The 119292-nt window shown below is 47.2% G+C and overlaps 1 protein-coding gene across 2 annotated transcripts; it reads left to right on the top strand.

Annotated features, from left to right (window-relative positions):
* Positions 1-25981: 25981 nt before the first annotated feature.
* Positions 25982-86346, top strand: Usp10 (ubiquitin specific peptidase 10). 2 transcript variants are annotated; one of them, XM_028880785.1, is made up of 14 exons: positions 25982-26536; positions 48375-48443; positions 54503-54560; positions 59105-60136; positions 70126-70217; positions 70744-70853; positions 71498-71553; positions 71773-71876; positions 74362-74461; positions 76228-76405; positions 79747-79912; positions 82957-83101; positions 84989-85054; positions 85348-86346. In XM_028880785.1, the coding sequence occupies exons 1-14, from the start codon at positions 26516-26518 to the stop codon at positions 85533-85535; spliced, it is 2385 nt and encodes a 794-aa protein (XP_028736618.1). In that variant the 5' UTR covers positions 25982-26515; the 3' UTR covers positions 85536-86346. The 2 variants fall into 2 exon arrangements, with proteins under 2 accessions (XP_028736618.1, XP_028736619.1); XM_028880786.1 differs by having other exon boundaries at positions 59108-60136.
* Positions 86347-119292: the final 32946 nt, after the last annotated feature.

Below are 119292 nucleotides of genomic sequence, written 5' to 3' on the forward strand. Positions count from 1 at the left end.
GAACCTAGTTTGTCTTTTCTATAAGATGGCTTTCCAGCCTATGATGGAGGCAGGCTGGTTCATCACTGGCTCTGTGAATGCCTCCTGGGCAGAAGAGCTCATCTGGAATTTCAGTCCTCCCACTATGGGGTGAGATGACTGGAGATGAGTGGTCCCTAGGGTGTGGCCTACAAAGCCCTTTCCACCAGGCGGCTGCTTAGGAGGGAATTTGTAGTTAGGAAATGTTTGAGGGAACATTAGAGGCAATGGTCCCACTTGGAAAGAGAGGACATATTTGTATATTAAAGCCCCCAAGAATCCCATAAAACACACCTATTTATTATTAATTTTATTACTTTGATTTTTTTTTTTTTATAATTTGGGAGGTTCTGATATTGCTGTTTTCTGTTTGCTTTTAGACAGGGTCTCTCTATGTAGCTCTGGCTGTCCTGGAACTCAGAGATCCTTCTGCATCTGCCTCCCAAGTGCTGGTACCACCATGTCTCACCAGTTTTTTTGTTTGTTTGTTTTGTTTTGTTTTGATTTAAATCTGATGTGTATGGATGTTTTGCCTGCATGTATGTCTATACATCATGTGCATGCCTGGTGCCTGTGGAGGCCAGAGAAGGGTGTCAGATCCCTGGAACTGGAGTAACAGATGGCTCTGAGCTGCCGCATGGGAGCTGGGGCCTGAATCCAGGTCCTCTGGAAAAAGTCAGTACTCAACCACTGAACCTTCTCTCCAGCCCCATATTTTGATTTTGTGAGACAATCTCACACTGTAGCCCAGGATGAACTAGAACTCAGTATCTATCTACATGGACCTCAAACTCCCAGCATTTCTGGCTCGGTCTCCTGAGTGTTGGGATGAGGGATGTTTCGCATCACATCCAGCTTTTTAAAAAAAAAAAAAAAAAAAAACCTCACTCAAGCCAGGCATGGTGGTGGCACACACTTTTTTTTTTTTTTTAATAAGATTTATTTATTATGTATACAGTATTTTGCCTGCATGTGTCCCTGCAGGCCAGAAGAGGGTACCAGATCTCATTACAAGTGGTTGTGAGTCACCATGTGGTTGCTGGGAATTGAACTCAGGACCTCTGGAAGAGTGGTCGGTGCCCTTAACCACTGAGCCATCCCTCCAGCCCATGGCGCACACTTTTAATCCCAGTGTTCAGGAGGCAGAGGTAGGCAGATCTCTGAGTCAGAGGCCAGGCTAGTCTACAAAGAGTTCCAGGACAGCCAGGGCTGTTCACACAGTGATACTCTGTCTCAAAAAATCAAAGAAGTCCATTCAACTTTCTCTGTGTCTCTCTGTCTTTCTCTTTCCTTGTTTGTTACTCTGGGCAAGGTTTCTGGAACTCACTCTGTAGACCAAGCGGGCCTCAAATTTCCTTGTTTATATGTAACCAGGATGGCCGGGAAGTCACTGTATCACTCAGGATGAACTTAGACTCATGATTCTTCTGCCTCAGTTCCCCAAGTGCTGGAATTACATGTGTGGACTACCACGCCTGGCATTTTTTTCTTTTTAAGATTTTTTTTTAATTTTATGTGTTTCTATATATGTATGCACTTAAGTGTAGTGCCTGTGGAGGCCAGAGGAGGGCATCAGATTCCCCTGGAGTAGGTGCTGAGAACCTGGGAACTTAAGTATTTTGGAAGAGCAACAAGTGTTGTTAACCACTGAACTATCTCTCCAGCCCCATGCCTAGTTTTTATTGGGATTCCTCATGCTCCTTTGGGCCTGGCTCCTACCACAATCCCCTCTTTCCGTTTCTTAGTACCAAGAGATATTATTCCATGCCATCAGGAAGATGGGAAGCCAGGAGACTCCTGCCTCTACAGTTCTGCAGAAGACCCAACTTGGGTTCCCAACACTCATATCAGGTAACTCAACTGCCTCTAACTCTAGGTCTAGGGGATCATCTGATGTCCTTGTCTGGCCTCTGTGTGTATTACACTCATGGCCACATGTAACTGCCTGTGTGTGTGTGTGTGTGTGTGTGTGTGTGTGTGTGTGTCTGTGTCCCCAAAACTCAGTAGTTATCACCTAACTAGAAAGCTGCCACAAAGAGACTGAAGAGGTTAGTCAGCTCAGAATCAATCCCTGGAGTTTAGTAGCTTCAGACTGTCACAGTTTCAAGGTCAAGCTTTTGATTTTGCAGATTTAGCTTCCTGATCAACCTGATTCATCTGTGATGGTTAATTTTATGGGTCCACTTGGCTGGGCCATAGCCCCAAGCCCACACTCATCTTTGCAAATTTCAAATAACTTTTATTATAGTGTATTTTATAATTGTTTTACTTTACTATTAGTGTCTTTTTTTTTTTTTTTTGGTTTCTTGGAACTCACTTGGTAATCCAGGCTGTCCTTGAACTCACAGAGATCCGCCTGGCTCTGCCTCCCAAGGGCTGGGATTAAAGGCGTGCGCCGCCGCCGCCGCCGCCGCCGCCGCGCCGCCGCCGCCACGCCACCACCACCACCACCACCACCACCACCACCACCCCCCACCACCCCCCACCCCCCACCCCCCGCTACTATTAGTGTCTTAGGGCTTTCTATTGCTGTGAAGACACCATGACGATGGCAACTCTTATAAAGAACACATTTAATTGATGTGGCTTACATACAGTTTCAGAAATTCAGTCCATTATCATCATGGTGGAGAGCATGACAGTGTGCAGGCAGACCATGCTGGCTACATCTTGGCTTGCAGGCAACAGGAAGTGGACTGACTCACTGGGAGGTATCCTGAGCATAGGAAACCTCAAAGCCTGCCCCCACAGTGACACACTTCCTCCAACAAAGCCATACCCACTCCAACAAAACCACACCTCCTAATAGTGCCACTCCCTATGAGATTATGGGAGCCAATTACATCCAAACTGCCACAATTAGTTATTGTTGTTGATCTTTTCCCATGCCTAATTTATCAATTAGACATTTTCATAGGTCTCTGGTGTAAGCAAAATCAAAGCATATGTAGAGTTTGGTGACTTTGGAGATTTTAGCTGTTCACTGGAGTCTTGGATCGTGCCCTCACAGATGATGAGTATGATTTGTGTGACTCTATGCATGGACATACATGCCCCTAGATTCAAATGGCTTGACTGGCTGGTTAGGTCCAGAGGAAGTTAAACTGGGTCTCAGAAGGAAGAGAGATGAGGCCTGGTATTGGCTTCCATCTGTGGGCAGGGAGTAGTGTCCTGTGTCCCATGGTGACTTGTATTTGTACTGGGTATCTAGTATACAGAAATGCTTTGCTCACAGATGCCAGCCAGCCCCTGTGGTCAGTGCAGGAAAGGAGGTGGTGTGGGGCTCAGCAGCGTAGGTACCTCACCATGCTCCACCCCCTCCCTCCACTGCTGCCGCTGTCATTAACACGGAGCAATGCCCATATGGCTCCATCTGTCCCCGGAGGAGGCCTGAGGCAGGAAGATGCTCCTTCATCTCCATGAGCACTCAGCAGTGAATAAGTCCGCTCTATTGGTGGCTGGAATCCCAGCACTCAAAAGACAGAAGCCGGTGGATCTCAGTGCATTTGAGGCCAGCCTAGTCTACATAGTTTCAGGTTAGTCTGGGCTACCTTGTCTCAAAATAACAAGAGCAAGAACGGAAGTTAATGTAACTGGATGTTTTAGGTAGGATGGAGTGCCCGCCTTGACCCTCATCCAGCCAGTAGCTAGTGGCAGGTGGCAGGTGCCCGCCCCCCCCCCCACGAGGGAAAAATCTGCCTGGAATCTTAGCCTCTTGTATAACCAAAGCATCAACAGCACTAACAGCAGCATTACCTCGCATGCAAATTGCCTTTATTTAATTGCAGATCAGGCACAGCACAGTAATTACTCATCAAGTGGTAATTATGCTTTTATTATTTTTTAAACTTCCATTAAGAAAAACATCTTAAATTGGGATGAAACAATCCATGTCACAAACCAGTTATTTAAAAGATGTTTGTCTGTTTGGAGGCCTCAGAAAGATTGTCACAACCCCCATCTGATTAACCACTCAGCACGCACCAGGCACCAGCAAAGCTCAGAAAGCACCATGCATCTGATGTCACGATGAGTGTTCTCCTTATCATGCCAGACAGTTTTCTTGGCACCACAAAACTTTCAGGTGAAGTGTGCCACAGGGCCTGTGGCAGAGGGGCTGTGATCCCAGCCACTCCGGAGGCCACGGCAGGAAGATCTTGAGTTGAAAGTCAGCCTAGGCTGTAGTGTGAATTTGAGGTCAACCTGGGCAACTTAATGAGACCCTGTTTCCAAACAAACAGCAAAAAGAAGGCTGATGAGATGTAGCCCAGTGGTAAACACTTGTCAACCATGCATGAGGTCCTGAGCATGCATGAAGAACCTAGGTTCAATTCCCAGTGTGAGAAAACAACATTATTAAGAAGAAAGAAGGGCTGGAGGGATGGCTCAGAGCATCTGAGTTAAGAGCACCCACTGACTGCTCTTCCAGAGGTCCTGAGTTCAATTCCCAGAAGCCATATGATGGCTCACAACCATCTATAATGGGATCTGGTGCCCTCTTCTGGCCTGCAGGCAGAACACTATATATACAATAAATAAACTTTTTGAAGAAGAGGAAGAAGAGGAGGAGGAGGGGAAGGAAGGAAGGAAGGAAGGAAGGAAGGAAGGAAGGAAGGAAGGAAGGAAGGAAGGAAGGAAGGAAGGAAGGAAAGAGAAAAGAAAGAAAGAGCTGGGGGCGGCGGCGGCGGCGGCGCACGCCTTTAATCCCAGCACTTGGGAGGCAGAGGCAGGCAGATCTCTTGAGTTCGAGGCCAGCCTGTCTACAGAGCTAGTTCCAGGACAGCTAGGACTGTTGACCAGAGAAATCCTGTCTCAAAAAAAACCAGAAGAAAAAGGAGGGGGAAGGAAGAACGAAAAAAAAAGGGCTGGGCATGGTGAAGTAGTGTCTTTTTTAAAAAAGATTTATTGTTATTATTATGTTTAATTATGTATATATCTGTATGTAGGTATGTGCACATGAGTTCCATACCACTACCAGTGCCTGAAGAGACCAGAGGTATCAGATCTCCAGATCTGGAGTTACAGACAATTGTGATCTACCCTATGTGTGTGCTGGGAATCAAACCAAGGTGCTCTGGAAAAGCAGAATGTACTTGTAACCCCTAAGCCATCTCTCCAACCTCATTCCTTTAATCCCAGCACTCGGGAGACAGAGGCAGGTGGATCTCTGTGAGTTTGAGGCCAGCCTGGGCTACAGAGTGAGTTCCAGGAAAGGCTCCAAAGCTACCCCGAGAAACCCTGTCTCAAAAAACAAAAACAAACAAACAACTAAAAAAAAAACCCACAAAAACAAAATTCATGGTTTTCCTAGTAAAGCATCTTGGCTTTGTAAAAGAAATATGTTTCAATTTTCATTGGCTAAAGAAAATTGAAAGAGTGTCTGTCACCTCCTCTACCCCGAGGCTGTCAGTCTGGCAGAAAAGAAAATCTTACGTTAGATTAAAATTGATGAAGTAAGACTTCTTTGTTTTGTTTTTCAAGACAGGGTTTCTCTGTGTAGCCCTAGCTTTCTTGGAACTCTGGATGTAGACCAGGCTGGCCTCGAACTCAGAGAGATCCAGCCTGCCTCTGCCTCCCGAGTGCTGGGATTAAAGACATGCTTGCACTACCACCACCCAGCTTCAACAAGTATTCTTATGCTCTGAGTGAACTTTTAAGGAAAAAAGCCCTGTTTACCATCTTATGGTTATGCATAATTGGGCACCACAGACAGGGACCTGCCCAATAAGAAAAAGTTTATATAATCCAAACTTGTCAATCTAAGCAGAGAACTGCCCTTCAACACCCCTTTGTAACCAACTCCTCCCTGCTGAACCTCTTAAAAGGAAGTTCCCAGTAAGGAACCAAAAGGCCCACTCATAAAAACAAATTCAAGAGGCTCCAAAGGAACAAAATTGAGGCAGTTGATTTTACCATCTTTCAATATTGGATGCCAACCAAACAAATGTCAGTACATTGACTGAGTACCGAGAACAGGTTTTACTGATTATTTGTTTTTATTTATTTTTTTTTTTAGATTTATTTATTTAATATGTTTGAGTGTCTTGGCTGCATGTATGTTCATGCACTTTGTGCATGTAATGCCCACAGAGGCCAGAAGAGGGCATCAGATCCCCTGGAACTAGAGTTACAGGAGGTTGACCTGGTTGCAGGAAACCAAACCTGGACCCTTTGCAAAAGCAGCTAGTGCTCTTAACCATTGAGCCATCTCTCCATCCTCCTCAGAAAATAGTTTTTATGGCTGAGTGCAAGTCCCCTCCTGCTCTTCTTTGCTGGTTGAGTGATCAGGGATGCAGTCTTCATGTCCTCATCACGTACGTCTATTTCTCAACAAAGCCCCGGTGTGCTTCATCTCTGTCTTTTAACCCCGTGTATTTTGAAGCTTCCCAGGCTCATGACCTTGTCATGTCTGTGTTAGGCAAGCCTGACTGTTAATAATTTTCTACTCTAAACTTCTAGTCTGGATGAGGGGAGACGGGCATGTACCAGCAGGGCCCGTGCTTCCCATCCATCTGCAGCTGGGCCTCAGCGGACTGAAGCCACTTCTGTTTTGGAAATGGACCATTATCTTGGGGTGGGGGATGGAGAAATGGCTTGGTGGTTAAGAGTACTACAAGCATTTGCAGGGGACCTGGGTTTGATTTCCAGTGCCCAAATGGTGGCTCACAGCCACCTATAACTCCAAGTCCAGGGATCTGATGCCCTCTCCTGACCTATGTGGGCACAGGGCACATTCATGGAGGCAAAATATCCATCTACATAAAATCAATAAATAAAATCAAAACAAAGCATTTTTCTCTCTTTACCCTTCCCCATGCCTCCCAAAAAGGAAGCCCCAAGGGTTGCCAAGATGGCTCAGCAGACAAAGGTGCTTGCTGCCAAGCCTGAGGACCTGAGTTCGATCCTCCAGAGGCACATGGTGAAAAGAAAGAACTTACTCTGTAAGCTGTGCTTTGACTTTCGTGTGTGCTTACACACACACACACACACACACACACACACACACACACACACTGCAATAATTTAAAATGGCTTTTTAGCATTATTTTATTATATGTGTAAAGTGTTTTGCCTGTATGTATGTCTGTGTATCACATGCATGCCTGGTGCCTGTGGAAGTCAGAAAGGGTATCAGATCCCTTGGAACTGGAGATGTGGACCGTTGTGAGCCACCATGTGGGTGCTGGGATTTGAATCCTCTGTAAGAACAACAAGTGCTCTTAACCCATGAGCCATCTCTCCAGCCCCTCTCTATTCCTGCTTTAATTTTTTTAGAAGTATGATAATGGTATTTAAGAGGAAGCCCCTGGAGTACTCTTCCTCTAGGGGCCTGCTGTTCCTCTCGCAGCATCTGGTCCTGACAGGCCTTGGGATGAAGTTTTCTTGACATTCTGCAATCTGTGGGCTTCTCCAATCCTTTGAGTAGGATGCCAAGAAGCACCCAATCCAGACACTGGCCATGCCACAAGATAATGCCTTCATCTGTCCCCTCCACACCTCCTGGGTCAGGTTTACTGAGCTGACCTCAACATCCATGTTTAAAGGCAAAATATTTTAGGAGGCTGAGGCAGGAGGATCAAATGACCCTGTCTCAGTAATGAGAAACAACAGCTCGCACACAGTTCAAACAGCGTGTGCCAACAGATGAAACGGCAGCTTGAGCCTCGACGCAGCTCTGGATAGAAAATGGTCTGTGTTCGTTTCAGTGACAATGACTCAGAGCCAAACAGGAACAAGTCGTGGGGTGACAGGCACAGAGGCTGGAGTGACGGTGTGACAGGATGAGGAACACTAAAGCCTGCCTGCAACCTAGGAAGGATTGTTCACGACCATGGAAACTGCAGGAAAGGCGAGGAACGGGACTTCCTGCTGCTGTGACCTGAACGTGACTTCTTTTCTTGGGACGAAAATCAGTCCCCAACTCCTCTGCTGAGGGTATTTGGAGGTGAGTCTGGGAGCTGGTCACTTTACGGAAGAGGAAGAGAGACCCACGCTGGCACACTGCCCCTTCCTACTGCCGCCAGGAGGCCTCAGGAGACACGGAGGTGCTGTCTCCTGGACCTTAGTCTCCAGATTTGTAAGCTACAGGAACAGCACTTATGGACAGGATTGCCTGTCTCAGGTATGCTTTAGGAACACCAGAGAGTGGACAGGATGTCCTTCAAAGCCTCCAGCGGGAGCACGGCCCTGGATTTTGCATTTCCCGTCTCCAAAACTATGACAGACCAAATTCTTGTTGCATACTACTGTAAGAAGTAGATTGCTGTGGTCCATTTTCAGTATGAGATGCATGTAGAGTTTACTAGAGTTACAGATAAGCAGGAGATGTGAGGATCCTCTCTCCTAGTGCCTGCTTGTCTCAGAACTCTGTGAGTTAGAATATTAAAAGTCTTCCACTCTGTGACTGAGCCATGATAAGAAAAGGGGGCAGTCTCAAGCCCCAAACTTAGTATTCATTAGATAATACTGTCATAAACCAATGAGATGAAGAATTTGGGAAGGGGACAAGTGCTAGCCTGTGGGAGGACAGGAATTTAATATGATCAGTGCCCTTTATTATTTCTTAAATTATTTCATTTTATGTGTATGGGTGTTTTGATACATGTCTGTGCACCTCATACATGCAGTGCCCACAGAGACCAGAAGAGGGCGTCAGATCTCCTGGACCTGGAGTTACAGAAGGTTGTGAGTCACCATTTGGGTGCTGAGAATTCAACTCAGGTCCTCTGCAAGAGCAGCCAGTGAACCAGCGGTGGTGGCACAGGCCTTTAATCCCAGCACTCGGGAGGCACAGCCAGGTGGATTTTTGTGACTTCAAGGCCAGCCTGGTCTACAGAGCGAGATCCAGGACAGGCACCAAAGCTACACAGAGAAACCCTGTCTCAAGAAAAAAAAAAAAAAAAGGGAAGTGGGTGGGGGGTAGGTAGCATTACAGACTTGAGCCACGGAATCCGACTTGTACATGAATTCTGAGGATCCAATTCAGGTCATCAGGCTTGGGCAGCAAGCGCTTTACACCCCGGCCTAGCCAATGTTTTGCAAACTCAGAATCTGAGAAGCAGGCAGCATGTCCTTGAGTAGGGAGAACAGTAGCATCCACTTCCCTGGGGTCTGTGAGAGCTCAATGAAGTCACTCGTTCATTCAACAAATGTTCACTGAGGAGCTGCCAAGTGCCTGGAGCTGCCCTAGGCACTGGGGACATCTGGGACACAAGATTATGTAGCTGGCTTCTGGGAACCTGATTCCAGGGCAGGAGCAGAAAATCCACATGTCAAATGCACACAGACCAGGGTGCCAGCTCAGGACAAGTGCGACCTGGAACGATCCAGCAGAATAATAGGAAGGACCACAGAGGAGCAACCATTACCGGGGAGTGGCCAGGTCCTGGGAAGGAGAAACCTCAATGTGGGATAAGTGCTGAGGCCCTGGGAGAAACATAGTCCCAGGCCACCAAGGGAACATGCCTGGAACTAACTGGTTGTGTAGACCGGGCTGGCCTCGAACTCACAGAGATCCCTTTGCCCCTGCTTCTGAGATGTTGAGATTAAAGTTTCTTTCTATGTTCAGGCCTAGAATGGATGAGCTAGAGATGGAGCTGATACCAGAAAGCCTGCCTGGCACTGCCCGAGGCTTTGAGCTTAAATCTCATCTCCCGAGCTACAAAATCATGCATGGACATAGACATGCTCATTTGCTGACTCCTAAATGCTTTGGTTTTGTGAGTTATACCCATTTCTGTTTTCTGTATTGAAAATGAAAAGAGCAAGGGGGACTGGAAAGCTGACTCAGCAGGTAAGAAAGAGCACATGCTGCTCTTTCAGAGGACCTGCGTTTAGTTCCCAGGATCCACTCAAGAGGCTTATAACCCTGGGTAACTCCAGCTTCCAAGAATCCAGTACCCTCTCACTTTTTCTGGGTTCTGGGGGCACACACACACACACACACACATATATGCGCGCACGCACGCACGCACGCACGCACAGAGTGAACACAAATATATAAAATGTGATATTTATTTTTGTTTTTGTTTTCCCCCTAGACAGTTTTTCTGGGTAGCCCTGGCTGTCTTGAAACTCCCTGTGTAGACTAGGATCTCACAGAGATTCACCTGCCTCTGCCTCCAGAATGCTGGGATTAAAGGCGTGCGTGGGCCACCATCACCCTTGTGATATTTTTTTTATTCTGGAGGCTTTTTGCCTTTGTTTGTAGATAAGGTCTCAAGTCCAGGCTAGCCTCAAACTCACTATGTAACTAAACTGGCTTTGAATGCCTCCCCATTCTCCTGTCTCAACCTTCTAAGTGCTAGGATTCCCAGTGAGATATATATGTTGAGTTATATATATTTACATATATGTAACTATTATTTATTTATTTGTTGTTGTTTATGTTTATGTTTTAAGACAAGACCTCACTAGGTGACTCTTGGCTGGCCTTGAACTCACAGGTACCCTTCTGCCTCTGCCTCCCTAATGCTGGGATTAAGGCCTGTGCCACCATGCGCACACTACATGCATGATTTAAAAACAAATACATACATTTATGTATGGTTTATTGAGTGCTATGTGCTCGTGCTGTGGCATGAGTATGGAGGTCAGAAGGCAACTGATCAACTTGTCACCTGTCTTCTTCCAGAGATGGAACTCTGGTCACCAGTCTCGGTCGCAAAGCATGCTTGCCTGCTGAGCCCACTCAAAGGCCCACGCTTGTGATGTGGTAACACCCTGCATTCGTCACTTTTTGCACACGGACGCACTGGATGACATGGCGCCTCCCAGATGGTCAGACTTCCCACTGTTCACCTTGTTTTCCTCTGTCACATCTGTCTCTACAGCCACTGTGCCCGGAAAAGTCCTCAAGGACTGGTGTCCACCTGGTAGACACCTATTTCTCATAATTACAATTTTCTTTTGAAAGATTGAATTTTATCATTGACAACAAATGTCAAAGGCATCAAGCTCTTCCGGGGACAATGTTACCTTCCTGCCTGAGGACTCTGGCAGTCCTCAGATGATAATTTCCAGCAATTACTAAGCTCCTAGTGTATACAGGCTGAGCCATTCACATATTTTATCTTGTTATTCATTTAAAACATTTATGGGGGCAGTGGTGGCACACACCTTTAATCCCAGCAGGAAGAGGTAGAAGCAGAGGCAGAATCCAGATCCAGTCTGGTCTCCAGCATAGGTTCCAGGATGACCAGGGCTACACAGAGGATCCCTGTGTTAATATTCTGATCCTGCCCCTTGGCACCATCCTGTGTCCTGCACATAAAAGTCTCTTTTTAATGAAAAACTCCGCCCATCTCTCTCTCTCTCTCTCTCTCTCTCCCTCCCTCCCTCCCTCTTTCTGTCTCCCTCTCCTTTTATCTCTCTTTTATAATAAACTCTCCATTAGGATGTAGCATCTGGGGTGTGAATGTCCATCCACCACCATGCTGCCATGCCCGCATGGAGTTGGTTGCCCGTCAGCCCACTGCTGCATCTGCCCAGCATGCCAGCATGGTTCCCTGCATGTGTGGGATGGGGCGGGGTACAGGGGCACATCATAATAACAAATCAAAACACCCTGTCTCAATAAATAAATAAGTAAATAAATAAGACATGTTTTATTCTAGTTTTACTTAAATTTTATTTTATGTATGAGTATTTTTCCTGCATGTTTGCTCTATGTGCTTGCCTAGTGCCATTGGTAGTCAGAAGAGGGCATCAGATTCCCTGGAACTGGAGTTACAGGTGGTTGTGAAGCCCATGTGGATGCTGGAACTCAAACTTGAATTCTCTACAAAAGTAGTCAGTGCTTTTTTTTTTTTTTTTTCTTTTTTTCCTGGTTTTGGTTTTTGAAGAAAAGGTTCCTCTCTGTAATCCTTGGCTGTTTGGAACTTGCTCTGTAAACCAGGTTGACCTCAAACTCATAGAGATCTGCCTGCTTCTGCCTCTTAAGTGCTGGGATTAAAGGCGTGCGCCACCAACAGCCAGATGTGATCAGTGCTTTTAACCACTAAGTCATGTCTCCAGATTCTGTCATTCACCTTTACTACAGCCCTGGGAGGTATTATTGTTCCCATTCTACAGATGGAGGAAACTGAGGCCAAGAGCTTAGAAGGTCACACCACTGTGGTGTGCCTGTATGTGATCAGATTCCAAAAATGATTTCCTCAGATATGACAGGCTTGGAGGAATGCTCTGTCCCCCAAGCACAGAATTAACCATGTGCTAGGCTATGTGACCCTGTCTACATAGGAAGCATGGTTTCTTATGACCCTCTAGAAAACATCTGCTGAAGGGGGACCCAGCTCAAGGGGATTCCAGAAAGCCTCATGCTCTCTTTGTACAATAGTGAAAAGCCCCTGGTCATATTGAATGACAGGAGGTGGGGTGGAGTTAAAAAGCACCAGAGGCCACACCCTCGCTGGGATGTTCATTAGCTCCTTCGTAGGCATTTTGTCCTGGGTTAGTTTCTCACAACTAGTGGATTGCACATAATTGACTAGCTTAGAAAAACACAAGAGCCGGGCGGCGGCGGCGGCGGTGGTGGTGGTGGTGGTGGTGGTGGTGGTGGTGGTGGTGGTGCATGCCTTTAATCCCAGCACTCAGGAGGCAGAGGCAGGTGGATCTCTGTGAGTTCGAGGCCAGCCTGGTCTACAAAGTGAGTTCCAGGAAAGTCGCAAAACTACACAGAGAAACCCTGTCTCAAAAAACAAACAAAAGAAAGAAAGAAAGAAAGAAAGAAAGAAAGAAAGAAAGAAAGAAAGAAAGAAAGAAAGAAAGAAAGAAAGAAAAACACAAATTATTCCCTTTAAAGCTCTTCAAATTAAAAGAGGGATAGAACTCAAATCAAGGTGTAGGCAGGACTGTGTGCCTTCCCCATGGTCTATGACCTGACTGGCTTCTACAGCCAGCTGCATGCCTCTGCTTCTGGCTTTTGTCCATGTCTCTGAGATGGCCTCATGTAGCCCAGGCTGGCCTCATTCAATATGTGGTTAAGTATAACTTTGAACTCCTGATCCTCCTGCCTGTACCTCTGGAGTACTGGGATGACTGCATGGGCACCACAATGCCTCATGTGTGTGGTGCCTCATACACCCTGGGCAAGTGCTCTACCAAAGGAACTCCGGCCCCACTCTGTCTCCTTCTCCCTCCCTCTGTTTCCACACCCCCTCCTCTGCTGTCTCTCTTGTCTTCTACCACGTCCACTTCTAGGGACCCTTGTGATCCCACGGGACCAACTTAATGACTCCAGTTTACATTCTGATCTTGATGTCCTCCGTATCATTCCATCTGCAAAGATTCCATTGGCCAAGTCACATCTCCACCTATGCAGGGACTAGGACAGCTGTACTGTCTTCGGATCTTTAGGAGAGGTTAACCACTTCTGAGAGATCCCCCCAGAAAGGTTAGGGAACCTGTCCCAAGCTTAAGGTGAGACTGGGAAGGGATGAAGTCCAACACGGGGAGAGGGGGGGAAGGGGGAATATATATCGTTATGCTTCCTGTCCCTGAGAGTACTGAAACTGGGGCTGATAAAGCCAAGGTTACCTACAGAGATAAAGCTGCCTTTCCTAAGGACTTCACAGATTAATGTTAAGTGCAATGAACCACTCCTACTCAGGAAGTCTGTGGCCTTGAGCCTAACCCTATTAGCATCCCCCCATCTCTCCCTCCCTCTCCGTCTCTTTTGTTTTTTGCAGGCAAGGTTTCTCTGTATTGTTAGTATTCTGACCTGCCCCCCTGGAAACTCACCCTTTGGAAACCTGCCCAGCGTCCTGATGTAAAGTCCCCTTTAAAAAAGAGAACTGCCCCTCCCGTCTTCTCTCTCTCTCCCCGTTCCCTCAAGGTGTGCACCCTTGACCCCTCTCCTCCCCCCTCCCTCTCTCTGCCTCCCTCTTTCCCTATCTTTCTCCTTATCTCTCTATTATAATAAACTTATCTCCATATGGATGCAGTGCCAGGGAGGGAGTGACTGACTGTTCATGCGCTGCCGTGCCCGCCACTGCATCTGCCTGGCATGCTTCTCCTGCACCAGTGGGATACCCTGGCCCAGCCAGGTGGGTGTTCCCCCCATCACCTCACCGCCCCCCCCCCACCCCGCTCCCAGCGCACAATATCATAACATTGTTGCCATGACATCGGTAGGCTATCCCACTGCTTTCTCCTGCCCATTGGTGGTTTGAGGAGGTTCTGGGACCCTGCACTGCCCACCATTTTTTTCCCACTGGAGGACTGCTGGGACTCTGCACCCAACTGGTAAGATTTCTCTCTTCCCTTTTGGCCATTTCCCCACAAATGAGCATTCCCTCGCCTCTGACTGTGGTCTCCCGAAGTCTGGTGCGGGCACATGGCTTTCAGGTTTTCAGCCCTTCAGCCCATGTTCCTATGCAACAGCATATGGAGATAGCATATGCCCACTCAATTCCATGTCCCACAGCCTTTGGTACCACGGCCCACTGGCTATCTTGCGCCATTATTGGTCCTCGCTGACCCTCAGGGATGCTGGAGGTCAGTCTGCTGGACCTTATACCTCACTATGGAAAATGTGCCTTCCCTCTATCCCAGGTCCTTCCTTATTGCCCCTCCCCCATGTTCCTCCACTCTCCATCATCACGTCGCCAGGTTCCTTTCCGCAACGTGTAAAATTGCCCACCAGGCAAAGTTCATTCTCTTTGCCTGCCCCTTGCCTCTAATTCCTCTCCTTGTCTGTAATTGTATCTCTTAAATCTCTTCTCTCCGTAGCTTAACTCTGTTGCCAGGACCTCATCTACCTGTTGCACCCATGGGACCTTGGTGTGCAGCCCTGAGCTCCACCCAACTGGCCGCTGAGCCAAAGGGGTGGCAGACTTGCTACAGAAATGTCTGATCACTTCAATCCATGGCTTGGGTTTGTTCCTCTGTGGCTGCTCACACCATGCCACAGCCTCGGGGTCCCTCTCTCCCACCCAGCTGCACTGCTACTCCACTTCCCAGTCCCCTCCACAGCACCGCCTCTGAGCTCCAATTCACTAACTGTAAAAGTCTCCCAGAAAAAATTTTCTCTATCTTTCTTTCAAAAACTCTATTTCCTATGTGTGAATGGAAATGTATGATTGATGTGGCTACCTATATTTCTTTCTGACTGACTTTTAAATGTTTCAGTTTATATGTTCCTTATCTGCTCAGTTTATTTTGGGCAAGAAAAACAAAACCACATAACCACATGGTCAGGCAAAAGCCATCTTTACTAAGGTCAAGACTGGCAGGTCATAGGACCTTACCACTATATTAAAGGAAGCAAAAAGCCACTTCCTGTCAGTAGCTCGAGCATGGGCGGGGTGCCTGGCATTCCAGCCATCTGGGCAGGGTGGAGGTCCAGTCAAGGCCTGGCGTTCATTCTTCCTAGGCTGTGCATGTAGGAGGGGCCCAGATGTGGTGATAAATTGTGTACACCAATAAAGCTTGCCTTGAGGATCAGCGGACAGAGCCAGCCACTAGATTAGACATAGAGGCCAGACGGTGATGGAACACACTCTTAATCCTATCACTTGGGAGGCAGAGATCCCTCTGGATCACTGTGAGTTCAAGGTCACACTGGAAACAGAGCCAGGCAGTGGTGGCACACATCTTTAATCCCAACACTTGAGATCTCATGCTTTTGCTTGGGAAGCACAAACACCTTTAATCCCAGGAAGTGATGTCTGGGCAGAGAAAAGTATATAAGTAGTGAGGAAACAGAAATTCACTCTCTTGAGACTAACCATCTGGTAGAAGTAAGAACTTGTGGCTGCCTTGCCCTGCTTCTCTAAATTTCAGCTTTCACCCCAATATCTAGCTCTCTCTTTTTTTTTTTTTTAAATTAATAAGACTGTTTAGCAATTTGTGTTATACCTGGAGACCTATGCACTCCCTTCCAGGGTATTAGCAAAACCACATGAACCACATGCAGTGAAGACCCTAACCCTTCAGGCTTACACCCCCAAGCCTCAGGAGAATAAGGAACTAAAAAGAAAACTAGTTCCAAGGGCAAGCTGACTCAGCCATTATTCAACCACCCCTGACACAATGTAACAATGTAAAAAGATTTCTGTTAAGAGATGTGCTCAACTGTGACTGGGATAGTTGCAGGTGTTCCAGGAAGGACCACTGTGACCTTTGTGTAAAGGACCACTGTGACCTTTGTGTAAACTCCACTCCAGTCCTGATTCCCCCCTTGAGGTTTCAGGAAGAATGTACATGCAGATGTGACTGTACCCACTCTGTGATCAGACCATGATCTTGTGAAACAAATTGTATGGGAATTGTAATCTTATGGCTTTTGTGGGTTTTTCCTTTAAAAGCCCCCATGGGGCTGCAGTAAGATGCGGCTCTTGCTCTTAGGAGCAGAGTTTGCCCGTCTGTACAGTCGCTAATAAACCTCGTTCTGTTGCATCAACTGGACTGGAGTCTGGATTCTTGGGGCGCCCAAGAACCCAGATTTGGGGTCCAACATTTTTTTTTTTTTTTTTTTTTTTTTGGTTTTTCGAGACAGGGTTTCTCTGTGTAGCTTTGCGCCTTTTCCTGGAACTCACTTGGTAGCCCAGGCTGGCCTCGAACTCACAGAGATCCGCCTGCCTCTGCCTCCCAAGTGCTGGGATTAAAGGCGTGCGCCACCACCGCCCAGCGGGGTCCAACATTTTTAAGAGTCCTTAAATTTCTATGGATTTTTAACCCTTTTGTTATGATATAAACCTATTCCAGCTACCTTATAGATACCTACAGGTTCCTGGGAAAAATTCTGCTACTGTATCAAGAAATCTGGTCTGCATCTAAATCTATTTCAGCTGTCTTTTTCTTTCTTTTCTTTTCTTTTCTTTTGTTTTTTCAAGACAGGGTTTCTCTGTGTAGCTTTGCGCCTTTCCTGGAACTCGCTTTGAAGACCAGGCTGGCTTCGAACTCACAGGCCTGGCTCTGCCTCCCGAGTGCTGGGATTAAAAGCGTGCGCCACCACCGCCCAGGGTCTTTTTCTTTTCTTTTTTTTTTTTGGGGGGGGGGGAGGTTCGAGACAGGGTTTCTCTGTGTAGTTTTGGTACCTGTCCTGTATCTTGCTCTGTAGCCCAGGCTGGCCTTGAACTCACAGAGATCTGCCTGACTCTGCTTCCCGGAGTGCTGGGATTAAAGGCGTGTGCCACCACCGCCCAGCTATTTCAGCTATTTTACAGATACCTGCAGGATCCTGGGAAAAGTTCTGCTACTGTATCAGGAAATCTGGTCTGATGAAGACTTCATCTCCAGAGCCAGTTTTTGACCTCACCCATTTTTCAAGCATGCTTTGCAGATTCACTCCTCTCGCCTGACCTCCAGAGAAACAGCAGACGCCACGGCTTCTGTACTCCTGATTTGGTGTGCCATTCCCCACGAACTCCTGTAACATCACTGCTGCAACCTGCCTTCTCAGCTCCCTCGAGGAACAGATGCCCGAGATCTCCCTCAGTGCATGACTCCCGGTTTTCCCCTCCCCACTTCACCCCATGTCAGCAGGAAGCAGCCTCGAGAATTCAGTGCCACTGGCTATCCATAACTCACCTTTTTATAATAATCAAAACAGAGGACTGCTAGTATTCTGGACCACCCCCTAAACACTCGCCCCTTGGAGACCCGCCCAGTGTCCTGACGTAAAGTCCCCTTTAAAAAAGAGAACTAAAAAAATAAATTAATTAATTAAAAAGAGTACTGCCAGCCAGGTGGTGGTGGTGCACACCTTTGCATGCCTTTAATCCCAGCACTTGGGAGGCAGAGGCAGGTGGATCTCTGTGAGTTCAAGGCATTCCTGGGCTACAGAGGGAGATCCAGGAAAGGTGCAAAGCTACAGAGAGAAACCCTGTCTCAAAAAACTGGGAGAAAAAGAGAGAGAGACAGAGAGAACTGCCCCTTCCCTCCCCTCCATTCCCACAAGGTGTGCACCCTCCAACCTTCTGCCCTCCCTTTCTTTCTGCCCCCCTTCTTTCCCTGTCTTTCTCTTTATCTCTCTATTATAATAAACTTCAGACTGTTCACCACCACCTGCTGCTGCATCTGCCGGGCATGTTTCCCAGCACATGTGGGATACCCTGATCCAGCTAGCCAGGGTCCCCCCAATGCAAAATCATAACATGTATAGCTCTGGCTGTCCTGGAACTCACCCAAGCTGGCCTCTCAGAGATCCGCCTGCCTCTGCCTCCTGAGTGCTGGGATTAAAGGTGTGTGCCACCAAACCTGGCCCAACATCTTTTATTCTAAATAACCAATTTTATAAAACCAGCTGACTTAGTTTCATTTAGAAAAGAAAATGTCGGGGCTGGGCATTTAGCTCAGTGGTAGAGTGCTTGCCTAGGAAGCGCAAGGCCCTAGGTTTGGTCCTCAGCTCTGGGGAAAAATAAAAGAAGAAAGAAATTGGTTGTTTTTGTTTTTGTTTGTTAACTCTTTACTCTTGGCTTTTTGCTCTTTTAGTCTTCTGGAGTCCGCCACTCAGCTCCCAAATAAACACGCGGATGCTTATTACTACTTATAGATGCCCCGCCTTAGCTTGGTTTATTTCTTGGCAGTTTTTCTTAACTTAAATTAGCCCGGCTATCTTTTGACTCTGGGCATTTTCCTTTTCTTACTTCTATATATGCTACTTTCACTCTTACTCTGTGGCTGGCTGTGTGGCTGACCCCTCATGTCCTCTCTCCTCTTCTTGCTCCTTGCTCTTCTATCTCCTTTCCTGTATTTCTCCTTCTCTTTTTGTTCTCTCTGCCTGCCAGCCCCACCTATCCTTTCTCCTGTCTTGCTGTTGGCCATTCAGCTCTTTATTAGACTGTCAGACGTTTTAGGCAGGCAATATAGCACAGCTTCACAGAGTTAAACAAATGCAACATAAAAGAAAGCAACACATCTCAGCATAATTAAACAAACGTTTTACAGTGTAAACAAATACAACACATCTTAAAATAATATTGTACAACAAGAAAACTATCCTTTTTTGAGACAAGGTCTGTCTACATAAGCCATTCTTGATAGGAATTCCAACCACGCCCCATGGTCGTGCTTGCCTGGCAGGACTCTTAGTCATCTCCACCTAGTCATTTCCGGTCATATGTCCTGTGATCTCTGCGCATGGGCCTGTGTGCACTCACGCGTCCTGGCCTTTATAGAGTGGTGCATAGGGTGGTGCCATGCCCCACCCCCACCCCCGCCCCGCCCCTGCACCTCTCTTTCTGCCAGGCCTGGCTTCTCCTGTCCTATCCCCTCATTTTTCTAGTAAAGCCCATTCTAACTCTGGTAACCATGGCTCGTGACTCTTCTGCCGAACAACCAGTGCTGTTACCCTTTCAATTCTGGCTTGGAATTCACAAGAGAACCACCTGCCTCTGCCTCCCTAGGGCTGGGGTTAAAGGCGTACACAGCCAAGCAGGGCCAAAAGGAAATTCTTAGAAGACACCATCAGACCAACTCTTACAGTTTTCTTTTGTTTGTTTGTTTGTTTGTTTTGTTTTTCGAGACAGGGTTTCTCTGTGTAGCTTTACTCCTTTCCTGGAACTCACTTGGTAGCCCAGGCTGGCCTTGTACTCACAGAGATCCACCTGGCTCTGCCTCCTGAGTGCTGGGATTAAAGGCGTGCGCCACCACCGCCCGGCCCCAACTCTTACAGTTTTGCTTTGTTTGGTTTTGGTGAGTCAGAGGTAGCAGTAAGAACTGTAGTCTTGGCCTAGGGAGGCAGAGGCAGGGGGACCAGGAGTTCAAGGTCATCTTCAGCTCTATAAACAGTTTGAGGCCAGCCTGGGCTACATGAGAGCTTGTGCCAAAGCAAAGGAAAACAAAACCCAAGACACCTAAGAAAAACTCACTGAAGCAGCTGTGTCCATACTCATATATCACCCTTCCCCTCCTTGTCTCCCTCTAAATCCTAAACCCAGTCTGACCTGTGTACTAGCCCCCCTCTACTTAATCAATTTGCCAACTTTGCCTCACACTTAAAATTCTTGCCTACGCCAGGTGGTGGTGGTGCACACCTTTAATCCCAGCACTCGGGAGAGAGAGAGCCAGGCAGATCTCTGTGAGTTCAATGCCAGCCTGGTCTACAGAGCTAGACCTAGGACAGCCAGGGCTACACAGAGAAACCCGGTCTATTGAGTACCCAGGGTCCAGGGGCTCAGCTAAGTCCGGTGTGGGATCTGAGGGGGAAAAAAAAATCTATGTACACTGTGTTCTTATGCCTGTTAACTTTATTCCTCTAAGACAAAATTACATCAATACAGCCTTAGCTCCACCAGGCATTCAAGGCAGGAGTAACTCTAGACATACCAAGCTCTTTATCTGTCTACTTTATTTCTCTGGGATGAAATCCTGTTTCCATAACTACAGTTTCGTCCAGTTCCCCAGCTCATAGGCTTGCTAACGACTAATTCCTGTGCTTCCAGCCTCATCTTTGTCCTCTGTATCCTCTTTCTCCATCTCTGCTACTCTCTACTCCTGACACTCAGAAAACTCTACTTGAGATCTGCTTACCCTCTATGGAACCTCTGTCTTCCTCTCTTCTCTTTCGCCATGCTGTTCTGTCCCTGTCTACAGAAAAATGCCTGCCCTTTCTTTCCTTGGCCATGAGGTTCTTTGCCTCCTCAGGAATGTTATTCTACCTCTCACCTTGATATGTAAAATCCTCTTTTGTTCTCAGTCAATTGCTCTGGAGAACCACTGGGCCTCCTCAAGCCCAGGGCATGGTCTGAGCTTCATTAGCACAGGAAACAAAGCTATGCGTCTCCCACAAGCCTGTCTCCTAAACTCAGCAGGGGAGTTAGTAATTTAGTAGTTCAGCAGGTCTGGGGAGCTAACTGTTTACCAATCGGTCTGGGCACGCAAGGATTTCATAGCAGAGGACAGCTGGAATATTAACGGCTGGGTAACACCAAATATTCATAATATGGCTTTGCCTTTTGACAGACCCTTGGCCGGTCAAAGTTCAGTTTTAATACACAGCTGAATCTTATGATATATTCTTGCGGCTCACAAGACCTGTCTCTATCTTTCTTGTTATTATTTTTTTTATTAAGAAATTGTTTATTCATTTTACATACCATCCACAGGTCCCCCTCTTTTCCCTCCTCCTGCCCTCTGTCTCTGTGTTGAAAAAAAAAATGAGATGGGGTTTCTCTCTGTAGCTCTGGCTATCTTGGAACTCACTATGTAGACTAGACTGGCCTTGAACTCACTGAGATCCATTTACCTCTGCCTTTACTGGGATTAAAGGTGTGAGCCACCAACCCCAGCCTTCACTTGAATTAAGAAAGAATTATTATAAAATCACCCAGGTGTGGTAGTGTACACCTTTAATCCTAGCACTTGGGAGGCAGAAGCAGTCTTAAACAAACAAACAAACAAACAACCTGAAACCAAAAGAGAAAAAAAGCGTTTTCCGGGTATTGGTGTTTTGCCTCAGTCTATGTCTGTGTACCATGTGTGCCCTGTGTCTGCTGAGACAGAGTATCAGATTCCCTGGGATCTTCCAACAATGGAGTCACAGAAGTTATGAGCTACCACGTGCATGCTAGAAACTAAACCCAGCTAGCTCTCTGGAAGAGCAGCCAGGTCTCCTAAATCTCTGAGGCATCTCTCCTCCTCTCCCACAATCTCTTTTAATGTTCATCTATTTGTTTTGAAGTCTTGTGTTAACATCTGAGAATTATTTGAAAATTAAAGCTGGCTAGGTGTGGTGACTCACTCATGCCTTTTTGAAAAATTAATATATTTTCCTGTTTCTTTGTATTTTGCCTACATGTATGTGTACCTGGTGCCCACAGAGGCCAGAAGAGGACATCAGATTCCTGGAACTGAAGTCACAGACAGTTGTGAGCTGCCATAGGGGTGCTGGGAATCAAACCTAGGTCCTCTGGAAGAGCAGCCAGTGCTCTTAACCACTGAACTATATCCCCAGGCTCCCCTGGCTCACACTTGAATCCAGCAAACCACTCTGGCAGAGGCAGGAGGATCTCTGTGAGTTCAAGGTCAGCCTGGTCTACATCACATAGTGAGTTCCAGGATGGCCAGGACTATGTAGACAGACCCTGTCCAAAAATAAAGAAGAAAGAAAGAAAAGAAAAGAAAACTATGTTTGGATCTTGTTTACTATCATATTTCCATTTTGTGTTCATGCAGTGTTAATTAAAAGTCATATTGTATATTGGCCGTGGGTTGTTTTTTTTTTTTGGTTTTTCGAGACAGGGTTTCTCTGTGTAGCTTTGTGCCTTTCCTGGAACTCACTTGGTAGCCCAGGCTGGCCTCGAACTCACAGAGATCCGCCTGGCTCTGCCTCCCGAGTGCTGGGACTAAAGGCGTGTGCCGCCGCCGCCGCCGCCGCCGCCGCCGCCGCCGCCACCCGGCTTTTTTTTTTTTTTTTTTTTTTTAACGACTATCTTTACTTATGTGTATGTCTACCAGAATACCTACATGTGAATGCAGGTGCACGCAAAGGCCAGGAGAGGGCGTCAGATCCCCTGAAACTGGCATTACAGATGGTTGTAGCCACCATGTGTGTGCTGGGAACAGAGCTACTACTAAACCATGTTTCCAGCATCTGCCTATAAGGTTTTCTGTGTATTTAAGTATCTGTCCCTGTGGAGATCTAGCTTTTCTGTCACCATCATAGCATAGATACAATAACACAATAATAACAATATTATAGCCATTGTAATATAATGTTTTGTTTGTTTGTTTTTGTTTTTTGAGACAGGGTTTCTCTGTGTAGCTTTGGTGCCTGTCCTGGAACACACTCTGTAGACCAGGCTGTCCTCGAACTCACAGAGATCCACCTGCCTCTGTCTCCTGAGTGATTAAAGGCGTGTACCACTCCCCCCACCCCCCAGCTAATGTAATTTTGTTATTGTTGTTGTTGTAAAATGTTTTGTAGAGAAAAATTGAAATACAGTATCACTTAAATCCCATTACAGTTAACACTTTGCTACATTTTAGTTCCCTGTTTGCTTGCAAATATATTTTTCACTTTTTTGCGTTCTGAACCACTGAAAACTTTTGGCAGACACTGATAAGTTACTCTGAAACTTTTCAGGATGCGTCTTCCAACAATAAAGCAATGAGCACAATCTTCTCTTTACATGTATTTATTTATTTTGAGACAGGCTTCACCATGCATCACAGAGCCCTGCCTGGCCTGGAATTCCCTTAGTATACTCAGGCTGGCTTCAAACTCACAGAAATCTACCTGTGTGCTGAGATAAAAGGTGCGCACCACCATGCCTCCTGCTTCTCCTTCTCCTTCTCCTTCTCCTTCTTCTTCTTCTTCCTCCTCGCCCTCTTCTTTTCTTTTGTGGCAGGATCTGGCTCTGTGGTTCAGGGTGCCCTTGAACTCATGATCTCCCTGCCTCAATCTTAGGAGTGCTGGGCTGACAGCTCAGTACCACTTCTGCATTCTAAAATTAGCAAGACACCACCCACCCACAGGGATCCATCCATATCTGAATATCTCCAGTTGTCAGAAAAGAAACAGTAAAGTAAACGCGGCTTGTTGCGCCTGCTTATATTCTAGCGCTGGGTAGGTAGGGGAACTACTTGACCTCTGGGGTTTGAGAACAGCCCAGGCAGCACAACAGGCTCCCTTCTGAGAACAAGAAAAAAAGGAAAGCTAACTCAAAGCACACGACCACCCCATCAAGGCTGACACATTATATTGACTGTTACGTGCTTTATTTTTAAATTTTCCTTTCATTATTTTATTTTCAATTATGTGTATATCTGTGCTGGTATCTGAATGTGAGTATAGGTGCCCAAGGAGACCAGAAGATGGTGGAACCCAGGGCTTTGTGTATGTGTGCTAGACAAGAACTCTGTTCACTGAGTTACATTCCCAACCTCAAAGGGTTTAACTTTTACCATAGGCTGTTCTGAGACTTATTACTCTGTACCCGAGCTGGAACGGGAGTTACAGGAGCTGCTCCATGTGGGTGCTGGGCACTGAACCTGGGTCTTCCCCAAGAGTAGTGCATTCTGTTACTTGCTGAGCTATCTGTCCAGGCCCTATATTTGTGTATGTGTGTGTCTTCTTGTTGTTGTTGGTTTTTTTTTAAGCTCATTCATTTATTTTAAAAATGTTTATTTTAGGGGCTAAGAGATGGGTTGGTGATTAAGAGCACGGGTTGCTCTTCCATAGGACCCTGGTTCAGCCTCATGGCAGCTTACAACTGCCAATAATTCTAGTTCCAGGGGATCTGATGCCTTCTTCTGAATTCTGCAGACACTGCATACACACACTGCACAGACATAAATGCAGATAAAACACCCATACACCTAACATAAAATACATAAACAATGTTTATTTTCTATTGTACCTATGTGGGTGTGGAAGTCAGAGGACAATTTTTGTGAAGTTGGTTGTCTTCTATCATGAATGTCCCAGGAATGGAACTCAGGTTGTCTGGCTTGCAACAGGTGAGCCAGCTTGTTGAGCCATGTCCATGATGTTATTATTGTTTTGTTTGTTTTTGAGACAGGGTCTTATGTAGCCTAGGATGGCCTCAAACTTGCTACATTGCTGAGGGTGATCCTCCTGCCTCTTCCTCTTCAGTTCTTGGATTGCAAAAGTGTGCCAACGCATCCAGATTATTTGGTGCTTGGGGTGGAACCCAGGGCTTCATGTATGTGTGCTAGGCAAGAACTCTGTTAACTGAGTTACATTCCCAACCTCAAAGGGTTTTACTTTTACCCTTGGCTGGCCTGAGACTAATTATTGCTCTGTACTCGAGCTTGCCCTGATCCTCCTGCCTCAGCCTCTTGAGTCTTGAGTGCTAGGATTTACAGGCAAGCACAAATTTGTTCAGCAAATACAATGTCTGTTTACTAATCATCTTTGTTTGTGGTGCCGGCATTCGAACCTACCACTCCCACTGAACTATGCCTCCAACCCCTCTTACCTGTGGGAACACACTGGTCAAGACAACTCTCTGGAAAAACCAGGTGGTGGGATGATTTTTGATAACTGTCATGACTGATTCCTCTTGTCCAACAAGCATCTACAGAGAGCCTGCTATTGTCAGGCGCTGGGCTAAGTAGGGCATATTAACAGTCAGACATAATATTCCCACAGTCCATAAAACAGTGAGCCTGGCTTTTCAGAAATGAGAAGCCAATAGTCTATGGACATTCTACCTGGACATGCCTCATCTCTGAAGCTAAGCAGTATCATGTTTGACTAATAGCCGGGTGGTGGTGGCACATGCCTTTAATCCCAGAATTTAGGAGGCAGAGCCAGGTGGATCTTTGTGAGTTTGAAGCCAGCCTGGTCTACAGAGTGAGATCCAGGAAAGGCTACACAGAGAAACCCTGTCTCGAAAAACCAAAAAAAAAAAAAAAAAAAAAAAAAAAAAAAAAAAAGGTGGGTGGGAGAAATGGGATGCCATGAAACACATTAAGTGCAGTAGAGGAGTGCGCTTGAGCTGGGCAAAATATTAAGAAATAAGACCTCGAGTTAAGATGCTTTGTTCATTCAGTCACAGGTGCAGAGACTGAGGGAAAGGGCAGTAATTTGTCTGAAGCCACACAGAATGGGGACGGTGGACCCATGAGCTGAGAGGGTGCAGTCAGGTAGAGTGCTCGGCAAGGGTTTCTTGCCTTTGTGATGAGTCAACAGCCGTCCTGCCTGTATGCACCCGTGTGTTTGTGCTATAGGTAACATCTACTGCAGAATGTGCTAGAACCTCAACACGAGTATTTATTTATTTATTTACTTGTTTATTTATTTATTTTGAGACAGGTCACCTTATATAGGTCAGTGTGGCCTGGAACTTGGTGTGTAGACTAGTCTGCAATTCATGGATGATCCTCCTGCCTCTGCTACCTATGTACTGAGATCACAGGAGAACAATCCCGATCAGCGACATCTTTTTTAAATAAATTAACTCGTTTATTTTGTGTGCGCCCTTGTGGATGTCAGAGGACAACTCAGTTTTCCCTTTCTGCCATGTGAATCCCAAGGATGGAACTCAGGTCGTCAAGGGTAAAGGAGGCAGGCTCCATTACCCGCTGAGTCATTTCACCGGCTCCTTCAACGTTTATTCCTAAGCTTTACAAACAAAAACATTCCCCTCCCCGCCAACGCCAGGCAAAGCTTGTGCAGGGAATGAAGAGTGAAGAAATGAATGAACCGTCAGAAGAGCGCGCTCCATAAGGTAAAGGAGCCGTGGGGAATCTCCAGTGGAGATTTCTCAGGGCCGACTTGACGCGGCCGCTGCGCAGCTCACGCTGGGGCTCCACGTTGCAGCCTGGGGATGCGTGGCCACCTCCATCCGCACGCCCTCGCCGGGAGCGGCCGCCCTCCACGCGCCGCGGGCGGAAGGGTCGCAGGCTGGGGCGCACGCCCACCTGTCGCGCGCAGGCGCAGAACGCCGCCTGCCCTCCCGCGGCGCGGTCAGTGCGCAGGCGCCGCGGCCGATGCGAGTGTGCCTGTGCGGCGAGAAGATGGCGGCGACGGGGGACGCGGCGTGAGGAGCCGGAGCAGCGCCGAGCCTCATTGAGACGGGCCGCCATGGCCCTCCACAATCCGCAGGTAGCGCGGGCCGCGTCCAGGGCGGGAGGTCTGGGCCTCGGAAAGGCCTCGGGGCGGCGAGCGCGAGGTGCGCGGCGAGCCGGCGGTGGGGAGGCGCCGGCACGCTGCCGGCCTAGGCCCGCGCCGCGCCCCTTAGCGCCGCGCGCCCCAGCGCTCGAGGCCGTCCGAACTGCCCCGAGAGCGCCCGAGCCACCCCGAGAGCGCCCGAGGCCGCGGGGAAGGCCTCCGCGTGCCCCGCCGACAGCCGCGGAGTCCCGGGCGACGGTCTGGCCCAAGCGGCTCAGGTGGCTGCCTGGTGCGCTACGCGGCGCGAGGACCCGGCCCTCGCCTCCCGGATTCTGTTGCAAAGAAAACTGGGAACCACTGGGGTGGCGCACTGTCTCGCCCGGGCCTGATGACACCTTTTGCATGGAGCCTGCTGCGCCTTGCTCTCTGTGCGGGAGCTGCTCCCTCAGATCCCCCTGATAAGACGCACTTCGGAGAAATGAGCAGGCGGCACGTGGTGCTGCTTCTCAGGGCTGCTTTGGGCCCGGCGTTTGTTGAGGTCTCAGACCTAGGCTAGAAATTGTCTCCTTTTATAATCATCTTTGAGTGATTTTTTTTTTTCTGCCAGACTGAGAAATAGAGTGACTTTTGGGATACTGATGGGGAGTCAAATCTCAACCTTTCCAAGGCTAGTGGATGGGTCTGTATACAGGCAGGCGAGGTCGATCTGGTTAGACCCCTTTTGAAACACGATTGTCTTTTTATTTGGGGGGGGGGGGGCTGCAGGGTCTCCGTCTGTAGTCCAGGCTGGTCTTTAACGAGATTCTTCTGCCTCAGCCTGGTGGGGTTGCAGACACGAGTCACCACGTGCTTTTGGAAGGTTATTTTAATAACGGTTTCAATGAAGGTATGATGTGGGATTTGAACCTCGAAACCTTTTAAAATGAAAGGTTAGACCCTCGGAGAAACTGCATTTCTGTTAAATATGTGGTGTTTCCTAGATCAAACCAGAACTTTGCCTGTTTGACCTTTTCCCTCCTTTTGTAAATTTACCTTTGTATTTGGTGTCGTTCTTTTCAATAGAAAGGGAATTCGCAATTGTTGGATAAAATTTTTTGGCAAATATGCCATTCAGAGTTTTTATTAGTTTTTAAGCTGTAGACAGATCTTCACTACACAGCCCTTGACTGACTTGAATTTCACTCAACTGCCTGCCTCTGCCTCCAAGGTCCTGGAGGTTCTGGCATTCCTGGCCACACCTGGCTCTATTCCGACCTTAAATCCCCTCCCCAAAACCCCCAGACAGGCTTTCTCTGTGTAGTTTTGGAGCCTGTCCTGGAACTCTGTAGCCGAGGCTTGCCTTGAACTCACAGCGATCTGCCTGGCTCTGCCTCCCGAGTGCTGGCATTAAAGGCGTGTGCCACCACCGCCTGGCCAAAAAAAATTTTTTTAAATTTTGTGTGAATGAATGTGCCTTTCTGGTGCCAATTGCAATGAGAAAGAGGACTTTGGAGCTCCTGGAACTGGTATTAGAATGGTTGTTAGCCTCTGTGTGTGAGTGCTGGGAATGGAACCTGAGTCCTCTGCTAGAGCAACTAACGGCTTTAAACCCTGGAGTCATCTGTCCAGCCTCTCCTCAGAGGTTTTAAGAAATTTCAGCCTCACCGGGCGGTGGTGGCGCACGCCTTTAATCCCAGCACTCGGGAGGCAGAGCCAGGCGGATCTCTGTGAGTTCGAGGCCAGCCTGGGCTACCAAGTGAGTTCCAGGAAAAGGCGCAAAGCTACACAGAGAAACCCTGTCTCGAAAAACCAAAAAAGAAAAAAAGAAAAAGAAATTTCAGCCTCTTGCTCAACTCAGATACACACCCCTTTAGTCTCAGCACTAGGGTGGTAGACGCAGGCAGAGCTCTGTGAGTTCAAGGCCAGCCTGTTCTACATAGTGTGTGTCCAGGACATCGAGGGCTACATAGTGAGACCTTGTCTCCAAACAAACAAACAAACAAACAAAAAGTCCTGGTTGACTGCCTTGTTTTTTACTTTTGGAATTAGCCTGTAGGGTTCATTCTGAACTTAGCTATAATATAATGCTTTTTTGGATTTTGAGATGAACTGAACATGTTTAAGCATAATTCACTTTTTCGGTCACCAGTCCAATGTCAAGTTGATGGAAGTGCCAGTGGTGTTTTGTAAACTTGGAATTTGTCTTGGGTTCATTGTCCTGGCATTTAGTTTTGCAGGACAGCATATGCACATCTTCAGGAGTCAGACTGGCAGATCTCCCTAAACATAATGTTAGCAGTGCCTTGGGTCGTCTAGTGGCAGAGAGGGGAAAAGGTGATAGTTTGAGTCCTGTTTTAGTTGTAAAAGAATAGTAGAGGAATAGTTGTGTAAGGTTGAGCACGCCTGTAACCCCAGGATGGTAGAAGTGGAGGCAGGAGGATCAGGCGTACAAGGTCAACCTTGGGTTACTTAGCAAGTTTCAGGCCAGCTGAGCTATGAAAGTCCTCTCTCTCTCTCTCTCTCTCTCTCTCTCTCTCTCTCTCTCTCTCTCTCTCTCTCACACACACACACACACACACACACACACACACACAAAACCAAAACAAAACAGGATTTCACTCTTCGATCTGTCTTGTTCTGAGTATTTTAACAATTAATTAAATTAGCCGGGCGGTGGTGGCGCACGCCTTTAATCCCAGCACTCGGGAGGCAGAGCCAGGCGGATCTCTGTGAGTTCAAGGCCAGCCTGGGCTACCAAGTGAGTTCCAGGAAAGGCGCAAAGCTACACAGAGAAACCCTGTCTCGAAAAACAAAACAAAACAAAACAAAAAAAAAAACAATTAATTAAATTAGTTCATTCATGAAATACTGGCAGTTTACCATGTGCTGGCCTCCATGATATGTAAACTGGGTGGTTTTTGTTTAGATGTTTTTGGAGTCACTATATAGTCCAGGTTAGCCTTAGACACTCAGTTTTCCTGCCCCAGCTTCTCAGGGACTGGGATTTTAGCGGGGAGCCTCCATATTCTAATACTCTAGGTTTTTGGTGAAGAAGCTTCCACAGGTTCAGTTAAGGGTCAGTTTTCAGTGGATTTGCAGTTGTTACAGGTTAACTCTTTCATATAGATTGTAGCCATGTTTTGAACATTGGAAACATTGCAGGATGTGTTCCTGTTCCCCAGCTGAACCAGTTCAGAGGAGGAGCTCTCACCTGGAGGAGGAAGTGAATCTGGCATGCATGCTGTCAGAACTGGCTCAGTGAGCTGAGGGGATTAAGTTGAAGCTACCAATATGCTTTGTTTTGGAAGAAAAGTCCATGTTGATTCCAGTGTTGTTTCTGTACCCAGGCTGGTGAGCTTGCTGTTGGTTTCTGTTCTCCTTTACACAGACCCCCACATCTTTCATGTTGGAATTTCTTGGATGTAGTTTATAGCACATGGCAGAATGTTAAACTGTCATGGATGTCATTTGTAACTGATGGCTAGATTAGGGTAATTTTTAAAAGGATATTTTTACTTTTTTTAAATACAATGTTGCATTATGTAGCCCATAATCCTCTGGAACTCATTATGTAGCAGTGGTAGTCGCAGACTTCAGACTTGTAGAACTCCTACTTCAGTCTCCTGAGCTACCTCCTTGGCTATGAGATCAGAATCAGAATCTTACAGGGCGTATGCAACTGAAATAAATAACAGTTTTGAAGTGATCACAGAGTATTTGAGGAACTTTTTTTTGTATAACATCAGTAAACATATCAGTCAATCTTGAGACTGTGTATGCAGTGAGAAGTCCAGGAGCTGGTAGTCTGTTGAGTGCATATTGCTATGTTTAGGGCCTCACCCTCTTGTCCTTTCAGTTCACTCTGTTGGGAACTCAGCACAGAAAGTCAGTGGATGGTAAGTGTGCAGACTGCATTCTGGATTCTTCTCTAGGGCTAACATTAGGATAAGTATTTCAGTTTATGTTATGTGGAAGTAGAATGATTTGAACAGTGGCGCACACAGGAAAATTGAAAGGAGAAAGATGCCATAATTTGATAACTGCCTCCTGCAGGCTAGATTGTCAAGAATGGGGAACAATTGTTACTTCACTTGGATGAGGTACAATCCAAGTGAATTTTTAGTTTTGCAAATTATAGGTGTGTAAGTACTTCTGAGCAATGAGTCAAGTTTTCAAGGTATACTAGATGTGACTGGGGAACACTTCTCACTGATAACTTACCAAAGTATGGGAAATGGTTAGCAGAGCTTGCTTTTCAATTTATAATTAGGCTAGTGCATTGCAGTCAACTGGTACACATGAAGAATCACTGTTGCAGAGCAGACACATGCGTCTGCAGTGGAATTTGCTGGCCATGGGATGTTGGATTAGTGTCATTTGTCTCTTAGTGCCACTTCAGCAGGGTACTATTCATTTCTAAGACTTGCATGTGCTTGGACTGCAGTTTTTCTTTCTGTGGAAGTGATCTCCTAAAAGGCCTTGTGTGACCATCCTGTCGCGACAGGCTGGATTAAGAACTAGCTTAATGTTGGGGATTGGAGAGATGGCTCTGTGGTTAAGAGCATTTCTTGCTCTTGCAGAGGACCTGGGTTTAATCTTGAATGGTGGCTCACAGTGTTGCCTGTAACTCCAGTCCCTGGATATTTGACACCCTTTTCTGGCATTCTCAGGCACTGAATGCACACAATATCCAGACATACATGCAAGCAAAACACCCATATTCATAAAATTGAAAAAAAAAAAAAGTAAATGGATAAAGCTTGGTGGTGCACAAGTTACCCCAGGACATGGGGGCTGAGCATGGTTGGGAATTTGAAGCCAGTATAGGCTACATAGCAAAAAAAAAAAAAAAAAAAAGAATGAACATAAATTGGAACATAAAGGTAGCCCACATGGCATGTTTGTTTGTTTCAAAGATCAGAAAATGTATGATTTATAGTAAATCTGAGTGTGGCTCTTCAGATTATAGATGTTCATGAGCTGGTTATTTTCTTAGTATTGAGAAACTCTTTGGCAGTGATCCAGTTTTCATTGGAAGACCTAGAAAATCAGAAGCTGCCCACTCCTGTTCCTCCCATCTCAACACCTATTGTTATCTCAATTACTCTGTCCTGGGTACAGGGCAGGTGAGCTGTTGGGATAGAAGAGGAATTTTGGACTGGTATCAGAAGACTCCAGGACCTCTTCCTGGAACTTCTCTTTCATGCTCACAGGAGAGTTGAGAGGATATACAGAACACATGGGAACGGGGCTGCTCCCTGTGTGTGGGTGCATGCCCATGTGCATGTGGAGACCAGACACCTGGGTGCTTCTCTACCTTAGTGCCCTGAGGCAGGGTCTCTTACTGAAGCCAAAGCTTTTGTCCCAGCTAGTCTGGCTGGTAAGCTAGCTAACTAGCAGGCTCTGGGATCTGCTTGTCTCCCCAGTGCTGGAGTTGACTTTTTAGGGTTCTTAGGACCCTGTTTTAGGAGGCTGTGTCTGTATGCTTCTTTGCTGGCAGGCATCTTGAGGACCATCTTCTAGTCTACTCTGATCTAAGAGTCTCACAAGCAGTGACTTAAATGAAAGCCTTACCTTCATTCATTTGGTGCCTAGTTAACAGCAGCTGCACCTTTGCTCTTTATGAAGAAATGGCCCTTTTTTAAAATAATTTTAATTTTTTTTTTTACATTACAGATCTGTGTATGTGGGAGTATGTGCACATGTGTGCAGGTGCTTGTGCAGACCAGAAGAAAGCTATAGGTGATTGATTGTGAGCCATCCATTGTGGGTGCTGACACTGAATTTGTTCCTTTGCAAGAGCAGAGATCCACATGGGCATGCATACCCACACATTCATGTGCATGTACCACATACTTGACTGCTGAGTCAGCTCTCCAGCCCCAGCTCCTTTAAAATAATTCTTCTGTATTTCTCTGTGTTGATGCACATGTGGAGGTTATAGGGTAATTTGTGGAGTCATTTCCCTCCACTATGTGGGTTATGAGGATGGAACACAAGTCATCAGGCTTTACCTGCTGAGACATTTTGCTAGGCTCAAAATGTGTTTTCAAGCCGGGCGATGTTGGCACACGCCTTTAATCTCAGCACTCGGGAGGCAGAGCCAGGTGGATCTCTGTGAGTTTGAGGCCAGCCTGGGCTACCAGGTGAGTTCCAGGAAAGGCGCAAAGCTACACAGAGAAACCCTGTCTCAAAAAAAAAAAGTGTTTTCAAACTTTGCCAGGCAGTGGTGGCAAACACCTTTTTTTAATCCTAGCTCTCAGGAGGCAGAGTCAGGTGGATCTCTTTGAGTATGAGGCCAGTCTGGTCTACAGAGAGTTCCAGGACAGCTAGGGCTACACAGATAAACCCTGTCTCAAAAACAAAAATTTTTTTGTGTGTGTGCATACATATTAGTAGGCCCTTGCTTCTTTTTTCTGGCAAAGTGTGTATGTGTGAGTGAGTGAGAGAGAGACAGACAGCTAAGGCTGCCTTCAGACTTGCTATTTAGCCACATAGTCAAGGATGACATTTGAACCTCATATTTCTACCTCCCCAGTGCTGGGGGGTGAGAGGTCACAGGAGTGTGCTACCAGTGCCGGTTTATGTGATGCTGAGGATCCAAAAGATTTACTGTGACATATCCATTGTGACGATATACCCTGAATCCTTAATTGGGTGTTTTGGCTGGGTGGGACATGGTTGATACAGCTGTGTTCACAGAGACAGAATTTGGAAGACTGAGGTCTTGCTGTGTCACATCTGCTGGCTGGGAACTTGTAGCAATCATGTCTTGGTCTACTGAGTGTTGTGATTAGAGATGTATGTACACTATGCCCTGCAAAATTCATTTTTATGTCTTAAAATACAGAGTAAGGCTGAAGTAATATGAATTACATTTTGCAAGGTGTGGACCTTGTCATCTAGACTGCCAAAGAGCACTTAATGGAATCTATTAGAAAACTTGCAATCACCTTTCTTCATAAAGGGTCCGAGGATACACCGCTGGGGCTCTCACACTAACACAGTGTGCCCTTGTTGGGATGGAAGCTGTCCACCTTGACACCATTGCTTTTATCTAAGTGTTGTCAGGACCCATTCGCTTATGAATTTATTGGAATTCTAGCAACTGTCAAGATGCTTTCTAGCATTTCTTACTTTTTGCCTTTTGCCTTTATTAGGCAGCTTATCAGAAATATAAAGCCAGGTCATCTTTTATATGTGTGATGTGATGTGTGTGTGGAAACCAGAGGACAGCTCTGTAGGTTCAGTTCTTTCCTTCCACTTTTGTGTGGGTTCTAGAGATGGAATTCAACCATATGTGGGTTTCAGAGGTGGATCCCAAGTCTTGGCTTGTATAGCAGCTGCCTTTCCCTGCCGAGCCATCTTGCTGGCCCAGGACTTAATATTAAAATAAAATACATGCTTCTGCCTTCTTTACCTTCCACTAATTGTATACAAGGCCAAGATGCAAAAAGATGCAACGTCTTTTCCTTATGATAGACCCATCAAAGCTGTGGGGTAAGCAGGAGAGTTTGAAAATGAAGCTTAATTCCAGGTTCTGTGATTTCTGTCCAGTCTGTTTCATGTATATGAGCATTTTCCTGCATGGGTTTGTGGACCTCTGGAGGCCAGAAAAACCATATTGGATCCCCTGGAACTGGAGTTGGACAGATATGGCTATGAGCCATCATGTGGGTCCTGGAATCTTGGGTCCTTTGCTGGAGCAGCTGGTCCCTTTAACCACTGAGCCATGACCCCCACCCCTTTTTAAAAATAATTTATTTTATGTGGATTGGTATTTTGCCTGAATGTATGTCTATGTGAGGATCTTGGGATACCCTGGAACTGGAGTTATAGACAGGTGTGATCTGTCATGTGGGTACTGGGAATCAGACCCAGGTCCTCTAGAAGAGCACCTAGTGTTATTAACCACTGAGCCATCTTCCCAGTCCCGTTCCCCCCGTTCCCCCCCATGCCTGTAGATGAACAGTCTTATTAAATAAGAAACACAGAGCCAAATGCAGAGTTAAAAGCCCAAGAGGTCACAGCAGTAGCTGAGAGCCGAGACTTCTTACCCTTCCTGCTGCTGCTGTCCTTCCCCTCAGCAAGAGACCTACTTTCTGTGTATCTGTCTTTTTATTGACTTTATGTTCTGCCTTCTCATTGGTTGTAAACCCAACCACATGACCTCGTCACTGCCTGTCTATTCAGACCTCCAGGTCTTCTATGGTTGGTATTGAGATTAAAGGCGTGTGTCTCCATGCTGGCTGTATCCTTGAACACACAAAGATCTGTCATGTGATCTGGATTAAAGGTGTGCTGCACCACCACCACCACCACCACCACCACCACCACCACCACCACCACCACCATCACCACCACCACCACCACCACCACCACCACCACCACCACCACCACCACCACCTGGCTTCTGCTATGGCTTGCTATTAGCTCTGACCCCCCAGGCAACTTTATTTATTAGCATACAAATAAAATCACATTTCAGTACAAATAAAATATCACCATACACGCCCCCTTCTAACCTTAGCTATTATACAAAGAAACCCTGTGTCAACCTCCCCCCATTGAAATTTTAAATGTTTTTTTTTTTTTTTTTTTTTTTTTTTTTGTGATGGAGCAAGTGTTGTACCCCTGAACTAAGCTATCTTGACATACTTAAACTTTTTTTTTTTGTTTTTTGAGATAGGATTTTCTGTAGCCCTGGCTGCCCTGGAACTCTAGACCAGGCTGACCTCAAACTTAGAGGTCTGCCTGCTTCTCTTGAGTGCTGGGATTAAAGGCGTGCACCACCACTGCCTGGCTGACTTTTTTTTTTTTAAAGCGTAGTTTTTAGAATCACAACAAAACTGAGATGATAAAGACATCTATCTCCCACATAACCCTTCTTTTGGTATTTTAAGTAGTGTTTTCCTTTAGGTGGCTGCCAAGGCCATCTCTATTTAAGACCCAAATTAGGCTTCCTGGGTAGGTGTGATCATTTGGTAGAAAGGAGTATACAGCACAACACGAGCTTTGAAGGTGTATTGCAGCAGCTGGGCACTGAGGTTTATGTGGTCCTATGTGGGTCTATATGGCCCGTGTCAGCTGTTACACACTGTTATCACTATTCCACACACACCACAGAAGAGAGGCAGGGCTCTAGGTCAGGAGGCCGATAAGTCAGTGGTTCAGGAGACTTAAAAGCAGGTCTTTGGCCTTCTAGGCTGTATTTTCCTACTTTGTAGAATTGCTTTTATAGAGGACACTAGGCCAGGGCCTGCTGTCCACAGAGGGACTTTTACAGTGATTCTCAAATGAAAGGTAGGATGAAGGAATGGATGAGATAAAGTGGGGCATGCTTGCAGGTGTGCTAGTTAATGTGTGGGTTACACTTTGATAACAGCCCTTTCAGATTTTACTTTTACTTATAAAACAAAGATGCCTTTTGTGAGCTACTTAACCCCTGCAAGGAATAGGGGACATTTAAAGTAAAAGATACAAGTTTTCTTCACTGAGCCTTGATCTTCAGTTTGTTTGTCTTTTCTGTGTTTTTGGTTAGACCTTTTTGTTTTGTTTAAGGGACAGTCTTTCTGAGTTGGTAGTCTGGGCAACTCACTGGATTTAGAATGCTCTTTGTTGCCCAACTACTGGGGTCAGGGACTGGAGCTGCCACACTGTGTGTGTATTTTAAAGGCAGGGTCTCTATAGTCTGTATCTTACCCCACCTCCCCATCCTGGGGCCACACCTTACGATTGTAGTGTGCCATATGCTGGAACAATTTAGAAACTATTCTGAAAACATTCAGCACATTTTGTGTATGGATGGTGTACTACACATGTGCCTGGTGCCCACAGAGGCAAGAGAGGGCATACCTTGGAACTGGAGTTACAGATGATTGTGAACCACCATGTGGGTGCTGGAATTGAAGCTGGGTCTTCCAGAAAAGTAGCCAGTGATCTTCACAGCTAAGCCACCTCTTCAGCCCCACATTACACTCTTAACTGTAGTCTCATGCTCTAGCTTGATACTGTAAAAAGAGGTGATTCTCAGTTAGGTTCTTGTTGGTCCATTACCTCTACTAGGGGGACTAAGGACAGACCATTCTTTGGAGAGAGTGGTAGGTTATCTGTCTGAGTGGCTAGAGAGGAAACTGCTAATTAACCTGATATGTTTCTTTTCCTTTTTCTTTTAAACATATTTCCTTTTATTTTTACTTTATATGTATGGGTCTTTTTGCTTGCATGTATGTGTATCACCAAAGAGGGTGATACCATGGGACTGAGTTACCATGTGGGTGGTGGTGAGCCGCCATGTGGGTCCTGGCAATCAAACCCCACCAGTACTTTGGAAGAGCAGCCATTGTTCTTAACTGCTCCAGCCCTTTAACTTGAAGTATTTTCTGTCTTCTCCACTGTCATCTCTTCTTCCCTTTATCAGTGTGCTGCAGAGGCTAGATAAATAAAACATTCCATCCAGGCAGTGGTGGTGCACGCCTTTAATCCCAGCACTCGGGAGGCAGAGCCAAGCTGATCTCTGTGAGTTCAAGGCCAGCCTGGTCTGCAAAGCGAGTTTCAGGAAAGGCTCAAAGCTACACAGTTCTAGAAACCCTGTCTAGAAAAAACAAAAACAAATAAACAAACCATTCCTTACCCTCTAACTTTGACTTTTTTCTAGACCAGCACATTTACTTCTGACTCTAATAAAATGCAAAACTAGCACTTCTGTAGTAGTTTGTGAGTTTCCTCTCCCCTCCCCTCCACTATATAGCTCTGGCTCTCCTAGAACTCACTGTGTAGACTAGGCTGGCTGTGAACTCAGAGATGCAAAACCAGTGGCGATGGAGCATGCATTTAAGTCCAGCAGGCCAGCCTGGTCTACAGATTGAGTTCCAGGACAGCCAGGGCTATATAGTGGAGGGGAGGGGAAAGGAAACTCACAAACAGGGCAGAGAAACCCTATCTCAAAAAACAACAACAAAAAACAAAACAAAACAAAAAACCTCACACCTCACAGAAATGCATTTGCCTCTGCCTCATGTGCTCGGATTAAAGGCTTGTGCCACCATGCCCCGTCACAAACTAAGTTTTAATGCCTCCAGTCTAGGGTAGGTGTGAATGTCAATAAAAACACAGCCTTGTCCCTTCAGTGCTAGTGTTCACTTAGCAGTAGGTGGAACTGTGGCCCTGAGGAACCTGCAGTCTTGCCACTGTCTTCAGAGCAGGAATCTTAGTCTTATTTGTGAGTTTTTTATGTAACTAATATCCTTCACCAAACATTTACCCAGCTTTTGTTTTCTCTCCTCTGCCTTTGTTGGGGTTCATTTGTTATAATCATAGATGTCCCCTGAAGCCTCCCCTTCCCCCTTGCCTTCCCACTAGGTTCCTTGTTTCCTAGTTTCCCTTCTTCTTCCTTCACATCCTTGGTTCATATATCTCTAATGCCAAGGATCCATGGATGAGCGAGAACATGGGATGTTTCTGAGACTGGCTTTATATGATCTCCAGCAGTGTCCATTTTTCTGCAAATGACATAGATTTGTTCTTCCTTGGGCCGAAGGATGTCTGTTGTGTGTGTATATATTTTCTCTGTTCCTTCTGTGTTGGACACCTAAGTTTTTTTAGGCAGGAACTCTAGTAGCCCAGGTGGCTTTGAACTGTGCCTGAGAATGACCTTGTCCTCCCTCCACTTCTGTAGTGCTGGGAATACGGGTGTGGGTAGCCATGTCCTGTTCAATAGTGCTGAGGATGGAACCCAGGGCTTCCTGCATCTTATACAAGTGGGAATTCATCAGAGCAAGGGGTGGGAGAGCTGTTTGTTTGAGGGACAAAAGCAGAAGAGGTTTCTGAGACACAAGGCTGGGTGTGTAGGTACATGGACAGCTCATTACACCAAGCTAATTTCTGTCTATCCACAGTTAGAAGTGGTTTTATTCCCTGGTTTACAACTGTCTACTACAATTAATAGTGAACCTTCCTTTTGCTTTGAAATGCACCTTTGACTAAGATAATCAGTGGTCACTCAAATAGTTTAGTGGAATTGGAGACAGTTCTCTGTAGCGGAGTACAAGGTAACACTCCTTTATATTAGGGCCATGGAGTTACACAGGCATAGCTCAACAGGGCTTCATCTAGAAGGTAAATGCCTGTTAGGGTATGTGCTTGGATTCAGTAAGTCTGGCTTGGGCCACAGGGCTGCATACGTTTTTGGGTGATGCCAACACTGCTGGCCTATGAGTGTATCCTTGAGTAGCTGTGGTCAGGTAGAACTCTGGGAACAATAGAGGGTCTGCACAGTTCTTGAAATCATATGCCAAATGTTGTGTGTATGTGTATTCTTCAGGTAGTGGACCTGATATCTGTATATTCTGGTGAGTGGGAACCATGGTTCAGTCACTGAAGTGTACTGGCCATGCAGGCATAAGGGCCCATGGTCAGTCCCCAGCAGCTAAGTACAAAAAAGCTGGATGGAGGGCTGGAGAGGTGGCTCAGAGGTTAAGAGCACTGGTTGCTCTTCCAGAGGTCATGAGTTCAATTCCCAGCAACCACATGGTGGCTCACAACCATCTATAATGAGATCTGGTGCCCTCTTCTGGAGTGCAGGCATACACGTAGGCAGAACACTGGATACATAATAAATACATCTTAAAAAAAAAAAAAAAAAGCTGGATGTAGCAGCAATTGCCTGTAATCTCAGCTCTTGGGTGGGAGGTGGACAGGAAGCTCACTGGCCATCCAGTCTAGCCAGAACAGCAAGCTATTAAGTTCAGTGAGAGTCTCTGTCTCAAAAAGTAAGGAGTAGAAGGATAGAAGAAGACAGTCCAATGTCAACCTCTGGCCTGTACACACACAAGAACTTGTGTACACACGGAAGACAAAACACAAATAACAACAAAAGTACGTGTTCCCCATTTTTTTTTTTTAATGTCTTTGGAGCCAACAGAGTAGGTGATAAATTGTTCAGGTCCATCATCCATCTGCCAACACTTGAGTCTGTTAAGGGGCCGGACATTTTGGTTAGTAAGAGGCTGCCAGCTAATCTGCTATGTCTAGATAACAAGTGAGATTATGAGAGCTGAAATGGATTGTAACCATTGGATTGAAAATAAGAGGAATTAGTTCTCTCTCTCTCTCTCTCTCTCTCTCTCTCTCCCTCTCTCTCTCCCTCCCCCCTCCCTCCCTCCCTCCCTCCTTTCTTTCGTTTTGAGACAGGGTTTTTCTGTGTAGCTTTGTGCCTTTTTCCTGAAACTCACTCTGTAGACCAGGCCGGCCTCAAACTCACAGAGATTCGCCTGCCTCTGCCTCCCGAGTGCTGGGATTAAAGGTGTGCGCCGCCGCCACTACCCGGTCTCCTTTTTCTTTCTTAATTAATTGGGAATCACTACCTTTTGGTTTGTTTTTAAAAATTGTGGACAAGAAGTGAAATTTCTTAAGATTCTTAAGATTTTAAAGAGTCTTAGTTAATGTTTTTTCTGTGTCTTCTCTGTTTCTGTGTTAAGATACCATGGTCAAGGTGACTTATAAAAGAAAACATTTATTGGGGCTTATGGTTCCAGAGGGTTAGAGTTTATGATCATCTTGTCAAGGAGCAGGCAGGCAGGCAGGCAGGCAGGCATGGTGCTGGGGCAGTAGCTAGGAGAGACTTAACAGGTGCGAGGCAGAGGAAAAGGGAGAGCAAGGGAAGGAGGGAGGGAGGGAGAGAGAGTGAGAGTGTTGGTTGATTACTGGGAATGGTGTGGGCTTTTGAAACCTGCAAGCCCACCCCCAGTGACACAAATTGTAATTCTACCAACTGGGGACTAAGGACTCCAATATATGAGACTATGGGGGCCACTCTGTTTCAAACTCCCACTGCCTGCATGTATGTGCATACATTGCATGCATGCCCAGTGCTTGTGAAGGCCAGAAGAGGATGCTGGATTCCTTGGAACTGGTGTTATGGATGGATGGATGGTTGGTTGTGAGCCACCTTGTGTAAGCTCTGAGAACTGAACTCCAGCAATGCTCTTCACTGCTGAACCATCTCTTCAGCCCCTTTGTTGTCATTATTAGAAACAGGGTCTCTACATAGTTCTGGTTGTCCTGTAACTCTGTAGTTAGTCTAGGTTAGCCCCAAACTCAGAAATTTGCCTGCCTCTGCCTCTTGAGCACTGAGAATAAAGGCATTATTTTTTTAATTAATTAATGATAGGGTCTCACACTGTTGGCCCAGGCTGGCCTTAAACTCAATTATATAGTCCAAGCTGGCCTGAAACTTGGCAATCCTTTTACCTTACTCTCCTACAAGTAGGGTAAAGGACATGAGCCAGTCAGTATACCTGGCTTTAAAAGTGATTTATTTTTTTCTTTGCTAATGATTGTTATGGCTCAAAGATTCCGTCTGTCAGTCCATCCATTCATTGAATAAACGGGCCATATAACTACACAAAGAAATAACTCCTTACCTTCATGTTTTCCCCATTCTTACTCAAGAACTGACAGTGGAAGAGCATTCTCTTGGGCCCTGGAATTGCCCCCATTCAGAGATTCTGAACTCAAGCAAGTCAGAATCCATCATCAGCCTTCTGTGTTTAAAAGCTGGAATGAGGTTTGTACTCCATCCCAGCCACTGATCCAGTTGTTACAGGCATGGCCCTCGTGTGCTGCAACTCTAAGATGGGCTGGTTTCCTGCTTCTGGGCAGGAAGCAGCACTGATGGCCAGTTGGCTCTTTCCTTCTGGATGCCCAGATCCTGGGACCCACATACTCCTGTAGAGAATTCCTGAGGTCTCAGGTTACATTTTCTACTAAAAAAATACTTGTTTTATTTGCACATATGTGTACCTGGTACTCTAAGGTCAGAAGAAGGCATTCAGTCCTCTGGAACTGGAGTCATGGGTGTTGGTTTTGAGGCATCCTGTAGGTACTGGGAATTCAGCCTGGGTTCTTGTAAGAGCAGCCAGTGATCCTAACCTGAGCCATCACTGTAGCCCCTAAAAACTTTTTTTTGGTTAGGTTTTTTTTTTTTTTTTCTGAGACAGGGTTTTTCTGTGAAGCTGTGTAACCCTGGCCATAGAAAACATCCTTTGGGGGTGGGGAGGGGCATTTATTTATTGGTACCACGGTTGTCAAAGAACAACTCTGGGAGCTGGTTCTTCCTCTACTGGAAAGATTAGGATGATTGAACTGAGGCTTGGCAGTAAGCACCTGCTGAGCCTAGGGGAGATTCTTTATCACTTCCATCTTAAAGTGGGAAGAGGTGCTTACAGTTCACTATGTGCTCTAGATTCTCAGGGTGTTTGAGCAGACTATTGGGAAAGCCAGCAAGCTAGGTCACTTATGGCCTCTGCCTTTCAAGTGAAAGTTTATTGATGTGACCTCCTTCTGGTAGCTGACCTTCAGTTGTTGAGTCTGTTGGTTTGGTTCTAGCTATGTCATTCAGTGGGGAATCCTGTAGAACACAGGACGCCTACAAGTTTCTGCTTGTGTAGCCGACTGTAATTAACACCATGGTTTTGCTCAGCATTTGTCAGTAGTTGGTGAGGTCTTGGCCAAGGGCTGGGGTAGAGATTTCAAGGGGAGCAGGCCACCACAGTGAACTAACAGTCCTGTACAGTACACATGCCCACTGTTGCACCCATATAGTTACAGAATATTTCCATGCCCCCCAAAGTTCTCACCCTTCCAGGGAACTGGTGTCTGCTGGTCCGAGCTCATTCCTCAGCCCTGTCCCAGGAAGATGACTTGTAACTGTTTTGTCCTTTATTTATCTACCTCTTTTCCATTTCCCCTTCTCTTAAGATTGGCTCCAAGGTAAGTGTAGTGGTTAGGAAAATAGTTGGAACTCTCTTCCCAGTTAGTCCACTGTTGTATTTCTTAGCAGTTTTAGCATAGTGAGTGTGTTTTGTGAGCAGCCATTGCTGTTCTATAGAAAGGACTGGGAAGCTGCTAACAGTGGGGTTTTGTTACATGAATCATGCTTTCTAATTTTGAGATTGCGTCTGTAGCAACAGTTTAGCTCAAATTTTCAATGGGAGTACCAAGAATATGCAGCTAGCCCATTTAAAGCCTGACAGAATTTTAGTAGTTGGAATAAAATATGCATACAAAGCTACTTTACTTTAACACCAAACTGAAACACTGTTCTCCAAAGCTGGGTGTCGCTGTCTGGGAGAATGACTTTGTAATGCTAATGGCTTTGTTCCATTCTGCCCAGGACCCTCTTCCCAGAAAGCAAAGCAGGATTAATGCAGCTCAGTCAGGGGAGAAATGAACAGTTTCCCCTGCTATTTGTAACACGCATCAGCCTGCAGTTCACTTGTATTGTGACAGCCTGTGAATATTGTGATGTCCTGAGTCCTTGGCATCTGCTCAGATTATCCCCAGTCTCACACAGTTCCCCTGGGGTAGGTGGTGCTTAGTAAAATAAACATTGTTATGTCAGTGAGACTCCTGGTTTGCGTGGACTCAGCAGGGTCGCCTTCAGGTGTTTCCCAAGCCACCACACCACTCCAGAGTGGGCCTCTTTGTATAGACAGTTTCTCTGTGTAGCCCTGGCTGTCTAGCTCTGTAGACCAGGCTGGCCTTAAACTCACAGGATTCCACCTGCCTCTGCCTCCTGAGCACTGGGTTCACAGGCGTGCACCGCCACACCCGGCTCACTTCCCCTTTTCAGTGGTGGCCTTTTTCTAGTTAAGGTCCTGTTGAGCAGGTATTGGTGTGCTGTTTCCAGGTCCATGTTTCCCCTTCGTTCTTGTTTTTGCTTGTTTTGTTTTGTGTTTACCATGCTTGGGACACGGGTCAGAGCCTCACAAACGCCAGGCACCCCCCACCCCAGTAGTCCCACCTATGAGCTCTGTCAGTTGGCGAGAAGACTGGAGCTACCTGACCTGGCTTATCTTCTGCAGAGGGAATGAAGGCTTTGCCCCCTCACAGTATCTGTTGCTTCGAAGGATGGCCCAAGCCTCCCAGATAGCAGGAAGACTGACCAGGACCCCTTTGTTGGCTGTGGCAGGCTTCAGCATGCCTACATAGTTGTACACTGCAGTGGGAGGGAGACTGTGCTAAGAGCTTGTGGTGGGTGCCCATCTCCCTTGGAAACTGAGAAGTACTGAAGAGAGCAAAGTGTCAGCTGATTATTCGTCTCAGAACTGCCCCTCAAATTACCAGGAACCTTTTCAAAAGGCAAAGGACATTATTAATTTGAGGGCAGTGGACATATTCAATTGAATTTCTAGAGGTGAAGTCTTTAGGAGTTTAGGGGCCGAGAATGCTGTTCTCTAGTGCCCCCTAGTGCCATGCAGTAATGGCAGCCCTCAAGTTTCCCTTGCTGGCAGACACTAGTTTCCTATATTCTCATTTATGCTTCTGCTGGTGAACCTGGAGCATCTTCTCGACCTTCCCTGGGAAGAGACTATTTCTGAGCAGATGTTTTTTCTTTTCTTTCTTCCAGTTCTTTTCTTATATTATTCGTGTGTGTCACTCCCTGGAGCTTGGCCTCTGCTTTTTGCAGTTTTATCAGCATATTGTAATTTCCTTTTTCTCCTTCCTATAACTGTAAACTGTTTTTAAGGCTTGTTCTCTAAGCAGCACTCTACAATAGTGATAGTGATATAAATGCTTTTCAGAGTCACTCCTAATTTTTTTCATTTATTTTATGTATGTGGATATTTTACCTGCCCATGTTTCTATGTACCATGTGCTCTTCAGAGGTCAGAAGAAGGAGTAGAATTCCCTGGAAATGCAGTTACAGATGCTTGTGAACTACCATGTGGGTGCTGGGAATGAAACTCAAGTGCTCTTAACTCCTGGGCTGTCTATGCAGCTTCCTAGGGGATGTTTAACTGGTTACCACTTACGTATGAATTGGTTAGGCAGATGTATTTGTGTATCCAGTACAGCTGTAGCGCCCCCCCCCCCATTTTTAAATGAGTCCCCTGGCCTCAGATCTCAGTGTCTTCATCTTTCCGACCTTTGACAGTGACTTCCTCAAGCATCAGGGCTTCTATTACACATATCATTACTGTGTCCCATCAAAATGATTTCTGTGTGAGCAAAGCTGGTGCATAGAAAAGGCCTATGTGGATGTATTCACAATAGGTGGAGACCCTGACCCAGGCTCCTCTGAAGTGGATGCTCCAGATGGCAGAACATCATTTTCTGGCTTCAGCAGCAAAACTGAAATAAACCTTTTATATTAGTGGTATGATGGCTTACTTACAAAAACTCATGAAAATAGATTTCATTACAGCAGGAGGATGTTTCATGTGTCTTGATGGAGTTACCAATTGATGTACATGAACCAGTGGGAAGAGAGTCAGGATGGAGTTGCAGACAGCCCTGGCTATCCATTTGTCATTCACTAAATGGTATTTGGTGTCACATACCTTCTAGTTAACAGTTCTCATGGTATCCTTAGATGGATTGAGTGTTTTCAGCCGAGTGTCGTTTGATGAAGTCTTCACTCATGCACAGTTAATGCCTGTGCAGGGGTAGATTTGAGTATGTCTGGAAGTGAATTCTGTTATTTATACCAACACATCTTTTCCTTTCTTTTCATATTTTGTTTTTTTGAGATGGATTCTCTATACAGCCCTGGCTGTCATGGAACTCACCTTGTAGGCCAGGCCGACCTCAAACTTACAGAGATCCACCTGCCTCTGCCTCCTGAGTGCTATACTGACATCTTAATTAGTTTCTTTTTTGCCTGAATGTATTTCTGTGCACCATGTGCATGCCTGGTGCCCATGGAGGCCAGAAGAATATATTGGATCCCCTGAAACTTGGGATACAGTTGTGTATCATCATTGGATGTTGGGAATTGAACCTAGGTTCTCTGCAAGAACAGCCACTGAGCCATCTCTTTAGCCCCTAAGTAGTTTCTTGAATAAAACATGATTTAACAACAAAAATTCTAAAATAACCCCCTCCCCTCCAACGTGCAACTGTATACCGCCATAGATCTCTGTCAGACTGGGTTATAGGTCCAGAGCCTCTGTAAACAAAAATGTGCATTTTTATTTCTCCTCACACGGCGGGGGTGCTGGAGGCTTCTTTGTTCAGTCATATATTGAAGCTTTCTGTCTGTTGTTTGTCTGTAATATGCTGTCTTGGTTGGCCTTGAACTAACAGAGATCTGATAGAGCCTGTCTGCCTCTCTAGTGCTAAGATTAAAGGCATATGTCACTATGCCCAGGTCTGAATCTGTAAGAAAAACACTAGAGCAGACCTTTTCAAGTGATACTGGACAAATAATGAACTAAATGAAAGTACCAGGAGAGATTTCCACTGGGGTCTTCTAAGCACTTAGTTCCTTCTCCAGTGAAGGAGCCTGGATTCTGCAGTCCAGGCTGGAAGGCATATGATCTTGGTTCCTGTCTACTTGTACATTTCTAAGATTTAGATTTTAGCCTGTAATGGATTAAAGCCATCTCTTTAAAAAAACTTCCTGCATATGAACACATTAGGAAGTGTGTTTGGAAGTGTAATTTAAATGAACATTTCTGGGCTGGAGAGATGGTTCAGTGGTTCAGCTCCCAGCACCCACCCATATCAGGCAGCTTGCAGCCACCCATAGCTTCTAACTCCAGAAGATCCAACGTGTCAGATTTAATTCTCACCCATACACCTCTTCCCTACATTGTAAGTCTGCAGTCTGTCTTATTCCTAAGAGGCTCCAAAGGGGCTGGCTTTCTGCGCATTGCTCCTCCCCCTGAGATGGAGCTGAGTTCCGTGGATCCTACTTCTGTATCCACCCCTGTCTGTTACCATAGTTCATTTAGTGGGATCTACAAATTGCACGCAGGTGTTGGGATGTTAGCGGTGATGACGTTGAACCCAGGTCTTTTATGTGCTTTGCCACTCAGCCACCACATCCCTGGTCTTTGAGAAAGTTTTTTTTTGTTTTGTTTTTTGGTTTTTCGAGACAGGGTTTCTCTGTGTAACTTTGCACCTTTCCTGGATCTCACTCTGTAGACCAGGCTGGCCTAGAACTCACAAAGATCTGTCTGCCGCTGTCTCCCGAGTGCTGGGACTAAAGGCGTGCGCCACCACCACCTGGCAGAGAAAGTTTTATATACTTTGTGTAAAATATTTATAGGATGGAATTCTATGAAAATAAATATCATAGCATTCTAGGGAAAAGTACTTCTTGAGTTTTCAAAACTGCCCTGTTGCTGTATACACTGCTTCTGCCACTAAAAACAAGTTGAGTTTTTGAATTAGTATTTTGAACTTAGTCTGGTTTTCACACCCTTCTGTTCTCTGATAGGATAGTTCCTTTCTTTCTTTCTTTTTTTTTTTTTTTGGGTTTTTCGAGACAGGGTTTCTCTGTGTAGCTTTGCGCCTTTCTTGGAACTCACTTGGTAGCCCAGGCTGGCCTCCAACTCACAGAGATCTGCCTGGCTCTGCCTCCCAAGTGCTGGGATTAAAGGCGTGCGCCACCACCACCCGGCCGATAGTTCCTTTCTTACTGTGTTTCTTCTGTTGCTTTTCACTGGCCATACCAGGAGTGATGTTAATATAAGCTTTCCCATGTTGTAAGTGATTGGTAAGAGGCCGAGTCCCAAAGCATTTCATAAGAAGACTCCAAACCGTGTTGAATCTCAATGTTTCCACCATTGCCATCAGTCCAGTTCCCTTGTAGACTTGGTCAAGGGTATGTATTATGTGAGGACAGCTTTGTTTTCAGTGTTTGTTATGGCTTTGGTAGACAGAGCCAAATGGCCTAGGAAATGCTCTTCCCAACAGTGGCTTTTTGCATAATAATGAGTATTGTTTACTGTAATACTTAGTTACAGAACACAGGTTTATAAACTTCCCTGTAAGTCATTTCTAGACTCAGCTCTGCTTTGACCCTCAGTCCTGAGTTTTACACATAGCAGGTTACTGGCTGAATGAATGAATAAATGAATGCTGTGTAAATCCCATGATGATACTTGTTAGTGGTAGACTTCGTGAAGCTCCTAAGAGCTGGTGGCCACCTGGCAGACTCAGCTATATCAGATCCTGTCAGGGAAGATCACACCCAGAACTCTGTGAAGCTAGAGGGTTTTATCTACCATATGTATCATTTATTATAAGTGGTGCTGTTTACTGTATGAGAAAAGCCACGAGGTACGACAAAACCCACTATAAGAGTTTATTAAGGAAAGGGAACGGGAAAGATGTACATAGGCCCATGGAATGACCATGCAGGAAGAGAGGGGAGAAAAATGTGGAACCCACTTTTATAGATCCCCCACCCCCCACGCTCATATGGGTTTACATAGCTACGCCATGCATGAACATAGATTACGAGATCATGCTGTTCGTAAATTACATGATCACACAATGCACGGATTATGTAGGACGCAAGGCCCTAGGATGACTAAGCATCTTGCCTGACTGCTGGACTGCGCATGTGCATTAATGTAGCTGGGGGAGTGCTAGGAATTCTAACAATACGTATCTGAGTCCTATTCTAGTTCATGTTTAGAATAAATAACATGTCTTTAAAGATTGTTAGTCAGGATCACTGACACTTTTCTATGAATTTTGCTGTCCTTTGGCAGGGAAAAATGAAATGAAGGTGGGTAATGATGTGACTCAGCTAAAAGGTAAATGGAGGTGAAAAGGTGAACCAAGCTCTGTGACCACACTTGACTCAAAATAAGCTTTTCAGCCTTGTTTTTGACAGTTTATAGAAGAGGTTAGGTGGCCTTTTTTTGCATGTCATGGGGAAATACCACCCCTAGGAACTTTAGCTTTCAGCTTGAAGCTCCTCATTACTTATTGAAAAGGATTTGGGGGATATTAGACCAAATGTTTCATAGGACAAACACTGTAAGAATATGTGGCTTTTCAAAGATAAGTAATGTGTATATTGAATCTAATCAAGTATTCTTACTGTTTTCAGTATATTTTTGGCGATTTCAGCCCTGATGAATTCAATCAGTTTTTTGTGACTCCTCGCTCTTCAGTTGAGGTAAGAAAAATTGTTTTCATGCACATGTGTGTAGAAATGATTGACAGTTCACTTTCTCTTTAATCGAGAGTCGTAATGCGTAGATGAGTAGAGACTACACCAGGAGTGTGCTGGATCCACTTGTTAGCTCTTGTATTTGCTCTAAATTTTGAAGATGTGAGTATATTTGCACACACAGTTGAACCCCTATTTCTTCCTGCCTACCTTTCCCAGAGGTAGTGACTGCTGGGGTGGGCAGTATACACTCTGTGTCCACAGGAAGTGTCGAGGGCTGTATGCTTTAAGATTGTCCCTTTACAGTTCACTTTACGCCAAGTTTACGATTATACATTTGTTCTTTTGTTGTTGTTACTGTTTGTTTGTTTAAAGATTGTTTTATGTGTCTGTTTTTGCCTGTATCTATATGTACCACTTGCATGCTTGCTGCCCATGGAGATCAGAACAGAGTATCAGATACCCTGGAACTGGAGTTATGGATGGTTGTGAGCCATGTTGTTGATGCTGAGAACTGAACTCTGTGTAAGTGCTGAGCCACCTCTTCAGCACTTGCTTTCTGATTTTAATTGCTCAGTAGGTTCCTCACACACATTGTAATTTATTTATTACACTATATTAGTTTAGTGTAGGACTGCTTGTTTGAGTTAATGGGTTCCTAAGGGAGTACGTGATGGTGTCTCACTTCTGTGGCCTTCTATCCCATAGATTCCCCCTATGCACTTTTTTTTTTTTTTTTTTTGAGACAGGGTCTCGCTGTGGCCTGGAACTTGCTAAGTAGATCAGGCTGGCCTTGAATTCACAGAGATCAACTTGTGTCTGTCCCCAAGTGGTGAGATTAAAGACATGGGCCACTGTACACTCTAGCAAGTAAAATGGTATATGTTCATGTTCCTGCCTATGACTGTGGTATAGCTTAGGATCTGGCTCTATTCTCCATATGCTGAAGGCTTTAAACATTTAGTGAAGCACTTTCTTCTGTATCTCAGGTCAAGAACTGGGCCGGGGGAGGAGAGACACACACGGGCACGGGGGCACGGGCACAGGGAGAGTTAAAGTGCAAACCATCACAGCCAAGAGCTTTTGTGCTCATCTTAGGTGCTTGTTTAAAAACTTGCCCGGTAAGATAGGGTGCCAGGGAGAAACAAACAGGCCAGTTCTGTGTGTGATCTTAAATATTGATGTTGTTTATAAGGATTGCTGGTATTTCCAGAGCTATGCTCTGGTTTAAGGACAGTGACTTGCAAGTAGATCTCCCTAGTAGAGAATAGTTAGGTATTTTAGTCGATGTGTGAACCCCAGTCATTATCTTATTACTGGTGCATGAAAAGTGTTTATTCCAGGAGATGCTCAGATCTTAGTATCGGAAAGCAACACACACACACACATCAAGTGTTACTGAACAGATCACCCAGCACCATAGCTCAGACTGTAGGCACAGGTGGGAGTGTGTGTGTGTGTGTGTGTAGGTACAGATGAGGCTATTCGTTGTCATTTAAGGTTTTGTTTTTGTTTTTGGTATAGCATCTCCCTATCTACCTCTGGTTGTCCTAGAACTCACTATGTAGACCAGGCTGACCTTGAACTCAAAAAGATCTTCCTGCCTCTGCCTCCCAAATGCTGGGATTAAAGGTGTGCACCACTAAGCTCTGCCTTAGATTGATTTTTTGAGACAGGGTTTCTCTGTAGCTTCGGAGCCTGTCCTGGAACCCACTCTGTAGACCAGTCTGGCCTCAAACTCACAGAGATCTACCTGTCTGTCCCTCCCAAGTGCCAGGATCAACGGCATGCACCACCACCTCCCGGCTAGATTTTTTTTGTTTTGTTTTGTTTTGTTTTGAAATTATATGTATGTGTGTGTCTGCATATGGTTTGTGTACTTGTGTGTACAATGCCCATGGTGTTGGATTTCCTGGAGCTAGAGTTATAGGCTGTTGTGAACTGATTGACAATGGGTCCTCTTCAAGAGTAGTAAGTGCCGGGTGGTGGTGCACGCCTTTAATCCCAGCACTCGAGGCAGAGCCAGGCGAATCTTTGTGAGTTCAAGGCTGCCTGGTCTACAGATCCAGGACAAAAACAACAACAACAACAACAACAAAAGAGGTAAGCACCCTTAGCTGCTGAGACATGTCTTCAGCCCCCTTAATTGGCTGGCTTTCAGATTAGTGGTTTGTGTTTCCTGAGGCCTTTTGACTGAGGAAGTTTGAGAATGTTTGAAGAAGCTAGAAACATTACCCTGTGCAGGGCCCCAGGCTCACATCGTTCACAGAAGAAGTTGATCCTACTTTGTCTCCAGTTTCTAACATTTGTGTGGGGAGTTACATTTTTAGTTTGATGTATAAGAGACAGAATTTTACTTCGTAGTGCAGGCTGGCTTGAAACTTACTATGTATCTCAAATTGGTCTTGAACTCATGGTGATCCTCCTGCCTCAGCCTCTTGACTGCTGGGATTCCAGGTGTGAGCCACCAAACTTGACACTTTTTGTATTATAACCTGCTGTAGAATTGGAAAGCTTTTTTTTTGTTGTTGTTGTTTTGTTTTTTTTTTTGTTGTTGTTGTTGTTGTTTTGTTTTTGTTTTTTTTTTTTTTTTTTGACAGGGTTTCTCTGTGTAGCTTTGGACCCTGTCCTGGAACTCACTCTGTAGCCAGGCTGGCCTTGAGATCTGCCTGCCTCTGCCTCCTGTGTGCTGGGATTAAAGGAGTGCGCCCTGCTGAATTGGAAAGCTTTGGTTCATTTGGATAGTTCTGTCCCATTTTGCTTACTATATCTGCTGCCACAAGAGAAGGTCTTAACTTGGTGGCAGTAGTTCATTGGGTGAAAGATGCCACACACATGGACGCAAAAGTAATCACATTTTTTTGCCATGCGGGAGCATATCCTGGCTGCTATCATTACACAGTTACGATTTCCTCATACCAGCAGTCAAAGTCAGTATATATATATATATATATATATGATTTTCTTTTTAAAGTCTTATGTAGCTAGAGTTTTCCTGCCTGGCCCACAGTCAGGACAAATCTCTCTCACCTACCAGTCCCACAGCCGCTCAGACCCAACCAATTAAACACAGAGACGTATATTGCTTACAAACTGTATGGTTGTGGCAGGCTTCTTGCTAACTGTTCTTATATCTTAAATTAACCCATTTCTATAAATCCATACCTTGCCACGTGGCTCGTGGCTTACCGGCATCTTCACATGCTGCTTGTCATGATGGCAGCTGGCAGTGTCTCTGCCTTCCTGTTCTTTATTTCTCCTCTCTCTTAGTCCCGCCTATACTTCCTACCTAGCCACTGGCCAGTCAGTGTTTTATTTATTGACCAATCAGAGCAACACATTTGCCATACAGAACATCCCACAGCAGTCTTACTCTATAGTACAAGCCAGCCTCAAACTCATAACAATTCTCCTGCCTTAGCTTCTTGAGTACCGGGTTTACAGGTGTGCATCATCATGCCTATTAATTTTTTAAAAATTAATTTATGTATGCACATGTCTCTGAGTGTGTGTGCCATAGTGCTCTGTGGACATAGAAGACAACTTGTGGGAGTTGGTTTTCTCCTTTTACCACGTGGGTCCCAGGGATGGCAGCAATCTAGCCAGTCTAAAGTAATTAAACCCATTTTTTGCTGGATGTGGTGGTACACACTTTTATTCCCAGCACTCAGGAAGCAGAGGCAGGTAGGTGACTCTCTGTGATTGTGTATGGGGGTGGGTGGGACATGAGTCCAGTTGTGGAGGTCAAACAGTATTAAACTCAGGTTGCTAGACTTGTTCAGCAACCAGTCCTTAAAGTAAAATGCTTTAAATACACTTGACTGAAAATGATAGTAGGACCGGAGAGATGGTTCAGTGGGTAGAGAGGCCCTTGCTGCCAAGCTTGATGACTTGAGTTCAATCCCTAGGATCCATATTGTGTCATGAGAGAACTGACACTACCACCACTATCCCAGTAAATAATAAATGGAATTTTATAAAGAAGCTTACATGAAATTACAGTATTGCCCCAGAGTTTGATGGTGATCTGTTAAGAACAGTTAGCCTGCCTTCCCTATTTGTCTGCTGTCCCAGAAGTCCCTCCTGGGGTCTTTGAGAACAGGAGTATTAGGAACCCTTGTTCATTGTTTTCACTGTCACTGTCCTTCTCAGCCATATTATTGATGATGCTAGTGCCATTAACATGTCTTGCCCCATGTGGGGTAGCTGTTTTGAGAAGAACTAGCTTAAGAGTTCTGGCCTTACAAGGTCTGGGGGTGTAGGAGTTGGTGGCTTGTGTTGTGCTGATCTGATGCATAGTCCGGGGTAGTTTACTGTCTGTCCCTCTTATAAAAGGGGTTAGTAATGGAGGTTCTACCCTACTGACTTATCCGCTCTTACCTTACTACTTTCCAGAGACCCCATCTCTGCACACTATAAGTGAAGTTGCTGTGTGAACTCCTGGGGTGTTCCACCCTCCCAGTAGGCACATGCACCACCACTGACTGGTCCTCCCTCCCCAGAGTTGGATTCAAAAGGTTTCCCAGTGTCACAGTGATTTTTGTATGAATGGATTGATTCTTAACACCTTTCTGTGCTTCATAGATTTCTGTCTCCAGGGGGCCATTCTAGTGCCACTGACAGCAGACTTTCTATGTAAGGGTGTCTGGTCTTTCTTCTGTGATTGTAGAGAGAAAGGACTTGGCTTAGAAGTGTAGCCAGAAGTTTCTCTGGTCCCACCTACCCCCGAGGTCCCACAGCCTCTTATATAATAATCACTCAGAGGCTTAATATTATTTACAAACTGTATGGTCTATGGCAGACCTCTTGCTAACTAGCTCTTATAACTTAAATTAACCCATTTTTATTAATCTGTGCTTTGCTACTTGTTCTGTGGCTTACCAGTCTGCTGGCGATGTTGTTCCTTGGGCCGCAGGCTGGCGTCTCTCCACAGACACTGCCTTTCTCTTTCCTTGGATTTCCCACCTGCCTCTAAGCTGCCTTGCCATAGGCCAAAGCAGCTTATTTATTAACCAGTGGGAATAACATATATTCATAGCATACAGAAAGACATTCCCCCACATAGAAGCTTCCTTGAGATTGCTGCAGCACACTGCTTCTGTGTGCTGTCAGTGATGACATGTGGAGAGGTTTGCTTGTGTGTCAAGGTGTTCAGTACTGGGCTGCCTCTTGGCGCCAAGTCCTGAGTGGTTGGGTTCCTTTCCAGTCACTGTGTTTTTCTTATTTGTCATTACCATGGGGGGCAGGATGGGGGGAGTAAACTTACCTCTTATAACCATTGTGTTGGCTACCTAAGAGTCCATTGGAGACCACTAAAACAGCAGATAGTGATTGGCATGAGCACCAGCTAGAGACCTTAAGCTGCACACCCCAGGCTCCACAGACTATTGGGCTATGTCTGGACGTTAGTGACCAGACAGAAATGCTGCAGCAGGTGTTGTTTTGTTCTGTCTACTCACCCCTCAGACATCCCCGGCTCTTACATAAATGTGGAGTTGGCAGGGAGAAGTATTTGAGAGGTTCATAAAATTTCTGTGGTTTTCATGATGTAGCCAGGCATATGTTTTCTTTCTTCCAAACAAGAAGGGTGATTTCAAACTATTAATTCACAGTTTCCAGGCCCTTTCTTCCTATGGGCTTCTTTCTGCCATCTGTTCAAAGCCCGGGCTCTACATCTGCCAGCTGTGTTGCTGTTTGCCACTGAACAACCAAGAATGGCCATTTCCACCAGTGGATGGACAGCACAGGATCTGGGTTCACCACTGACGTAATACATCCTGTGGAAGGAAGAAAGGCAGGCAGGATGTGCTGGAAGGGTTTCGGTGTAGCCTGTACACATCAGGAGTCTGTTTTCAGTTTTCCAGCCTCATTTCAGTGTATTTAGTAATGGTAAATAATTGAAAGCACTCCTAAACTGTTGGATTCAGATTTTACCAGATTTTATGTGTGTCTTTCTGGGAAAGTGATGTCATGAGATGGAACTTAAAGGAAGTATTGAATTAATGCAATGATTTATGTTGGGTTTTAATCCTCTGTTAAGATTTGCTTTCTGATTTCTTACACAGCTCCCTCCATACAGTGGGACTCTGTGTGGCATACAGGCTGAAGATGAACTACCAGATGGTAAGCTAGATCACGTGTGCTAGGTGGGCATGAAACCTGCAGACATGTCCTCCATTGGTTCATATCTTTTTTTCCCCCACTTAAAAGTTTATTCATTTATTTGAGGGTGGGCTATGGTACTTCAGGATAGTTCTTCTTATTCTCCCAAGAGGCACACTGACAGCAGAAAGCTCAGACTGAGACCCATCTTTCAGATGAAGAAAGGAGAGGCCTGCATATGTGACTCTGAATAGCACTGGTGTTTAACACATCTTGGCTGTGCAGTCATCACAGGCCCAAACTCAACCAGACCAGATAAGGTTCCTGGTGGCTTCCAAGGATCTAAAAGAAAATCACTTTTTTAAGAGCCAGGGATTAGATTCCATGTTTAGTTAGCATGTCAGATTCATGATAGTGTGTTAATTAGGTTGACATATAAGCTTGAAAATACTTAGCTGGCCTTTTCTACAGTAACATCTCAGAAAGTGACTAATAGAAATGTTAACAGTTCTGCAGTGAGCTGTAATAGGAGATCTGAAGGGAACGGGCAGGTTTAGTAACAAATAGCTTAGTACAATTAGCAAATCGAATAGAGCTCTAGAAGCGACCTGCTCTTTAATCTGCTGGTGTCCAACTCCAGGAGTCTGGGTCCCTTGGAGCATCTGTCTCTGCTTTTCGTGTAGTGAGTATCTACACGTTTGCACCTGTATTGGTCTGTTCCTTCCCGTGTGTTAACTCTTCTCGCTTGTCAATGGCCTTGTCCCCTGCCTCGGTGTTGGGTTGTATGCATCTCCACCCACTTATTGTTACCCGGCTCCTTGTCTCCAGTCTCTTCTCTCTCTTCCTAAGTCTGGCTTTAATTTTGCTGAAAATGCTTCGAGAGTTTTTTTTTTAAATTATTTATTTATTGTATATACAGTGTTCTGCCTGCATGTGTCCCTGCAGGCCAAAGAAGGGTGCCAGATCTCATTACAGAGGATTATGAGCCACCATGTGGTTGCTGGGAATTGAACTCAGAACATCTGGAAGAGCAGCAGGTGCTCTTAACCGCTGAGCCCCCCCCTTTTTTTTTTTTTTGAGACAGGGTTTCTCCATATAGCTTTGGTGCCTGTCCTGGATCTCACTCTGTAGACCAGGCTGGCCTTGAATTCACAGAGCTCCACCTGGCTCTGCCTCCCAAGTGCTGGGATTAAGGGCATGCGCCACAGCAGCCTGGCTGCTTCTAGAGTCTTAATGCCTGCTTGCACAGTTAGTTGTTAGGACCACTCAAAGGCTCTTTTCTCTAAAGCCTGTTTAGTTCTCTCACCATAGAGCAGTGGTTCTCAACCTGTGGGTCATAACCCCTTTGGAGTCACATCAGATATCCGGCATATCAGATATTTATGTTGCAATTCATAACAGTGCAAAATTAATTATGAAGTGTCAGTGAAATAATTTTATGGATGGGGTCACCACAACATGAAGAACTGTATTAAATGGTCGCAGCATTAGAATGTTGAGAACTACTGCCATAGAGTCTTCCATACCACCATAATGAGTCTGCCTCCCTTTAAGACTGTCCAGCAGTAGGTGACGGGGACCACATTCATTTCTGAATGTGTGTCATTGCCTAGTGTCTGTTTACAATGCTGTGACCCTTCAGTATGTGTGAGAATGCATGACATAAGTGCTTCCTTCTCTGCCTCCCAGCATCGGCAGTCACAGCAGGTGACCTCAGGGCACCTTGTGCCTTGTCCTTTATCTGCCACTCTTTCTAAGTTGCTGAACTTTGAATCAGTGTGTCCTTGCTGTCCATCAAGTTAACTGTTGAAGTTCTGCTGCTCTCTGCATAGATTCCGTGGGAATGCTGTGGTTAAAGGGTGTCACCATACCCCACTGCAACAGTATGCTCATAAACTTTTCTCAGTCTTTTCTTGTATTGACCAGTCAGCTTCCCACTGAGTCACAGCTGCAATCCCTCTTGCCTTTCTTTGGGGGTGGGAGGGGGCTATTTATTTATTTATTTATTTATTTATTTATTTATTTATTTATTTATTTATAAGACAGGGTCCTCTGTAATTTTGGTGCCTGTCCTGGATCTCACTCTGTAGACCAGGCTTACCTCAAACTCACAGAGATCCGCCTGGCTCTGCCTCCTGAATGCTGGGATTAAAGGTGTGCGCCACCACCACCACCACCACCGCTTGGTCCTCTTGCCTTTCTTTTGCACTGTTAATCTTTGATAATTCACGTTGGTCTTGTCAGTAAATGTAAACTCCCTAAGCAGGAACTTTGTCTTCCCTGCTTGGGAAATTTCTAACACACCATGGAGGTATATGTCCTTGATGAAACTCACTTTGAGAAATGTTGCCTTAAGATGCCCTTGTTTTTTTTTTTTTTTTTTTTTTTTTTAAAGAAAATTATGTGTGTGGCATACCTTTTAAGTGTATTCCTGGTGCCCACAAAAGCCAGAAGAGGACATGAGCTGCCATGTGGGTGCTGGGAACGGAACCTGGGTCTTCTGGAAGAGCAGCCAGTGCTCTTAACTACCAATCCATCCCCAGCCTGGAACGCCCTTATTTCTCTAGCTGTTCTCCTTCCCTGGCAGACATACTGCCCACACGCCAAGGGGTTGACTCCTATTCAGAGTCATGGTTGCAGGCCTCTCCTTTCTTCACTTGAAGACAGGTCTTAGTCTGAGCTTTCTGCTGTCAGTATGCCCCTTGTGAGAATAAGAAGAACTATCCTGAAGTACCATGGTGGATAGATGCTAGAGTGTTTCTCTGATACCACGTCACATCCTAGAATAGTGTTCCCTGATTAAGAATGGATGTGGAAGGCAATTTCTGTTGGGAACAGTCAATCTTCTGTAAGCTTCATAGCACAGAGCACAGTAATTCTGAATGACTTCACAGTATACATGTCTCAAAGGGTAGTCTTCCTTCAAACACACACACTTCAGTGTTTGTGCCTGGTACCTCCAAGCATTGTGGATTAGATGTACCTAGAAGCATCATGGAATAGACCTCTGCCTCCAGATGTAATAGAAGTCTTTACTCTTTGGTAATCCATTTCAAAGTGAGGAAACAAAACTGCTCATTGGCCAGCTGCAAACAGAGGCAAACCTGCTGTGGTCTTATAGTCATTGTTTGGTACAGGATAGCCTTTCTTCCCATCCCAGCTATGGACATCTTCTTCCTCCTTTATCTAATTAGCGTGTCATTGCCTTCTTGATGAATCTGCGGGTTTTTTTTTTCCCTTCCTGTGAAAAGTCTTTTAAGCCCTCTAGCACAAAACATACTTAGAACACAATTTTGAGGTTATAATTCTGTCCTTGAAATGCAGGACTTGAAAACTACTGCTAACCTATACCAGACTTGAAGTTGTGTTTCCTTTCATTAATTTAATATACATGACTATTTCACCAAAATATCAAATAACAGTGGTTTTTCATGTGAAAGGACATAGTTGATTCTAGTAGTCTTCTTTCAGAGACATGGACTAAGATACACTGTTCACCTTGACATGTATGGGAGGTTCAGGGTGAGGTTAACTAAAAACAGTGCATATTGGAGCTTGCAATGGTACATTGTTGCATACCTGTGATCCTTGGGCCACATAGTTAATCCTGTCTCAGATTCCCCCAAAGTTCACTTCACTCCTAACTTGTTTTTGTAGGCCTGAAAGTGTCTTTACCACTTCTGGGGTCAATCCAGTGTGAATTTAGTTACTAGTTAGCTGCTGTTAAAGCAAGGGCCACATCTAGACCTCAGTTACGGTGTTCATTGGAGGAATCCAAGAGAGCCAAGAGAAGGACACTGGAAGGGTCTGACTTTGCACAGAGACTGCCTCAGGGCTCTGCCTCAGAGCTCATGGTTCTGCAGCTTCTAGGGAGAAGCTGATGTACCAGTGTCTCAGGTTGTGCTCTCAGAGTCCACACTTTCTCAGCCTGGGCATAAAGCAAGCACAAGGAAGTCCATTCGCAGGGAGGCCCACGGTCTCACCGGCTAGTCCTGCCTGGAACTTGGACTTCTCATGACTCGGTTCTGCTTGCTGGGATTACAGGTGTGAGCCAACATGCTTTTGTTTTTGTTTTTGTTTTTTCTTTAAACAAGATGTGATTAAAGCCGAGTAAGGATGCTATCTACCACTGAACTGTATGTCTGAGGAATATTTTTAAGCAATGAGATACTTATTTGTTTATATAGTATGGCTGCCATATAATGGTGGGTGATCTTGGATTCCTAATCCTACCTCTACCACTCCAGTACTGGAATCACATGTCCCACTAATTTTTTAATTAGAAATTTAATTTAATTTAATTTCTACTTTTTTTTTTGGTCTTTTGAAAGTCTTTCTTAGTTACCTAGATAACCACAGGTAAGGATAAACCTCTATTTTTCATACCCCTGATTTACTCTTGTTTTATAGATGTCATTTTCAACAGATTATTAAAATAATAACATATACTGTTTCAGAAAAGAATACAAGGTGTCACCTCTCAAAGAGGATGAATGCTTTTGATACTATTTAGCTTGCATCCTGTGCTTGGAATGGATGCACATTGACTGATTATTTCTTCTCAGCAGGACAAGAACATCAGAGGATTGAGTTCGGTGTTGACGAAGTCATCAAACCAAGTGATGGTTTGCCGAGAACCCCTAGCTACAGTATTTCAAGCACCTTGAACCCTCAGGCACCTGAGTTTATTCTTGGTTGCACAACTTCCAAAAAGATCCCTGAGGGCATAGAAAAAGATGAGAACTACAGCTCCATTGACCAGTACCCAAGCTCGGCCCTGGCTCTGGAAAACAGCTCTAATGTGGAGGCAGAAACCTTGGAAAATGATGGTGGTGCTGGTGGTCTTGGTCAAAGGGAGCGTAAAAAGAAGAAGAAGCGCCCCCCTGGATACTACAGTTACCTGAAAGATGGTGGTGATGAGGGTGTTTCCCCAGCTGCCCTGGTCAACGGCCATGCCAGTTCAGCAGTCACGAACAGTGTGGGTGTGGAGGATGCTGAGTTCATGGTCGATATGCTTCCTTCAGTTATGCCCAGGACTTGTGACAGCCCTCAGAATCCCATGGACTTTATCAGTGACCCTGTGCCTGACAGTCCTTTCCCCAGAACACTAGGTGGTGATGGCAGGACTGCAGGGCTGCTCGAGGGCTGCCATGGAACTGACTTGGAGCAACCCTGCCTCCCTGCAGACAGCCTTCTAAGGACAGCTGTGACTCAGCCCTACCCTGGCACCGAAACTACTGAGAATCTTGCAGTTGCTAATGGAAAAATACTTGAATCCTTGGGCGAGGACACTGCTGCCAATGGGGTAGAGTTGCACACTGAGGAAAGCACAGACTTGGACCCTGCAAAGCCTGAGAGCCAGTCACTTCGTGCTGATAGTGTGCTCTCTGCATCTGGGGCCATCCCCATTAGCCAGCCCACAAAGTCCTGGGCTAGCCTCTTTCATGATTCTAAGCCCTCTTCCTCTTCACCCATGGCATTTGTGGAAACTAAGTGTTCCCCCCCTGTCCCATCTCCCCTGGCCTCTGAAAAGCAGGTGGAAGTCAAAGAAGGGCTTGTTCCAGTTTCAGAGGATCCCGTAGCCATAAAGATTGCAGGTACAGTTAAACAGACAGGCTGAATGGAGATGGGCTCAGGTCTTAGGGACACACTGTGTAGTGTATTGGTACCCACAACAGTGGTAGCTGACCTGTGTAGTAAGTAACAGGAAGTAAAGGGCACATATGCATTAACATCCAGTTGTAAAACAATATACACAAGAAGAAAGATGGAAGGAAAAGGTGCCATACTTTTATGTAAACGGGAAAACCTCATGGTTTTTTGTTTGTTTGCTTGCTTGCTTTTTTAAAAATGAGTTCTTATTGACAAATTTCATTTCCATGTTGTGGTGCTGTAGTGTTGGAATGTGTGACAGATGTGTCCTGTGCTGTAATTAGGGTATACTTTTTGTATAATTTCTTCTTTTTCTCTATCAGTATAGAAAAAGGCATTAAAAAAAAATAATGCAGCCCCCCTCCCTTCCCTTAGTGACTTTGGGTTGAGTGATTTTATTCAGCACCAAGCTGAAGGTGGGAAGTCAAGAGACACAGGAGCTGGGTGCTTAGGTGCAAAAAACAGGTCTTCAGCTCCCGAGACTGCTGCAGTGTGTCCTTGGAGTGCTCAGAGTCCCAACAGACATTAAGGTGCATCCTCCTGATGGCTGGGGGTGACTGCAAGTCTTGGCTTTGAAACATCACAATTATGGCTGTGTGTGGAAACACATACCTGTAATTCCAGCTCTCGGGAGGCGGAGGCAGGAGGAGTGGCAGTTCGAGGCCAGCCTGGCTTCAGTAGCAAGACCTTGTCTCCAAAAAAGCCAAAACAAAGGGGACATTTTAGTCCCTATTTGAGATATGTTGTTCTGAAGTCTCTTCAAATGAGAAAATGGATAGAATCTTTTTATTTTTATTATTTTGGGCTTCATATTATAGCACAGGCTGGTTTTGAAGGTGCATTTTAGCCCAGGCTATCTTCAAAGTGGCTCTTCCTCTGCTTCTACCTCCTGAGTGCTGGGATTACAAGGAGTGCCACTACACGCCACTGGAATAATTTATTATTACTTTTTAAAATTTTTAAGTTTTATGTATGTGAGTCTTTTGCCTTCTTGTATGTCTAGGCATCACTTGTGTATTAGTGCCAGCAGATGCCAGAAGACAGCATCAAACCTGGAACCCTTATGTGAGTGCTGGGAGTCAAATCCAGGTCCTTTGGACTGGTGGTCAGTGCTGCTAAGCCGCTGAGCACTGCTCCAGCCTTAGGGATCATAGTTTTGAAGAAAAGTGACTTTCTTCTTTGCGACCACTCCCACCGTGCTTTTTCCTTCTTTTCTTTTTATTTTAATTAAAAAAATTTTAAAAGGTTTACTCATTTTATTTTATGTGTGTTTTGCCTGCATGTGCGCCATGTGTGGGTGCTGGGAATTGAACCCATATCTTCTTAAGAGCAACAAGTGCACTGAACCTCTGAGCCATCTCTCCAGCCCATTGTTCTTTTCAGCTTTACTTTGTAGCACAAAGCTTTTCACATATTAGTCTCCTTGCCAGTCTCCCAAGTGCTGGGTTCTAGCTGCACACCTGTATGCCCTGCACACCTGTATGCCCTACCTGATTTCTTTAATACATATTGGGTGTGTTTCTCCTAGAATGTATTCATTGCAGGACTGGGGAGGTGCCTCAGTAGGTAAGAGCACTTGTTATGCAGTCATGAAGATCTGGGTTTGAATTTCCAGCATCCATGTAAAAAAAGCCAGATGTGGACTGTGTACCTGTAACTCCAACATTGGGGGTCGAGACAGGTCTATTCTGGGACCTGTTGCCAGCAACCTAGTCTACCAGGTGGATCCCTATGACTTCTAGGCCAGCCAGCATAAATCTTTACACCAAAAGACTACCAGTTCTAATCAGACAGTCTGAGGGATGGAGAGACAGGCTTCCATTTATGTCATTCTAAATGCATATTGGCCCCCCCCCCTTTTTGAGGGGGGTTGTTTTTTGGTTTTTTAAGACAGAGTTTCTCTGTGTAAGCAGTCCTGGCTGTCTCCTGGATCTTGCTCTGTAGACCAGGCTGGCTCGAACTCAGAGATCCACCTGCCTCTGCCTCCTGAGTGCTGGAATTAAAGGCGTGCACTACCACCACTACCACCACTACCACTACCACTACCACCACCACCACCCAGCCCTATTGGCTATTTTTAGTAGGAGTAACTGAATCAAGAAAGCAGTGAAAGGAAAGTTGATAATCCATGGAGCTGGTGTTTGCTGGCTGGAGAGCAGTGTCTGCACACCACCATCAGGAGTAAGCGGGACAGCAAGGTTCTGAGGGCTGACTGTTGTGACTCCCTTGTTTGTGAGCCAGTCCTGGGAAGCTGCTGTGTGCTCTTGTCACTGCACCCTTGCTTTAATCATATTTTAGATCCCAGCTAGGAAAGGCTTCCGAGCCCAATTTCATATTCGATCTTTAAAACTATGTGTCAGCTTTCAAGGAATATAAATAACTCCAGGCAAAGAGAAACTCGCCAAGTGCCCACATTAAATCCAGTGGAAGAGAACTTGGTAAGCTGAGCCCTTGAAGTCTGTCCAGCTATGTGGGGTAGGTACCTAGCTGCTTCATTCATGGATGCTGGACAGCCATTGTAAGCTGAGGCTGCCCAGAGGGATGAATGTGTCTCCCTGTATTTTAAGTGCGAATGACAATACAGTCTAAGATTATCGTTTCGGTGGCTTAGAACTGACTTGAGACCTTGTACTAATGGTAGTTTAGGTCACTTTGCTGTTGTACCTAAACAAGCAAACGTTGTTGAAACGAAACAAGTTCTTCCCAAGAGGTAAGAGTGAGGAAAGGAAGGCCTAGAAATGTGACAGTGACTAGGCATTAATGGTTAGGCTAGGTACCGGAGTATAGTTACATACTGGGTGGTTAGGCACTGGGGTACAGCAGGTCCTGGATGGCTAGGCAGCTGTTGGGCTTTCAGAACCAGTGCAAGTATGACTTCTACCCTTAGATCTTGTGAAAACAAGCCATGTAGGAAAACCCTTAAGACATAAGCTTGAGCTGCCTTGAAAACTCAGTGCTAACTATTATCCATTTGTAGGTGGTCTGTGTTGAATCATTTATAGTATGGGAGGTCTGTATTTCTTGATATTTAAAAAGAATATTAGTGATTTAGTTTTTCTTGTGTCAACAGATTGCATAAGAAAGCTTGAGTCTGCTCAACCGTTTAATGCCTGCAGTTTTACCAAAGTGGAGACGTTGGTTTTAGTTTATGAGTCATTTGGCACTACCATTCCATATGCATTGTTTGGATAGTTCTACCAACTTCTATGAGAAAGATGCATTGGGGCCCCGTTCCCAAAATTTGCCTTGAATAAAAAGAAGTTTCTGGAGAATTTGGTGTTGCAGCCAGTTTCTAGTATTTGGCTCTAAGAGAAGATAAAGCTTTAAAAGCTAGCAGTGATGACCTGAGCACAAGTCAGCAGGCTTGTGGATCAGGCTAGAATGAGTGCAGTCCCCAGTAAAGGAACTGAGCAGGAGGAAGTGAAGGGCTCCAGCAGTCCCCTCTCTGTGATTTGAGAATGGTGGGGCTTTACCTTTGGCTGTGTGGCAGTCACTGAAGGAGCAGGTTTCCTGTGAAGGGCATGAATTACAGAGCAGGAGCAGTGGGTATGGAGGCTTTGATCTTAACCTTAAGATTTTCAACTAGAATCAGTTTTACAGCTGCTCATTTCTTTTGAAATGGAACTTACTGGTATATAGTCACAAAATGTTCAAAAGTTCTGGTTTTGGGAAATATAGATTGTTTCTTTTTGGAATGATGAGGTGTTTTCTCAAACTCTTGTCTTTACTTTTCCTCCCACTTAGATTGCCTTTTTTTCAAGGTGGGTTTTTTTTTATTGTTTTTTTTTTTTTTTGTTTGTTTGAGAAAGGGGCTCACTGTATAACCCTGGTTGTCTGGGAACTCACTTTGTAAACCAGACTGGCATTGAACTCAGAGATCCATCTGCCTCTACCTTGTGAGTTGGCATTAGCAGTGTGTACTCAATTGACAAGTTTTTATTTTATGTGTATGGGTGTTTTGCCTCCATGAGTATCTGTGCACATGTGTGCAGTGACCAAGGAGGTCAGAAGAGGGTGTGGAACCCTTTGGAACTGGAGTTGTAGATGTTAGGTGTGTGTGGTCGGGAACTGAACCTGGGTCCTCTGCAACAGCAGCAAGTGTTCTTAACTACTGAGCCATCTCTCTAGACCGCAGGTGCCTCTTTAAAGAAGTTACACCTCATTGTTTATTTTTCTGTGTTTGTGCACACATCCATGGTTATGAGCACCCAAACTCAATGTCATGGTCAGAGGACCGCTTGGGAGTTGGTTCTCTGCTCTGCCATGTGGGTCCTGAGGATGAACTAAGACTTGATGGCAGGTGAGCCACCTGCTGGCTCTGCTTTGCCCCCCCACCCCCTTTTTTTGGTTTTTCGAGACTGGGTTTCTTTTTATAGCTCTGGCTATCCTGGAACTCGCTCTGTAGGCCAGAATGGCCTCAAACTCACGAGATCCTCCTGTCTCTTCCTCCCTAGTGCTGGGATTAAAAGTATGAGCCACCCACTGCCCAGGTTCTGCTCTGCCTCTTTCTAAGGAGGCTTATGGGATATCTAGAAGGGGCTGACCATGTCCGGGGCTAGTGTGCATTTCTCTGTATTGTCACTGTCCTCGCTCATTGCACCTGGTGAAGGAGGAATTAAAGGCACCGACCGCTTCCGATTACAAAATGAAGGAAGTGGCAGTGCCAGGTGTCAATCCAGCTCCTAGGTCGTCTGTTCTTTCTGTTTGTGTGTGATTATTGTAGGGTATGTGTACGTGCGTGCACACATGTGTAGAGGCCAGAGGACAAGTTTCAGGAGTCAGCTCTCCTTCCACCATGTGATTCCAGATATACATCTTAGGTAAGCAGGCCTAGTGGCAGCAGCCTGAGCTTTGTTAACTGTGAGATAAATGAGTTTTGTTTCAGATCATTGGGCCATTTCTGATGATCTGGAATGGATTTGGGTGGCTATACCAAATCTGGGTGGTGGTCTAGCCAGTATCTACTAGGTAGGGCAGGGAGAGCAGATTGGCCATCCCTTGTTTAAGGGATGAGATAAGAAACTAAGTTTTAATTAACTAAGTAAGAATTAAAGTGCCTAAATTAAGGTGCCTAAGAAACAGGCAGCAACTCATATTAGCCAGGAGGGAAGACTTCAGGCAGCCAGCAGGGTTGGGGCTGCAGTCTGGGGACAAAGGGCAGGGAGAATTCTGTTGAGAATTATCAGCATTAGGGTCTTGTTTTCAAAGAACTTTGAATCCAGGAAGAAATTTACCAGTAGTGATAAAGGCAGATAGTATTACCTGCTGTGGGACTTCAGTCTCAGAGAGCAGGACTTAGGGTGGCTGGAGACCTGAGTAACAGATTGGCACTAGAGAAACCTTTTCTGGAAAAAGAGAATAATTATTTTCATTTTCATCTTATTTATTTATTTTAAAGATTTATTATGTATCTAGTGTTCTGCCTGCATGTATGCCTGCACGCCAGAAGAGGGCACCAGATCTCATTACAGATGGTTGTGAGCCACCATGTGGTTGCCGGAAACTGAACTCAGGACCTCTGGAAGAGCAGAGCAGCCGGTGCTCTTAACCACTGAGCCATCTCTCCAGTCGCAGTTATTTTTATTTATATTTTATGTGTATGGTTGTTTTGCTTGCTTGTTTTATTCTCGTACAGTTTGTGTGGTGTGGGCGGAGGTCAGAAGAGGTCATCTTATTCCCAGGAACTGGAGGTAGGGATGGTTGAGAGCCTGGCAATGATGGATGTGAGATGGTGATGTGAGTGCTTGGAACCAAACCCTGGTCCTCTCTGAGAGCAAGAAATGCTCTAAGGCACTGAGCTATCTCTCCAGCCCCAAGAGAACAGTAGAATAATCTAGGGAAAAGTCTAGGTATGTCTTCTCTATTTGTCTGTAAGGAGCACCTGAGGGTTGCACCAGAGGGCAGAGAAGGTTTGAGCACTCCTTAGTCCTATCTGCTCCACATCTTGCTTTGTAGTTCCTGTCTGTATGCTTGCAGTTCTCGAACAAGCCACTGGATGGTGCTAAGAGATAAGCTTACTGTCTTGGAAGGAAAAACGGAAACTGCTTTTTGACTGGCTGGCTCTTCAGGGAAGGGCAGTGTAGAAACCAACCCGAGCATGTGGTTTCTGAGTAAATGTCCAAAAGGAGTCATTATAGTTGGCTTCAGGTTGGATGTGTTCTCATGTCCACAGAGCTCTACTATATGTAGAAGCCCCCAGGCTGTTGAAGTCACTGTGGCCCATGGTGCTCTTTCTTGGGAAAGCAAAAGAAGCTTGTTCCTAGGACTTAGTGCAAGCAGCTTGTCTCATCCCCTTTTGAAAAGGAATCAGCTTTGTCATAGATGCTGGGTTATTTTTAACTGATGCAATGCACTTAGAGTACTGTCTCTAGTCTTATAGTGTGTTTTCATGTATGGTATGTGTGGATGGGTGTGCATGCCTACTAAAGCATCTTGGGGTTAGAGGACAACTTTTAGCAAGTTAGTTCTTACCTTCACCTGTTTTGTTTTTAGAGCAGTCTTGCTTCTGACACTTCACTGCATACTAGATCCAGGTTAGGTGGCCCATGGCTTTGGGGTAATTCTCTCAGTCTGTGGTCTCTCCATAGGAATGCTGGGATTTGTTTTGTTTTAGTTTGTTTGAGGTAGAGCCTCTTTATGTAGTCTCGGAACTTGCTGGGTAGCTATCCTGAATTATCAGAGGCCCACTGACCTCTTTCTCCAAAGTGCTTGGATTAAAGGCAAATGTCCCCATCCCTATCTCCTACTTTTTAAAAAAGTGGATTTCCTGCTTCACTTTTCTAAAATGTAGATTCTGGGGATTTGAACTCAGGCCACTGGACTTGCACCTTCTCCCTGCCCCTGCAGTTCATAGTTGAGGCTGCTCAGAACAGTGGGCATGGGAGGGAAGAAGGTTCTGTGGGTCTCTGTGCCTGTCCCTTGTTGGTCTTTTCTACTTTCTCCAGTGCCTGTGTCCAAACAGGTGTAAATGTCAATGTACCCCATCTCTTCTTCACCTTCAACCAGCCCGAGAAGACTTTGCCCTCTCACACCACCAGGAAAACAGAATTTTCTCCGATTCAGAAACCTGAGTGTTTGGCCACTTCCTAGTTCTTAGCTCCCCCCATCATGTTGCTGTCTAACTTCTTGGCCAAGGATCCTATTGAGCAGTTCACAATGGCTCTCCACTCTTACCCAGACCTCTGGCTCCTCCCTGTTAAGGCCATTAGAATGCACGTTGCACTCTGAATTTGAGATGTGTGTTATTGTGGGAGTATTGGGACTATGGCACACTGATTCCTGAATGTAAGTCACCATTCACAGTGTTAACACCTCCTGCTGAGCCAAGGTTAGACTCACTATTGCATCACTGTGCAAACAATATGACAGTGTGCTTTCTGTTACTCCTAGTAGACGCTCCTTCCTGCTGTCCGATGACTGTCCGATGTCTGTGCTTCCTTAGCCTCCAGCTGCTCCCTTGGTGTATCTGCAGACCTAGATTGGATGAAGCACACCTCTCACATCTCCTCAGCTAAACTTGCAGCGTGTAATGCTCTCATCAGGGACAGTGAGTCCTGCTCATTGCTAGCCTAGAGCGGGGCCAACTGTAGTCTTTGGTGCCACACAGGACAAATTAGCTGTTCGTCCAGAGGTCAGCCACAGCAGGAAGACCAAACCTTCTAATTTTGTAAAATCTTGCCATTGATTGCTGCTTTGAAATCCTGTGCCATTGTGTTGGGGTGTGGTTGTTGAGCATGCACAGGTTTGGAGGTTACTGTGATCACCCCTGTACTGTGGCACATAGTGGAAGGTGTGAATCCTTGTACAGCCCAGGGTCAATTGGGAACAGGATGGAAGAAGAAAGTGAGTGATGCCTTAACAGTACAGATATTTAAAAACTCCTTTTGTGCTTGTGAGCATGTTTATGTGCATATCCAAGTGTGTTTGTGAAGTCAGATTGTAGGAATCAATCCTCTTTACACCATGCGGGTACTAGGGTTAGTAACATCAGGTCTGGCAGCAAGTGCCTGTAACTGCTGAACCACCTCACTAGTCCATAGAAAGAATTTTCAGTAGAACTCATCTTAGTGGAAAGGAAAGCCAGGTAGGTAGATCCACAGTTTCATCTAGTTCAGTTCTATGACTCAGTTTTCTCATCTTTAAGATGGGGTGTCAGATGCCTCTTTGGCAAAGTTGCTGTCAATTTGAATGTCAATGGGCAGCTCCAGGCACTGGTGGGAGGTGTCAGCATGTGTCTTTAAGTCCTAGCCTATGCCTTTTACTAAGAGGTGGCAAACTTTACATGCTTATTTCACTGGATGCATCCTGCTGCTTCTCTGGAGCCTATAGTAGTTTACTTTCTCAAAAAGATGAGCCATGTAAAATTACTGTGCTCCTGCTGTGTTTGTGTGTATTGCACACGTGCACATATACATTTGAACAATGCAAATTAACTTTGTCATTTGACTTTTGGACACTAGTCGAGGACCTGCCAGTACAACTGTTTTGGTTCTTGTTTGTTGTCATGCATGGGAGTGAATATCACATGTGCCCATTAGTGTTTCATTCCTGTGAAACGGTTTAAAAGTCAAGGAGGCATCATGGCATGACCCTGAATTGGAGCCTAGATTGTGTGTTGATCATAGGCATGCTGTTCCTGTAGCAAAGCAGACAGGGTGCTCCTAGATGACTGAAAACTAGGTCCCCCCAGTTAACACTTATGGGTTGTAAACAACAGGCTGAGTATGAGGGAGTATGTTCACTGTAGCCATTACTGTTACAGGATTCATTATGGGATGTGGGAAGAGCCTGGACCTTCTATGTAGATGAGGCTAGCCTTAGACTCACAGAGGTTGCCTGCCACTGCCTCTTGAGTGCTTGTATTAGAAGGTGCAACGCCTTGTAAGGCTAGGTTTGCTTTTGTTTTTGTCTTTGAGACAGTCTCGTGAAGTCCACACTGGTCTAGAACCTACTGTATAGGCTGAGGCTGACTTTAAACTCCTGATCCTTCTGTATCTGTCTCCCAAGTGCTACAACTACAAGGATGTGCCACCATTCATGACTTCCTTGTCTTTGTTTTAAAAATGCATTTCTAGATAGGCCTGATGGCATGTACTTGTAATCCCAGTGCTGAGGCAGAAGGATTGCTGTGACTTTGAGGTTAGTCTGGGCTGCATAGTATCAGGCCGGTCAAAGCTATGGAAAAATCCAGTGGTGGTGAAGATGGGTAGTTGTAGAAAATGACAGTCACAGTTTCTTTTTCCTTTTCTTTTTGAGACAGGGTCTTTGTAGCCTTGGGTGGCCTCACACAAATCTGCCAGTCTCTAGCTGTGCACCACTATGCCTGGCTTCAGAGTTTTCTTAAGACTGGAAAAAGTGGTTTCAGGGGTGAATCTGAATAGAGAAACCTGCTTCTGAATGGAGTGTGGAATAGAGTGCAGAATGAATGGATTGCTGATTTGACTTCTGATGGAAACTGTGACTAGCAGGAGCAGTTATCACTTAATATGTGGCCATCAAGCACCCACTGTGACATGCCAGGTTTTATGTGAGTTCAGAAGACACACTTTCACTCCTAAGTTCCTTTGAAGTATCCAGGACACCTTGCTGCTAGTGAGGCACACTGTCTGCCTTGGTCAGGGAGGCCAGCGTCGTCCACATCTGCTCTCTGCTGCTAATGATTGTGTGGGTTTCTGTCACTTGTGCTTCCTAGTATATTCTCACAGGAAGATAAGTAAATGTTGATGTTTGGAGGAAAATATTAATTGGAAGAAACAATTCCTCATTTAGTAACAAAGTTGATGTTGAACTAAGTGAGGCTTTAATAACATGGGCTTTCTGAGGACACACGCTCTCCTGATGAGCTTTCTCAGCACTTCAGACATGCCTTGGCATGGATGCTGCTGCTGCTGCTGGAGTGTTGTTAATGCCTTCATTTGCTTCTTGACTCTTGCAGAGTTCCTGGAGACTGTAACCCTAATACATAAGCCAGTGTCATTGCAACCGCGCGGGCTGATCAATAAAGGAAACTGGTGCTACATTAATGCCGTATCCTTCCTGGATGCCATCCCCAGGACTGGCCACCATGGTGCTCACCTTCTCTCTGGGTGCATCTGACTTAGTGAAGCTTCCACAGGGCGGCTGGCCTGGACTCTGAACACAGACTGGGCCATCACCTGGTCTGCCTACCTCATAGTCAGTCAGACTCTTGAGCCCTACTTCTCCACCCTCTGGAAGAGGGTTGATCTGTTGACCTGTGAGGGACAGAAAATCAGGCATGCTCTATTCTCATTGGAGTGGTTATAGATAGTAGGATAGAACGACCACTCAGAACTGGAAGCTTTGCTCTAACTAGTGGGAGCATCTTGCTCAGCTAGGTTCTTGAATGTCACCCTGGCCCACAGCAGATCCTTACATGGCCATTACAAGGCAGCTGTCTTCTTATTTGGTTTATTCCTTTGTGTTTACGTATCGAAGTAGTTGAGTGTCCTTGGCTTATCTCGTTTTTATATGCCTTTAGGAAGTTTGCTGTGTCTGTTTCATTTCCTTTACACTTCCTTACTGCGACATTTAGACCCTGCAGGCATTGGTGGCTTGCCCTCCGATGTATCACCTGATGAAGTTCATTCCTCTGTACTCAAAAGTGCAAAGGCCTTGCACATCAACGCCCATGATAGATAGCTTGTAAGTAAAGTACTCACATGTGCCAGTGGTTGGGGGGTATTCCCGTGGTGATGGGAACTTGAACAGTTTGGTGAAGGAGGTGCTCCCTGAGCTGAGTCCAGCCCTTTGCTCTTGATTTTCTACAGATAAGTGCTGGCATAGTCCCCTGCCCCCTTTTAATTTATGTGTATGAGTGTCTTACCTGCATGTATGTAAGTGTACCACATGTATGCAATGCCCATGGAGGTCAGAAGAGGACTTTGGATCCCCTGGAACTGGAGTTACAACCACTTGTGAGCTACCACATGGGTGCTGAGAACTGAGCCCGGGTTCCCAGCAAGAGCAGCAAGTACTCTGGACCACCTAGCTACCTCGCCAGCCTTTGGAAGTCTCTTTTAAATACTGTCGGGAATTTATATGGAAGTTAATCTGAAGTATAACTGAACATTGTGTTTCTCTGCCCTTCACATTCAGCAGAAAACCTTGTATTGTTTGCCAGCTTAAAATATCATTTAAAAATGGTCCCAAAGTATGTGTAGATTAATGTTAAGAACCCACTGAGTGCTGTCACATCAGCTGACATGGGCTGCACAGCTGCTGGTTAACGTGCTGTTGTGCCAAGGCCTGTTCCTAACATGTGCTCTGCTTCACTTTTCTCTGTGTAGTGTTCGGCTAATGAACGAGTTTACTAATATGCCAGTACCTCCCAAGCCCCGCCAAGGTGAGTGAGCAGCTGTGATACCTTGTCTTTGGGAACATGGAGCCCGGGAGCAAATGTGGTAAATGTGGTCTTGTTGGAAAGAAAATGCCGTTTTAAATCGAGGTGTTTGCCCTGTGCCAGTCTCACTTCCTGCCTGGGTGGTGGTGGGAGTTTGGGTGGCTTTGCTTTCTGTCCTTTATTCTGTCCTTTTAGTTACCAGAATGTCTGTTTCTCTTGCAGCTCTTGGGGATAAGATGGTGAGAGATATCCGCCCAGGAGCCGCTTTTGAACCCACATACATTTACAGACTCCTGACAGTTATCAAGTCGAGCCTGTCTGAAAAGGTCTGGGGTGTTCTGTGGTAGCTGGGAGGGGGCCCATGCCTGTAGTTGTAGCGTGTGGAGGCCAAGAGGATCTTTGGGAATTGAAGCCTAGCCTGGGCTACAGAGCAAGTTGCAGAAGAGCCGCAGCTACTCTCAGTGGTTGTTGCTCCTGTGAGTGTGTGTCACCCTGTGAGTGTGTGTCACGCCCCATGCTGTAACTTGGTGCTAAGCTTTAGAGTGGAGTCGCTGAAGGCGTGTGTCCCAGTTGCCCACATTTAATGGCACCAAGTACCAAGGATTGAATCTCACTAGCTCGGCCAACCCTGTGAATTCAAGCTGGTAATGGGCAGAGCCTGGCTTTTGAGTCTGTCCCTTATTGCTGCACTGCACTTGGGTAGAGTAGAGACTGCTGGTCCTGGGGTGAGTGCCCAGCCTCCATGTATTCATGCTCAGGCTACAGCAGCTATTGCATCAACTTGCCTCTTGCTTTTTCCTAAATATTGCATATTGTGTTACTAAAGGCAAGTGAGCAAAGGAGTCAGGAAGCCTTACAGATGGCCCTGAGAACCATCGAGAGTGACCAAGGCATTTGTCTAGAGCAGTCAGCAGGTCTTTTCAGTTCCAAGTCTGTAATACATTAGCATGAGCACTTCAGATGCTGTTAAAGCAAACTTACTCAGGAAAAATAGTTAGGCGAATGCCATTTAAATGAAGTGGTATGGAAGCTACATTGCTTTAAATAGAGTGAGCATCCAGGTATACAGGAGAGACCCCAGCTGCACAGCTTTAACTTTTTAAATGCCTATGTCACAGCTTTTCTTGTTGGCTTGGACTTACATTTCCCACTACTTGGGATTCAGGGTGTTAGGGATGCCCTACCAAGGATTGGGATTAGAAACAGCCTAGGCAACAGAAAGAGAAGTGTGAGGATGACAACATGCAGATGCTATAGAACATGGATGAGACCAGGTGCCAGTGGAGCAGAGGTAGAGGGGTGCTCAGGGACGGCTTCATGAAGCAGAGCCCCTCTAAGTTTGTGTTCCAAAAGAATGTTTATGAATAAAGCACTTTGGAAGTTACATTGGAGTTGACACTTTTAAGACCAACCTCAAGTTTGATGACTTCCTAGCAGGAGCTGGGGTATCTGGTGGTGTGGGCATAGTACTGCAGCAGACAGATGCAGAGAAAAACCTCAGACACCCCTATTTGTGCCACCCCAATGCCCAGGCATGCTGCTGCTCATGGATTCCTCCAGTATTGCGTGGTGGCTTATGTGGTTGGTAGAGACTCTTGGGGAGTGCCTCGGGAACTGTGTCACAGGCTCAGGAAATTACAAATGCCGAGGAGGAAATAGCACTTCAGTACAAAAAACTGCTTTGCTTGTATAGTGTTAGACACAGTTCCTTATCCATTCATGGAGTGATGGAACTCTTTCTGAAGTCCAGGTTCTCAGATACCAGCCAAGGGCCAGCCCAGGCCTTTCCTGGGAGTGCAGCCCTATGCCTACTGTGTAAACTCAGCTGCAGTTTGTGTGTGTGTGTGTGTGTGTGTGTGTGTGTGTGTGTGTGTGTGTGTGGTGTGTGGTGTGTTAGTTTGGGTATCGGCTATACTAAATAAGTGTATGCCAGCAGTAGCGCCTGAGCTCCACCCCACTCCAAGTCCCAGTCTCACTGAGTTGCCCAGGCTGGCTTTGAGCTCACGACACTCCTGTTTCTGCCTCCTGAGTAGCTTGTGTCCCCCATGCTTGGTGGGTTGTACCTCTTGCTGCACGTGTGCATAGTGTGCCACAGTCGTGCTGCCATGCCCGTGGATCCATTTGGAGAGTGTGTAGTAAACTTGTTTGCCTTGCCCAGAAACGCTAGGCGCTGGCTGGCTGTGTGAGTCCTGACTGGATAGAACCACCAGAGCTGTGTGGTGTGTGACTGGTGACTGCTGTCTCTGAATGATTTTGTTGGTAGAATTTCCTAACAGTCAGCTGATTACTTGGAACTGTAGCTTTTTACTTATGCCTCGAGTCCTCTCAGTGTAGATGGAGATGGGGGCTACCAGTCACTGCTGAGTGAATGTAACTCAGGGCTTATGTTGTGAAGTGGCCCTCATGTCTTGTTCCTGGGCTGGGGTTTTCATTGTTGTTGTTTTGTTTTGTTTTTTTTCCCAAGAGAAGGTTTCACTGTGTAGCCCTGGCTGACCTGGAACTTGCTCTGTAGCTCAGGCTGGCCTCCATCTCAGATCCCCTTGCCTCTGCCTCCTGAATGCTGGGATTAAAGGTGTGCACCACCAAGCCTGGCTGTTGTTATGTTATTTTTAACATTTTAAAGTAATATGTATGTCTAGGAATTCAGTTACACAAACAAGAAAAGCATAGAACAGACCTCATGGCAGCTCTTGGTACTTGCCTGCCAAGTCCGGAATGTCTCATCAGAGGTGTGGTGTGATCCAGGTGCTGAGTCCTGTGGGCCTCACTGCGGTGAGTTAGAATTAATGTGACCATGTCTGACCTCCTCAGGGCCGACAGGAAGATGCCGAGGAGTACTTAGGTTTCATTCTCAATGGGCTTCATGAGGAAATGCTGAGCCTGAAGAAGCTCCTCTCCCCTACTCACGAAAGTAAGTTCTGTGTGAGACTGTTTGCCCAACAGCAAAAAGGAAGATTGCGTGTCCATGTTCTCTCTCACACACCTGTCAGAAGTCACATGTCTGTGAACAGTGCTTGGAGTATGTTAATAACGAGTGTTTTTCATTACCTTTAGTATAGCAATGAGAAAGTTAGGTTTGGATAACTGGAATTTATCCAGCCCCATGCTGTTTTGCTTTAACTTTTACTCCAAAGAGATTGAGGCCTCGGTTACTGTTCTCTTGCTGTGTAAAACATGGGTCCAGAGCCGTGGGTCTAAAGGGTTTACTTGGCTTACAGTTCTAGAGGGATAGATAGAGTCCATCACAGTGGAGAAGCATGAGAAGTCAGACAACTGCATTTCATTTACACACAGGAAGCAGAACATAGAGCCAGGCTGTCGACCCGCAAAGCCTGACTTCCTCCAACAAGGCTCTACTGCCTAAAGGTTCCAGATCCTTCCAAACAGTGTCACCAGCCGAGAACTAAGTGTTTAGCTCCATGAGCCTGTGGGGTACATTTCCTATTCACATGACATCTAAAATACAGAAAAGCAGAACAAGTAGCGGGAGCACCTGCAGGAGTGGGCTCTCTGTGTGTGTGTGCACCTTTCTCTCTCTCTCTCTCTCTCTCTCTCTCTCTCTCTTTGGTTTTTCGAGACAGGGTTTCTCTGCGTAGCTTTGCGCCTTTTGCTGGAACTCACTTTGGAGACCAGGCTGGCCTTGAACTCACAGAGATCCACCTGCCTCTGCCTCCCGAGTGCTGGGATTAAAGGCGTGCGCCACCACTGCCACCACTGCCCGGCACACCTTTCTCCTTAATGATGCAGAGGTGGAGGGCATAGTCGAGTTGCTGTTTGGTGCTAAAAGCATCCTCTGAGGAAGAAGCCCCGCCCCCCATAACTACAGCACTAATTAGCCAAGCCTGCTATAATTGCATGATTAAAGCCACTTTCCAGAGTGTCTTCAAATTTCTCCAGTTGTTGTCCAAAGAATACCCCTAGTTTGTTTTTTGTTTTTCCCCTTCCTCCCTTCCCCATACACACACAATTTTTCCTCTGTAACAGTCCTGGCTGTCCTGGGACTCACTCTGTAGACCAGGCTGGTCTCAAATTCTCAGAGATCCACCTGCCTCTGCCTCCCAAGTGCTGGGATTAAAGGTGTGTGCCACAGCCCTAGGCTTTCTTTCTTTCTTTTTTTTTTTTTTTAATAAGTAGTTGACAGGCTTGGTTTTTTGCTGTTGTTGTTTTGGTTCTTTATTTATTGTGTATGTGTGTGGAGGGGTGGGTGTGAGTTTGTGCATGTGCAGTTGTGTGTGTGTACACAAGGATTCCATGGCAAAGTGGAGGTCAGGATAATTTGTAGGAGTTAGTCTTCTTCATCATGTGGTACCAGGAATCAAACTCAGGTTGTCAGTCAGGCCTAGGGCATGTGACTTCACCTGATGAGCTCTGACAAATCTTCACACCTGTGGGTCGTGACCCCTTTGGGGTTTGGACTACTCTTTCACAGGCTTCACCTAAGACCATTACAAAACACAGATATTTACATTACAATTCCTAACAGTAGCATTGCAGTTATGAAATAGCAGAGAATTATTTTATGGTTGGGGGGATCCCACACATGAAAAACTGTGTTAAAGGGTCACAGCATTAGGAAGGTTGAGATCCACTGGTTTAGACAGTTCTTGCAAAATCTGCATTTGCTTGGATTTTTTGCTCTTGAAAATGGTAGCCTAAGCAGACACCCTTTCCTTTCAGAACTCAGCGTTTCCAATGGGCCCAGAAGCCACTTGATAGAGGATGAAGAGCAGGAAGACACAGGCGAAGGGAGTGAGGATGAGTGGGAGCAAGTGGGCCCCAGGAATAAGACATCCGTCACTCGGCAGGCTGATTTCGTTCAGACACCTATCACCGGCATTTTTGGTGGACACATCAGGTTTATGCTTTTTCCATGTTGCTGGGGCGGGGTGGGGGTCTGGAAGCTTCTGGACATCCGCTTTGCCTGCTTTTCAGTTGCTCTTCCTACTGTCCTGCCCCCAGGGGCTGTGTGCCTCAGTGTTGATAGAAAGCCAGCTGACTTTGTTCTGGTGAAAGAAACTCATGTCTGATTGGAGGCATTGTATTACTGTATTATAATAAATGGATTGCTTGTGTTTAAAGTCTATAGCATGAGGCTATGAACAAAACAGTGGAGTGGCGGTCAGCACATCCTGCCACCTTCCTTGGTTCCTCTACCCCTTTTAGACAAGAGCAACTGTACCCTACTCATTTAGTTTAAGTCCATCACATGAACTGTTAGCAGCTGCAGTTACCTATCACCACCTAGACCTGTGCACCCTACAGGTCTCAGGCTTTGTGCCCTCTGACCTTTACCCCTTCCTGTTTTCTTCCGCTACGTTGCATTGGTGATGGATATTTGTGATTGACTTTTTAATCTATAGCAGAATGATCACATAGGGTTTTTCTTCTGTGTCCAGCTCAGTTCATTTAGTATGATGTTTTCCAAATCCATCCATGTTCTGGCAGATGTCACGATCTCCTTTTCCAAGGCTGAGTAATACTCCTTGAGTATAATATAGACTTTTTCCATTTGCTTTTAGGTGGACACTCTTTCACAGGCTTCACCTAAGACCATTACAAAACACAGATATTTACATTACAATTCCTAACAGTAGAATTACAGTTATGAAATAGCAGAGAATTATTTTATGGTTGGGGGGATCCCACACATGAAAAACTGTGTTAAAGGGTCACAGCATTAGGAAGGTTGAGATCCACTGGTTTAGACAGTTCTTGCAAAAAGAAAGAGTGATAGGTTGTTTATCTAGGAAATAATTATGAATGGACTAGATGAATTTAGATAGCAGAACCTTGTGAGCTACAAAGTAAAGTGAATAGAGGGAGGCATTGGCAGGCAGGAGGATACAACCCCTGGTCTGTACCAGTTCTTCAATCAGTTTTCTGCTTGTTCACATCATCCTCCTAAAAGACTTTACATTAGAACATTTCAGTACTCAGGGTTTCTTCAAAAGCTCCAAACATAACTCCAAAGGATGATTTAGTGGACTTCAGTGTGTGGCAGGCATCTCCTGGGTGCTGTATTTGAAAGATGGCTTATTTCTCAGGTATCCAGAGCCAACTCTGCCTGCTCAGCAGCAGACTGAGCAGCTTTAAGCAGAGAGTCTGCACTCCATGCCTCAGAAGCTGCCTTGTGCTTCTGTGGCCCCCATGAGGAGGGCTGAGGAGCCAGTTGAGCTGCCCTGTGACATTGCCCAGGCCCCTTCTCTAGGGTTCTGGAGTCTTTGTATAGCCAGGCCATCAGGTGTGGTCTGGGGAGTGCCAGGCCCTGCTCATTGTCAGTGTGACTTGTCTTGGCAGACACGTCGCTGCCCCTGAGATGAGCCTCGGTGGCAGGGACAGTGAAAGATGACTGTGCCCTTTGCTGCGGCCTGGAGTTAGCACTGTTGAACATGCCTCAGAGGGCAGTGAGGGCACAGTGAGAGTACAGGCAGCCATGGCGAGCGCATCCTTTGCACTAGGAACAATGTTAAGCTCTAGGGCCACAGCCATCATGACAGATCTCGAAAGTGTCTAAGAGTGACAGTGGGGAAAACCAGGTTCCCTTTGAAGAGATTGCATCATGGCTGCTCGCCTCAGACTCTGTGGGGTCCCTGGCCTCAGTGGTTGGGTGGAGGTTTTTATGCCAAAGTTCACTGTTTCTTCAAAAACAATAAAGCAGAGATAAGGAATTACTGTTGTTATTAATTATTATTTTAGTCAGGGTTTCATGTATGCTGGGCCGGTCTTGAACTCACCATGTAGGTATAACCATAGCTAAGGATGACCAAGTTTCTGCTCCTCACTCCTCTACCTCCCAAGTGCTGGGATTACAGGGATGTACAGTCTAACCTGGCCTATGAGGTACCAAGGATAGAACCCAGGACATCATGTAGACCAGCAAGTACTCTCCATCTCTTGCCACATCCCTAGGCCTAGACAAGGAATTCTTTTCTGGTTTTGTTTTATGTTTTGTTTAAGACAAGACCTCTGTACTTGCCCATGTTGGCCTCAGACTCACGGCAGTCCTCTGCTTGAGCCTTACAAGTGCCTGGCTGATGAGGATTTCTGATGACAGAAGTGCGTTTAAATAGAATAATATTCGAATAAAGAATGTTCTGACTAGAGACCCTCCTCTTACTCACTCACACTTGTGGGTTTTCAGTTTCCCTAGAGAAAACGCTTCTTTTTTGTCCTTTTCTGATCATGCAGGACTTTGGAGTAAAGGGGATCTTGATTTCTGCACTTTGGTTTTGCCAAGACAGGGTTTCTCTGTGTGACCCTGGCTGTCCTGGAACTCACTCTGTAGCCCAGGCTGGCCTCAACCTCACATTCACCTGCCTCTGCCTCCCAATTGCTGGGATTAAAGGCGTGCACATTGCTACCCAGCTTTACTTCCATTAATGCTTTTCAACTTTTTGGGAACACAAGGAGCATCAGTCGTTGCCTCCACACTCAGAAGGAAGGTTGGAGCATTAGGCCTTGACAGAAAGGCTTTCTGCTGGTTCTCCTGGTATCTGGGCCGTGAAAGTCCAAGTCTCCTTCCGCCAGCTTTACTCTGCTCATAAACTAGGACACCAGGCTGCACAAAGAAGATCCTTTATTGACTCTCGGAATGTTTCCTGGATGAGGTTAAATGAGAGATGAGATGAACTTGCAGTTATTACTCTGAAGAACTTAGAAAAAGAAAAAAGAAAAACCACCTAAGAAAACATGGTTGAGTTGGCGTCCTACCCACAAGGCTGGTTGCCTCCCTTCCTGGATTGCTAACCTGTTTTTTTATTATCCTTAGCTTGCTCCTCTTCCTCCTCATGTTGTTTTTAGAACAAAAGCAGTATTAAAAGTCCTGTTTCCCTGGAGATTTCCTCCATTTCATTAGAACAGGCTGTGGCAACACTTTGTTAAAGTCCTTTGGGGGGGTCACATTGGTTAACTGGCGCTGCACTGTATTTAGAGGTGCAAGATAAGAATTTGGAAGTTGAAACATCTGAGTGGAGCTTGGGAACATTACTGATCAGTTGCTAATAACAGAAGGTGGTAGTCATCAGAGTTCTTTTTAAACTAAGACTGCTTTTTGCTTTTCTGTTGTCTCTGGTCTTCTGGGACTGATACTGAATAAACTTATTTTGAATGTTTATTCCTTCTCTGTTGGTTAATCTTAAGAGAAAGTGACAAAGTGTGGCCTCTTACATCTTTTTTGTTTTCCATTGCAATTCTTAGGTCTGTGGTTTACCAGCAGAGTTCCAAAGAATCCGCCACTTTGCAGCCGTTTTTCACACTGCAGTTGGATATCCAGTCTGACAAGATACGCACAGTCCAGGATGCATTGGAAAGCTTGGTGGCAAGAGAGTCTGTTCAAGGTTACACCACCAAAACCAAGCAGGAGGTATGTTCCCAGTTGGCCAGAAATCTGTATGGAGGCCCTCTAGGTGCTTGAACAGAACAGAATAGGGTTGCAGGAAGCTGATTGGAATTCACCTCTCATACCAGTTAGTTAACTTTACTGAGAAGTCCCAGAATTTCAGAATGGAGTGGTGGAAACAGATAGTCCCACAGTTCCTTCACTTACTCTTGTGGCCTGAGCAAACATCTCCTTTCTGTCCTTGACCTTGCTCTGCATTTCATATTCTGGCAGTCTAATCCTGGTATCCTGAAGTCAGCCTACCTCCAGCGGAGGCTGAGTTAGGATGTAAAGGGGCTTCTGGGCACATCTGTGTTGCATTTATCATAGATCACTAGGAACACTGACAGATGCTGCTCTTTGATGTGATTCAACAAGGATAAAGTCTTGAGTCTTTCTGTTCTCAACAGCCATGAGCTGGGGTTGTTCTTTGGTCAGAGGAAGCTGTTATTTGGCTCTCGGTGTGCCTGTTCTTTTGGTCTGCAGTGGAGGCCATCTTCTCGATCATGTCTTTTATAGTCTGTGGCATTGAGGTCACAAGGCTGTCGTGGCAAGGTTAGGATTCAGCTGGCTAGTTAGGGTGTCACTTTTCTGAAGAATTCCTGGGATTGGAAAGCTGTAAGCACCTAGTGGAGTGTAGAAGTTACACTGTTAAGTGAGAGGTCCCATCACAAATCCTGTCTTTGTGTGTGGCCCTACAGAAATGTCTGTGTGACTAGTACACTGAGTAGAGAAGCCCAAAGAGACCCTCTGAGGTCTCCTGCTCTAGTTAGCAATGCCACATTCTGGAGACCTGCAGAAGAAAGATCTAGGGTCCCACCATGTCTGACTTGTTTCTTGTGATTGGTTTTGTTTAAAGTTTAAGTACCAGGAAACCTGGTAGCTGGCTTGAGTAAGAAGTGCCTGGCTGAGGACCTTCACGCAGGGGAGGGCAGTAGAGACATCATGTTGAGGAGGCTGGTGGTTAAGTTTGTGCCTGGCTGTGGGTGAATGCCAGCTAGGCTCAGCCTCTATCAGCTGTGACTCTGCAAAGATGGATTGCTGTCCCTGGCTGCTGAGGGGACATGGTCTTCTGCCTATGTCCTGTTGGGAGGTTTCCCAGCCCTCCCTAGGCCAACCAGAAAAGACTCCTCTGTGGCTTTTCTTACTTTTTCATTTCTGCTGCAATTGAAAACTTGGCATCCGAAATTCCTCCTACTTTCTCTCCCTGCCCAGAAGTCCCACCTATACCTCCTCCCTTGCTATTGGCCATTCAGCTTTTTATTAGACCAATCAGGTGCCTTAGGCAGACAAGGTAAACAGATGCAATACATCTTTACATAATTAAACAAATGCAACACATCTTTACACAAACAAAATATTCCACAACATAGACAAATGCAGCATACCTTTACATAGTTAAACAAATACTCTGTAACACCTGACAGTGACAGTGGGTGTCTCTGACTCTTGCCTGCTTTCGGGACCCTTTTCTCCTGCTGGGTTGCCTCGCCCAACCTTGGTGCGGGTGTGTATGCCTGGTTTTATTTTATCTTGTATCGTGTTCAGTTGATGTCTCTGGGAAGCCTGCTCTTTTCTGAGGGGAGACATGGGGAGCTGGGGGCGGGGAGTGGAAGGAGGGGAGGCTCTGGTCAGGATGCATTGTATGAGAGAATAAAGCTATCTATCTATCTATCTAAAGAAAAAGAAAGAAATTATTCCTTAGTTTGTTGAAACTCCAGAACCGAGAATTTTAGTAACCATGTTTCTTTGAAAGTTTTTGGCTTTTGTTTTGTTTTGTTGTTTGATTTTTTTTTTTTAAAGATTTCTTTTATTATGTATACAGCATGTATGACTGCAGGCCAGAAGAGGGCACCAGATCTCATTATAGATGGTTGTGAGCCACCATGTGGTTGCTGGGAATTGAACTCAGGACCTCTGGAAGAACAGTCAGTGCTTTTAACTTCTGAGCCATCTCTCCAGCCCCTTGTTGTTTGATTTTTGTTCTTTGAGACAGGGTTTCTGTGTGTTGCCCTGGTTGTGTGGAACTCAATCTGTAGACCAGGCTGGCCTTTAACTCAGAGATCCTCCTGACTCTGCCTCCTGAGTGCTGGGATGAAAGGTGTTCGCCACCACAGCCTGGCCAATGGACTGGAAGTTAAAAGGTCAAAACCATGGCATCATGTACCTGGAATGAGTCTGGAATTTGTCATCTGTAGATTAAACTGTTGGTTTGTGCCCCTCTCAGCTTCCCAGCCCTTTGTTAGCTCACAGGTCTGTGTGAGGTGTTTGCTAGGTTTCTCACCTGGGGAGAGACAAGCAGCCAGCTCCCTTCCCCTAGGTCCTGCCAGATCCAGCTCCTAGTGGACTGCTTGCTTCAATGACTTGCTGTCTTTTAGATTACTACTTACAGTTCTCTCTGTCTTCAAGTTAATAATGGAAATTTAAGGAAAGGAGTGACCAACTGAAGGTGCATTTAATGGAAAATAAACCCTGCACCAGGCATAGGCTGTGAACAAACAGTACTGGGCAGGCAGGGCAGGCAAAATAGTGTGGCACCTGTGTTTTGCCTACACGTATGATTGTGTACCATGGGTACATTGTTGGGTCAGCAGGGCTTGCCACGCTCACCTAGGAATTTCACTCCATTAAGTCTTAGAGCTAATGCTTCTTAAGGATTTTTAAAGGCATTCAAGAGACCCATGAAAGCACTAAAGGGCATATTGACACAACCAGCAAGTCAGTGACAAGGACAGATGACTGTAGGATTACTCAGTGTTTGTCTGAAGAAAGATACTAGATAGCTTTATGAATGAAAGTGAAAAGACAGTCTAGTGCCTACCACTTCCAGCCTCTCCTCAGTTTGCTTGTGTTCTCAGTCTTTTGGTCTTCATGTGGAGGCCACAGATGGGCTTCAGACCTGAGGGCTCCCTTGCAAGTGTGTCTATAGGGGTGCAGGTGTGGCTAGGGTTGGGAAGCAGCTGTGGAGCCCCACAGAGGGTGCTGCTGCAGCCAGGCAGGCCTGTGAGCCCTGGCACACCGTATCACAGGTTGAAGTCAGTCGGAGAGTGACTCTGGAGAAGCTCCCTCCTGTCCTTGTGTTACATCTGAAACGCTTTGTCTACGAGAAGACTGGTGGCTGTCAGAAGCTGGTCAAGAACATTGACTACCCTGTGGACTTGGAGATCAGCAAAGGTAATGCCCCGCCCTGTGCTTGCACCAAGTCAGAGCTCTTTTTGCTTGAAATTTATTGACATTTGTGCATTTTTATACTAAAACTCTCATTAGTTTTCTTATTTTTTAAATCTGATTTACGAGTGTTTTGCCTGCACGGATGATTGTGTACCATGCGCTTGTCTGGTGCTGGTGGAGGCCAGAAGAGAGCCCTGGATCCCCTGGGGTTGGAGTTACAGGTGGCTGTCAGCTGCCATGTTGGTGCTGGGAATCAAACCCAGGTTTTCTGAAAGAACAGCCAGTAGTCTTAACCACTGAGCCCTCTCTCCAGCCCACCTCTTTTTCTTTTTTCTTTTCCTTCTTTCTTTGGTTTTTCAAGACAGGGTTTCTCTGTGTAGCTTTAGAGCCTGTCCTGAAACCTGCTCTGTAGACCAGGCTGGCCTCGAACTCACAGAGATCCTCCTGTCTCTGCCTCCCGAGTACTGGGATTAAAGATGTGCGCCACCACCATCCCGCTCTTTTTCTTTTTTAAAGGCAGGGTCTCACTATGTAGTGCTGGCTGGCCTAGAGCTCACTATATAGATCAGCGTGGCCATGAACTCTCACAAAGATCTGCCTGTCTCAGCCTCCTGAGCTCTGGGATTAAAGATATGTGCCCACCCCTGGTTTAGAGTAGCTTTTTCAAAGATAGAGACAAAACTGAAGCAAAACATAATTCAACTAGATCAGAAAAGTAGGAGAAGGGCAGCTGTGAGGACCAGGTGGTGCTGGAAGTGTCTGCCCTCTGCCTCTAGACAGTGACATGGTGTCTGTGTAGCAATATATTGGCCATTGCTTCCCATAGGCCTTTGCGACTAGATGACGACAGCACATTGTTTTGTTTCATTGTAGATTTATTTTATTCTATATGTATTAGGGTTTTTATCTGTATGTATTTGGAACACACAGCAACCTGGTGCCCCCACAGATTAGAAGAGCTTGTCAGTTCCCCCAGCAGTGGAGTTATAATGGTTGTGAGCCACCATGTGGGTGCTGGGAACCATCCTCAGTCCTCTGAAAGAGCAGCCAGTGCTCTAACCGCTGAGCTGTCTCTGTCTAGCTCTGACAGCATGTTTTAAAGAGCTCCACAGAAAGGTGCCCTACTATAAATCTGCAGGAAACCTTCTGCTTTTAACCTTTTTGTACGTGTGGGTAGGCATGCATGCCAGAGCACAGGTAAGTCAGTCAGAGGACAGGCTCAGGAGGTCAGATCTCACCTTTTCTCTGGGATCGTGCTATTGAACTAGGGTCACCTGTCTTCAGAGCAGGAACTTCTACCTGGTGGGCCAGCTACCTCACTGCTTCCCTCCATTGTTCTCTCCCTGTATTTAAAGGATTTATGTGTCCCTGTGCACATGCCCTGGCATTATGTGGGAGAAGACCTCTTGTATGAGTCAGTTCTCTCCGTCCACCATGTGGGTCCTGGAGTCTGGACTCTAGGTAGCAGGTACCAGCACAGAACAACTGCCCCTGAGAGCTTTATAGTTGTGACACAAGCATCTTACTGCCAGAATGTGACTAGGAATGTGGCAAGCCAAGACGGTCCACAGAATACATGGGTGTGGAGAGCAGAAAGACAGTGGTGTCCTCCATCCCCGTCTTAAAGAGATCCTCCTTAGTCGAGTCCTCTGTCCCCAGGACTGCATACCTGGACTCCTGTGTCCTGATCCACGAGCTGGGTGTGCAGTTACCTCCAACCCCCTTTGGCTGTGATGGCACCTTTAGGTTCAGTCCTGGCACAGCTCTGGCCCGGGACCCGTCCATCCCTGCCTGACCCTCTAAGTAGGTGGGTGTTGTTAGGCAGAACTCAGCAGTCAGCGCAGCGGTTCTGCAGAAACCTTGTTGAAGTATTGCTGTTTTGTTTTTCAGAACTACTTTCTCCAGGAGTCAAAAATAAGAATTTTAAATGCCACAGGACCTATAGGCTGTTCGCAGGTGAGAATGCTTGGCCATTGCTCCCTCAAAACCACAGCGAGCAGTGAGCCTGCATGGTACTAGGCAAAATTCAACTGGAGTACTCTCGTGGAAAGTGGATCCTGGGAGAGCTGGAGCGTCTAGAAAGCAGTTGGGTCTGACATGAGGGAGGGGTCTCACAAGGATTGGTGTCCCCGAGTCAGTGGCCTGTGGGTGCCAGTGGAGACACTCCCTTTGGAGGGATTAGGTGGGACTCTGTGGCAGTGGGGGTGAGGGGCTTTCCTCATGGTTGCCCGCTGGGCATTGTCTTCCAGTGGTCTACCATCACGGCAACAGCGCCACGGGCGGCCACTACACCACGGACGTCTTCCAGATCGGCCTCAATGGCTGGCTGCGCATCGATGACCAGACGGTCAAGGTGATTAACCAGTACCAGGTGGTGAAGCCGACTGCTGACCGCACAGCCTACCTCCTGTATTACCGCCGTGTGGACCTGCTGTAGCCCTGTCCGTGTGCCTGTGTGTGTGCCTGACGCTGCTTCCTACAACCCCAGCTCACTCACTCTCCCACCTCTCTAGTGGCTCTTTAGAGAGAAGCTCTCCCTCTGCACAGTGGGCTTGAACGAAAGGGGTGTCTTGTGGGGGAGGGTGTGCTTAGCGCAGCTCATGCTGACTCTAACTTCAGAGACTGTCGCTTGATTGAGGGAAAACACAAGACGCGGGCGGGGCTTCTGGGAACTGCTGGCTCCTGAGCGGAGGCGGTGGCTTGCACTGTGTCCAGTCTGATTGCGTAGTGGAATAAGTCCCGCACCAGCAGCTCTTGTAAATTTGTGAAAATGAATTTTATCTTTCCTTAAAAAATAATTTTTTTAATTCATCACACTTTCCTCCCTTGCCCTTTAGTTTTTGATAAACGATAAAAATGAGCCAGTTATCAGAGATGAGAGAGTTCTTACTTCAAAAGGAAATAAACACATAAAACATGTCGCTGGTTCCTAGAAGGAAACACATTTTAACAATTGTGAGGTGAAAACTGCTGACGTACACACTGGGGGTCAGACATTTGGAGTGCAGACATCAGGCTGCAGAGGTGGGTGATTGTAACTTGATTACCATGAAAAAATTTCAAATCGCATTCATGCTCTGTGTACACATGAAGAAAAGTGGGCGAAATAATGAAGATTGGCATTTCCCAATGTCTGCTGTGTAACCTCCTGTCGCGCCTCTGACGCCGTGTCCCTAATTGTACACAGTGTAGTGATTCCTAGGAGTAAAAGTGTCACCCGTCAATAAAGATCACAGAGTTGGTTTAAAGCTATGTGTGGTTCTTGGTATGAAAACACCTTCTCTAGAAGAGGCCTCCAGTCCTGCAAGCCTACTCGTCAGCCTCTGGGAACTCAGCTGGGACTCTGGCTATGCTGGGCTAATGCTGTATTGATTAGTGTGAGAGGGCTTGGCTTTCACTTTTGCTCCCTCTGATCCTGTGGCTTAGGTCAAGGCCAGTCTTACACCAGCTCCAGACATGGAGAAGAGGCCACCAGCAGTAGGAAGTCTGCTGTTCTTGTGGCCCTGTGCACTGGGCTCTGCAGGGCAGGGCTTGCCATGGGATGAAACCTTTTTTTCTCAAGCTCCTTTTGTGAATGTTTTCATTAGCCACTAGCTGCCTGCTTAGGTCCTACTCTGCTTCCCATCAAGACGTGGAACTGTGGCTCCTAGGCATTCTGGAAATCAGTCAGCAGCCAGAGGGATGCAAGCAGCTTGTTCTCTGTGTGGTGTTTCTGGGATGATTGTGTCCTCTGCTGTACTCCTGACAGATCTGGCCACAGCACACATGCGTTCCACAGCCGGTGCTTGCTCTGTCTCGGCAGTGTCTAAAAAGCAGAGCAAGAGGCTCATGGAGTCAGTCACAGGTGCCCTAGGCGACTTCCAAGTATATAAATGTCCTGTGTGTGTGTGTGTGTACAGGAGACATTTCTCCCTCAGCGTCACTGTCGTGTTGTGTTTTCCGAGTTAGTTGTGTATGTTTCCTTTAGCACAAAAGTTTAGAAATGACTGAACTTTGGGACTCCATCTGAAGACCTTTGAGTAGTGAACAGAGATGGAGTCAGTCCGGTGGGATAGGGTACTTGGTATCTTGACCAGCTAGGGTCATGTGGTGGTCTCCCTTCTCGGGGCTGTCCCTTGTGTGGTGTCCCTTTTATGTGGCCAGTGTTGTTTGTTAGGAAAAACTCTGGCTTTGATGGGCACTGGGCTTAATTTAACCCACTCCTGATTGCGCTACTGTAACAGATACCATAGAGTGTTTTCAGATAGCAGCCGTAGGCCGAGTCCAAGGCGGAGGGGCCGATTCTTTGTCTAAAGACCCGCTTCCTGGCTTGTAGACACTTCAGTCATCCTCCCGAGTCAGTGTGAACTCCAGCTTTCTCTTACCAAGCCCCTAATGGTTCCTCCGGGGTTTAAGGTTCTGGCATGCCAGCATTTGGAGAGGAGAACGTAGGGGTGAACCAAAGCATTGCTTAACTCGAGAGTCTTTTCAGATTTTACGCATGTTAATGTATTGCCTGTGTGCGTTTATGTGTACCAAATCCACACCTGGTACTTGATGTACTTCAGAAGACTGAATCAGTCTGGAACTGGAGTTACAGATGGTTGTGAGCCACCATGTGGGTGCTGGGAACCGAACCCAGGTCCTCTGCAGGAACAGCAAGCTCTTTTCTGAGCCATCTCTCCACCCCAGATGGGTTTTTTACTTCATCCCAGTTTTCTGTTGTCTAGATGAGGCATACCGGTCCGGGAATGAAGACTTGTCAGCGTTTTGTCCTTGGGTAGAGAACTCTGATGTTGTTTACTGTAGTCTGTAATCCTGCCACAGTGTTAGTTGTTAGCTTCCTGGTGGGCTTCCCTGGCTCCTGGTCAGTCAAATCAGAACTTCCCTGCACACTTTGCTGTCAGGACTTTGGATGTCGACGTTTTCCTTCGTTCTCAGTGTGTCAATGTCTTTAAGTCCAGGTGAATGCTGAGGTGATACCAGTCTCTCTGGGACTGGCATGCAAGACTGGAAGCCCCAAAGCCCTTCAGGAGTCTGTTGGTTTATGGTGTGGGCCAGATGGCAGGGGCTCTCTAGGATGCTCCCTGGAGTTCTACATCAGGGTCTCTGTAAATCTGACCTTGGGTTCCTAGCCTGTGCTTTAAAGAAACACTTTTTATGTGTATGGGTGTTTTGCTTGTATGTATGTCTGCACCACATGAATGCCTGGTGCCTACAGAGGCCAAAAGAGGGCATCAGCTCTCTTGGGAGTGGAGTTAGAGATGGTTGTAAACTGCCACGTGGGTTCTGGGAGTCAAACCTGTAAGAGCAGCCAGTTCCCTAACGGAGCCGAGCCTGCCCTTCAGCTCCCCCTAACCTATATGTCAAATAAAGCAGCAACTCATAGCTTCCCCTCAATGTTTCGATGTTTTTACATTTAAGATAAACTTTTTCTGCTCAAATAAATTGCATGAGAAGTGGACCGGAGTGCCTGGATTCTTGCCTGAGGCAGGCAGCACCTCTGGACTTGGCAGCACCGCACGGCTGTTCCTCTGGGTGAGCATTTCTTGCTCCTTGAGCCTGTCTGCTACTGCGAGGCTGGAAGGCTTCCACATCCTCGGCTTACATTCTCCTGTGTGGTCTGTAGCCATCTGCTTCTGCACTCTGCAGAGAGAGGATGCCACCTCTCAGCTCTCCCGTGATGCCAGTGATGCGCTTGAATGGGACCCCCTGGGGTGGTGCAGCCCACTGACAGCTGCCATCCTCGGGTCAGTCCCGGGACACCGCCTCCAGTGCTGGCAAGCTGGGTCAGAGCGCTACACCGGCTAGCCTCCCCTGTGGTCACCTGCCGCGTGTGTCTAACAGGCACCTCCAGCTTTCCTGCCTCCCTCCCACTCCAGGACACCACTGCTGCTTGGCATAAAAGCTCTGTGATGTTTGTTCTTTAAGCAGGCTTGAGGCTTGTGACCTGGGACCAGTCCTGCCCTCAGGCCGTTAGCACACGTAGCATCTGCTTGAGACTTGGCACTAGCCTGCCTGTGCCAGCCACCCTGCAGTGCTGAGGGCAGGCAGGTACTCACACCCTTTATGACCTCAGACTGTTAAGGGAGCTAGTCACTGACAGGGCCACGACTCAGATGGTGTTCAGAAGCTGGTGTAGCAGAGAAACAAGACGTGGGCCACAGTTCCCAGAGCTGTGACAGTCCCACATACAGCAGTGACTGAAGACGGGTGTGGAGCCCGCCTGGTGAGCCTGGGTGCACTACTTGGTTTCATCTAAACAGCCAGAAGAACAGCTAAGCAGCACCCTCCTCCCACCTCTTGTGGTATCATTGTGAGCATAGCGGGTCCCTCCAGGCCTCTGTGCATTAGAGACTGCTCATGTCTAGGGGCACAGCACTCCTGTTTTGAATTGAAGGTCTCTTTGTGTAGTCCAGGTTGAACTTGAACTCATGATCCTCCAGCCTCAGCCTCGTGTGCCAGTTCAGGTGCTTACTACCATACCTGGCTCTTGATCTTGGTTCTGATGGTAATGATCTTTAATGCCAACCAAGGAGGAAACAGGCCCTACTGGAAATCACAAAGTCAGTGGATAGATGCTTCTCCCTACTTGGGTAGAAAGCTAAGCTTGCTCTTCATGGAATTCCTTGCCAGGTCTCACCAGGGCCTCCCATCACCCATTTTGCCCTGAGCTACAAAGGTGGGCATAAGCTGCACTAAGCAGATGACCTGTGTGGCCTTTGATCATTAAGCAGTTGTTGACACTCCTGAGAAGCCATTCGCTAAGGCCAGGGGCTGGTACCTTTTTTATGGAAAGGCCGAACTCTGGAAGGTTTGTTGCCAGGGTGGTGGTGCGTGCCTGCTGACTGGAAGGAAGGGATTTAGGAAACACTGTGAAGACCAAAGCAGCTGCCCTGACTCCACATGTTCATATTCCCGTTTATCTTGGAAAACCAGAGTCTGAACCTCCATTTTATGTAGTAAATGCAACAAGTTGGCTCAGATGTCCAGTCCTACTCAACAGGCTGCAGGACCCCGAAGCCTTGCCCAAGTCCAGGCCTGGCTGCCTGACCCCTGAGCGCTCAGTCTAGGTGCTGTTGGCTTTAGGATCACTCTCCTGTGTGTTCCCATCCCCCACACCTTGCAGGGTAACCATTACAGATGTTTCTCCAGGGCTTTTTTCTCGCAGTTTAGCCACTGGTGGGGTTGGATTTGAGCTTCCATCAGCAGCATCCACAGCCAGCACACCTACCATTCCTTAGACATTCATAGCGTTCCTTTTGGCTGCCGAGGAATGTCCCCACACTTCTGTTTCCTGTGTGTGGATGGACTTCCAGTGATGGCTGCTCCTGATGTTCTTGGGTTCTTTAAGGTGCACACAGCATGATTTCAGGCTGTAGCAGAAATCTTAGAAGGTCTTATTAATAAAACCAAACCTGGAGCCAGGTATTGGGGTGAATGCTGGAAGATCAGAGAAGCAGAACAAGCCACAGCCACCTCACCTTGCCAATTCCTCAGCCGATCCTGTTTCCTCAGACTGGAAGCCTCTGAGTCCTCTTCCGAATGGGTCTCATCTGAACTGTTGCTCAAAAGCCTAAAAGCTTAACCAGCCAAATGCTTAACCAGTCAAATCCTTCTAGTTTCTGGTCTTCACGCCTTATCTATCTTTCTGCTTTCTGCCATCACTCCCTGGGATTAAAGGCTCACTTGCTGGGATTAAAGGCATGTGAGTCACCATGCCTGGCTGTTTCCAGTGTGGCCTTGAACTCAGAGATCCAGTCGGATCTTTGCCTCTGGAATGCTACGATTAAAGGCGTGTGTGCCACTATTTTCTGGCCTCTATATCTAGTGGCTGTTCTGTTCTCTGACCCCAGATAAGTTTATTAGGGTGCACAATATTTTGGGGAACACGATACCACCATATCAGGCATGCTCAGGAGTAGACCCGCAGCACCTGGTTACCTCTTCTAGCTTACATCTGCAATGGGGACTCTGGTCAGGAATTGAAACCGGCTGCAGGGTAGGGCAAACCGATAGGACCACGCCCCATGGTCGTGCATGCCCGGTGGGACACTTAGTCATCTCCGCCTAGTCATTTCCAGGTCCTATGTCCTGCGTGACCCATGCCCCATATTACGAGCAGTCACGTAGTCGCATGGACATGACCTCGTGATCTCTGTGCGTGGGCCTGTGTGCATAGGTGCATCCTGGCCTCTACAAGGTGGTGCCATTGTCGTGTTGCCGTCCACCCCCCTCTTTCTCTCGCACATGTCCTTCCACAGGCCGGATCACATCTATCCCTTTCTCTTTGTCTTGATAAAACTCGTTAGTGGATTTTGGCTTGTGTCATGACTTTTCCTTTGGGGCAAGAGTGCCACAAAAAAGCCCATCATATGGTGCTGTGACTCAATGGGCACTCCCAGGCGCCTTGCACCTGGAAACCTAGAAACTGGGGAGTCTGCTCTGTCCACGACAGCCCACTGTCCATTTGCCTGGCTGCAGGATCCTACACACAACACCGGCAACTTCAATTGGTGAGTCCCCCACAGCCAGTGCAGTTGGTTTCCTGGATCCGTGGGAATGACAGTTGAATGATACGGTATCCCCCGGTATTCTTGGTATTCTTGAAACTGGGGGAACCCCCCCACCACCACCACAGCCTTCACTGGCTATGGTCGGTCCCTATCACAGGCTAAAATTTCTGGCCATCTCCCACGTCTGCAGTTGGAGATATATTTATCCCGGTCAGATCCCCGTCTTCGGGTGCATCCTCAGGCTGTTAGGCCGATACATTTTTCTGGCTTGACAAAGCAGTAAATGCTGTATGGACTTCCGGGGAGTCCTTGCCTCACAGGCCTTAGGCCCCTGCCTTATGGCTGACGGGTCATTTGGCAGATTGTGCCTGGTACAGATCCATCCTTGGCCTTAGGGACTCCTGGGGGCCTTGGTTTGGGATCACATTTGTTTTTTAATTTTTTTATTTTTTATTTTTGCCCCTCTGCTGCAGACATGGGAAATAAGGCTTCCAACCCCATCAGTCCCACCTCTCCCCTAGGATGCCTTCTTGAAGCTTTAAAATTTCTCACCTTAATACCTTGCTTAAAGAATTCTAAGCTTGTCCGACTGTACTAAGCAATGGCCCAAATATGCCTTAGATAATAACAAAAAATGGCCACCGAGTGGTTCCTTAGATCCCGATATTTTGATCTAACTTCTGCCAGCGAACAGGCAAATGGAAAGAGTTGCCCTGTATCATAGCTTTCTTCTAAGTGCTAAACCATCTCTTCTGGATTCCTTCTCTCCTGCCCATATGCCCTTAGCTATGCCTGAACCAGACAGTTCCCTGACACCGGAGTCTCTGGTCCTAGATCCTGCAAACGATCCTCCACCTATCCGGCTTTCCGCTCCCAAACCTGCCCCCAGGGAGCCGGTACCTTCTCCTCTGGCTTCCCCCTCCTCTTCAGCAGCAGCAGCCGTTTTCAAAGGCACAGCTCGGGCTCCAACCTTTACTCCTCCTGCTACCCGCTCTTGGACTGCTGAAGGGCCTGACTCCAGCCATTCAAACCCGCCAACCGTTCTCCCTTTACGAGAAGTGGCCGGAGTCAGTTAAGGTCCATGTCCCATTCTCTCTCACAGAACTCTCTCAGATAGAAAAGAAACTGGGTTCTTATACCTCTAATTCTGTTTCCTTTATTAAACAATTTCAGTATATAACTCAATCTTATGGTCTCACTTTTCATGACATATATATGATACTTGCTAATAACTTACTTCCTGAGGAGCACAGGCAGGTTTGGGAGCAGGCTAGGACGCATGCCGATGAGGTTCACCAAACTAACCCCGCACACCCTCCAGGGGATGAGGTGGTTCCTGATCGGGACCCACATTGGGATTATAACACCCAGGGATGGTCTCTAGCCAGGGATAGGTTTATTACCTGTCTCCTGACAGGCCTCCGTAAGGCTGCCCTAAAACCAGTAAACTATGAAAAACTAAAAATGATAAGGAAGAAAATCTGCCTCACTTCTTAGAACGGTTCACTAAGACCCGCCCTCCTTCAGTACACTAGTTTAGATCCTGAAAGCCCGGAGGGCAGGCAGCTCCTAATGACCCACTTTGTCTCTCATAGCTTCCCCCACATAAGGGCAAGACTTAGCCCCTTAGAGAATGGCCCTCTGACCCCACAGGCAGAATTGCTAGCATTCAAGGTTTATCATGGGAGAGATGAGAAAGCCCAAAAAAGGAACTGCCAGATGCTGGCACATGCTGTCCGACCAGCTCCCCAAAAGCTGGCGGGTCCCTGTTTCAAATGCGGAAAAGACTGCCATTGGGCCCAGGCTTGCACCACCGCCCCACGAGAAGCACCCATAGGGCCTTGCCCAAAATGTTGCCAAAAGGGTCACTGGTCAGCTGCCTGTCCTAATGCGCCCAGCCTCATAGGAACACCAGATGAAGACCACCCTCCGGCTGACTTTGTAGGCTTGGCTTTCAGTGATGACTGAAGCTGCCCAGGTCCTGCCCCGGCCACTCCCATCTCACACAGGGAACCCAGGGTAGTGATAACAATAGCTGGGCACCCCATCTCCTTCCTTCTGGACACCGGAGCTATTCTGTCCTGAGAGAGTTTTGGGGGCCTACTTCTTCTCGTTTCCCTATTGTCAGGGTAGGAGGAGAGCCTTATCTACCTCACCAGACCCCACCACTTAATTGTATTTTCAGAGGCATCCCTCTCACACACACATTCTTAGTGGTGCCAACCTGCCCTGTCTCTCTAATGGGAAGGGATTTTCTAGCTAAGGTAGGACGTGACCGCGTGGGCCTATGTGCGCAGGTGGGTCCTGGCCTTTATAAGATGGTGCCATGTTCCCCCAGTCTCTTTCTCACACGTGCCCTTCCACAGGCCTGATCACATCTATCCCTTTCTCTTTGTCTTGATGAAACTCTTGTTAGTGGATTTTGCTGTGTGTCGTGACTTTTCCTTGGAGGCAAAAGCGCAGCAAACAAAACAAAACAAAACAAAAAACACCATCACGTACCACACATGGTCGGTTTGACTGTCAGGTCTAGCTATTGGACAGGTCCCAAGTTTGCCAGTTTGGCGGCAGTATCTTGGTTCTGAACTGTATTGTCCCTTCTTGCTGGCTGCCACTCACTGACAGTCACCTAGCACTCCAGTGCCAGGCTGGGCAGCTGAACCTGCACAGCAGAGGGGCAGGCATCACTTGCAGCAATGGTAGATTTCAAAGTCACTGTCCCTTGTCCCTCACTGCCCTCCCCGATTTGTCTCTGGTGAACTGCCACCTCTGCAAGAAGAGCAGAGACCTCAGGTGTGTTTGTGGAGGAGGTGTCTGTGAGCAGAGGTGCAGTTGGCGTGTGGGTGCTGGTTCCTGTGGGCCTCCCCTCTGGCTTGGGTCACCCAGCCCCTCCCTGTGCCCTGTAAGTTTTACCAGGAGGACCAGTGGGTGACACACCAGAGACCCACTTTCCCGTCAGCTTCATGTCTGGCACCTCCAGAGCCTCTTCTCAGGGTGCAGAGGAAGATGTTGTGTTGCGGAATATTTGTTTAACTGTGTAAAGATGTGTTGCATTTGTTTAATTATGTGAAGATGTGATGCTGTTTTGCCCTGCCTGCCTAAGGCACCTGATTAACAAAAAGCTGAATGGCCAATAGCGAGGGAGGAGGTATAGGTGGGACTTCCAGACAAGGAGAGTAAGTAGGAGGAGGAATTTAGGCTGAAGGTGGTGGAGAAGGGAGGAAGAAAAAAGCCAAGGAGAGCCAGGGGCCAGCCAGCTGGACACAGAGGAAGCAGGAAAGCAGGGCATACAGAATGAAAGAAAAGTAAAAAGCCCCGAGGAAAAATGTAGATACATATAAACAGGTTAAATTAAATTAAAAGAGCTAGTGGGACAAGCCTAAGCTAAGGCTGAGCATTCATAATTAATAATAAGTCTCCACGTCTTTATTTGGGAGCTGGATGGTGGCCCAATGAAAAATCCAACCACAAAAGTGGAGTGGTGACTTGACTATGTTTCACTCTGTCTACGTAACAGGTTTTCCATGGTGGGCACTTCTCACTTATTGTTACTTTTTTGAGACAGGGTTGCAAGTAACCCAGGCTGGCCTTGAACTTGGGTAAAGCTAAGGATGATCTTGGCTTTTCTACTTTCCAAGTTCTGGGCATGTGCTACCACACCCAGCCATTTTTCACTTTTTGATCTGCGAAGCTCATCTCCCTAGTTTCCATGCCCAGGGTAGCTGGTGTACCCTCCTGCTCACCCTCCTCCTTGCAGGAGATCAGTCACCCTTCTCCGAGGCCTGAGATTTCTCTGTGCCACAAACCCAGGAGACTTTAACTGGGAAGCCCGCTGACCAAGTCTGTGCCCTCTGGAAAGGGAAGCACTAAGTTCAGGTTTGAAAGTTAGCATGGCAGTCTTGGGCCCATAAGATACAAGGGTCTAATTCCACGTGAAAAGCACAGGGCATAAAGACTTCTTGGGCGCCGAGTGCCATTCCGTTCGGGTGACCTAAGCACAAACAGATCCTAACCCTGAGGATTAAGTTCTCCCTTAAATACTTGTGGGTTTTGAACTTCAGGGGGAGGTTTGCCTGGGAATGCTGTCTTGGGATTTCATCAAACACTTGGAAAAGAATCTGAAAACATATTTCTAAACCCTCCGTGGTCCCAGCCCGAATCCTAGTTGGTTTTTAATAACCATAGCTACTGGGACTTCATCGTGCTATTATTATTATGCCTGACTGGCTGAGGAGATGGCTTTCCTGAGAGTTCAAGGTGGGATGAGTGGACTTGAGGACCCCCGAGGTCCACCTGGCAGGCTCCAGCACACACTCGAGCTTTCAGAAATGGCTGCCCCAAATCTGATGTTAGAATCAGGTGGTGGCTCATTTTCAAACGGCACCTTTATTCAGTCATCCAGCGCGGACTGAGTCCCTCTCTGCCTTGCTTGTAGTTGCGAGGAAACTCAGGAGGTGAGAATTCTGACTACACCATGCTCCTCTTCGCCCTTCCCCTCCCCCCTTCTCCTCCTTTTCTTGTTTCCCCCAGCACTGAGGGATTGAACCCAGGACCTTGGCAAGTGAGGCAAGTGCTCTGCCATTGAGCTGTCTCCAGATCTTTCTCTGTGTCTTTCTTTTAGACACAGTCTTATTAAGTTGCCTAGGAATGCCTCGAACTCACCCTGTATCCTGTGGTGACCTTGAACTTGATCCTCCTGCCTCAGCCTCCCAAATAGTTGGGATGATGGCCTGAGCCACCACACGGGCGCTACTATTTTGAAAAGCTCACAGTGGGTAGGGGGTGGGGGAGGCCCAGGGACCGAGGACTATGAGGAATGTCACCTTTCCTTCCAAGCTCCCACCAGAAAGACCCACTGAACTCTGCTTGTAGCATTCCAGGGCTTCTCCGGCACACACTGCAAGCTCTTGCTCACTCCTGCAAGGCCTCAGAGCCACCTGGTCAGGTCTGTCGAGCAGTGACCGCACTTCTTGGTACCAGAGTCTGTCTTAGTTACTTACCTGATTGTTGTGACCAAACCGACAGAAGCAGGTTTAGGAAGAAAGGTTTCCTTTTGGCACAGAGTCTGAGGATGCAGCTCATCACGGTCGGGGAGGCACGTGGCAGGAGCAGGGGGCAGCTGGTCACATGGCATCCCCAGTCAGGACGCAGAGAGATGAGTGCCTGTGTTCAGCTCATGGTCTCCTTTTTACTTAGTCCAGCACCCTAACCCACAGTGCCACTCACATGCAAGGTGGGTCTTCCCCTTCTGTTAACCTGGGCCAGACACTCCTCATGGGCAGGCCAGACGTGTTTCCATGGGGAGTCTGCATTGTCAGTGGCTCCTTTAGTTATTTTTACATTGCGTGTATGGATGTTTCCCCTGCACACGTGTCTGTGCGCCAAGTGTGTGCCTGGTGCCCTCAGAGGCCAGAAGAGGGCATCAGATCCTGTGGAATTGGAGTTATAGTTGTGAGCCGCCATGTGGGTGCTAGGAACGGAAGGAACCCGGGTTCTCTGGAAGAGCAGCCGTTGCTCTAACCACTGAACCACCTCTCAGTGAATTCTTTACGATCATTATCATTTGGATTTTAGTTTGTAGAGGCCATGTGTGGCTTATGGGCCTGGGGAGTTGGCTTCCTCCCTGTCCTATCTGTATACCTTTGGTTTCCTTTCCTTTTTTGAAGATTTATTTATTGTATTGTGTGTGTGTGTGTGTGTGTGTGTGTGTGTGTGTGTGTGTGTTAGGGTGTCTATTACTGTGATAAACACCATGACTAAAAGCGACTTGGAGAGGAAAGGGTTTATTTCAGTTACAGTTCCAAATAACAGTTCATCATCAAAAGCATTGAGGTCAGTAACTCTAGCAGGGCGGAAACCTGGAGGCAGGAGCTGATGCAGAGGCCATGGAGGGGTGCTGCTTACTGGTTTGCTCTTATGGCTTGCTCACCTTGCTTTCTTAGAATTCAGGACCACCAACCCAGGGGTGGCCCCACCCACAATGGTCTGGGCCCTCCCCCATCAGTCACTAACTAAGAAAATGCCCTACAGGCCTGCCTACAGCCCAGTGTTATAGAGGCATTTTCTTAATTGAGGTTCCCTCCTCAGATGACTCAAGCTTGTGTCAAGTTGACATAAAATTAGCCAGTGGAGTGTGGGCATGCAGTGCCTGAGACCAGCGGAGGGCAGCAGATTCCCTGAAACTAGAGTCACAGAGGGCTGTGAGCTGCCACGTGGTGCTGAGAATGGAAGCCTGGTCCTCCAGCAAGAGTGGCCAGTGACCTAACCACTGAGCTGTCTTCAGCCTGGTTTCCTTTTCTTCTGTCCTCCCCTGGCTGGGTCTCCTGATGACAAGGAGACTGGGGAGTTCAGGTGTGAGATTCACCTTTTCTGGACCTTTGAGATGGTATTTGACTTTTCCCAGAGTGTGATGCTGACTGGAGGTTTCACTTATGTCCTTTGCCAGATCTGAGGAGTGTTTCTTCTTTGTGCATTTCCAGAGTTTTTTGTTTTGTTTTTCTTGTTTTGAGACAGAGTCTCACTCTGTAGTCCAGGCAGACCAGGAGCTCACTGCCTCTGTTCCCAAATGCTAGGATTGCAGGTATAGACCACTATACCCAGCTACCATTTACTTTTTTCATAGCAATAATGTGCAAAGGACCCAGCTGTCCTCCTTACAGCAGCCAAGGGTTTTACCTGAGGCATCGGCTTTTCTAGTTGCTCGTGTTCCTCATCCTGCATTTTGCTTGCTGAATGAATTCTGTCTTCTCAGTAGAAACATGAAGATTGGGAGCTTACCACATCTGATCATGTACCAGATTGTCAATCAGCTTCCTGCTACTGTGACAAAATGCCAAAGATAAACACCTTATAAAGAGGGAAGGTTTATCTGGGCCTGTGGTGTGGAACATGGCCTGATGAGGTCTCTTCACTTCTTGGTGGCTTGGAAGCAGAAGGGGTGCGAGGAACCGGAAGGTACTAGGGCCCAGTACCCATCCAAGGGCATGGCTCCACCACCATCCATAACACCACAGGCTGGGGACCGAGACTTCCAACACGTGGATTTTTAGGGGTCAATCATACAAGCCACAGCACACACAGAGCCAGCGGACACAAAGATGTGTGTGACTTTAACTATGGCGGCACTGAGGGCACCACCTCAGGATGATGGAGGGAGGGTGACCTGGACCAGCAGGTTGCGTTCTTCGGTGACAGGGTCTGAGAGAACCAGGACATGAGAAGATAAAGTCTGGGGTCGAGAGTCTTCCACATGCTGTGTCTTAGGCCAAGTGCGTTCCCGGGTTAAAAGGAGTTGTGTGCCCTCTTCATCCATCAGGACCTCAGGGAAAAGCTCCCAAGGCCCCCGCCCCTGCCTGTTACTGGCTTGGCCAAGCATGTTCTTGGGTTTAGAGGAGCTATGTTCCATCTTCATACATCAGGGCCGCAGGGAAAGCCTTGGTTATCAGTCCGGCCCTCAACAGGAAGGTTGGAGACCTCAGTCACCAGAGCTCATCTAGTGGGTGGATGGCATGGGTCAGGCACACACGGCCAGGAACCTCTATTTTATTTCATTTCTTTTCATCACTTCCTTGGACCTGTAAATATTTTTAATGGTCCTCTGAGAATTTTGTAATAACATGTTTTGATCATCTGCACCCCTCCCCCGACTTTCCTGATCCACTCCCCTTTGCTTCCCACCCCACTGCATGTCCACCCCACCCACCCCCACCCATCAAGTCCAGTTTGTGCCACCCATATATTCTTGGATGTGTGGCATCCACTGGAGTGTGGGCTGACTTGAGTGCCTTTCCCCTCTGAGCTGCTGACCGTTGCCAGCAGCTCCTCTGCTTAGGGTAGGACTCGGTGGCCTGAGCGTGTCTTGTGCACGCTGTCACAGCTGCTGAGGACTCCCATGTGCGGCTGCCCTGTTGTGTCTGGAGGACAATTTCTTTGTTGTCATCCGTGGCCGGTGGCTCTTACACGCTTTCTGCCCCCCCAAAGGTCCCTGAGGCTCATGGGGGGGGGTTGTCCGTGAAACGGCTGTCCCAGTTAGGGCTGAGCGCCCCACAGTATCTTGTTCTCTGCACCTTGACCAGTTAATCTGTGTTAATCACCATTTACCGCAAATAGAATCCTCTCTGTTAGGGCTGAGAGATACAACTGTCTCCAGAACACCACCGGAGTCTGTATTTTAAAAGATTACAAGCTGCCGCTGATGAACAAGGGCCCTGAGTACCAGCTGCAGACCCAGCACCTAGCACATCCCCTCCACAGCAGCCCCACAGCCAGGGGATTGACCGTCTTCATTTACAGAGCAGAGGCCAAGAGGAGGGGCAGACAGCAGGGTGCACAGCAGGATTCAAACCCAGGCCAGCTTCAGTGGGTCCAGGACCGCCTGGGAGCCCCTGAGCCACAGGGTCTCAGTGACGGGGTTTTGGCTGGTGGGAAATGCTAGTGAGAGCGGTTTCCCTCAGAATTCACAGTGTTGGAGCGTTCTGTTTGGTTAAGAGTTCTGGGAAGCCCGAGTTCCTTCTGCGCTGCCGTCCCTGCTCCGAGGGTTCTGGCTCCCTCCTGCCCGTGGGAATTCTGCAGCCTGCAGGAAGCAGGCCTGACTCACAGCCCTTCCCCAGCACTGGCAGGAGGTGTAAGTTTCAGTTGCTTGTTGCGGGACCCCTCAGCTGCAGTGACTGTCACAGCCGTCCTCCCTGCAGAGACCTCAGTCGCCATCATCTTCCCTGTAGAAGCCATGCAGTGAGGTCAGCCACCGTGGTCACTGCTGACAGCTCCCAGGCAGGTGACACCGCACCTCCCCACGCCATGCATTCCTAAAGAGCACACAGCAGGCTGCCACAGTGTGGACTGTCTGTCCCGCACCACACATGTCTTGCTGTTTGTCATACAGCCGTCCAGGGCCTGACAGGGCCGGGGAAAGCTGCTGGCTACACTCAGCCTCTGGCCGCATACACACTTCAGGACTCCATACTCTCCCTCTAACGCCCCCCCCACCCCAGTTTCACACTTTCCTGTTCCTGTCTCTCTTATGCTCATGAAGACATCTGTTCGGACAGAGCGGGGAAAACAGGCCACCTGTCGCCTCCTTGCCCTCTGGGCTTGCGGACTTTGTAGTGTCCCTGCTTTTCTTGTGTGTTTGGTACTGTACTGGTGATTCCATGCTGTTGGAGCCTGATTTTGCTTAATCTGCTTAATAAGTCTCTCTTGGGCCACTGGAGCACGTGTGGATGTTGCCTTAGGACCGCAGTGGGCGCCTGTAGATCCTCATAGCTAGTGGTGTTGAATGAGCATTGGGTGAAGCAGGTGCCCGGACGCTAATGCTCTGCATTCCTTAGTGTTCCACATAAGGTAGATCCCCACCCCAGTGTCGGCCTGTGCTGTTAACTACGGAGCCGATTCTTCTTGGGTGGGCTGGGGTTTTACAGCCGACTCTAAGAGGACTCTCTTCCGTTTGTTTGGAGTTTCTAGTCGAGAGTGCAGCTACTTGCACGGCCTTGGCCAGGAGTCCTCTCTTCTGGGAAGATCTCCCTCCACCAAAGTAGACAAGAAGCTACCCATTCCCCCACACCGCCCACCCGCCTCCCGAGTGTTGGGAATAAAGGCATTCTCCATGACACTCAGCCTTTTGTAGTTTCCCATTTTACACTAAGGTCTAATTTTTATTTGGTATATGTGTGGGGCTTGTGCCTGAGTGAATAGATGTCATACATTTGTAGTCTAGTCAGCCAGCTGCCCCAAAGGATTTCCTGTCTCTTCCCTGAGGACTGGGGTCACAGGTCACCAGCAGACCTCGGCTTTTATGTGGCTTTTAGGGATCCAGACTATGGTGAAGGGCTTTACCCACTGTGCTGTGTGTCCCCAGCCCCTGAGGCTTAGTGTGTGCGTGTGTGACTCTCCCATGTCATTCCTCAAGCACCTCCCCTGTTTTGAAGCAAGGTCTCTCTGGCTGGAGCCCCCGAGTCTGCCTGTCTGCACAGGCCCAGCTCTTTTCGTGGCTTCTGAAGATCGAACCCAGGCCCTCGTGTTTATGTGGCAAGCACTGTACAGACTAACTTGTCTCCCTACCTATCCCTCTTTCTGGGTTTATTTTGGGGCCAAGTCTTACAGTGTGGCCAGGACGGGCCTTAGGGCTGAGAGTCTGCTGTATTGTGGTGTTCACCACCATGCCTGAAGTCTGATGTATCACCACTGCCAAACCTGGCGAAGTCTCCTTTGTCTGATTTAATCTACCTAGATTTAAAATAGTTTTTTTTTTTTTTCAAGATAGGGTTTCTCTGTGTAGTCCTGGTGGTCCTAGCACTCTCTAGGTAGACCAGGCTGACCTTGAACTCAGTTACCCATCTGCCTCTGCCTCCTGAGTGCTGGGACTACCACGCTTAGCTAGAATTTTTAAATTTAGGGTTGGTTTTGGGGGAGGGAACCCTAACATTTACCCTAACCTTAATGCCTAACCAAACAGCCAGGCTGGCTTTGAACTCATCAGGCTGGCCTTGAACTCGTCATAGAGCACTGTCTAGTTTCTTTTCTTTTCTCTCTCTCTCTCTCTCTCTCTCTACCTACCTACCTACCTACATACATACATACATACATACCTTTCTATCTATCTGTAAGGATTCGGTCCTTAATTACGTCATCAGCCTTCAACGGCGTCCCAGCCTAAAAAGCGGGTGGGCCCTCTGTTCTCCTCTCTCTTTCCTTTCTGCCCTCTCTCCCCCCTTCTTCTCTTTCTGCTCCCTCTCTTCCTCTCTCTCCACCCCCCCTCCCAATAAAGCTCTAAAAAGGTAATCATGGCTGTGATTCTTCCAATCAGCACTTTCCTCTGGCCGCATGGCCGTCATAGGCGGCAGCCAGCCATGAGGAGCAGCGCCACAGCGTAACCAACACTACCTACCTACCTACCTACCTATCTACCTGTCTACCTGTCTGTCTATCTATCTATCTATCTATCTATCTATCTATCTATCTATCTATCTATCTTGGAGATGGAGTTTTTCTCAGTGTAGTCCTAGCTGTCCTGTAGACCACGCTGGCCTTGAACTCACAGAGATCCACCTGCCTCTCTGCCTCCTGGGCACCGGGTTTAAAGGTTTGTGCCACCACCGCCCGGCAATTGTCCAGTTTCTTGAAGGCTGAAGCTTCACTAGAGAGACATAGAAAAGAAGCTTCTCTTAAAATCTGAGCCCAGTGTCAGATAACTGAAGATTGGGCCACTTTTTGTTTGGGGAGACAGACAGCGTCTCTCAGTGAACCCGAAACTGTCAATCATGCAGACAAACATCTGGATTGACCTGTGGGCATCACAGGGCAACAGAATGGAAGCTGGGCTGATGGCAAATGTCTTTTCCTGTTCTGAGTCATGAGAGGAGCCAGGCGGGGAGTCCGGGTCACAGGGCCCAGCCTTCCCTCTCTCTTGCTCTTCCCTCTCTGGAGCTGAGTGTTTACACTGCAAACTTCTCTGGCCTCTCTCCAGCAAGCACTTCCCCGGTCTGCTGCTGGGGCCTGAGTCCATACTTGATTGGCCCGTGTGGTCCATCCAGTGTGCTGTTTAGAGTGGGGGCTGACCTGTGGGCTGCAGGAAACCTTGCCTTGCCTTATTTCCAAGTCTTCCCAACAGGTGTCCCCAAGACCAGCCATTGTCAGCCCCTTCTGTGGCTCATGACAGAAGCTCAGTGTCCTGAAGACCGTTGCTGGAATTCCAACACAGGCTGTCTATTAGTACAACTGTCTGGGCCCCTAAGCAATCTCAGGGAGGCCTATCATTGCGGACTTTCTGCAATTGGTGAGCGGTTTTTCCCCCAAGGCCTTCTGGGGTGACCTTGCCACAGATAGCAGGAAAAAGCCAACCTGTTAGCAGTAAGTGAAGGAATCTGCATGATGAAGGGGTTCTCCTGAGAGCAGGTGCAGTGAGGCCGAGGAGGGAGGTGACCCCAGAGAGACCTCAGGAACGACACTGGGGTCTTTGACAGGCTGGACTGATGGGTGGAGTCTTAGGGTTTCTTTGCTGCGTCCAATGCCATGACCGAAGCAACTTGGGGAGGAAAGGGTTTATTTCACTCACAGTTCCACATCACTGTTCATCACTGAAGCCAGGACAGGAACCCAAGCAGGGCAGGAACCTGGAAGCAGGAGCTGAAACAGAGGCCATGGAGGGGTGCTTCTTGCTGGCTTGCTCCTCCATGTTTTCTTATAGAACCCAGGACCACCAGCCCAGGGGTGGCCCCACCCACAGTGGGCTGCACCCTCCCCCATCAATCACTAATTAGGAAAATGCCCTACAGGCCTGCCTGCAGCCCCATCTTTGGAGGCATTTCCCTAATGGAGGCTCCCTCCGCTCCGATGACTTGTGTCGAGCTGACACAAAACAACTCCGCGCATTTGACCCCTTGTCAACTTGACACACAGACACACACATAAGCCACACCTTCCTTTCTCATTCACCCCCAGGGCCTCACATTAGCAACACAAAATAACTTTACAAGTCCCACAGCCCTTACAAATTCAAACACATTAAAACTCCAGTCTCTAAACATCCAACATCTTGTTTAAAAGTTCAAAGTCTTTCAGCTCTGGGCTCCTGCAGAAATCAAAATTAAGCTAAGTACTTTCTTCAAGAGAGAGCCAGTCACATCTGAACAAAGCAAAGCCAAATGCCAACAGTGTAAATAACTCAATGTCCAGTATCTGGGATTCACTTACGACTTTCTGGGCTCCTCCAAAGGGCTGGCGCCGCTTTCCTGGCTCCGCAGCACGTGAAGCTCGTCTTCTAGGCCCGGGCTGGCTCCAGTCCACAGCTGCTGCTGTTTTTAGTGGTCATCCCATGGCTGGAATCGCCAAAACACTGGGGTCTCCTGCTGCAGCTGGGCTGCGCTTTCACCAGCCGCCTCTCATGCGTTCTCTTCGTGGTGCCAAGCCTCAACTTTTCCTCATGACCCTTGTAATCCTGGGGCTGCCACTATGCTGATCTTCACCGGTGGTCTCTCCTGGCCTCTCACAGCGCCAAGCCTCAGCTGCTCTCCATGACCCCTTCATGCCGCCAAGACCAGTTCCACCTGGAACACTTTTTTTTTTTTTTTTTTGGTTTTTCGAGGCAGGGTTTCTCTGTAGCTTTGGAGCCTGTCCTGGCCGGGCGGTGGTGGTGCACGCCTTTAATCCCAGCACTCGGGAGGCAGAGCCAGGTGGATTTCTGTGAGTTCGAGGCCAGCCTGGGCTACCAAGTGAGTTCCAGGAAAGGCGCAAAGCTACACAGAGAAAGCCCATCTCGAAAAACCAAGAAAAAAAAAATAGAGCCTGTCCTGGACTAGCTCTGTAGACCAGGCTGGGCTGCCTCTGCCTCCCGAGTGCTGGGATTACAGGTATGCACCACCGCCTGGCGGGGAGGCTCTTACATATTACCAAGTTCAGCTGCCAGCACGAGGTACAACCTTGGCTGCCTCTGGAACACAGTTTCTCTGTGCTCTCAGGAAATACTTCCCAGGAGATTTCACCTCTATAATGCTGGTCTCTTTGCTAATTTCTCAGCTCCAGCGACCAGTATCATGTATCCCAGCAAAGCAAAGGTTTCACTTTAGTAGTTCTGGAATCTTGTTAACCATAGCTGGTTCTTCAGCCCCAGCTAACTTAATTCAAAATAACAAATGGCTCCAATAGTCTTTAAACTACCCTCTGAAATGTCACAAACCAGGCCTCCATCTTCTGCATTGTCCTCAACATTTTTATCTTCCAAGTTCCCATGGAACAGACCACTGAGATCTCAACACTCAGTGGCTCTTCTAATCCAAAGTTCCAAAGCCCTTCCATGGTCAGGTCTGTCACAATACGGCACTATCCTGGTACCAACTTGCCTTAGTTACAGTTTCTATTGCTGCAATGAAACACTGTGACCAAAGAGCAAGTTGGGGAGGAAAGGGTTTATTTGGCTTACACTTCCGCAGTATTGTTCATCTTCAACCACTAATTAAGAAAATGCCCTACAGCCGGCTCTTATGGAGGCATTTTCTCATTGGAGTTTTCTCCTTTGAGATAACTCTAGTTTGTGTCAAACTGACAAAAAACTAGTCAGGACACTGAGCAAGCCATGAGGAGCAAGCCAGGAAGCAGCACCCCTCCACGGCCTATGCATCAGCTCCTGCCTCCAGGTTCCTGCCTTGGTTTGAGTTCCTGTCCTGGCTTCCTTTGATGCACATCTGTGGGTATGCACACTCTCCACACACACCTACAACCACCACCCACACCCACGTATACACACAGAAATGCCATGGCTGTGGCTTAGTGTTAGGCACTGTGTAGCCTGAGGGAGCCCTAGGTCCATCTCTGGTGCCGAGGAAAGGACACTTCATAGTCTGACGGCCTCCTCAGACAAGCTGGCAGAGTAAGCGTTGATTATGTTAGGGTTGGAATGAATGTTCTTCCTGATCGAAGGACAGAACAGAAGCTTCAGTGGCCCCAAGTGCCTATTGTCTGTGGCCTAAGCCACTTGTCAGTCCTACGGGGCTTTTGCAGGCATCCGCAGCCCCTCTGATCATCCCCAAGTCTCCTGTGTGGGCTGCCCCTACCTGGCGGCCTGAGACTGGTCACCAGGAAATTTATACATCTGGAATGTGTTAATTGATGTCTAGAAAAATAAGTAGGGTAATCGTGGGGCATTTCTGGTAAGGAGGCTTGAATAGGTACCCTTCTGGAGCCAGATGACTGGGGCCACGCCTAGTGGTGTGTGGTCTGGGAGCCTCTGGCTACCTTGCCCTTGTGCGACTCTGCCCAGAAACTGTTGGCAGTGCCGAGGGCTGATTTATGGTGGTTTCCTGTGGAGCCCGAGGCCCCAGTCTGCGGCCTCTCTGCCACCCTTTCACAGACACAGCTAGCTGTCGGTCTGTATGAGTTCCCTGTGGTTGCTATAACAAATGACCACAAGCTGAGTTGCTTTAAACAATATAAACTTACTGCCTTAGTCCCAGTCTCAGGTCTGTCTTAGTGGAGAAGGTCTAGGTGTAGCGAGGCTGGCTCCTGGAAACTCAGGAACTCGTCCATTTCTCTTCCTTTCCCAGCTTCTGGAGTCCACCTACATCTCATTCTGCATCCTCAGAGTGTTTCCCTCAAGCCCCTGCTCCTGCCATCACGTCTTTCTCCCCTGACTCTTCCCTCACACTCCCCTTTTAGAGGTGATGTATATGATTTCGTCTGGCCCACCATGTCCTTCAGGACACTGTCCTTACGCTCCTTAGCAGAATCACATCTGTAAAAGGCCTCTTCACGGTGACTGAATGCTGTCTGCATCCAGCCGGTACCTTACTTAGCAAAGGGCTCCTTAGTGAAGAGACTTTGTGTGTGTGTCTACACAAGTGTGAGTGCCTCTGTGAGTGTGTGCATGCATGCTATTGTAGCACAGTGCACATGTGGAGGTCAAAGGACCCTTGGCATGGAGGTGGGGGCGTGGTGGGGGGGTGTCTCTCATTTCTGCTGCCATACTCCAAGCTTCTGGAAGACTCTCTCGTCTCCACCTCCCATCTTCCCATAGGACTGCTGGGTTTACAGATGTGTGAGATCCAGGGTCACACGCAGGTCATGAGGCTTGCAAGTCTACATCTGGAGTTCTATCCAGTGAATCATCTCACCGGCCCTAACACATTTTCTTCGACTTTCATACCTATGTATATATTATAGGCTTACAAATAAAATATACTGATGAAAGATCATAAAGAATCATTTTGAAACAATTTCTTTTCTTTTTTTCTTTGTATTCTTTTTTTTTTTTAAATGCCGAATGCTGTTTATTGAAGGAGGGAGGAGGTCTTAAATACAGGCTTACAGCACAATGGGAGAACCCCGGAGGGCAGAAGTTCACTACTTACGTTTTACAATCTTGCCTCTAAGCTGTAAATGCCCATTATGCAGGACACACAGACTTGAAACAGTTTCTTAAATTATCTTTTTATTTCATGTGCATTGGTGTTTTGCCTGCATGTATGTCTGTGCGAGGGTATCAGGTCCCCTGGCACTGGAGTTAGAGACAGTTGTGAGCTGCCATGTAGGTGCTGGGAACTGAACCTGAGTCCTCTGGAAGAGCAGCCAGTGCTCTTAACCACTGAGCCATCTCTCCAGCCCCTCTGAAACACGTTTTGTATAGGGGGCAGCAGGGTGGTTCAGCAGGGAGGGCACTGGCCATGTGAGCCTTGCCACCTGGGTCTAATCCCTGGAGCCCACATGAAGACAGAGGACAGAGAACCAGCTCCACAGCTGTCCTGTGACTGTGACACAGCCCCCTCCCACCTTCACACACTGATAATTAATAAAATTAGAAACTGAAACAATAAAACAACTCATTGGTATATAGGTATATCATATATATATACATGGTGTATACACACACACATATAGTTTTACTATTAGAGACTAAAGTCTATACTTATGAGATGGATGTCTGATTAAAGCACACTGTATTTAGAACTGGCCTCCAAAGTCAGGGTTTCCGAGAGCAGCCCCCTCACTGGCTTTTGAGATCCCTTGTATGGGGAAGGGTTAGGGCTGATAGAAAACAGCTGTCAGGATAGTTGGCTGTCAGCACCTGGACAAAAGAACGGGGAACTCAGGGCTCCAAGCTGCTGTCTGTAGGGTAGGCAAGTGCAAGAATCCATTGTGTGGAAGGGGGTCATGAAGACAAATCTTCATAAGGCAAAAGGGTAATCATATCACAGACACAGGAGTTTAGCAAGGCAAAGGGGTAGGTATACATCATGGGGTCACAAGATCAGTGTAGTTGAAAACATGGTTTGCAGGATACATTAGGCTTAGTAAACAAATTCATTCTTGTAAGGTATGGAGACTTAATGGCAACATAGGTCAATGTGGTCCCTTAGTAACAATGTGGCTCATGTTTTGGTTTCACCATTGACTCTTGCCTGAAGTCTAAGAAGAGCCTGGGTCTCTCCGTGGGTCTCTCCACACCTCCACCCAGGCTTGTGACCTTCAGGACCAGGAGAGAAGCCAGTAGCTCTGGTGGATCCTCGGAGCCCAGTGCATCACAGGTGGTGACCATAGTTTCCAGGGACAGTGCACGGCATCCTCAGTTTCCATTGCTCAGCAGGGGACCTGGGCATGGGGGAGAAGCAGGTTGGCTGGGGAGGGGCTGCCCACCTCAATCATGTTGACGCAGTTCCATGGGGACAGTGTCTGGCACGTGATAAGCCCTGTGGACACCTAGAGGAGAAAGTGGCTTTGTGAACACGGTTTCATCAGTGGATGTTGCGTGACAAGGTGGCCTCTGCCTTGGGCTTGTTCTTTTGGATTCCTGCCTCGCCATTTCCCAGCTATGTCTCACGAATGGCAGGGCAGACCCTCAGGGACCTGGCTGTCACGGGCAGGGGATGAATGGTCCCTGCTCGGGAACCTGCTGTGTGGGCCGGGAAGTCCCAACAGAGGTCCTGGCCTCTGGAGCACGCTGGCAATGAGTGGGTGAGCATCTACAGCGTCCGGTGGCCTCCAGTCAACTAAGCGTTCCTGTTCTTGTGGGTGATCAGTTGCTCTGAGCAAGCGATAACACCTAGATAGCGCCATGGCAGGGACATTTAACATTCAGAACTCGCTGTGTCTAGCCGGGAGCAGGGAGAACTATGCTGGGGCTGGCTCCCTGTCCTCATCAGGTTCAGGACGACACCAGCCTCCATTCAAAGGTACAGTACCACAGAGGCAGGAAGGCTGCCTCCACTACAGGCCTGGGCCAGAGACACAATGTACCATGTTCTCTTCTGCGAGTCACCGCAGCATAGAGCCACAGACTGGGTCCCTCAGAGGTTGACCCTCCTGTCCCAGCTTGGTTTCCGGATGCTGCACTCAAATACCCAAGGAAAGCAGCCCAAGGGTGAAAGGGTAATTCTGACACTCAGTTGAGGGTACTGCCCATCGTGGACGGGAAGTCTAGGCGGCAGGCAGGAATATGAGGCAGCTGGCCGCAAGGATCTACAGTCACAGAGCAGAGCAGTGGATGCAGACCAATGCTCTGCTCTCCTGTGGCTATGCAGCCCATGACAAGTAAAATGGGTCTTCCCGTGTGAATTAACGTAATCAAGACACACACCCCAGGCATGACCAGAGGCTCTGAATTCTGTTCCTTTAACAGCACTATCCCACCCCTTCTCAGTTCTGAGGAGCAGAAGTCTAAAGCAGGGTGCAGGCAGGCAGGTTGCTGTGAAGATACCATCTGGACTTGCTGGTGGCCTGTCCTTGCCCTGGATTTGACCTCCTTGTAAGACACCAACCAGTCAGTTCAGCTCAGGAGCCCACATGTGACTTCTGGCCTTGTGCCCGTCTGTGAAAACAGCCACATCCTGCGCTCCTGGGGATGAACAGGAAGTTTGAGAACTCAAAGTCAGTCATAACAGAAGTATAGAATGTTCTAGGATGGTTTTTTTTTTTTTTTGTGAGCATGGGTGTATGAGTGTGTGTGTGTGTGTGTGTGTGTGTGATGTATATATCTGTATGTGTGTATGTGTGTGTATATATCTGTGTGTGTGAGTGTACATGTAGATGTGGGGGGCACATTCATGTGTGTGTAGAGGGGCCTGAGGTTGATCCTGGGTTTCTTTCTCCGTCATTCTTTACATTATTTAGTGAGGCGGGGTCTCTGAGCCCAGAACCCCCACTGGCACCAGTCTAACAATCTGGGGAGCCCCTGTCTGAGCCTCTCCAGTGCTGGGATTACGAGCAAGTCAGCCGCTGTGCCAGCCTGGCGTTTGTGGGTTCTGGGGAGTCCACGCTCACCCTCATGCTTGTACAAGTCTTTGCCCGCGAGCCCTCTCCTTAGACCTTCCTCAGAGTTTCACAGAGTTTTAACATTCAGAACCCGCTGTGTTAGAAGGGACATGTAGCTTCGAGAGCATTCCGTCCTCAGTGTGGTTTGTGGTGACATGCTATGGTCTCAGTTCCCAGATTGCAGATACTGAAACCTCAACAAGTCCTCATGCTCTGAGACTGGCAACCTGCTGGTCCCTCTGTGGGTCTCATCAGGGCTCCTTCATGCTGCTGCTAGTTAGCTGACGTCTCAGCTGGGGTGGGAGGGCCCAAGGTGACTTGCTGCGCCCAGGAGTTGGCTCTGGCTGTCAGTTCAGGCTCTGGGTTGGCTAGATGGTCACAGAGGTCCCTTGGGAGCGAAAGCCAAGGCTCGAGTCTCCTGCTTCAAGCTGGGAACTGACGCATGGTTAGTCCCATTGCATTCCGTAGGCCAAAGTCACACGGCCTTTGTGGGCACAGGGAGGGGGGTGTCACAGCAAAGGATCAAGGGAGTAAAGGCAGAATCACCCAGGGCTAGCGCTCTGATGGACCATGTGATCACTGCTCTCTGGGAGAGCCATCGCCAGGCACAGTGAACACAGAGCCAGTCGTGGGCTACCTGACGGATGGTGACAATCTGTAGTGAACACAGGATGCGTCAGGTGATGTCATCCTATATTGTCCATGGCCAGGCCTGCGGCCGCAGGTCATTTACTCACTCTGCTTCCCCAAAGCTGCACTGTATTAGTTAGCGTTGGCTGAGACAGGAGGGAAGCTTGTGTGGAGGTCAGGGGAAAACTCTGGAAAATGGTTCTCCCCTCCACTCTGTGGGTCTAGGGCAGTGGTTCTCAGCCTGTGCGTTGTAACCCCTTTGGGGCAGAATGACCCTTTCACGGGGGTTTGCATATCGGATGTTTACATTACGATTCACACCAGTAGCAAAATTACAGTTACGAAGGAGCAACGAAAAATAGTTTTATAGTTGGAGTCGCCACAACACGAGGCACTGTATTAAAGGGTCTCAGCGTTAGGAAGGTTGAGAACCACTGTTCTAGGGGATCAAACTCAGGTCCTCAGGGTTGGCAGTAAATATTCACGGCTGTATGAGCCATCTCCCTGGCCCTGCACACACACTTCTTACAAAAGGAAATGAGCATTTGCCCTTCCGAGTCTGGCTTATTTCTCTTTCTTAACTTGGTGATTTCTGGTTCCATCCATATCCCTGGAAATGACAGGATTTTTCTTGAATAAGAAGACTCCGTTGTCTACATGTTCGAGTTCTCTTTGTCCAGTCACCTGTTGATAGCTGTCTAGGCTGCTTCTGTTTCCCAACTACCCTGCATACAGCAGCAGTGGACCATGCAGGAGGTGAAGGGTACCTTGTGTTGCGTTGACTTGGGCCCTTTGGGTACACGCCAGCATTGGTAGCTGGGTCAAGGGTGGTTCTATTTTTAGTTGTTTTCTTTTGGAATCTCCACACTGATTTCTGTAGTGGCTGTACCAGTTTACATCCTGCGGACATTTTTGATTTAATTTAAAATTATCCTTTTATGTGTATAGGTGCTTCACCTGCATGCATTGCATGCCTGTGTGTTACGTGTGTGCAATGCTTGCAGAGGCCAGAAGAGGACATTGGGTCTCCTGGAACTGCATGCAGTTACAGAAGGTTGTGAGCCACCATGTGGGTGCTGGGAATCGAACCCTAGTCCTCTGCAAGAGCAGCCAGTGCTCTAGACCTCTGATCCATCTCCCCAGTCCCTCTGGCCATTTTAAAAACCAGAACAAAGGCTTTCATAGGTGAGCTAGCCAAACTGTCTGAATATTCCCACACAATGGAAGGAGGCTGAGGACGGTGTGAGCCCTGGACTCTGGGGTGTGAGGCCCTGATACTCTCCTCACGTCTGCTTCTGCAGTGGGAGTCCCCTCTCCACTGTCCTACCGGGCCCCTGGGCTCCATCCTGTCCTGGTGGGATCCCTGCTGGGTCAGCCCTTCTGCCTCTGTGCTGGAAGGAGCTGCCTGCGGGTGTGGGTGCTGGAACTCTGTCCTCCTGCCCAGGCAACCCAGCCCTGGGGCTCAATTCTTACCACCACCACCCCCCCCACGGAGTTCCAAGCCAGGGGAACATGAAGGCCACCCACGTCCTATTCCAGATGGTTAGGATCTGTGACAGTTAACCCTCCTGAGACTGTAGTCACAACAGCTCCCCTCTGCCAGGCCCCTTGTTAGGTGGTACAGGCGCTACTCCATCCATCCCCCCATAACCATGCCCTCTGGCACCCTGTTCAGAGTGTGGCCTTGTCCAGACACCATCTTCACAGGTGGACAGGGGTGAGGTAAATGCATTCAGGCTGAGTGTGGACTAAAGTTGATGGGGGTTGGGGGTGGGGAGGATGACAGATGTCCTTGCAAAGTGACAGGAGAAACAAGACTCTTGTTTTGTGTAATAACAAATTTAAGAGACTTCAAGTTGTGAAACAGAGCTTTCTTTTTGGTTCTGCAGAAGCTGGTGTCAGTCTGGGCAACAGGCAAAAAAAAAAAAAAAAAAAAGCTGGAACCCTAATTGCATGTCTCCGCCTCCTTTTAGTTCATGAGGTACAATCTTCCCTGTGTCTAGATCTCCCCTCCCCCAACTTCCCATCCTATTGGTTCAGGATGCAAAGCCTTATCTAATATATATCCCGGGGCTTGAGAGTTCCTCCTTTTCTGACACATGGGGCCAGTCACATAACTGCCTCTAACCCCTCTTTTGTTTATTGTTGCCTTTTTGTTTATTTGTTTGTTTTTCGAGACAGGGTTTCTCTGTGTAGTTTTGGAGCCTGTCCTGGATCTTGCTCTGTAGCCCAGGCTGGCCTCGAACTCACAGAGATCCACTTGGCTCTCTGCCTCCTCAGTGCTGGGATTAAAGGTGTGCACCACTGCTGCCTGGCTTATTGTTGCTTTTGAAACTGGATCTATGTAGCTCTATTGACGCAGAACTCGCTATGTAGACCAAACTGGCCTCAAACTCATATATATAGATGTGCCCTTAGAGCCCTCTCAGTAAGACCCCACTAATGACCCCACCCACAACTTAAGAGCAGACCCCTGGTCCCAGAACTGGGAGGAAGCATGAGTGTGCTGCCTTTTGGGTCTGGGGCGTGTCCTCCAGTGTGGATGCTGGTCATCTGGCTGGGGTGGTCTCAGACCACAGGCTGTGCTTGTCATACCTTTCTCTGCAGTGGGATGCTCAGGGTGGTTCCCAAGAAGTAGTGCTTGGAAGTCGGTCCATGGTGGCACATGCTTTTAATCCCAGCACTCGGGAGGCAGAGCCAGGTGGATTTCTGTGAGTTTGAGGCCAGCCTGGGCTACCAAGTGAATTCCAGGAAAAGGCGCAAAGCTACACAGAGAAACCCTGTCTCGAAAAACCAAAAAGAAGAAGAAGGAGGAGGAGGAGGAGGAGGAGGAGGAGGAGGAGGAGGAGGAGGAGGAGAAGGAGAAGGAGAAGGAGAAGGAGAAGGAGAAGAAGAAGAAGAAGAAGAAGAAGAAGAAGAAGAAGAAGAAGAAGAAGAAGAAGAAGAAGAAGAAGAAGAAAAGAAGAAATAGTGCTTGGTAGTTAGTATTGGAGCTTTGACCACTCAGCCGTCAGAGAAGGAGGAGACATACAGGGCTGAAGAATCCTCAGCGGTAACTCATACAGCACACTGGCTTTGGGAGGTGCATCTCTTTGTTTTGTTGAGACAGTGTCTCACCATGTAGCCATGGCTAGCCTGGAACTCGCTCTGTAGACTGTTTGAGACTGGCCTCAACCAGACTGGCCTCAAACTCAGAGCTCTGCCTGCTTCCACCTCTGGAGGGATGAGATTAGAAGTGGGCACCACCAGCAGGGTGGTGGTGCACGCCTTTAATCCCAGCATTTTGGAGGCAGAGGCAGGTAGATCTCTGAGACCAGCCTGGGCTACAGAGTGAGTTCTGGGACAGCCATAGAGAAACCTTGTCTTGAAAAACAAACAAACAAACAAAAACCAAAAAAAAAAAAAAAAAAAAAAGAAAGAAAGAAAGAAAGAAAGAAAAAAGTGTACACCATGCCTGGCTTCTGGGAAGCACATACTAACACTCTGTCCATTTTCTAGATGGGGGTGGGGGGATGGCAGGAGGAAGCGCAAGGCTTGGTCATTGTCTTAAGCCTGGGAGTTGCCAAACTCGCTCCAGGCCTTAAGGGACCTGGGAACTGACCTGGCTGGCAGCTTGAAGGAGGTGTTTCCTTCCCACCCTAAGCCTGGGCGGGAAGTGCTCTGGCTGATCAGTCAGAAGACCTAGGGTTGAAGGCAGAGCTGCAGTGTTACAGGTTCAGGTCTATAATCTTCTAGAATTCCTTGTGCAACCCAAGGCACCGCCCCCTCCCCCAGTACAGCCTCCTGCTGGGCCCAGGCAGGGCGGCAACCACCATGCTGGCTGGCCAGAGAGACCTGTCCTGGGGCGCCTTCCAGTGGACTCTGTGCCTATAACCGGATGCCTGACATGTGCGGGGGCTCAAGAGCCGGGGATGGGGAGCTTGCAGGAAAATGTGCGTCCAAGCGCATCTGTTGTAGGGGTTGACGCTGTGCTGGGTGAATGGCCAGAGGCAGCATGAGCTGGGAGCCTGGGATTTCCCAAGTCACCATCCTTCTCTGTGGAGATACAATCAGATTTCCGCTTTGTGATTTTCCCCTGGGGACGGAAACACAGACCGAAGAGTCAAAGAGAAAACACAGAAACAGGAAAAGAAAGACATTGCTCAAACACAAGACAGTTTTTTTTTAAAAAAAAAAAAAATTATGTATAAATTGTGGGAGGTGGTGGTGCACACCTTTAATTCCAACACTCGGGAGGCAGAAGCAGGTGGATTTCTGAGTTCAAGCCCAGCCTGGTCTACAGAGTGAGTTCCAGGACAATTAGGGCTACACAGAGAAACCCTGTCTCAAAAAACCAACACACACACACACACACACACACACACACGCACACACACACACACACACACACAGAGTTTTTATGTATGTGTGTTATTATGCATGTATGTGGGTAAGTGTATGCCAGGTGTGTGGGTGCCGCAGAAGCCAGGAAAGGGTGTCAAGTCCTCTGAATCTGGGGTTACAGGTGACTATGAGCTGCCAGTTGGTGCTGGGAACCAAACCTGGGTCCTCTGAAAGAGCAGCAGTGATCTTAACTGTTGAGCCATCTCTCCAGCCCCGGTTATCACTTTTTTTTTTTTTTTTTTTTTTTTAAGACAGAGTCTCACTTTGTTGCCCAGGCTGTCCTTGAACTCACTGTGGAGTCTATGCTGGTTTCAGAGTCATGGCGATCCTCCTGCCTCAGCCTCTCGGCTGCTGAGGTTACAGGAGTTTGGCAGCACCAACGGTCTGCTGAAGACCAAACCCAATTTCATGTACACTAGACAGACACTTTCCAGACTGAGCCACACCCTGGCCTACTCTCACTTTTAAAAGTTTATCCGCATCAGTCATGTTGGATAAGAAAGACCTCCCCTTCCTCTCCACTAGGGGTAGACATTGGTTCTTCCTCATTTGACCATGCCGCTTTACATACCACAGGCAGTGGGGCAGATACAGAGAACAAGAATGCCAGGGACTGATGACCCCCTCTTTATGACTTCTAGTTCCCCAGCACCTCATGGACCAATGTGGCTGCCCTGCTTCAGCCCTCACATCTCTATTCCAGGTATTTAGGAGGCAATAAAGGCCGTGTCGCCTCCTCTCTTTTGAGGAGACATCCCAGTGCTGGTGAGATGGCTCAGAGGTTAAGGGGACTTGTCACCAAGCCTGATGACTTGAGTTCAATCCTTGGGAGCCCACATGGCCCTCTGATCTTCACATGAGCATCGTGGCATGTGTGTACAGTCATGCACACACAAAATATAATAACATTTTTTAAAAAGCTGGGTGATTCGGGAGCCCACAACAGCTGGGCATAGGTGCATGCCTCTAATCTGGCATGCTGTGAGTTTGAGGCCACATAGTTGGCATCATGAGTTCCAGGCCAGCCAGGTCTACACAGTGAGATCCTGTCTATAAATATAAATAGAACGTGTCCCAGTCCTGAGAGATGGGTCAGCGGAGCTAGGTGGGTGTGCAAGTTACATGTAATCCCAGCACTCAGGAGACAGACGAGATGCCCCAAGCAGGCTGGTCAACTAGACCCCCAACTCTTTGAGTTCTGGATTCAAGTGAGAGACCCATTCAGGAAGGAAGACACTCGGCATCAACCTCAGACTGCTACCACACACACAGTTGCACACACATACACACATGTGCCCTAACACATTTGAGCACTACACATATGCACAAAAATGCACAGACATGCACATTACACACATGTGAAAAGCAAAACAAAAAGCCAAGACATCCTGTAGAGTCACACACAACTGTTTCATTCTTTTTTTTTCACTGAAACAGTTTTTAGAGATGGGAGCAGCTGTCAGGCCATCAAGTGACCAGGGGTGTGTGTGTGTGTGTGTGTGTGTGTGTGTGTGTGTGTGTGTGTGTAAGCCAGGAAACGGGCAGAATACCCAGACTCTTGTAGCTTCTCCACTCACTCTGGGGTCGAGTCACTTATTTGTATGTGTGTGGGGGGGTGTCACAGTTTTTATGTAGTTGCATAATCTCAAGTCTCACTCTTGTCTTACTGTGTCCCTTGTAAGAAGCCAGCCACCCCTCTGTGTGACCGCTGACACTCCTCCTGGCCTTTCTCACTTCTCCCTGGCGTTTGCACACACTCAGCCCAGCACACACTCAACAAATGCTCATCGGGAACATGGGTGTCTCCTTGGGTGTCCTCAGAGCATCCCGTGACTTCTGGGTCGCCTTCTTCAAACTCTGGGTCCTTGTCTTGGTTCTGATTCCAGTAGCAGACCTGGAGCTGAGGATGCGGGGTCACTGGTGAGAGGGACAAGGCATGGGGAGATGGGTAGTGATACGGGGTGAACAGGAGCTGATGTGCTGGAATTTGGCCTGGCTCTGCAATCTCTGAGAACTCAGGAAACATCTTCGCATCCTCCAGCCATGGACAAGGGTCTGAGTGATGTATGCCCGTGTTGTTGGACCATTGTTAAGGTTCCAGAGAAAATTAAGCCCAAGGCACTGGGGTCACCATGCCATGGGTTGTCTTCTGTTCTTTGTGCTGCTAAAACAAAAATAGCAGAGACTAGACACTTAAATCTTTTTAAGATTTATTTTTATTATTAATATTATGTGTCTGTGTCTGCACGTGCTTGCATGCAGGTGCCCCTGAGACCAGACGAGGGCATTAGATTCCCCTGGAACTAGAATTACAGGTGTTCATGAGCCACCTGATGTGGGCGCTGGGAACAGAACTCAGGTCTTCTATAAGAGCAGCAAGTATTCTTAATCTCTGAGTCATTTTTCCAGGCCCCAGAAGTTTATTTTTTAATTAAAAATTTTTTATGGTACTGGGGATTGAACCAGGGACCTCAGGAATGTGAGGCAGGTGCTCTACCACTGAACTACACTCCCAGCCCTGCAGACAGTATGCATACATTTTGCTCATAGTTCTGAGGTCCAGGCAGGCCAAGGTCAAGGCCGTCTGGTGAGGGCGGCATGCTGCTTCTGAGGTCCCTTGTTGCCATGTCCTGACTCCTAATGGCAAAAGGAATGAACCTTCTCCTCCAGCCCTTTGGAAGGTCCCTGCTCTCACACCTAATGATGCTGCATAATTCTCTCCCCTGGGTGATTTAAATTTCTGCATCTGAAAGGATTTCAGAGCCTCTGGGACCTGTCTGGGACTCTAGTCCCTGGAGTGTCTTGGTGGGCTGGGGCTCCCTGCTATCCTGTGTCCTCCCATAGCCCCACTGTGAAGCTTACGTGAAGATCTGTGGCAGTTGAAACATTGATTTCATAGGCTCTTGGCCCCAGTGCCGTCTGAGTTCCTGTCAGAGCGAGCTGAGGACCCCCACATGTACCCTCCACCCCACCCAGCCTGTGTCAGTCTCACCCGGAGGAATGACAACTGTGGACGCCGAGGGTCACCATCTCGTCATCTCGCCTGCTCTTCCTGAGCTGTGTCCATCGCAAAGCGGAACCCCATGTCTCTTTAGTACCGAACTTAGTCGTCTTTGACGCAGTTGCGGCCTGGTGACGTTCTTCAGCTGTTCGTTGGTGCACAGAGACCAGTGAGCAGTGGCGTTCCCTGGCCTTGGTGCTCCGTGCCCAGCTAGCAAACTCTGATAAAAATAGCTGGTGAGTAAGAATTCCGAGTGGGATGTGAGCCAGCAGCAGCCAGAGACCCGGGTCAGGAGAGCCTGCGTCTTCGCATCAAAGGATCAGATCGTTGGACCACTGACCACCTTCATCTTACAGCCTGGTGCGGCCCCTCACATCCCACTTGGCCCCTGGGAGGGGAGAATGGGCTCCGGATGTCCGGATGGCCCCACATTCCCCTTTAGGCCTGAGCAGATCTTTCCAGATCCTGCTCCCTTAGGCCTGGAAGGACTTTCCCGTTTGTCTCAACTTCCCCAGAACTCAACCCTCTCCCAGGTCACAAGGGCACTCCTGCTCGGATTTCCCAGGATGTCTGTGGCCAGTCCCTCCCCCAGGGACAACTACATGCTTCTTGGCTCTTTGTCTTCTGGAACCTCCCAGGCATCCACAACGCCTACACCATTTTTCAAATACAAAGGTTGTACGTTTTCTCTTTTCCTTTTTAAAGAGATAGCATCCTGAGATTGCAAAATGAGGGCAAAGGTGATCGGAGCCGAACTCCCTGGGGCCCCGGGCAGCACCTATGTTAGTCCCCCATGTGTTATTCCGCTCCAGCGATTTCCACATTAACCATTTAATAATTTAAGAAAGAGGGGGGGTGATGGTCTTCATTGGACAGATGGACCTTGAGCACAGAAGTCCGCCGTGTTCTCAAGACAACAAATGGGAGCTGCTGGGGTTTGAACTCACTGGATC

The sequence above is a fragment of the Peromyscus leucopus genome, chromosome 5 (assembly GCF_004664715.2).
Source record: "Peromyscus leucopus breed LL Stock chromosome 5, UCI_PerLeu_2.1, whole genome shotgun sequence".
NCBI classification, from domain to species: Eukaryota; Metazoa; Chordata; class Mammalia; order Rodentia; family Cricetidae; genus Peromyscus; species Peromyscus leucopus.

Excerpts from the sequence above, each read along its gene's own strand:
- Usp10 (XM_028880785.1), top strand. The coding sequence starts at position 26,516 with ATGGCCCTCCACAATCCGCAG. Across the intron at positions 70,218-70,743 it reads ACTGGTGCTACATTAATGCC|ACCCTGCAGGCATTGGTGGC; the intron begins GTATCCTTCCTG and ends TGCGACATTTAG. Across the intron at positions 79,913-82,956 it reads CCACCAAAACCAAGCAGGAG|GTTGAAGTCAGTCGGAGAGT; the intron begins GTATGTTCCCAG and ends ACCGTATCACAG.